Source organism: Lygodium microphyllum, chromosome 11 (genome assembly GCF_053477565.2).
Source record: "Lygodium microphyllum isolate KBCC chromosome 11, Lygodium_microphyllum_v1.1.10, whole genome shotgun sequence".
NCBI classification, from domain to species: domain Eukaryota; kingdom Viridiplantae; phylum Streptophyta; class Polypodiopsida; order Schizaeales; family Lygodiaceae; genus Lygodium; species Lygodium microphyllum.
In genome coordinates, this window is record NC_141145.1 from 78,471,052 (window position 1) to 78,615,230 (window position 144,179).

The window sequence follows — 144,179 nt, forward strand, 5'->3', positions numbered from 1 at the left end:
CTAAGAGAAATAAAGAGGGGGCACCACCTAGCCAAAGGGAGGATGGGCTAGGACATCCATTTTCTCAAAGAGAATCAAGAGAACCAAGACACAAATTTACAAGAGAGAATATATGTACTAGACACCATATTGAAATATAAGAGAGAGAGATGAGAGGAGAGGGAGACAAGAGGAGAAGAGGTAGAAGAAGCTTGCCATTATGCTACATGGAATGAGAAGATGAGAAGAGAGGGAGATAATAGGAGAAGAGGTAGAAGAAGCTTGCCATTATGCTACATGGAATGAGAAGATGAGAAAAGAGGGAGATAATAGGAGAAGAGGTAGAGGAAGCTTGCCATTATGCTACATAATAAAAGAACTCACTCATAGCTTCTCTCAAAGAGATGAGGGTATTCTAGAATGCTCTCATGGACTTGTCATTGTCCCTCTTTTCCCTTTTCTCAAAGAGAATCAAGAGAACCAAGACACAAATTTACAAGAGAGAATATATGTACTAGACACCATATTGAAATATAAGAGAGAGAGAGATGAGAGGAGAGGGAGACAAGAGGAGAAGAGGTAGAAGAAGCTTGCCATCATGCTACATGGAATGAGAAGATGAGAAGAGAGGGAGATAATAGGAGAAGAGGTAGAAGAAGCTTGCCATCATGCTACATGGAATGAGAAGATGAGAAGAGAGGGAGATAATAGGAGAAGATACATGGAATGAGAAGATGAGAAGAGAGGGAGATAATAGGAGAAGAGGTAGAAGAAGCTTGCCATTATGCTACATGGGATGAGAAGATGAGAAGAGAGGGAGATAATAGGAGAAGAGGTAGAGGAAGCTTGCCATTATGCTACATAATAAAAGAACTCACTCATAGCTTCCCTCAAAGAGATGAGGGTATTCTAGAATGCTCTCATGGACTTGTCATTGTTCTTCTTCTCCCTTTTCTCCATGGGCTCTTTATATAGCCTCCATGAGGGATTAGATTAAGCTAATCTTCTTGATTAACATAATCCTAGATGATGTATGGCATCTTTGAAAATATGGAGCATAGTGAATGGGACAAGTCCCCACCTTGGTCATCATGCAAGAAGCCAAGGGTGGTGGTAGACAACATAGAAAAATGGAGCTAGATTACAAGAGGTGGGTGCCCAAAGCACATTATTATAATATATTTACAAGAAGGACAGAGTGGAAAGTTGGTGTGGTGAAAGAGAGAAGAAAATTGCATGTAGCCAGCAGTCTGCGCCTTCGTAACTTCAAATTCGTGAGGGATTTGGAAAAAGTTTCTTCTGCAACTTTGTAGACTAGGTCGAAACCGATCGGCCAGCGCGGGAATTTTCTTGAAATTTTCTTTTTCTTGGGAGTTATTGAGATTATAAAAAACGGCTTCTAAAAGCTGCTTTGACTTTAGTCTCCCATATGTATATAAATATATATAAGCATGTGACAAAAGGGGTCCATGCTTGTAAGCTTTTGTGCAAGATCCAAATGACACCATGATGTGGATATTGACTTGTGTGCTAGGGTGAGGTGTCCTCTAATGATGGTGATAGATTCCAAATCTTAGTGATACAGACGGGGCCCATGTGTAGTTGGAGGCTAGTCCTTTGAAAAAATCTATGCATTCACTCAACTCCTAGGTGTAATCCATTTTCATCTTCACTAAGATAACCATCCCTTTGACCCTTTACATTAACATGCCTTCTAAGAACTTGTTCCCTCCATTTGCTAGAGTTATCGTAATCGAGAAGCAATGTAGCATACCTAGTGCTTGAAGAGTAAACCCAAAGTGATATGGTAAGCTCTTAATAGGGGCTTTGGCCAAAATTTTTGTGGTAATAGTCCGGGTTGTAAAAAACCCGGATCACACTTCAATGTCATATATGGGTGCCATTAGCATTGAAGGGGTGTCCAAAGGGGATCATTGCATTAGGGGAGGTGGAGATCATGGGGAAGTACCTGCACTTGCATACAAGTATCAGTCTTAGGATCATCGAGAGGTGGGCAAAGTTCTCCTAGGGGGGGCCGGGTTGTGCACCCGTTCAGGGTCTTAAGTGGTAAGAGAGGGTCACCTCTTTTTTGTCTTAGCACCTCACTTGACATCAACCTTTTTCCTCAACTAGAGTATACATGGCATACATTTTTATTAAGCAATCAGCATAAGATGCATTGGAAATGATACATTGGACTTTTTCATGAGATGCAAGGAATGAACAAGGGTTAGGGTAGAGATTACGTTGGTAGTCCAGTGACTCACTAGCTGCTACTTACCCAATTACAAAGGCTATTACTTACTTTGAGCCTTATCCAAGGTCACAAGACAAGATGGGGGTTAATGTCAGCCAATACAATGAATTTCAAGATTAGTTATGATCCATGCATACAATAGGGATTGAACTACTAAGCCTATGCAATCTTTAATCTCTCCAACAAGGGGATTAAGCTTAGCAAGTGTATAAACATGAGATATTAAGATCAAATTGTCATACCTCTTCAGTGCTTGAAGAAGGTGGTTGTCATGATGCCCATTTTCTCCATCAAGCAAGTCCAGTTAGTTGGAGCACTCCCATGGATGAAGACTTCAACATTTGAATGCTTCCAATGATGATGATGGCTTGAACTTCAAGGAAGGAACGCTTCAAGTGAAGATTTCATGGATGCCCTTAAGAAATCTGTGCATGTGCTGATCTCCATAACTTCAATCCAGGGGTAAGAAAGAGGCAAAAAGAGTAAGGGGTCTCCTAAGGGCTCATCTCCAAGGATTGTGAGCTAGATCAAAAGCTTGAACTGAGCAGTAATGGCTACCCTCAGGCAATGTACAATAGGGCATTCAACCGGGGGCTCAATGTTAGGGGGAGAGAGGGTTCTCACTAAAAGAGGGTTCACACCTTGCCCTAGGAGGCCAAGAGTGCCAAGGAAAAGGCCAAGAGCAGGAGAAGGAGGCAAGACAAGGCTAGGGGTAGCAACGTAATTTGTGATGTAGATTGCAGGTTATTGCTTGCTATTGCCTATGTGGTAGGGTTTCCGTGACCACCAAGGTACTCAAAATGGATCGGAGATGAGGGGGATCAGTCTCTGGTGTTGTCTGATGTCTTGGAGGTGTCTGGAGCAAGCTTAGTGAGATTGTGTGGACTGGCAGTCATGGCAGTTTGCAGGAGAGAGAGAGAGAGAGAGAGAGAAAGAGAGAGAAGGAGGGCTGATGCAAAAAGTAACTTGGGTTTTTGCCCTCTTCCAACTTCTAGAACTCTAAACTTGGCCTAAACCCCTACAATTTTCATCAAAAGAAGTGACGACCTGCTATTTTAACCATTTTACCTCTAGATATGTCTGAGTCTCCCAACCATAGCTCTTTCTTGCTCCAAAAAGCACGGGTTAACTGTAGTCCTTCTTGCTGTACCTATATCTGTAAGCTGAGTAACTAGGGTTTTTGGGATTTGAAAAGGAAGAAAGGGAAAATAAGAAAAAAACCAAAGCCTGAAGCTCTGATAGGATAGCACTTATAATGAATGAAGCTGACAGGAGAGAGGAGAGGATCTGAAGAGAGAGAGACAAAGAGAGCAAGAAGAAGAGGAAAGAAGACTAGAAGAGGAGAGAGAAAGACAAAAAAGGGGGAGAAGGGAGGAGGAAGCCATGGAAGCTGGAGATTAAGGTGAAGAGTATGTTCTTTTGATAATAATTGGTTGCCCTAATCTAGGACTCTTACACTTTATATACCCTGGTCAATGTGACTGGGTGTCTAATCCCTAGTTTATATGTATCCCGCTTGTTATATTGGCATGCTAGTATATGAGGCAAAGATTGATTAGTACTTGATGGATGAATGTCATGTGTGGGTGTGTAAGGAGAGGGTCCTCCACATGGATGTATCATTGACCAACCAAGGTCATGAGCAAGATAATGTGGCTCCAGGTATGGGTGAGCAAGTCGCTGGAATGTTCAAATAAATAGCATATTGGGGAATATGGGAATTTTCCATAAGTTTGGGACACGTGGTCAAATCTTTGGATTTGTCATAACTTGAACATTGTAACTCCGAATCGAGCGCTCTCAATAGATTCCATTTTTCAAGTGCTTTACAATGATAGGTCACATCATATGGTTTTGAGAAACTTTTGGGTATGTTATCCAGATGCTACCTTTTTAGTATTCAAAAAATGGAAATTGGAAGATTCACAAACTCACTAATATTGTGTTAATAGGAAAATGCAATTGTTCTACATGGGAGACATTGGGTCTAGGCACCATGGAAGAAACAACATGATTAGGCAAGCATGAAGAAGGAGTATGGGACACTATCGATAATGATGGTAGTGGTGGCGGCAGTGGTGGTGAAGATTGCTTGTCCAAGGCCCTACTTGCCAATCTGAGAGCGATGGCTCATATGGTCTTCCCCATGCCCATCTCATCTACGAAGATACCCCATCTCGTACTAGAGACTTCTCACCTTAGGCTCCAACATAGCCATTTCTTTTGATGGGAAAACAAAGGGCATGTAACCTTGAGTGGACCGTCCTCTATGCCCAGATCTAGGGGCCGAACCTCCTCTTCTTCTATTGGTGCACCATGTTCAATATGGGTCATGATAGATCTCAAGCTACCAATTTTGTCATTTAGTAAATTTGCCATAAGCAGAATGGAAGAAAAATGCACAAATGTCTCAGAAGTAAGAATATTTCTTGGTGTATGTATATTTTATCTCATATGGATACCACATTTTGCTCATGTAGCCAAAAATCTTTATCAGTTATTAAGAAAAGGCCAAATATTCTCTTGGGGTAATGAGTATACTCTCACTATGGATAAATTAAAGAAGTTGTTAATTTCAGCCCCCACTCTCAAAAGGACTGATTATTCAAATGGTCAACCCATCATCCTTACTATGGATACAAGTCCCATTGGGATAGGATGGGTTGTTGGCCAAGAGGATCTTGAAGGTAATAGGTATGCAATTTGTTTTGGAGCAAAAGTTCCCAATGAACATCAAAGAAGGTATGCACAAGTAAAAAGGGAATTGTGGGGAGTTGTAATAGCATTAAAGTGTGATTGTGAATACTTTATAGGTGCTTCCGTAGTGGTAGAAACTGATTGTCTTCCACTCTTGGGCATGATTGCCAACTGCTCTACACCAAACATTGCTATGCTAAGATGGATTACATATATTAAATTTCTCAACCCTAAATTAAAGCATATCGCAGGAAATGTGAATCTAGTTGTGCTGACATGATATCACGTGCAAGATATGTCAATGAAGAAGAGCTAATGGAAGAAGATGAAGCCGAAGAATCTATACTTGTTGAATTTCATGCATATCTTGGTCCAAAGCTGAAAACAATAGGGTGGTCAACTAGAAGCCAGCATGCTCATTGCATTGCTCAAGTTCTAGTTCATTTCCTTGAAGAAGATTGGCTGAAGATCAGTCAATATTTGAGAAAAATGAAGAAGAAGAAGACTTGGGCTGATGAGGAGTTCAAGCATATGAAGAGGAAAGCTTGTGGCTTTTTTCTTAAAGAAGGACATCTATGGAAACCACAAAGAAGAAGAAAGGGCCACCTGTCTAAGTTTTAGGTAACAAAAGATTGCAACAATAGGTAATGAAGGAATTTCATGAATGCCTGTGGGTTGGCCATAGAGGCATATGGGTAACCTTTAGTAAAGTCAAAGAATTTTTGCTTGAAGATGTGTTTTGCAGATATGGTTGTGTGGGTAAAGTAACTACATATAGAGGAGAATTGGATGCTGATGAGGCATGCAACTTCTTTGCTTAATTGGGTATCAAGTTATCTTTGACATCAGCCCTACAATCTTGAAGGCAATGGAAAGAGTGAGAGAGGTCATCAACCTATTCTCAACGATCTAGCAAAGTCTTGTAGAGAAAGGATCAAAGAATGGCCTAAAATGCTACATTTTGCATTATGGGCTCTGACCGGAACTACTCACAGTACAGTGACCAGTTATATGCCAGTTGAACTTATGTATGGGCAGTAACCAATTATGCTAATTGAAGAATCTATTCTCACATGGAGTCTTCTACCTTGGGAGAAAGGAATCAATAGAGAAGAGTTGTTGATTTTGCGCATATGGCAGCTAGAAAGAAGGATTGAAGATGTTCAAGCAGCTATTGAGAAGCTAAAGACAACGAGGCTAAAGAACAAAAGAAGATTTGATAGGTGACATCGACTTCGGCCAAGAGCTATTCAAGAAAATGATTGGGTGATTGTCTATGATAACAGGCTAGACAATCAATACACAGCCTCTAGGAAGATGGTAAAGCGTTGGTTTGGCCCGTATGTGGTGAAGGTCATTCATGACAATGCAATATATTCATTGACTGAATTGGATGGAACAAGCATAAAGATACCCGTAGCTAGGAAAAGAATCAAGCTCTTCAAATGAAGAGAAAGTTCAACATATGAGTTAGAAGACTTGGATGTAATTCAAGAGCATGAAGAAATAGAAGAAGAAGAAGAGGCAGAAGATGAAGACATTGACATGGCAAAAGATACTTCTTCGAACACTGCAAATCTGTAAGACTTTGGCACATGCTAGAGGATGTGTAGGTTAGGAGGGGGTGGATGTCATGCCACTATGCACACACCATGTAAAAAAATCTAGAGTGTGGCTTCCTTATTGATTTAGAGAGCCAATGCCATTTTAGACATTCGTGTAAGTGACTATGGTTCAAAATATTAGATTTTTGGACAAGTTTTAGTCAATTTTTGATATTCTAGATATTATCTCTTGTAAAAAAATCCATAAAGCTATAGATAACTTCTAGATTATGATGACATGTAAAAGAAAGCATGTAGCTTTTAGCCAATTTGAGAGGATTTTATGTAAAGAGAGAGATTGGCAAAATTTTGCGACGTGCGATCGCTGTTTTTAGGCAGTGAACAACACTTCGAAGTGGGAGATGAAGGAGTGATGTGACTAAATTTTGGTTACGTGTCTTGGTATTTAACCCCCCTTTCACAGCCAATGGAGGCATCAAATTGGCAATCTGAGCAGCATAGAGGAAGGTATTATTTTATACATGTTTTTGTCTATTAGAGTTTTATCTCCTCATAATGTTGGAATAAACTATCAAGCTTCATCTCTATTAGTATTCTTCTACATTTTCTAATTCTTTTTGGGATTATTCTTCTACGTCTTCAATTTCTTAGAACCCCTTCTCTTCCGTCTACTCCTCTCCCTGTATCTACCTTCACCCTGTTGTCTCTTACCCCCGTGGTGGACTCTCGACATCAAACGTACTAACACCATGTTAGGGGAATTTTATGCTATCATCAGAGGTGACTGGAGGAAGACAGAAGACATCTTGTCAAAATATGCAAGTATTATGTGCCCCTAAGGCACGACAATGTTTGTAGATCATTCATAGATGCTTTGAGTTGAATTAAGAGGAGATTTTTCTCCGATTTCTTGGTTGTGGTAACCTATGCTTATCAGGAACTCAATTTGAAGCTCTCTTGAAGTAAGTCTCTTTTCCCTACAAGCCTTGTAACTGATTCATAAGCTTTTGTCCCTAACAATCTACACTGAATGTCATCATGCAAAGTTGATTCGTGCTATGACATCATGTATGAATGATGGGATGCAGAGTTATTTATGATACATGACAACATATTGTACTTGATTTTATAATTTTTGATTGCTCTTAGAGTCAAGAAAACAAGCTTGATTTGAGTTAGAACTTATGAGATAATACTCTTGTGATCTTTGCTAAGAACATGTAGTTGGAAGCTCTATTAACATATTCAAGAACTTGGCTTGAAACCTTCAACCCTTCTTTTATCTCTACTATCTCCAGAGTCTAAGCTCTTGGACCCCCATACATTCTTCTCTCTCAAACCCCTGTGATTGATCGTGAAGTACCTCTTCAACCTTTAAACATTCAGTATAATCTACTTATCTCTTGAAGACACATCTCCCTCTATCTTGTCCAGTTTTCTTGCCAAACCCCTGTGGTGACCTTCAACCCTACTCACTGTGACAACGATCTCAAGAGTCTCTTCATCAAGAGATTCTCTAAGGCAGGGTACTCGAATAACCTTATTGTTTGACTAATGAACGTCACTCAAAAATACAAGGATATTCGAGATCATGTCACCCATGTGCAGAGACTATTTAAGAGAATCCTAGTCATGCCTTGCAGAGTGACCTAGCAAGCCAGTGGTCTCTACTATATTCATAAGCAAAATTAGGAGTGAAGATCTTTACAAGGCCTTGGTGAGCAACTCAAACCTGCAAAGGGACGTGCTAGCTAGGGTCTTGGAATAAGCCATATGTGTGGATGACCTATTTAAAGAGATAGGCTCGAGGGCTAGAAGTTGAGATAGTGCAACCTCTAGAACCTCAGAGAGAGAGCTACGACCATTAGCAAGAGATCTAGCTAGTGTAACCAAGAGAAAGAAGAGAGTGTTGAGTTGAGAGCCAGGAGTTGGTAGATGTAAAGCTAGAGCTCACCAAGATCCAAGAGATGATAATAAAACCTACTCGACCTCACATGCAATGCGTGCATTGCAGAGGGAACCACCTCTTGGCCGAGTGTATAAATCCTAGATCCAGACCTTGTGCCAATTGCAGTAGGTTTGGCTATGATGCTATGCATTGTTGTTTACTAAAGAGATTACCGTATCCAAATCCATATAGCCAACCATACTACTTGGAAAATAGACTACCACCCTTTGGAAAGGGAGTTCCATTAGCTCTCCTAGTGCCTAATGATGCCAAGCGAGCTATCCCTAGGATGGACATTAACCCAACATGCATACCTAGACCACCTGGACCCTTTGTGACCCATCCATTGATGAGTGACACTCCGATATACTATGTAGAGGAGTTGAATGAGGACAAAACATACATAAATCCTTATGTCTCTTATGATGAAGAGCACAACCCCATTGGGAAGTATTGGTGATGGCGTTAGATCAGGGAAGGGGTAGAGACCTAGGAAGACAAAACCAGGAACCAATGGACTTGCGGCCACCCAGGGCACATCTCATCTCATTGTCATGAATGAGAGAAAGCCAATCGAGAAAAGACTGACCTAAGATGCCCTGAGTGTGGAATCACTCATTTGTATGCCAAATGCCCTACTAAGGCAAAAACCATCCATTAGCTTAGCTATCATGCCATCTATATCTTTAGGACTATTTAGAGTTGAAACACTTCATGATGAGGCCACTCCCATCTAATTGAACATCATGACCAGAGCAAACGAAGCATGTTGGCATTTCATTGCTAGGACCTAGTAATCTAGATGCAGCCTCAATGGGAAAGAAGACTCAACGAGGGAAGAAAAAGAGGGTTGACACCCAAATAACACTAAAAATGGACTATGGGACCACACTAATGAGAGGGAAGTGAGTCATAGATGTAGAGGCTAAGACTTCAGCACCCAAGATTACAGAGAAGGGGAGTGCTAAGATTGGAGAATATCCCAATCCAAGGCATCGATTAGAAGAGGTTCACAAGGTTAAGAAGTGGTTGAGAGAATCCCAAGAGCATCTAAAGGATGCTGAGCCCATCCTAGAAGACAAGATTGATAAACTCTCTAGTGTAAGCATGCATGTCTCATCGACATGCATAGAATCAAGAGATGTATCTAAACCTTAGGCAACACCACAAAGACAAGGCAGCCTAGACACCATAGGTAGACAAAGTGCCAAGGATCAATAGAGCAAAAGAGTGTAGGGCATGATGAAGGGCAAGCGGTTCTAGTATGTCAAGAATCGCGTGGTGGGGGGAGTTGCTCAAGATGCTGCACCGAACACACACAGAATGCACAAGGAGAAGCTCACTCAAGAGACAAGAAGAGAGATGGAGGCCAAAAACGTTTTCTTGCTGATTTCTTCTTCTTCCTCCACACACTTTACAATGTACACAAAGTATAGATAAGATACAACATAAAGGAAAGTGGCCTACTAAGTCAAACAATGCATAACCGACTACACTAGTCGACTGATGCTATAACCATGCCAGCTGTAAATAGGTGTAACAACCTGAATATAATAAGTAATGAGTCAGTGGCCATGTGTGAGTCATAATGACCACCGACGCGCTAAGTGTAGACGTGTGGACCCATCTCACCAGGCGGTCCATCATCAATGTCCACATGTGTTGAGCTTGTCATCTCAACACTCCCCCTCAAGCTCAACTGCATCTCTACAACTCCAAGTAAGCTTCAAAACTTTTGAAGCTTCTCTGTACCCAATGCCTTCGGGAAGATGTCGGCTATCTGATCCTGTGTGCTGACATACACCAAGTCAATCTCACCTGCTAGTACCTTCTCTCTCACAAAGTGGTAGTGTACCTCAATATGTTTTGTCCTCGCATGGAACATAGGGTTCCTAGCCAACTGTATATTGCTCATGTTGTCACAATAAATGACAACTACACCTTCCACCTACACATATAAATTAGCCAATAACTTTTGCAGCCATACTACCTCACATGCTGCAACAGCAGCACCTCTATACTCAGCCTCTGTACTCGACAAAGCAACTGTAGATTGCTTTTTGCTGCTCCAAGCAACTGCTGTACTACCAAGAGAGAACATGTATCCGCTGGTAGATCTTCTATCAGACATACTACCAGCCCAATCTGCATTTGTGTATCCAAACATCTGTACCAGTCTCATAGAAAAGTCCATAATGTAATGTGGACTTCACATATCTCAATATGCGTCTGACTGCATCCAAATGTGGCTTTCTAGGTACTTGCATAAACTGACTCACAAGACCAACAACGTAGCTCAAGTCTGGTCTTGTAATGGTCATGTAGATCAAACTCCCCACTATCCTCCTGAACATAGTAGGGTCTTCTATCTCATCCCCAACATCAACACTTAACTTTACATTCTACTCCAATGGGACTGAAAGTGGTTTGCATGCAGTCATACCATACTTGGACAACATATCCAAGCCATACTATCTTTGGCACAGCCATATACCATCATCACATCTGATCACCTCAATGCCAAGGAATTACCTTAGCTCACCTAAATCCTTCATCTCAAACTTCTTCTTCAAAAAGTCCTTGACTTCAGCAATCCCACTATCACTATCATCTGTAATAATCAAGTCATCCACATAGATGACTATGATGACCAAACCTGCATCTCCCTTTCTCACATAACGTGAGCGATCAGCATCAGAAACATAAAAGCCAATATTGACAAGATACTCTCTGATCTTGTCAGACCATGCTTTAGGTGCTTGCTTGAGCCCACAGAGCGCCTTTTTCAACCTGCACACATACGTGGGATACTCTAAATCTTCATAACCTGCTGGCTGATCCATATACACTTCTTCCTGCAAATCACCATGCAAGAAGGCATTCTTCACATCCATTTGCTGTAACCTCCAACCTTTGGCTGCTACAAAAGCAATCACACATCTGATAGTTGCCATCCTAGCAACTGGACTGAAGGTTTCATCATAATCTATGCTATATGTCTGGGCATAGCCTTTTGCAACCAACCTAGCTTTGTACCTACTAATAGAACCATCTGCATTGTGCTTAATCTTATAAACCCACTTACATCCAATAGCTCTCTTGCCCTTTGGCAATGATACTAGATCCCAAGTCTTATTGGCCTCTAATGCAGCCATCTCCTCATCCATTGCTGCATCCCAATGAGTATGACCAACAGCATCCTCAAAACAAGTGGGCTCAACATCCTCAACTAGTTTCACCATATAAGCATAATCATGAGCTGCATAACCTTCAAAACCAAATCTCTTAATAGGGTATCTCACCCTGCTAGACCTGCGTACCACTGGATCACTCAATGGAGTCTTTGCATTGACGCGTGCTCTCTGCACACCTGGAGTCCTCACTGAAGGAATGCCAAGCGCATCATCCAAGCTCTCTGAGCCACTAGAGTCTCCATCAAGAACTCCATCAATGCCATCTGACACTTTATTATTTCCTTTGTCCTTACCTGTAGTGCTACTAGATGCACCTGAAGATGTAGAGGTACTCCTTAGTCTCCCAGACCAAGGACTACTAGATGATGTCTCTGGTCCACTAAGAGTCCGTGATTCTTGCTTTTCAGCCTGCACATGAGTGTCATGATCATCATCATCATCCAATGCATCACCACTAGATGCATACCAACTGCTCATTTCATCAAAGATGACATCCCTGCTCACTCTAAACTTACATGTGACAGGGTTATAACAGCGATACCCTTTCTACTCTAAAGAGTATCCAATAAAGACACACTTTTCAGCCTTTGGATCCAGTTTCTTCCGCAACTCATCTGGCACATGAACATACGCAACGCAGCCGAACACTTTAAAGTGTGACATCAGGCTTCTTACTTGTAAAAAATTCTTCGGGGGTCATACCATGAACTGCAGCTGTGGGGGTTCTGTTTATAATATAAACAGCAGTATGAACAGCCTCAGACCAAAAATGCTTAGGCATATTCTTTTCAGCCATTAAGGCGCGTGCAACTTTTGCAATATGCCTATTTTTCCTTTCTGCAACCCCATTTTACTGTGGGGTATACCTGCACGTGAACTGTCTCTTTATCCCATGAGACCTCAGAAAATCACTGAACTCATTCGAGAGGTACTCTCCCTCTCCATCTAACCTCAAGCACTTTACTTTCAAGCATGTTTCTCTTTCAACTACAACCTTGAAAGTTCTAAAGTGCTCAAACGCTTCACTCTTTTCCTTCATAAAATATACCCACAACTTTCTAGAACAATCATCAATGAATGTGACAAAGTATGAACTACCTTTAAGAGATACATTTTGTGTAGGCCCCCAAATGTCTGTATGCACAACATCAAGGATATTTCTGCTTACATCTCTGTCATGTGAAAAGTGTTGTCTTACCTGCTTACCAAACTAATATGCTTCGCATACCTTATGAAATTCTGCAACTCTAAATGTAGGCAAACCTGTAGCCAACCCTTTGGACTACATTAATTTCAGCCTTTGTACATTTGCATGTCCAATGCGTTTATGCCAAATTTCAATATCTGCAACAACACCTTTTCCTTTAGCATACATAGCAGCATTCATAGTAGGAATTCCAGCATCCAGAGTAAACATACGTCCAAGTCTACTTCCCTTTGCTACCAACCTACACTTGTCATTGAAGTCTTCTACAAAGCAACCCTTTGCATTAAATCTGACTTGCAGCCCTTGCTCTACCATTTGACCGACTGACACCAAGTTCTTTGTAATAGATGGCACATGTAATACATCTGAAATACTCTTTGTCTTACCATCATGCAAGGACAAGGGAACTTTTTCAATGTGTGAAATTGGGTGGCATGAATCATCACCCATCTGCACATAACCTGCATTTTGCAAATCCTGCATCTCTCAAAACCATTCTGCATGGCTGGTCATATGATTGGATGCACCTGAAACAACATACCAAACATCGTCATGTGTTCCCTTTCCTATAATAGCATTCAACATATGCTGCATAACAAACAGACGTTCATTTTTGTCTTCATTCTGTCGTGAAGATGATGCATAGTTTCCTTGTTGCAACTTACCACTGCGGATATCATCTTTCTTAGCATAACATTGGGCTGCAATATGACATGTTTTGCCACAATAGTGACACATAATACTAGAGTTGTTAGAGCCTCTGTTCTGCCATCCACCTCTTCCTCTAAAGCTCCCCCTGCCTCTAAAATTACCATGACCTCCTGAAACTTGCATAGCGTCAAATTGTTGATTCAATCTGTTTTGCTGGTTGTCACTACCACGTCCTATACCATGGCCTCTTTAAGAGAACCTGCCACGTCCCCTTCCTGAACTGGAGTAGAACGCCTGGACCTGTTCACCACTTCTTTCAGATGTCTCACTCTGCATGTTGATCTCTTCAGTGATCATAAGAGAGACCAACTCATCGAAATCTGGAAATGGCTTTCTGACATATACGGAAGTTACAAAAGACTTCCAAGCCTTTTCATTGTTAAGTCCATCCAAGGTAGACAAGACCAAATCATCATCATCGGGCATTGCATCAATCGCTGCCAATGCATCTGCAATGCTCCTTACCTTCAGTGCATACTCATTGATAGACATCTTCCCTTTCTTCAATGTATTCAACTCTTGTTTGAGTTGAATCTTTCGTGCCTTTGTATTTACAGAAAACATACTTTCAAGTATGGTCCAAGCTACATATGAATTCTCTGCATTTCTAATATATCCCAGCATATTATTGTCAATTACTGCAGACAACCAATACATGACCTTTTTATCTTTTGCATTCCATTCCTTCCGTGCCTTTGTCTCTTCTACAGTTGGAGGATCACTCACCTCTGGCTCCTTTTCTTCTCTTGAAACAAACTCGTAGAGGCCTTTTCCAATAAGGAAGTTTATGACACGGAACTTCCATGATCGGTAGTTGTTCTTGTCGAGCTTCTCAATGATGGGGCTTCCACTTTTCTCTACCATTATCACAAAATTAATACTAAACAACAAGCAAATCTTCTGCAATCCTCGACCTGTAGTGCACAGCAATACAGCAGACAACCTTTTTCACTGTCTACTTATCTGCAGAATACATAGCGCTCTTCAGGCACACCAAATCTCACTACAATCTAAGATTTTTGCTCGATCCTGCTTCCGGTGCCTCCACAGGCACTATCCAAGAGAGAGAGTGGAAGAATGGGAGAGCTTCTTACCCGTGACTTGCTTGCTCCAACCTTGCTTCTTCTCCGTTGCTTCAACCTTCAAAATCAGCCTCTCTCAGTGGTGCGGCTCTGATACCATGTCAAGAATCGCATGGAGCTTCCTGTTAGTGAAGACTTGGTTACTCCTTCTCAAGTGCAATGGCTGTTGTGACGTGTCAAGGTGTAAGGAGTTTCTTTCACCAAGCTTTTAACCATGAAATGTCCTCTGATATGAATATGGTCTCTCTTTATTTTTCTCTATCCCCTCGTGTTTTCTCATTCATTCTCCTCTCTCCCTTCCTCCCTCCCTCCCTCTCTCTCTCTCTCTCTCTCTCTATTATGTTTCATGTTTATTCCCTCTCTCTCATTCTTTCTTCATTTTTCCTTCTTCTTCTCCCTCAATGTACCTCATTCTCAACAAAAACAAACAAAAGAAAAGGAGAAAGAATAAGAACAAACCAAGAGGGAGGAATGTACTCACTGCAAAGGCTCGAAGATGGATTCTTAGTCTTCTCTTCGCGACGGCTCCTCTTCGCCCTTCGTACACTTCCTCTTCTTCTTCGTGAATGGCGGCGCGGCAGTGCGATAGTGGTAGTAGCGGTGGGGAGAAGCTCTCCTTCCTTCTCTTTCTCTCTTTCTCTCTTTCTCTCCATCTCCCTCCCTCTCTCGCTCTCTTCGCAAACTCTTTCGTAAAATATTGTACTGGGGTTTCGTCCGTGTTTTTTTTATCTGGGTACCGTCACTATTTGCGACGCATTTAGTGACGCAAATAGCGACGCTGCTAATTTATATCGAAACTCGGCGTTACTATTCTCCCCTTCTCTTGTAGTGGAAATAGACTTGAAAGTTAAGTGCTTGGAGTTAGATAGAGAGGGAGAGTATATCTCTGATGAGTTAATGGACTTCTTGAGGTCTCATGGAAAAAAGAGACAATTAGATACTTGTAGATTTACAGCACAATAAAATGGGTTGCAAAAAGGAAAAATAGGCATATTACTGAAGTTGCATGGGATGAAAACAATTTATCAAAATATATTTGGTCTTGAGCTATTCATACTTGTGTCTATATTATGAATAGAACTCCCATAGTTGTAGTTCATGGAATGACCCCCAAACAATGCTTTATAGGTAAGAAGCCCGATGTGTCACACTTGAAACTGTTTGGTTGTATTGCATATGTTCATGTGCTAGATGAGCTTCAAAACAAGCTTGATCCAAAGACTAAAAAATGTATTTTCACTGGATACTCTTTAGATAAAAAAGGATATAGCTATTATAGCTCTGGTCAGAGGTAAGTTCAAACTGAATAGGAATATTATTTTTTACGAGATGGGCAATTGGTATACATCTAGTGGTGATGCATTGAATGATAATGATGATGATGATGATGATAGTTATGTGTAGAAAGAAAAGCAAGAATCACAAAGCTTGCAATAGAAGCAGAAAAAAAAAGAATAAGGAAAAGAACATATCACATATCAACATGGACAAAAGATAAATCTCTATTACCCACTAAGGAATAAAGGCCCATCAGAATCTTTAATGCATATGAGGATTGGACCATACACATTAATTGAACCCATCTTAGAAAATACAAACAATATGTAGCTTGATAACAATAGAAAGAGAATAATAGCCACCCCATAGGAATGAAGCCCTATCATGCCTAGGACTCAACAACAATAGACATCTAACAAACAACAATATGCACCGAAAACATACACAAAAAATCACATACTTACAACAACAAAATAAACCAAATATGACAAATTATTAACCACAAAGATGCCTTTCAACCAAGCATGTAAGATAACAGAGAAATCAATCTTTCAAGACAAGTATAGGGGCAAACTACAAGTAAAACTAGCCATGAATATAGATCCCACAACAACAAATGGCAAGGCAATACACTACATCACCAGAGTTCAATTTTTGAAAGGGGGGAGGTGTCATGTCAAAGGCTATGAGAGAAGAAGCCCAAGAAGGGATAGTAGAAATAACAACCAAGGAGGCAACACTTATTGGAAGGGAGCTTGTAAGAAAGATAAAGAGGAGGGCACATGGAAAGGAGGAAAAGAGTAGAGGACAAGGAAAGTTGAGTGAGGGAGAAGAAGACACATGCTCAAGAGGAAGCTCATGTTGGCACAGTGATCCACAACCCATCCAACCAAGTGCATGTGCCATGCAACAAGTGTCCTCTTCCTTTCTCCTTCATCATTTTCTCCAACTCTCATCCTATGAACTAAGGCTCTTTCTCTCTCTCTCTCTCTCTCTCTCTCTCTCTCTCTCTCTCCTCATCGACTAGTAACAATCATGTGCTAACCCAAGCTATCATCCCTCTTTTTGAGATCGAATTGTACTTAAGTGTTGCATTTGCCGCCTTGAAATAAGAAAGGTCTTCTCTAGATTCACTCTTATGTTTTCCTCCCTCACAATTTTCATATGTCCAACACTATCACATCATTTAAGGTTAAATAATTATTTTAATTACTTAGAGTTAAGTTTTTAATAATTATTATACATAGAATTAGTCTAGCTTGTGTATTTATTTGTCTACCTTTTTATTCATATTATGACTATCTATATATAAGCGTCCGATTTTAGATGCCCAATTTGAGCGTCCCTTCTACTTCTCCTTCTCTCCGACTCTCAAGACTCACGAGCATCGGCTGGTGTTTTATGCTTTCTGAGGCCATCAACTGATCCTCCTCCTCCTCGTTCCACGATCATCATCCGCCACCGTCATTATCATCATCATCACTATCACCATCACCATCACCATCCTCTTTGCTGTTGTTCACACCGTATTCTTGCGTTTCCTCTTTGAAAACGCTTATTAGGTCTCCTGCCGAAAGAAGAACAAGTCAGTGATCAGGTAATATGAACAATCTCTCACTCCTGCTCATCCTCTGCACATATATCGAATACTGACACCTGCATTAACCTTGTGAGTTTATGATTTCTCCTGCAGGCGCCGCTTCATTATTTCATCTGCAGCACCACACGAAAAAATGGTTCTAACCCATACATCAGGGTCGAAGGGTCGTTTGAGCTACGAATATGAATGCTATGACGATGAGATTGCTCGACTGACGAGGTATTTCCGAGATATTGATTATGGTGTAGAAGTAGAAGAAGAGGAGGTCCGGCCGCCGGTTCTGGGCATGGAGGACGATCCGCCCGAGCTTACCTGCCCTTTGCTTCCCCATCAGAAGCAGTGGCTGTGGTGGAGCCTAAGGCGAGAGGCCTCCAGCACGAGAGGAGGAATCCTAGCAGATGAGATGGGAATGGGGAAGACCATCCAAGCAATCTCTCTCATATTGGCAAGCAGGGCCTTGGACAAGCAATCTTCCACACCACAGCCTCCGCCGTCGCCGTCGCCGCAATCGCTACAGCTGGTGCAGCCGATGCAGCCAGGATTTGTATCAATGCCGCACCATACTCCTTCCATGGTGTCTATCCCAAATATCATGCAGCTGCAGGTGATGCAGCCACGATTGCTATCAATGCCGCTCCATACTCATTCCATGGTGCCTAGCCCCAATATCCCTCGTGTACAGCCGGCGCTACGAGTGCAGCCACGATTGCAACCTATGACACCCCATACTCCTTCCATGCTGCCTAGCCCCAATATCCCTCGCGTACAGCCGGTGCTATCGGCGCTGCCACGATTGTCATCAATGCCGCTTCATACTCCTTCATGCTTGCCACGATTGTCATCAATGCCGCTCCATACTCCTTCATGCTTGCCTAATCATGTTGTTCCTTCCATGGTGCCTAGCTCCAACGTCCCGGGCGGAGAGAAGTTGCCTTCCACTTCCTACTTGAACATGCCATCCCTTGATTTTCCCAATCCATATCCTGAGCCATCATACGCTCTTGCACATGACGGTGGGCGCTTAATGATGCGTCCATGTGACAGACCCTCTCCTCTAACACGCACACGTGACATTCATCCATCCAATCACAATCAATCTTTGCCTCGTACACTATCATGCCAACCACATCATGACCCGACCCTTCATGCTAGTGAACCTTTGTTTGAAGCAATGAAGACCACCCTTGTCATTTGCCCTCAGACAGCCATGAACCAATGGGCACAAGAAATTAAGAAATCTACTAAGGAAGGAAGCCTTAACGTTCTAGTCTACCATGGATCTAACAGAACTCAAGACATCTCACAGCTTGCACAATATGATGTTGTTGTGACAACTCACCCCATTGTTGAAGTGGAGTATAGGAATTCTTCCATAAGGTATTGCACATGGTGCAAAGACAAGTTGTCTCTTACTAAACTAGAAACGCATGCTAGAAGATGTTTGAAACGACCCACAAGGTATAGTGGAGGAAGAACATATTACAGCATTAGTACTCAAAGAGATGTGAAGAAGTCAAGTAATGCGCAAGGAGATCATGTACAATCCAACGTGGTTGATGCAGTTGAGGGAAAATTAGAGACCTCAAGAAAAAGTAATCAAAGATCAAAGAAGCGTTCTATCTTACATTTAGTGAGGTGGAATCGCATTATACTTGATGAGGTATTCATTCTAAAAGGGTTTAAACATTATCTATTTCATGGAAAATCACAATTTAAGCTACAACATTTAAGCCGGACTTGTACTTCTCTTTTTGGATGCATCAATGCAACCAAAATGATTAAAGTAATAACATGACCTCAAGTAGGTTCTTTAAGTGCAAAATTAAGAACTCTAATGAGAGTATGGCAAGGTTACTTATTTAGTTTCTCTTTAATTTTCTCTAATGTTTGGCCTTACTAGTATCAATATGTTAAGTTGAGAATTCCATCTAGCTTAATGAGCATAGTGTGTACTCTCTTACATGGTTTAACAATCTAACGTAAGGAGTCTTATGTATCAGGCTCATGTTATTAAGGATAGAAACACCAATACTGCAAAGGCAATGTATGCACTACAAGCAAAGTATAGATGGTGCTTAACAGGAACACCGATTCAAAATCATGCCAAAGAGTTGTATTCCCTTGTAAGTATAGCTATTTCTTTCTCCCATTTTATTATCATTTTGATTGTTCTATATGATGCAAGGAATCAAGCACCCTCTACTTTATACATTTATTATTGATCAAGTTCTTTAAACTTCATCATAATTTTGGTGTATGGTTAATGATAAGCTATTTGAGGGCTTTGTGATATTCTTTTGTTGAGATTTGATGCAATATATATTTACAAAGTGTAATATGCTATTGATCCATTCATGGTGATAGACGATTAAAATATTAAATGGATTAGATCTATATTAGTCTTCGGCAAAGTTGGAGACTTACTAGACATTACATGACTATAGAGAAGTGACAATATATTTATGATAAATTAATACAACATATCCCAACCCCAACTCATGTAGGCCAAGATGGTTGTAATGCAAAGTACTACATTGACTTAGCTATTGTAATACTTCCACGCAATTAAAAGCTAGTTGGTTTGTTCGAAAGTTAGTTAGTCAATTAATAAGTTAGTAAAGTTACTAACTAAACACTGACTAAAGTAAAAGCTAAATAACATTAATAACTAACTAACTAATAATTTTATTTTTATTTTTTTTAAATGAGGATCGTAACCCAATTTTTTTTGTAGATTGACAAGGATTATAACCACCCATCTCATGGAAGTTACCACATGAACGAGAGCTATGAGTTATATTAGTCATTAATGTCAGTGTGTATAGTATGGATGGTTCAAAAATATAAGATTTTTGGACAAAACTAGCATATTTTAGATATTATTTATTATAAATATCCTAAAATGCTATGGAAATTTCTAGAACATGGTGTTATGTAAAAAAAGCAAGTGGTTTTCAACTAGTTTTGGAGATTTAATGCAAAAAAAAGAATGATTGGTGAAATCACACGCGTCGCGATCGCAGTTTATAGGCAGCAAACATCACTTCGAATAGGGAGAAGAAAAAGGAGTGATCTCGAAGATTTCTAAGCAACTGTCTTGGGGTTTTAACCCCCTTTCGAAGCCAATGGAACCATCAAATTTGTGATCTGAGCATTAGATTGTATATTAGAAGTTTTAGATCACTAATTTTGCCAAGATCCCCTCCATAAAGAGCTTTTCTAATTCTCAACCACAACCCTTCTTTTGTAATTCAGCTACTATAAATATGAGGCATGGGGAGCAGTTTAGAGAAGTACAAGGAGACCCCGAGAGGTTGCGAGAGAGATGTAGAGAGAGGAAGGTAGAAGAATACCTCTCTAAGAGACTGCGAGAAGAAGCTTGAGAGAGAGAGAGAGAAAGAGAGAGAGACAGAGAGGAGTTACCTTGAGAGGTTGCGAGGGAGAGAGTTAGCTCAATCCCCCCTATCTTGGTCTTCGACTAAGCCATCTTCTGTTACGCTCTCCCATCTCAATTTCTTTCTTTCTTCTTTATCTCTCGAATCCACTTGCAAATGATGGCTCCAAATTGAGGAGATGGAAAGACCATGGAAACCACTATAACCGGTCAAGGAACGGGTATTGCCAGAGATACGAGAGTGCTCGAGGTTACCGGAGTTGCCACTACCAACGGAACATTAGGTGTGGCGAACACAAGCTCAAGCAAAGACAAAATATCCAATGTTGTTGTATCAAACCATGTTATTCATTACTAGGTTATTATTTCACTACCTAAAATAATTACATAAAATATTAGCTTCTATATTTTATACTTACATGAATTGGCAGTTCCATCTAGAAAGCATACTAGTACATGCCTAAACAATTAATCGCTATGATTTGTAGTTAGATTAAGTGAGATTCTAAATCATGGAATCATTATGGAAATAGTTGCAAGAGGTTATTGCACATATGACTTTATGCGCACTTGAGGTTAGTCAAATGGGTCAATATAATTATTGTCAAACACGACAAGGTTAAGTGTTGACTAATGCTTAAAAAGTGAAACTCTATTTAAAGGGACATGTAAGTAATCTCGTTAAGTTATTGGCACAATATATTTCTTTAAGAAATTTCACTTATGTTGGATAGGTTAGCCCCAAACGGGAAATTCGTGTCTTGCTTAACATATTGTAAGAGATGTACTCAACACTTCTTTATGGGGAGGAGAATCCTCATTAGAATGTAAGGTTACCTTAAGATAAGGTCTACCTTGGCTATGGAAGCTGTGAACTGCACGATGGTGTGATTATCATTGTTGAAAGGACTATTTGTGTTTGCTAGAATCTAGATCTCTGATTAAAAACATTGACAAACAGGATAAAAGGAAAGGTCACACTAGGCTATCCCCAAGCTAACTGTGAAACCCTACTCCAAGGGGGTCATGGTTATCACTTCAAGAGGCTTAGACTGGCTCCATAGTGAAAGGTCTATCCATAGGAATAGTCTTGGGAAGTAGGAAATGTGGGTGCAGGGGGGACTCTAGCCGTAAATCCTATATTATTCCTAGAATCTAACAAGCCTCTTCATAACCCCGGATGGGATCTTGGAACCCTAAATACTAGTTATAAGGGTGGAATTTTGGTGGGGAGAATATCCTCGTGGAATTCTCTGTATCTTCCGTAGGGTCGAAAAGATGCAAATTGTAATAAGCTTCGAATATAATAAAGAAGTTTGTTTTATTCAAGGATTATTTGAATTGTATGCGTGTCCGTGAGATAATTTACGTGAAGGAACATGTGATTTAACGAACTAATTAAGGAAGCTAGTTGTGTATATTCCAAAAAATGTGATGTAGGTAATTGAAAAACTAAAGATAATTCTATCATCAAAGGAAAGTGGACGGGCATAACCCTCGAGGGGTCCGGTCCAATGGTAGCGTGGTCTCGGTTAGCTAGAAGCTTTTCTAAATTGGCAATAGAACTAGGAAAACGATAATTTAACCAACTAGTCGTTAGGTAGAATCCATTGTTTTAGGGGTCCGGCAAGTTCGCTTCAATTTGAGTAATCCTGTAGAAGTGGAAACTCAGAATTACTGACGCTAACTAGAGACACGTCTGATTTTAGAAACCCAAAAATTCAGTTCGATCCTAGTGGTTTGGCCAGAACACTTCTGTTGGTGATGTAGACTCAGTGGGGTCTAAGTGACAAACCCCATGATGTTCCAAGGGAGCATTGGGCAGCGTCATTTGGAAAACCTACCATTAGACTACAAAAAGGTGTGCCTTGGAATGAGCTTGGCAGACACCTCACATTTGGTATTAGAGTACACGTTTGTGGGAAATCGGGTCATGTTCATCCATCCACCATGCCATAAGACACATGATGATAAGCACAAAAAGAAAGGTGAGAACATACTGCAAGAAAAGTTTGATTATCACAATATTGTCCCCAGTAAGTTATGTGTAAACATTGAAGAGATAAATGTAATGCAACCAAAGTTAGAAGATGATTACATCGTAGCAGCTTTCTCTCTTGATGCTTCTCAATTGAGCGATTCTTCATTCACATATTCTTAGTATTGGCTACTTCATTTAGGGGCTTTCTTTTATATTTACTTGCATATGAATTGGTTTCAATCCTATCATAGCATGATAGATTCTATGTGACTAGAAAATGACTTAGTGTTAGATACTATTGGCATTGAGAATATAAGACTATAATTTTGCTCAAACAACTCCTTTCCTCTGCATAATGTATGCCATGTACTGGCTTTGAGCAAGAGCCTTCTATCTAGTAGATAGTTGGATAATGTGTTTATTATGTATCTTTTGGTGATTTCATATAAAATTACCCATGGGAATCTTGTCTTTGCTTGAGGTACCAAGGCTAGAAGCTTCTATTCTTTATTTGTATTTGGATCTCTTGACTATGTTTTGATTATGGCTGATATAGTGTATGTATCTTTATGGCATCATCATCTTAGACACATGTCCTTAAAGGAAATGAAAATACTTATTTGTAGTACCTTTCACCTCCTGATTGCAATGTTTTGATTGTTGTGACCATTGTCTTTATGGCAAGCAGACATGAAATTCTCATAAGAAGTCTGGCATTACACATATGGGTGAGCCTTTGACTCTTGTGTATTCTGATATATGTGGTCCCATGCCCTATCAGTCACATTGGGTGACACAAGGTACTTTTTTTCATTCATTGATGATTAGTCACGTAAGGTCTAGGCATATCCTATTAAGCAAAAATTAGACATTCTATCTACCTTTTAGCATTGGCTTACTCTTGTTAAGAACTAGTATGGGTATAGTTGAAATGCCTAAGGCTTAACAATGGAGGTGAGTATGTCTCAAAAGCATTTGAACAAGTTTGTGATGAGGGGGGTATTAAGTGTCAGTTGATTGCCCCATATATCCCAATCCAAAATGGTGTTGCCAAGTGCATGAACAGGACCATTCACGAAAGAGTCCAAACTATATGCTTAGTTAGGTAGACTTACTACAATATTTTTAGACTAAGGCAATTATTACTATTAACACCATAATAGAGAATTCAAAAATCTCCCAAGTTCCACTTTCAAATAAGGGGTAAAGATTTTATCATGTGGCTAAATCTTAACCCATACTTCAAAGTGGGACTCGGAAAGATAACCTATAGAGTAATTAGGGTAGACTCCACTTTCAAGTAAGGGGACAAGATTTAACCATGTGGCCAAAAATTAACTATATTGGAAATTCCCAAACTATATGAGAATTTCCAAATTCCCTAATATAGTGTTTATTGTATATTTGAAAAAGAGATCCCCATACATTATTATTGGTTGAGGAGGTATGGTATGGAAAATCTTCCTCTATGTGCGCATCTTAGAGTCTTTGGATATGAGGCTTTATGCCATGTATCTAAGGGCATGCAATAAGCTAGATCCTAAGTTAGTGAAATGTATCTTTCTTGGTTATGGAAATGTAGATGAGATGGGATATTGCTTCCATACTTAGAATTAGCTGATTCTTTTCCTCTACCTTTGGGCACATTGCCTTTAGGGGGCAGGTTTTTGGGATAAAGGGCAGCGCCCATGTTTGCACATAAGGGCTAGGTTGTACATAGTACATATACCTATCTAAAATCATTATTGGTAAACTCTCCAGTACCACAAACCATGTGTCTCTATCTCTTCTCTCTCTCTGAACGTGCATCTCTACACAGATGCTCCATTGCAGCTAACTCAACATGACACCCTCTCTCAGATCCTAGATAGAGGAGAAGGCTAAGGGATATGGAGTGCTATCAAAGTAAAGCCTAAGGAGGCACCTTCATAAACAAGTCTGCAAGATTGTCCTTTATCTTGTAGTAGACCAAATCAATAGTCTCATCCAGAAGCTTTTTCCGAATGAAATGGTATTGGATCTTATTGTGCTTTGGCCTAGCATGAAACATAGGGTTCCGGGCCAAGGCAATGCAACTCTCATTGTTCCATTAAAGGATAGTAGGACCTGCTTGTGGGTAGCCAAGATCCTCCAATGACCTATGAAGCCACACTATCTCACATGTGGTAAAATATACCACCTAATACTCCACCTCAGTCAAAGATAGGGCAACCTTGGGCTACTTCTTACTACTCCATGAGACAGCACTGACACCTAAGGTAAAGCAATAACTTGTGGTTGATCTCCAATGACCCACATCACTAGCCCAATTTGAATCACTCCATTCTGTAAGTAGAAAGTTTGCATCACCTATACCTATTGGATAATAAATCAAGGGACCCCCAAAGGAACCTCCAAATCCTTTGAGCAACCTGCTAATGCACCATCTTGGGTTCCTCATCATGAATCCGACTAGCATACCTATAGCATAACACAAGTCAACATGAGTATTGAGAAGTCAGATCAAGGAGCCAACCAACTTCCTGTAACAAGTAGCATCTACTAAAGGAGAATCAGAATGAACTATAGCCTTCCAATTTGGATCCATAGGGGTCATAATAGACTTGCATCCCTCTATCTCACAAGTAGTCAAGAGCTCCTACACATACTACTTGGGAGATAAAGTTTTCCCTCAAAGTCTGATAGATCTCATGACCTAGAAAGAAATGAAGAAGTCCCATATCCATCATCTCAAACTTCTCATGAAGTGTTGCCTTTGTTTGCTTAACCATCTAGGCATTGTCACCTATCACAATCAAGTTGTTTTCCATATAAAGGATAAACAACACATGACCTCTACCTAAGGTGTGAACATAAAGTTGGGAATCGGCCTTGGAATGCTAATACCCCAATCTCTCTTGGAGAAACGAGTCAATCTTCTCATTGCAAGCATGGGGAGGCTATTGAAGGCCATACAGGGCCTTCCTCAACATGCACACCTTACCATCAAAAGAAGAGAAGTTGGGAGGCTGCTCAATATAGATCTTCTCCTTCAACTCCCCATTCAAGAAGGTAGGATTCAAATCTTTGCAAGTTCCCTTACGCATCCATAGTGGGAAATTTGATGTATACCATGATAGCTACTTGTCCTAACATAGCATTTGTAGTGGGAGTTGTGGCACACTATCTAGCTACATGTGACCAATGACATTGGGATGCTATGAAGGGTTATCATGAGGTACATGAAAGGCATTGTAGATATGTGTGTTTGTTGTGGTGGCCATGATACTATAGTTGTGGATTATACTAACTTCAACTATACAGGACATGTAGATAGGAGGAGGTCCACCTCTGGGTATGTCTTCACTTTTGATAGAGATGTCATTTCTTCGATATCCAAGGTATAGAGAAATGCATGGCCTTATCTAGTGTTGAGGGAGAGTATATTGTGGCCATTGAGGCTTGTAAGGAGACCTTAGGTTAGGCTATCTAATGGGAGGCCTTGATACTACTAGTACACCTACACCTTATTCCAATTCTACGAGTGCTATTCAATTCAGATCTTCCATGCGAAGATAAACCATATTGAGGTGCACTATTACTTCATTTGGAAGGCAGTAAAGGACAATTCTGTTGAGCTTGCTAAGATATTAAATTATAAGAATCTTGTAGGTTTGCTTACTAAAAGCCTCTTAAGAGAACATTTTGTCTTCCTTAGAAAGATAATGGATGTAGGATGAGATGGTATCTATTTCTCATCATGTTGTACTTTATGTAGATTTGTACTTTATCACTTTTTTCTTATTCTCTCCCCAATTGAGGCACATTCATTTTAAGTGGGAGTTTGTTGGGAGTAAAGGAGTGTGTGGTTATGCCACCTTGTATTTATCATGATTGCACATATGTACACGCAGGTGGTGGGTTGTCCATCATTATCACTTTATCCCTTATTCTTTCAATGACTATTGAATAAGGAAAGGCCGATCACACATTAGAATGTTGGAGTTTCCATGTCTTGTATCTCTCTCTTACTCTCTTTCTCTATCTACCATAGCTCACATCTCTATTGCTTCTACTTGCTTTTGCTTCCACTTAGGCTTCACCCTTCAAGGTGAAGGCCTAGTCTAATCTCAAGTGTGGTAGCCACGTTTTGCTATCTACACAATCTACTACTCTATAGAGGAGTCTTATTGTTTTTCTTCTTAATCAAGAGACTAACCTTAAAAGATCATCTCTCCTGGTGGCTTAATAGCTTATGAAAACAACAAATGGCTTTTTTCTTTTCACTATTAGAGCAATGATTGTCATCCATTTTTTATTCATGATCACTCTTAATCATTCTAGCAAACCATGAAAGCTTCATTCCATCTTTAATGTTTCATTCTTGGTTCTTCCAGCTAAAATATATCAATTCAAAACAAGGTGGCCATGGATTTTGAGCTAGATCCACATGTTTTTATGTCCTATTGAAGGGGCTATTCATCAAGAAGCATTAAAAAATCTATCTCTAACATATCCAAGCATTATGGGATCATTATAATTGAGATCTCTTAATATTGGAAGGAGTCATGTATCCCTTAATAGATCGGTGGGTATTCACCATTGTTGAAGGCAACAAGGAGTGACAACTGGTGAACCGACTCTCTTTCATATTCTCTAGAAGATTCAAGCAAAAGGCAAGTAGCATAGTAGTTTTGAGTATGAGCCTAGACATGGCATACTCATCTATGTTCACATTTACATAAAAAACAAGGGATGTGGATCCTCTTCCTTTGCTACTCTCTTTTTCTTAGCAATAGCATTAGGAGCTTTAGATAATTATAGGTCTCCACAAAAGTTGGGTTTGGTAAATTTTGGAATTTATGTACAAAATTTTTGAATGAGGGAGACAAATCCCACTCTTGGAACTTGAGGTTGTACTTAGGGTTTATGGATTTTACATAAAATATCAAGGAAATGTTATATTTCCCATGTAGCTCAAGGTTGTAGTCAACTCCATACCTTCATGGGTAGGGTAGGTACATAGGATCTCCTTCTTCTTTAGGAAATGCTCCAAAAAAGGCCATCCAAGCCTCATCACTTTCCTCCAATATAGCCTGTCTCTAAGTTGGCTGTGAATCAAAACCAAGCACTAGTCTAGGATTTTCAAATACCTTATTTTGCCAATATCTTGCTTCTTTTCCTCTAAGATAGTTTGGGTCTTGCAACTTCTAGCCCAAATATCTTTGACTCAATTACTTGCCTCATGATATTCATTGTCATTACTTGCTTAAGCTTGGTTTTCTTGTTGAAAATGTAGGTCATCAGTGCATCCCAGGCCCTAGTATTTCTAGGGCTGAAAACTCTTCCTCCCAGTGTATGTTGACCTCCTGGTGCTCCCTTAGAAAGGGCACCTTAGGCACTTGTTGTGGTTTATTCCTCAACTTTAGTTCTACCTCATTCAATTTTTTTTGCCTTTCATTGCTTTGGGTCTCTATGAGCACCTAAAGAGGATGATTCCTTAGGTGAGTGCTAGGGTTGTTTGTTGTAATCAGGATGGTTTAAGAACATCCTCCACATCCCAATTCACTTCCGACAATGGGGAGTAGGATCCTTAGGTATCATAAAGACCAATCTTGCTATCCCTTGTGAGGCATTCCTATTCAAGTTGTTTAATCATTTTGTCCTAAATAGGCTCGTATTTTGGTAGATGTAGAAGTGGCACCAAGGTGTTCTACAAGCCTTCCCTAGCCAACTAGAGCTTTCTCTTTAGTCCCTCCATTGAGTCCTTCTCTCTTGGGTTGGTGACCTTAGTGAGGGTCTTCACAAAGCTCTTCTATTGGATTTTCATCAATTTCTCAGCTAGCTAGGCTCTATCCTCTACCATATTTATGCCATGCTTTGCCTTTGCCAATTTGCGAGCAAGGTCCTACATGGATCCTGAGCTTTCTACTTCCCACAACGATCAATATTTTTTCTAGCTTTCTCTAGCCCTCGCTTTTGCCACTTCATTAGAGCTTCTACAATGGAAGCATACTCTTCCTTGCTTCATTGAAGTTGTTCCTTCTCATGAGTAAGTGTGGCTATGAGAAGCAAGCCCTTGGGTGGCTTCCTCGCACTATTCTACTAGCTTGAGTGTCCTCTCTTTCAATTGATTTACTTTTTTCTTGTCCTGTTGTAGTTGCACAATTTGTTGATCTTACTCTTTTGACCTCCATTCAAGTTGAACGAGGCTTTTAATGGTTTTTTCCTATTGTGCTTTAGCCTTCTCTCTACTTTCCTTCTCCTATTTATGTTGTGCTATCACTTCATCATACTTATCATCATTCATAGCTCTCCTAGACAAGTTGGCTAGCTCTGTATTGAGGCTATAGATGTCCCTGGTGTATTGCCACTATAATGTTGCATAAGCCTCCTTCTCCTTCTCTAGTGCAAGTACTGCTTGCTTCCTTTCTTCCTCCTTTATGTCCCTTGTTCTTCCAATGTCTTAAGGAGGTCATCAATGTCTTGTCCCATTCCTTGAGTGATGAGGGGAATCTAGGAAAATGCTTCCTCTAGATGTAGCACCTTCTCTTCTTCTTTCATGTTCTACTTCTTTTGTGTTGTAGGCCTTTTTGATCTCGTGAGGGGAAGATCCTACTGATGGACTACTTGACAAGATTGAGTAGAGTGCTTCCACCCATTTCTAGCCTTCATTTGAGATCTAGTTGCCGCCCTCCAATCTAGGAAATACTTGCAATGATAATGGTACAATTGTTAGTTGGGTTCTCTGAGCTTCACATGGCCAAGTGATATTCCTCTTTAGCTTTCTTCTCCTTGACTTGTCATTCTACCTCAACCTTTTTAGACTCCTCCATGGCAGTCTCTAGCACATCTTGTTCTTTTGATGAAGTCTTCTCTTGTTTGCCTGCTTCATATCGGCATCTTTCTTCTTTCCCCTTTTTAGAGCCCTTTTCTTGCTCTTCTCTTGATCATCCTTTTAATGCTCCTCTTCGATTCTAGTTTTCTCTTCTTTCTACTTTTTAATGGCTTCCAAATTCGCTTGTTGTTGGGCCTCTTCTACTCTTTTTCTCCTCTCTTTCTCTATCTTACTTTCTTTTTGGATATGTATTCTTTACTTTTTCTTACTAAGAGTGGCATGGGGTCCTTCCTCTTCATGTGTGTGCTTGTCCTTGCTCACTAGATTTTGTACTTTCTCATGGTGTTCTATGCTTTGGATGTGGTCCTATCTTCTCAGGCACCTATCACTACCTCTTTGGGGTGTTGGGATCATTCAGTGCTTCTTCAATAATGGTTGTATGTATTCCTCTAAAGGCAACCATAGTTTTTCTCCTAGTGTCCTTTCCCCTAGTGGGTTTACAACTTCCCACTATGACTTCTTCAGAGCCCACTGCCTCACTATGAGTAGTGTAGTTCCTCCATGGATGGTGCTTCTTGTATAAGCATTCGTGTCCTTTAGGTCTCCTAACACCAAATCCTTGAATATGGTGAGGTGGATCCTATTCATGGTAGCATTGTGCTGAGCACTTGAGAACAACATGTGGATAAACTTTGATTGTAGCTACAAGCCAGGGTCTAGTATAGCCTCAAACTCGATTTCATCATTGCCTCCCATCTACTCCTTTGTAAAATTTAACTGGGCCACCACATCTTTCTTTGTCTTTGGTTTGAAAGGGCATTGTGGTAATCCTAGGGCCCTATGCACCAAACCTAATAAAAGTGGAATCTTTACCTTTTGCAGCCCTTCAATAGTCTGCACCATGATTATCCCTATTTTCTCTCGTCCATTATGATTTGTAAGGAACTCAGTGCACTTTAAGTGGTTGACCCTACCTCTGAATTTTTCCACATACTTTATTGGGGAGCTCAACCTCACCAATTCCTTTGCCTTTTGTTCATCATCTACCACATGTGTGAGATTTTCTATCTGCATGTACCTCATGTCTCCATTTTGCAAGATGTCTACATTCATATTATACGTTGCTTATTCTACATTCATGAAAGGGATTTGGGGCTTTCCATGTCTCTCAATTTTTGTTAACTCCGGTCGTTTTTGATATGCCTACAAGAAATGGAAAAAATTGTGATTAAGAGAGTTTTGAACTATTATACATAACCTTACATGTTTTACTTATCAAAATTTAATAATTTTCAATAGAGCTATGGAATGAATGAATTTGAAATACCTACATTTGCATTTGAATACTCCCTCCCCTTCTAGGAAAATTAGCAATGCTTCCTAGCTTGCAGGGGTGAGGATGGTAGGGTGTGGAACATTCAATGCAATAGGTTATTATAGACTGACAAAAAGAAATGAACAAAAAAGAAAAATTAGAAGGAAATGAAGTTTGTACAAGTGAACAGGTGAGAGGCAAATGGTATCTACACTAAGGAGATTCTGTTGGACCTTTTTATAGAAGCCAATCATAGAAATTTGAATTGTATTCCATGGTAGCATATTGGTCCATGTCACTTTGTCTAATGCCCACATGTGTGATATAAGTGAGAACATCTATGAGGAAATCATCCATGTTCAGGTGGCTGATAATGTGTAGTTCCTCCTCACATAGGACTCTATCTAACTATGGATATAGTAGCACATGATCTTCCAAAGGAGTGTTGCAGGTGATGGCTAGAACATGGAAAGAAGTGGGTGTAGTGTAAGTGGGATCATACTTAGTGATCTTGATGCCTCGTCGTTGCTCCACATTTTTCATTATTTGATAGTTGCATCATTCCCACTATGCACGTAAGGTAAACGGTTTTAAAAGAAATTCATGTTCTAATGTGGCTAGCTTCTCTAGGTCGGCTATTTCTATCTTGGAAGCTTCCACATGGCTACGTTTGAAAGATGTGATCAATGGGCTTTTTATGGTATGTTCCTTATCAACTTGAGTGTCAATGAGCTCTTTGGAAATAGAGGCATGCTTGGCAAAGATGAATTCATATTCTTCCGAAGAGTAGGGCAAGCCTCTTACTTCCATTACAGTGTCTTTATCAAATAATCTTAGGTCAAAGCAGTCATAACTATGAGCAAATAGGGTGAAGGTATTGTCAAGATGGCAAATGTTGTTCATAATACTCTCACCAATATCAGAAGCCATGTCTACAAGAAGCTCTACAATGGAAGGTTTGAGGTAAGAGGGCAATAACTCAACAGGAAGTTTAGGTTTTACATTACTTACCAATGATGCACCTTTACTTGACCTCATTGGAGGATTTTCTTGTTTTTCATCTACTGTTGGTGCATTTAGAGGTGTTGTTGTTATTGTAGGTGAATTAGTAATGGAAGTCTTTGCTCCACTTTCTCGGGTGAAGGCATAGTTGTCTCTAGAATCTACTAGTTGGAATCCGATGGTGTAGCTTATGTGGATGTGTACGGGAGGATTGTAGCCTCCAAATGCTTAGGCCTCCACTTATGAGGGGATGGTAGTGGTGGGTGGCATGGGGAGTTTTTGCCTCTTGCTTGTAGTGTTGTAAAGTCGTTCCGTCGATTATGGGGTCTTGGTGCCTTATTGGTCACTACAAGGAAGCACAAAGTCTAGTTTAATAACAACAAGTTCACTAGTAGTTTTTTGGAAAACAAAGGAATAGAAGCTATGGTCTTGTTCATGATGGGATGATTTGGCAGCGATAGCCACTAGTTACCCTCATAGTATCCTTGGGCTGCAACAAGGTCTTGGGAACCAGCATGGCCTTACAGGTGTCCTTTGACCATAGTGCCACACTTTATGCTGTTTTTTCCAAGAGTGTGTGTGAGGCTTAGGTGATCTAGAGATCAAAGTTTCCTAGCCTCTGTTAATGGTTAATCATGTGTGGATGTGTTGACCAATGGGGTTAGCTCACTTACAAGCCTCCATTTGGCTGTATGAACTTGTTTTAATTCATGTAGTATTTGTTTATCACCCTCACTAGAATTGATGATAGATGAAAACCTCTGTTTGGCAGTACAGGTCTAACTGAGGCTTGGGTGCCCTTGCTAAAATTCGTTATTATCCTAACGTTGGCAAGAGTGAGATGAATATGTTGGGTCTCATAAGAAAATTTGCATTGTGTTTGTTTCTTGAAGGTCTATCCTAATAATGTTTAATATCCCACTCTCCCAGTGTTTGGAAGCACATAAAAGATAACAAGAAGGCTTTCAATCTCGATGATAATCATGATTCTACATTCTCCTCGCAAGGAGTATGATTTTCCCCCATATGGGTTGATTCTGGCATTGGTCGATCAGGGAATAGTGTGGGCAACCACAATCAGGACTGTAAGACTTTCCATGTGTAGTGTGTCCCTATTGAAGTGTCCTATAAATCCACCATGTGCTTCAATGAGAGCACATCATGCATTTCATTCTTGCAAACATGCTATCTTAACAACCTATCCTACCTTAATCAAGAAAGCTAACTGGCAATCATTTGGTGTGGTTCAATCTTTAAGATGAGCTGTCTCAATCTAGATTTTTTGATGGGAGGATCAGAGATCTCCTTCTCCAAAATCTACACTATCATTTGCCTAGTATGGCATGAGGTCTGCTTTGTAAAGCTCCTTTTTGCTAGATACTTTGAAAAGGTGAGCATCAAGTAAATCATCCATGATGCCTTTTCAAGTAGGCTCTCTTGTGGTTATGCAGGATATGTGATCTTCCATGTAATGATGTTTTCCCTTTTGCACAACCACTAAAAACTCAAATGCTAACAAGAGCAAGAGATTGAAAACCCTTCCCACTCTGCTATTGAGTAATTCGTCACCTCACATCAGTGAGTTGCCTACTTGCAAAACTCTCTAGGAAATTCATGTTACGTTTGCTAGGCTGGCACAACACTACTCCCACTACAAATTTTGATGCACCAATATGCACATGGAAGGTAATGGTCCAATCTGGGGCTCGTTGTCGTGCTGTTGCGCATCCAAGCCGTAAACACCTCCATTTTTGTTGTGCATCTGTGTTATCTTTTCGTGTGTGTTTCATTGTGTTTGATTGCTGCATTATCTTTCCGTCCTTTTCAGTACCCGCATCCAATGTACATACTCCACTTGTGTGTTTGTGTTTGTGTGTGTTTCTATTTGTGTGCATGTTGTGTGTGTGTCAGAAAAATATGAAAAACTGATGCCAAAGATTATTATGCTGTCAATTTCAATGATGAATTCCAAGAAAAGTGCAGGAAACCGTGGAATCAAAGGAAGCTTTGTAGAAGCCGACATTTAAGCTATGAAGATAATGGTTGCACATGAACAAGGCCAACGTAATTTGCGGGACAAAGCATTTTTGAAGAAGATACATTAGCACTATATGCCATGGAGAAGAAGGGTCCATATGCCTTTGCCGTAGACTTTTTGATGGGAGTCTCTGTGGCTGTCTCAAAGACTGCTTCTTCCCTCCTTCTTGTGTATTCCCTTGATTATGCTAGAACTCACCTTGCCAATGATGTGAAGACTGCAAAGAAAGGAGGGGAACATCAATTCAATGGACTCTTGGATGTCTACAAGAAGACTCTTAGAAAGTTTCGATAAATTTGAGGTTGTGATGGTAATGTCATCAAACCGTGCTCCCACAGAGGATCTCCAGATTATCGACTTAAAGGTGCCCGTCCGGATGGATCTAGGAGAAAGGCCTATAGAGCCTACTATTTTGAGAGAAGGCTCTCGCTCAATAAAAGTTCTTAAGGCAGCTGGTGGCATTGCTTGCTTCAGTTTTGAGGAACTTTGTGGGACGCCAAAGGGAGCTTCCGATTATCTTGCTATTGCTATGTCTTTCCATACAGTTTTTGTTGCCAACATTCCTCAGATGACAGCTTCTCATAATGAGTTGGTAAGGAGATTTATCACTCTGATTGACGTGCTTTATGAACAGAAGGTAAAGCTGATAGCCAGTGCTGAGGTGGAGCCAAGGGATTTGTACCAGCCTAGGTTATTGAAGACTCTGAAGTCTGATGGTCTTCCGGGGCTGTTCCCTGGATTCAACATTTCTTGCGTTGGAACGTGGTCTATTTGGCAAGCTTTCTGCTTGGCTGGAGTATCACTACTGGTGTTGGCCTAGCCTATTCTTGGCAAAAAGGAGTTTTTTTTGCTCTTTACCAGGCAATTAAGGAGGGAATCGATGGAAATAGCGTGGAGGATCTTGAGAGGCAACGCCATCATTTGGGGCTTTCTCTCTTGCCATCGCTGGGAGCTCTCTCTGACGGGCCTTATTCTTCATTAGATGGCAGCCTTCCTGGGCTGAAGAGGAGTTCTGGATTCTCTCTACATCACCATCATCTACAACATGGAGGACTTCCAGCAGCCTGAAGACCCTCAACAGCAACATAAGACGCTTCCCCAGCACCCGATCATCGTTGCTCGATCTGTTTATGATGAGCTCGCTTGCAAGCCCTGAGATTACAAAGACCTCTCTGAACTTTGGGTTTTTGTCATGTTGATTGCGGTTGTGTAATTGATAGCTCTGAGCCTTACTACAAGCAGTTGCGAAATGGAGTGTTGGAAGCTTATTCAGGAACTTCCCAAGGATTCAAGAACACAAAGTCGGAGCTGATGTCACCATATACGGGCCTTCAGTTCCAGTTGAGGTCGAAGGCTTAAGAGAACTTGAGGCAGGAGGAGTTTGATGTCGTGCTGTAGGAGATTAAGACGAACTACAACCAGACGCATTTCATCTGAAACGCCTAGTTTAAGAAGGCTGCTGATCAAATCCAGGGTCCTCTCAAGCAAATTTTTGTGGAGTTTGAGCTTGCCTAGCAGGCTACTAAGGCATTGGTGGACTTGAATGGGAGATATTTTGGGGGTAGAGTTATTGCAGCCAGTTTCTATGATAAGGAGCGGCTCAATGTGAATGAACTAGCACCACTTCCTGGAGAGATGCCAGCACTGGCAGCTTCTTGATCTGGCTCTCTGAATATTTTTACATGGCATTTTTTTTTTGAATGTCTTCAGAGCGATACCGTGTTTGCAACCAATCTTCTGGATGCATTTCTCTTTGTGCGACCAAGAGCTGAGATCTTTGAAAGGTTCTGACTTGCTAGATGTGCGAGGACGTGACAATGATGTGTTTGGCAATGCAACCTAGAGTCTCTAAGTCTATCATTTGCAGGATATATGGCAGTGCTTGCCATGGTGCAGACTGAGGTTGTAGCCAATCTCAAGAAACCATGGATTAATTACAGTCATTGCAGCCATGGCCACTGCATCAATGTCAACTGAGTTACCTGATAAGTTCTATTTGAGATCCGTCTCCAACAGGACTGGATAGACAATTGTCTGTGAATGACTTCTAGTGGCATTGTGAAAGATCATTTTTCTGTGAACCACATCAGCTACTCTACTTATTCAGCGTGTCTGGAGAGGTAGTCATGCTGCTTGCAAAGCTGCAGACAACTTTCGTGATGAGTGGGATGCATATTTGACAAAAGACTGGAAAGTACTTGGTAAAAAGGGAGCCTATGCAAGCACTTTTCAGATGTTTTATCCATTGGACCTGGAGATTGATCAAACTGTCTACAGCTAAGTCTTGATTCTGGATGAATTACTTGGTGCCCTAAAAAGCTAGCTCTTACGCTTTATTGTAAAGCAGTGGACAGATTGTAATGCTTTGTCATTCATTTTGACTATATACTCATAAGTCTTCAACACTAGTCTATGAACAGAGCTTTATCAAAACTTTGCAGCTGACTAACGCTTAGCCTATGCAAATTCCTGCACAAGCTGAGTGTTTAGAATGAGCACTCATGGATCTCTTGTAATTTACTTGACAAGATATATAGTGATCTTTGGCATAAAAATTTTGATTTCTTCTTGTTAGCCTCTTTCCTTGCTGCAACTTGAACTCCGTGTTCAGCAGCTCTTACACGAACTCTACGACATTTCTGGTGAACCCGACATGAAAGCGCTGCGTCAATTTTCAGCAAGATGGGAGACTTGCAAGAAGAGATGATGGACGAGAATGTCATGAAGCATCTGTTTCAGTCATTTACAACCTATATGCAGCAGCAAGCTCACATGAAACGCGATAGTGATGCCATGGATGCCTTGAAAGCTGTCCAACAGGAGATGAAGTAGTTCAACGGTCAACAAGTTTCAACTTACCTGCATTTGTATGAAGAAAAGATGAAGTTTTTTTGGGTTTCTCAAGATGTTTGGAGCCATTACTTCTTGCGGATCGTGGTTCGCGCGCTTGAAGTCTGAATTTCAGAAATTCAAGGAACACATGCTGGTTGGACAGAGTTTAAGAAGGCATTAAAAGATGAATATTTCCTGGAGGATACAGGTCTTATGAACCGCAGGAATTTTCTTAGCATGGGTTTCTATGCCTAATAAGGGACTTTCAGTTACTACCCTTCTGCGAGAGTTTGAGAGCCGCTATGATCAGTTGGATGGAACTGAGTAGCAAGCTTTGGAGATGCAGGAAGTGGAATTATTTTTACAAGCTGCTGATGCTGATTTACAGGAAAAGTTGGATGATCTTTTGGAAGATCAAGCTACTGATTCAAGTTTAAAGACCGAGTGGAGACATGTCATTGATGCTGTGAATGCACTTGTTAAGAAGCAGCACAGGAGGATACGATTGCATCGTAATACAGGATCTGCTTCTGAAAAATCCTTGGAGACCTCTACTTCTACCCCTGTTGCAAGTTCTATGCCTAAGTCTACTCCTCCTGTTGTAAATCCACCAGTTCCTGCTGCTCCAGTGCCCTTATCAGTAGATGATGTTATTAAAGGCTTGGCAGATTTGACGATAGAGGCAGTCGAAGCTGAAGTTGGGAAGTTAAAAGAGCAACTTATGTCAGTACCTGCTGTAGCACCTGCTCTAGTGACTACTTTTCCAGCTGGTCAAAGAAAAGGGAGACGATGTATTTGGTGCGATAGTACAGAGCACCAACACTGCAGAGATTGTGATGCTTTTCAGGAAGCGCGTAAGAAGAACGTAGTGTTTTGGGGACAATATGGGAAGATATGGCTGACAGAGACTGATGCTCCTCTTGACACGAACTTTGGTAAAGGAGGCATGAAGAAGCTCGTTGATGATATGGCTGCGCGATCAGCTTATGTGAGTGTTCGATGAGATGCTTCAGCTTATGGAGTCCAGCTTGAGCAGAAATCAGATGGAGACTCTGCTTTATGGTCCTCTGCCTTGGAGATAGCGAGAAGAGGGAAAGTTCAGGCATCCACTATGACTTGTGTGGGCTCCAGCATCCGAGGAGAAACGGAATGGGATTCTCCTGTTGATAGGTATTCTATTTTTGCTTATATGCGAGCTGTTCAGTTTATGACTGTTGGAGTAAATCATTCGAGAAATAGGGACTCCTTGCGTGAGGCACCACTACCTGCAAAGGGGTTGGATTTTCATTAGGTACCGCTGTCTTGCGAGACGCCAGTGGTACGGAGCGAAGAAAAGAGGAGATCTCGCCTCTTGGCAGCCAGTCTTTCTCCACTAATTTTTATGGTTTTTCTTCAGATAGTTCAGTGAGTTATCAAAAAATTTCAGATTTGTCTAGAGCTGCCAGGCAGTACATTGGTCGTAAGGAGAAAGAGTTGAAGACTGCAGGTATTTTGCAAGCAGGAGAGCATGTGGATGGGCTGTATGAAGGAATGTCTTATGCAGATACATTGTCTGAGATGGGAAATATGCTGAAAACTGATGTATGTAAGGGTTCAAGGATCATACCTGTGCAAACCTTGGATATGTCTAAGGAAATTTCTGATTTTATGCTGAAAACAGAGTCAAAGGCTGAGAAAACTCAGCAAACCGAATCTATGGCTGATCTTGATTAGCTTTCAGAGTTGCTGAGGGCTGAAACCTTTCAGCCAGCAGAGTTAAATGATGGAAAAATTCAGCATATAGAGTATGAGGCTGCATCATAGCAGTCCACAGAGCAGAGGGCTGAAACCATTCAGCCAACAGAGTTTAATGCTGAAAAATTTCAGCATACAGAGTTTCAGGCTGCATCCATGCAGTCCATAAAGCAAAGGGTTGAAATCTTTCAGCCAACAGAGTTGAGAGTTGCTGAAAAATTGTAGAAATTGCAGCAAAGAAAAGAGTGCTTGACTGATGCCAAGGTTGACACGAAGTATAAAACAGTTGATAAGAAGGTTGAACCGGTTGCAGGGCCGCTTCCTCCTGATAGTGATGAGCAGATAGAAAAAGCTATGAAGCAGCCTATGTTGAGAGATCCTGCACATATTGGACATAAATTTACAGCTGAAACTCTTGCAGAATTGAAGATTGGAAATGATGATTTCTTGCTTCCAGTGGAAAAAGAATGTTTTAGAGAGATGCTTGGACGACATGGCAAGGCATTTGCTTTCTTTCCACATGAAATTGGCTGCATTAGTCCCGAATTGGTTGTGCCTATGGTCATCTTCACTATCCCTCATGTGCCATGGAATATACATCCTATACTAGTGCCTAGAGCACACTTGCCAAAGCTGATAGAGTTGCTGAATGAGAAGATTAAGATGGGGATTTTGGAACCCTCTTCTGCACCCTATTCTAATAGGTGTTTTACTGTACCAAAGAAGAATGGAACCTTGAGATTTATTCAGGATATGCAGCCCGTGAATAGAGTGACAATCAGGAATGTGGGAACAGGTCTAGTTGTGGATGAGTTTGCCAAGGCTTTTGCAGGACGAGCCATCTATTCCCTAGGTGACTTGTATTCTGGTTATGACCAGTTTCAGCTTGCCTCAGAAAGCAGGGATATTGCCACTATGCAGACACCTATCAGTCTTGTGAGGATGTGTACCTTGCCTCAAGGTGCCACCAACTCAGTTGCTCATATGATGAATGCTATGCATAGAGTTCTGCGAGACTATATTCCGCAGTATACCATGCCTTTCTTAGATGATGTGCCTATTAAGGGTTGTACAGAAGAAGAAAAGAATGAGAGTCTTGATTTGCGAGGATGTAGACAGTTTGTGGCCGAACACTTGGTTGCTTGTGAGCAAATATTGACACGATTAGAGGAGGTAAATTTGACTCTTTCAGGGCTGAAATCTGTCTTTGGTGTTAATGAAGTCATCATAGTTGGGCATATGGTTGGTTATTATGGTAGAAAGCCTTCACCTATGCAAAGGTGGATGCTTTCCTATCAGCTGCTTCGAAAGGGGCAGAAATTTCATTGGGATGAGAAGCATTCAAAAGCCATGCGTAAACTCAAGAAGCTGTTGCAGTCAGCTCCTACTCTTTGCAATGCGGATTATCAGTGTGGACGGCCAATCATATTGACAGTTGATACCAGCCCTATTGGCATAGGATGGGCAATGGGACAGGATGATGCTGATGGGAATAGATATGCAATCCGTTTTGGAGCTAAAGTTCTTAATGAGTGACTGAGAAGATATCTGCATATTAAAAGAGAGTTGTGGGGAGTAGTTACTGCACTGAAGTGTGATAAAGGGTATTTTATTAGTGCTTCAGTTGTTTTGGAAATAGATTGCTTGCCTTTGCTTGGCATGATTACTAGCTGTTCGACTCCAGATATAGCGATGCTTCGGTGGATTGCCTACATCAAATCATTGAATCCAGAATTTCGACACATAGCAGGAAAAGATAATCCAGTTGTTGACATGTTGTCTAGAGCAAGATATGAGATGAGGAGTCAATGCTTGCAGAAGATGATGAGAGAGAGTTTGCAGCTTCTGTCCTTGTTCATGATTGTCATGTATCTACTGTTGAAGCCTTTACTGAAGAACTCTATGTTGACGAGTGGCTGCAAATTGGTCAGTATCTGAGTTCATTGACTCGAAGAGCTGATTGGACAGATGATGTATTCAAGAAAATCAAAAGAAAGGCTTATGGGTATTTATTGAAAGATGGTTTTCTTTGGAAGCACCCAAAGAAGAGAGGCGGCCTACCCTTGAGAGTAGTTTGTGAGGCAGCGATGCAGATACAGATTATGCGAGAGTTTCATGAGAGTTCTTGGGCTGGACATAGAGGTATGTGGGCTACCTATGAGAAAATCAAAGAAAGATACTGGTGGAAAGGGATGTATAAAGATGTTTCCCACTTTGTGGAGACTTGCAGGGACTGTCAGCTTTACTCTTTAGTGCGGCATCGTGATGAGTTGCATCCGACCTATCCACTATGCATGCATTATAAGTGGGTGGTAGACTTGGTTACTTTGCCAGTGGGACTTTGGCAGATGAGATATCTTGTCTTGGCCAGGGAGGATCTTACAAACTATGTTGAAGGTAGATCTTTGCGGACGAAGACCACCACTACAGTATGTAAATTCATGTTGGAAGAAATATTTTGCAGGTATGGATGTATAGGCAAGATTACCGCTGATCGTGGAGAGCTAGATGCAGATGAAGCTAGAGAATTTTTCTCACGGCTTGGGATTAAGTTGGCTCTTACTACTGCCTATAATCCAGAGGGGAATGGCAAGAGCGAAAGAGGACATCTGCCGATAGTTAAGGCATTGGCAAAATCTTGTAGAGGTCGGATTGGAGATTGGCCGAGATTACTACCTTTTGCATTGTGGGCAGACCACTCTACACATAGCGTGACTACTGGATATATGCCTGCAGAGTTGATGTATGGGCAAAAACCTGTCATGCCTACTGAAATCTGTGCTCTCACGTGGAGTGCTCTTCCATGGCATGAGAATTTATCAAGAGAGGAGCTTCTAGCTCTTCGGATTCGTCAACTAGAGAGAAGGGCAGAAGATGTGCAGCTTGTTGTTGATCGTTTGAAGGCAGCCCGACTCAGAAACAAGGACAGGTTTGATTTGAGGCATCGCTTGCGGCCTAGAGCCATAAAAGAGGGAGATTGGGTTCTAGTCTACGACAATAGCCTAGAGAATCAGCATAGTAGTATGAGAAAAATGTTTCAAAGATGGTTTGGACCATATGAGGTGAAACAGGTTTTGACAATGCTACCTATGAATTGGCTGAATTGGATGGGACGGTATTGAGGGTGCCCATTGCTAGAAAACGAGTCAAGATTTTCAAGAGAAGAGAATATGAAGAGTATGCACTTGAAGCATTGGCAGAAGAAGAGCAGTCAGAAGAAATTCTAGCAGAAGAAGCAGAGAATATGGATGATGAAGCTGATGAGAAACAGGTCTATTGGAAACTGATGGACTCGACGTGTTTGTGGACTTGGATGATCCTGGATAGTTGGCTCATCCGGAAGATGCGCAGGTTTAGAGGGGGTGGATGTCGTGCTGCTGCGCATCCGAGCCGTAAACACCTCCATTTTTGTTGTGCATCTGTGTTATCTTTTCGTGTGTGTTTCATTGTGTTTGATTACTGCATTATCTTTTCATCCTTTTCAGTACCCGCATCCAATGTACATACTCCACTTGTGTGTTTGTGTTTGTGTGTGTTTCTGTTTGTGTGCATGTTGTGTGTGTGTCAGAAAAATATGAAAAACTAATGCCAAAGATTATTATGCTGTCAATTTCAATGATGAATTCCAAGAAAAGTGCAGGAAACCGTGGAATCAAAGGAAGCTTTGTAGAAGCCGACATTTAAGCTATGAAGATAATGGTTGCACGTGAACAAGGCCAACGTAATATGTGGGACAAAGCATTTTTGAAGAAGATACATTAGCACTATATGCCATGGAGAAGAAGGGTCCATATGCCTTTGCCGTAGACTTTTTGATGGGAGGAGTCTCTGCGGCTGTCTCAAAGACTACTTCTTCCCTCCTTCTTGTGTATTCCCTTGATTATGCTAGAACTCACCTTGCCAATGATGTCAAGACTGCAAAGAAAGGAGGGGAACGTCAATTCAATGGACTCTTGGATGTCTACAAGAAGACTCTTAGAAAGTTTCGATAAATTTGAGGTTGTGATGGTAATGTCATCAAACCGTGCTCCCACAGAGGATCTCCAGATTATCGACTTAAAGGTGCCCGTCCGGATGGATCTAGGAGAAAGGCCTATAGAGCCTACTATTTTGAGAGAAGGCTCTCGCTCAATAAAAGTTCTTAAGGCAGCTGGTGGCATTGCTTGCTTCAGTTTTGAGGAACTTTGTGGGACGCCAAAGGGAGCTTCCGATTATCTTGCTATTGCTATGTCTTTCCATACAGTTTTTGTTGCCAACATTCCTCAAATGACAGCTTCTCATAATGAGTTGGTAAGGAGATTTATCACTCTGATTGACGTGCTTTATGAATAGAAGGTGAAGCTGATAGCCAGTGCTGAGGTGGAGCCAAGGGATTTGTACCAGCCTAGGTTATTGAAGACTCTGAAGTTTGACAGTCTTCCGGGGCTGTTCCCTGGATTCAACATTTCTTGCGTTGGAACATGGTCTATTTGGCAGGCTTTTTGCTTGGCTGGAGTATCACTATTGATGTTGGCCTAGCCTATTCTTGGCAAAAAGGAGTTTTTTTTGCTCTTTACCAGGCAATTAAGGAGGGAATCGATGGAAATAGCATGGAGGATCTTGAGAGGCGACGCCATCGTTTGGGGCTTTCTCTCTTGCCATCGCTGGGAGCTCTCTCTGACGGGCCTTATTCTTCTTCATTAGATGGTAGCCTTCCTGGGCGGAAGAGGAGTTCTGGATTCTCTCTACATCACCATCATCTACAACATGGAGGACTTCCAGTAGCCCGAAGACTCTCAACAGCAACATAAGATGCTTCCCCAGCGCCCGATCACCGTTGCTCGATCTGTTTATGATGAGCTCGCTTGCAAGCCCTGAGATTACAGAGACCTCTCTGAACTTTGGGTTTTTGTCATGTTGATTGCGGTTGTGTAATTGATAGCTCTGAGCCTTACTACAATCAGTTGCAAAATGGAGTGTTGGAAGCTTATTCAGGAACTTTCCAAGGATTCAAGAACACAAAGTCGGAGCTGATGTCACCATATACGGGCCTTCAGTTCCAATTGAGGTCGAAGGCTTAAGAGAGCTTGAGGCAGGAGGAGTTCGATGCCCTGCTGTAGGAGATTAAGACGAACTACAACCAAATGCATTTCGTCTGAAACATCGAGTTTAAGAAGGCTGCTGATCAAATCCAAGGTCCTCTCAGGTAAATTTTTGTGGAGTTTGAGCATGCTGAGCAGGCTACTAAGGCATTGGTGGACTTGAATGGGAGATATTTTGGGGGTAGAGTTGTTGCAGCCAGTTTCTATGATGAGGAGCGGTTCAATGTGAATGAATTGGCACCACTTCCTGGAAATATGCTAGCACTGGCGGCTTCTTGATCTGGCTCTCTGAATATTTTTACATGGCATTTTTTTTTTTGAATGTCTTCAAAGCGATACCGTGTTTGCAACCAATCTTCTGGATGCATTTCTCTTTGTGCGACCAAGAGCTGAGATCTTTGAAAGGTTGTGACTTGCTAGATGTGCAAGGACCTGACAATGCTGTGTTTGGCAATACAACCTAGAGTCTCTAAGTCTGTCATTTGCAGGATATATGGTAGTGCTTGCCATGGTGCAGATTGAGGTTGTAGCCAATCTCAAGAAACCATGGATTAATTACAGTCATTGCAGCCATGGCCACTGCATCAGTGTCAACTGAGTTACCTGATAAGTCCTATTTGAGATCCATCTCCAGCACGACTGGATAGACAACTGACTGTGAATGACTTCTAGTGGCATTGTGAAAGATCATTTTTCTGTGAACCGCATTAGCTACTCTACTTATTCAGCGTTTCTGGAGAGGCAGTCATGCTGCTTGCAATGCTGCAGACAACTTTCGTGATGAGTGGGATGCATATTTGACAAAAGACTGGAAAGTACTTGAAGAAAGGGAGCCTATGCAAGCACTTTTAAGATGTTTTATCCATTGGACCTGGAGATTGATCAAACTGTCTACAACTAAGTCTTGATTCTGGATGAATTACTTGGTGCCCTAAAAAGCTAGCTCTTATGCTTTATTGTAAAGCAGTGGACAGATTGTAATGCTTTGTCATTTATTTTGACTCTATACTCATAAGTCTTCAACACTGGTCTATGAACAGAGCTTTATCAAAACTTTGCAGCAACTGACTGACGCTTAGCCTATGCAAATTCCTGCACAAGCTGAGTGTTCAGAATGAGCACTCATGGATCTCTTGTAATTTACTTGACAAGAAATATAGTGATCTTTGGCATCAAATATTTGATTTCTTCTTGTTAGCCTCTTTCCTTGCTGCAACTTGGACTCCGTGTTCAGCAGCTCTTACACGAACTCTATGACATCGTAGGATAGATGCTGATGTCAAGCCTCTTTAAACTATTCATAGGCTTATTCAAACTCCTCTGTCCATTCAAATATAATCATCCATTCAAATATAATCAGTAGTTTGTAAAATGGTTTAGCAATCAAAGAATAGTTCAACACAAATCGGCAATAGTATCCAATGTGGCCTAGGAAGCATTGAACTCCCTTGTAGTTGGTTAGAGGTGGAAGATCAACAATCACCTTCACTTTTGAGAAGCAATGGCAATTCCATTCCTCAACATAGCTTGCCATAAGAAACAACTGTGTTTTTACCCAAAACTGGTACTTCAAAGGGTTCAATGAGAGACCGTACTGCCTACACCATTCAAAGACTATGTGGAGTTCTTTTAGGTGTTCTGTCCAATTGGTGTGAACACATAGGTCATAAAAATTACTTCCAATCACTTCCTAATCATGTTCTTGAACATTGCACACATGAGGCATTGGAAAATGGCTAGGGAAGGTGGTTGGGGTATTAGTTAGCCCAAATGGCATGGTTATGTAAGGCAACACCTCCCCATTTAATGGTGAATGTTGTTTTGTGTCTATTATTAGGGTGGACTTACACTTGATCATAGCCTAAAGACCCATCTAAGAAGTTGTATGTCTCCTTTCCATGTTGCCACTCTCTCAAGCATATGCTTGGTGTATGACAATGTATAGTTATCTCTCTTGGTTGTTGCTGCATTGACTTTTTTGTAGTTTATGCACACTCTAATTTCACCATTCTTTTTTAATAAAATCATAATAGGTGATACCCAATCAATGTGCTTAATTTCATAGATGAATCCTCCACTCAAGAGTTTATCAATTTCTTCTTTCATTGCACGAGTATGCTTAGGATTCATGTTGTGTTGTCTTTACTTATTACAGGTATATTGCATCAAGCACCATAGGGATGTTGTGGGTTATTATGCTTGGATTGATACCCTTCAAATCAGTAATGGACCATGGAAACACATCATAGAACTCTTTTAGGAGATTAACGAGGTTAATCTCTTCATATGTGGTTAGACCGTCTGCTTTGAACACTAGTACTGAGTTTTAACCTTCACCAACCACATGGACCTCCTTAACCTTGGTAGGTCCTTCGATGGGTTGCTGGTTTGACCTTGTTATTTTGCTCCTAGCAACACCACTATCCTATCTCCCTTCTTAAACTTTGTGAATTTTTTGGGTAGATCCTAAAGTTTCTTCTGCATTTTAGCATCAGGCCCCTTAGATTGTTTACTTGCCTCCTCCTTGAGTCATCTAAACCTCAAGTGGATTAAGAGGTTTTCTTTGGTGTGTTGGGCCCTAAGGGATCTTGGAATTTCAGGATCACTATTAGAGCTTATTTCAGAATCGAAGTTGAATTCACAACCTTCATTAGAAGAAGAAGTCTCACCACGAGTGGTTGGAGCTAAGATGCTAATCCTACTTCATATAAAGTTGTGACAGCAGGCTCGGTTAGTCACCATGCATGCTCATAATCTACTATAGATTTTCTAGCTAGGTCTCATCGCAATCCACCCCCATTACCCCTTTTTCTATCATAAAGGAATTGGTACCTTTGGGCTTAGAGTCCATAATTATCTGCTCAATGGTCTGCTTGCCATCAATGTCATAAATTCTATGGTTTTTTCTTCTTCCTCACTTTCCTCATTTCTAGAGTCACAATCCACATACTCATCATTGGAATCCTCCCACTCTAAAGGCTCATCATCCTCTGATCCATCATCATGTACATTTTTATTTTCCTTCAGTGGAGCCCAATTGCATAGTAGATTCAAATCATGCACGGGTCCATTTCCATCTTGTTTCTTCCAGGAGATCCCTGAGAGCCTTTAGGGTAGCTGTAGGATTGTAGGCTAGTTCTCTTGTTAGATACTCCAAGGATTTTGTGGAGCTCTAGTTTGTTTGACGGAATATGATAAGTCATGGATGATGGTTTCATATTTTAGCTTTATGCCAACATGTATAAAAGGTACCATAGGCAAGGCATCATCCTTTAGTACATGAGCTTTAACTTGGGCAATGAAGGTCCTTTCCTTTTCCACATCCCTTTTATAGTCATTCTCATCATTAGAGAACGGCAAGTTGATGATTGCAAGCATGTGTATCCGATCCCGCTCAACCTTTGGACATGGTATATACTTGATTAATGGACTTTAGTTGGGGCTACTCTATGATCCTCTTTTGAGCATTGCCGAGATGACATCAAGGTCAATGGGTGAGGTCTTCCAAGTGTCCATCTCCACTCAGACTACTTCCTTTTTATTTCCACAGAATATTAGTCAGTTACCTAATCCTCTATTACACGAGTATTTCTCAGCCAAGTTCTTCCCAGCAAAATATCGTAGTCCACACCTGTCATCATGATGAAATTCAAGGAAAACTACACTTCGATTATCTTAATTGGACAATCCTTAAGCACTCCAAATGGGAAAATTTTTGTACTATTAACTAGGGTCACATTGAATCTAGTATTTTCCACTAATGGACTTCCCTAAGCTTGTAGTACACTGTGCTCACTCTTGCTCCTGTGTCTACCATGCCTTTTCGTGTTGTATCCCCTAATGCCATCACAAGTAGGATGGCATACATCTCAGTCCCTTACTAGAAGGCATTTATTTTTAGTGATCTTGCAACTAGAGATGGTGTCACACTAGGTATGCGGGTGTCACTATCGACTCCATGTGGTGGCACAGCTTTCTCTTATCCCTCAACTCACACCTTAAAGGTATCCCACAACCCCCAATTTTGCCTCATTAGTTGCCCCAAGGCCAACAACACTTGTGTTGATACAAGCGTTGATAGCAATCATGTATCAATCTTGTTAGTTGTTCATTGTCTAGGAGGTTGAGTTCCCATCCCTAGGTTGAGCTACTGCAAGGTGGTTTTCTTCATTTGAGGGTGAGGTTCTCGTCCATGACTAGTCACTACTCTCAAGTAGGTTAGTGAGAAGGGTGGCTCTATGCTAGATATCTCGTGGTCCTCATGATCTAGTAACGATTCTCCCACGTGTGCTTGAGCCTCTTCTACCCATCCTCTAACTTTCTCTATAATTTTCATCTGATTCCTAGGGCCGAGGTACTCTCCTACTTTAGCACTCCCCTTCTTCTTAGTCTTTGGTGTACATGTCTCTGGTTTTTCATCATGCACTTGCCTTTTTTATGTCAATGTCATTACACTATCACTTTTTTAATTGATTTTTCATTCCACACTCTTCTTCTTCTTCTTATTCTTCTTGCAGATGGAAGATACATCTATGTTACTAGGTCTAGGAACTATCATTCCGGCTTGCTTTGCTTGTTCTTGGGTCATAAATTTAATTGGTATCGATGTCACGTCATCATTGAGAGTCTCTATCCAAAATATTTCAAGGAAACTGATGGAATGTTAGAGCCACTTGTTGATGCCTTTCTTCTGAGGCAATCAATGTATAAATGGGTTATGCCACACTTAGGGCATCACAAATCAGCCTTGTCTTTGTTCATTTGTTCTTTTTTGGGCATCCCGAGGATGTGTCTAGGGAGACTGCAATTCCAACATGTTACTGGTTCCTGTGACCGCATTTCTTTGGATCCACTTCCTCTTCGTCTACCCAATGTCATCACCAAAATGGGTCTATATTCCATAAGGAATGGGTTTCCCTCTTCATCATATGAGATGCAGGGGTTGACATATGGTTTCTCATTGAGGAGTTCCTCTACATAATGCATTAGGAGCGTCACTCTGAGTCAAGGTGATGATTGGTGCTAGGGGTCTAGGTATTCCTATTGGATTGATGTTTGCCCTTGGTGCAACTGGCCTTTACTTGTTGGGAGTTGGTAGAGCTAATGGAGCTCCTCAACCAAACTAGAATGGGTGATTTGTTGAATATTATGGTTGATACAGTTGCTGGTATGGCAAGAATTGAGGCAATTTGTAGTGCACTGCTTCATGCATGTACCTACCACAATTGGCACAAGTCCTAGGTCTCAACTCTGGATATTCTGTTAGTAGATGATTACTGTCGTAGTGCACATATTGAATGTTTGTCCTTGTAGGTCTTCATAGAGCATCTTGAAGCTTCATCACTTCAAGCTTGAGATTAGATATCTCTTGGGAGAAATCCATACTCTTGCCTTTCTCTTGAGCTTCAAAGGTCGTCTTCTTGCTACAAACGGAAGATCTTTTGCTATGGATAGTAATGATCCCTATTGGTTGTAAGGTTTTACTAGTTTTTTTCTTTAGCGAATCATCCACCTTTATGGACTCATTGAACAAATTAGCTAATACATCTTGTTGTATACTTGAATTGCTTGCTAAGGCCTTATACAGTTCTCCATTCTTTATCCCATTGATAAACATTTTTGACATTGCCTTGGCCATAAGTCTCTCAAGTTCAAGGATTCTTCTATAGAGACTCCTCACATGAGTGATGTAGTCTCAAATCTCCTTCTTGTTTTTTTGGCTCACATTCATGAGCTTCAAAATCAAGTTATCAGAGTGCCTTGCTTTTGAGAAGTGCTCGATATAATAAGTTCTTGAGCATATCAAAGTTGGTTTTTCTAGTGTCATCGAGGCTTGTAAACCAAGTCTGGCCTTTTTTCTCAAGACACAACCCAAAATCTTGCACTCTCTTATCTACATCCATGAGGTTGTTTGCATTAGAGACTTGTTCAAATTGCTCAATGAAGCTATAAGGGTCATCTCATGCCCTGTACTTGTACACTTGTTTCATGACTATCGGTATTTTTGTATGGCTCCTATTCTTGGGTGTTGCCCCCAAGCCAGTCAGAAGTGTTGTAGCTAGTGTAGTACTACCCTTTTCTATTGATGTGTAGTCCAGCAATCTCTTGATCAAGAGATTGGATGGGCTAAGGTCTACATCAGGTGTTCCTACCTCTTCTTCTATGGTGGTTCCTCTTGCTAGATCCAAGATGCACTGGATTTGTCCTAGTTTGGTCTCCTTCCTTTGCTTGTCTACTCATTACTTGTGTGTAAATCTTCCAACTTACCTAATGAGGTTCCTTTCGAGTTTCCTTTCTACCATTATGTCTACTATTTCTTCTACCTTTCTTCCTCTATTTTTGACACGAGTATGCTCGTCATAGAGTGACACTAACTGCTGAATATCAACTAGAAACTCCATTACATCAAACTCCAAGGAGTCATTGTTTGAGCTTGTTCCTACCATGGCTCCATGTTTTCTTATGTGACAAGCATTTCAATGAGGCTAATGAGCCCAAATAAGGTGCTAGGGATTCCTATGAGAATTATTTGCAAGCTTGGAATATTTTCTACTTTCGATTAATAAGGTGTAGTGTTAGCACCTACAAGTGCTTTCACCCTTGTTTCCTTGCAGCCCTCGCTAGCTAGGATGGAACTTTGAGTGTCCCTTTTTTGGGGGGGTATGGTAGTTCTGGGCCCCAAAATAGCTTCATTGACCCTCCTAAGCTCTAGTAACAACCTTTTTTACTACAACTAACTCAATACACCTATTGGACTGGTAATAATAGTAAATTTTTTGAAGTAGACATAGGTGTGAAGTCTTTTCTTACCTTGGTTCATACCTCTCCAAACTATGCGCCCTTGTGCCCCATTAAGAGGAGCTAGTCTACACTATAGAGGACTAACGTATTGCAATAGATTGTGTCTATGATATCCATGATCAATGCTCAACTATTATCAGAGAAATTCTAGGTTTATGGCCTACTTTGGTTGAATACCAAGAGAGTTTCACAATTTGGCTTAGACTTTTACTAGTCCGATTAGCCAATTGTGGCACCACCACAGCTAGTTTGCTTCCTTATTGGGTCAAGTGGTTTGCCCAACCTATGCTTCAAGTTCTGATAAAATTTCAGTTTTATTCTCCTCCTCTCACATAGTAAATTACAAAAATTCCCTATTTGATGATTCAATCAACAACATGACTAAGCATAGGTTCCTTTCGAGCCCATAAACTAGCTACTCAAACCATGTCTAGCTCTTGTGCTTATACTTCATATAACCAATGAATTTTAAAAAAAAATCAGTGATTTCCAGGAGTTGATACAGTAATTTTCAATAATCAACTCATCCACTTGCTTGGCCAAAACACTTTCAATCACAGGCTTAATAATCACATTATTTCCACAACAATTAAGCACTAACAAGTGTTCGTTAAAACCTTAAGTAGCCAGTAATAGATTTTTGATTGTTCACAATGATTCGATATTCAAAAACCAAAATTTCTACTAAATCAACTAAAGTCAACATTCAATCCCATCATTCTCTTGCTATGCATGCATGTGCTAGTCTCCTCAGACTACCTATAGCACTCGTAACTAGATTGTTTTTAGTGGTGTTGTACTACCCGTCATGAATTCTTTCTCTCACCCTTAACCCACATGAATTTCAATTATAAATAATAATAATAATAATAATAAGTAAATTTTTAGCATTAATCATGTACTTCAATTCAAAATTTCATTCACAACAAGTGATGCATTTAACTATAATAAGCATGACCGCTTCTATGAGTTCCCCCTACCAAACCCTCAATTCAGAAAATTCACTCAACTACAACAAATCATCCATATTTTCATGCTCTTTGAATGTGTCTTTCGGCCCCATTTGTTGCTAGCATTGACACTCATAGTCAATTGCCTTTTTGGGTAATTGGGTGTTGACTACAACTAGCTAGTTTGCCATCAAACTCCCAGCTCGTGACTTGCTAATACATCTCATAATGAAAACTCATAAAAATTAGTAAAATATCAATAATTTTTTGCAATTTTTCATGACTTATCAGCCCATCAAGTATGCTCAAATGATAGAGTGATCACTGTTGCCTATGATGCAAACTATGTCGATTATCCACAAGCAAGAGTAGTTTTTTTTTTTTTTTCAAAACTAAAATTATTTTTGTCCTAATATATAAATTCTCAAAAATCCATGCCTATTCTACAAAAAAAACAAATACAAGTGCACACCACAAATTGCTTCCCTTTTAACCCACCGTCCTTCCTAACTATGGCATGAGAGGTTTCTGTATCAAACTTGTCATTGTGAGAAAGCCCATCTTACTCAAATATGATGTATTCTGATTGCCGTCTATGGTCAAGAATTCATGAAGAGGGATTCCGTTAGGTCCCGGCAACAAAACCAAAATGTAAAACTACTTTGCCTACATGTCAGATCTAGATGGAATGATGCATATCAATCATGTGATCCCTCAAGTCAAGTTCGTTCACTATCTCTCACCTCTAAAGAGGTTTCCTATCATCTCACCTCACTCTATTGACTTTCCACAAATACATATTTGTAGCCCCTCAAGCAAGAAAATAACTTGAGAATATTAGTCAATGGAAGATAACTCATCTCTCGTGTAGTCTAGAAATCCATGTGAGCTCCCAAGCTCCAACGACTCCACCAATGCACACTATGACAAGCTTCGCACCTCTCACCCTTTGTCCTTCATGCACAAGAATATAGCCTATGTCACTCGTTCCTCCAAGCTCTCATGAGTTCACCTTCTCTCTCTCTCTCTCTCTCTCTCTCTTTGTAGAATCAGAGGAGCACATGATTATGACATGCCCAACATATGCACACATATAGGCTGACTTTGATATCCCTTTACAAGGGCCACTTTACCAGTTTCTGACCACTAATCCTATATCAAAGTTAGGGGCTCTTATCACCCGCATGTTACGCTTTCAGGAGAACCACGCTACATAGATTGTTCTTTCATCGTAGCTACCCTTTCCTACCATGAGGGAGAAGAATCATTGTATATCTAGAAAGGTCCCATGGGTCATAATTTGGCCTTCCATGGACGATACTAAACTACTCTATTCCTCTCTCTCTCTCTCTCTCTCTCTCTCTCTCTCTCTCTCTCTCTAACCCCCTCTAGCTCTTTGTCTCAACAACACAGTCTCTACCTTTCCATCCCACAAATTGGGAAGATCCCAAGAAGGTGAGGGAAAGTGATGGAGTAATGCAGTAAAGACCAAGTGCAAGCTCACGAGCTCTCCTATCTCTCAAAAATTTTGCAAGTGTGAGATGGCTACATAGAGATGGAAGCAAAAATAGTAAAGAAAAAAGAGATAAGCCCTGTTTTTAGTCATATGAATGGTTTACAATAAGCTTTCCACCATATATATGTGGCCTTTGAATTCAAACTTGGGTGACCTCTTATCTCAAGATGTACACTTCCTATAATCTCTTTATGCTTGCTCTTCAAGCCTAGTGTCCCATCTAATTGTCCAAACTCACTCTGTCATGAGCCATTAAGTACACATTAATTACAAATTGCACAAGAGTGAGCCCGAAGCTTGAAAATGATTTTACAAATTTATTTGGTCCTCTTTCTTAATTCCTTTTTTTTCTAGAGTGCCTGATGCTACTATGTTATTTTTGTCTTTTTTTTGGTTGATGAGTGCTCTTCTTCCAGGCTTTGAATATTTGCCAACTAGATATAGTCATTATTCCTTCAAAACATCACTCTTGAATGCTCCTTGACTTTTGTGCCTCTTACTTTTTAATCTTTGGCTTCCCTCTGTGTACTCCATAGCTTTTTGTTTCCCACTTCTTGTGGATTCTTCGCAAAAAGGTTAACATAAGATTGGAAGGACATTATCATCCTAGATAGTAGTTGGATAACATGCACCATTCAAGGTACCTAAAAAAATAGGATTTAATCAAGAGCTTGGATTAATCACTAGATTTGATCACTATTTCAACAAAGTAGTGAGGATTATTAATCATTTGTGATGGGATATTGATTGGATTGGTCTCCATCAACACTATTCCTATACATTGAACAAGTAAATCGAATATTTCTCTTTAATCTCTATTTTTCTCCAATTGTTAATCCATCTCCACTTGCTAAAGAGAGTGATTAAGAGTTAATTACCCTCTTGAAAAAAGCATATAGTGCCTACCCTAGGGTTGATATGATTTTTGCTTGTGTCCATCAATCATATCAATAAATTTCAGTGGATTATTGATGCTTGAATGGATCATTTCTCTCCCTTCAGTTCTTAACACTGATCTTAATTTATTAGATTGATTGTTGTTCATACAATTGGAAAGAATCCTATGATGGTAAGTGGGGAAACAATCTATAAAGCAATGAGTCACTACTAAAGGGAAAACTCTTATCCATTTTCCATCTCTTACTTTGAGCTTTTTTTCATCTTGACACTTGCATCTCATTGAAGAGATCAAAGATTTATTTCAGCCCATGCACATCATACCTGTTTGACTAGACTAGCATATACTTGCCATGTCTATGATAACCACAAGGAAAATTTGATGTTGAGTGAGATGTGAGAAAAATGAGAGGTGACCCTCCCTCATATCAACGATTCTAAAGGGGTACACAGCCCGAGGCTTAGGGAGGAAATTTGCACACCCCAAAGTCTTGGAGCCCATGTAGGTACCCATCCTATCATTTTATTCCTCATATAGGTACATCATTGTGGAGGAGTGAAGACCATACCATTACAGTTGATTAGGCCCTATTTTTCATCCCCAAAGTGGAATCTCAATTTTCCCTTATTATAGCATAGGTTTTACAAGTGGTTTTCAGCCTAACAATGTTAAACAAGGTCAAATAGGGTATTTTCAGACAATTTACATGGCATTACAGGTTGGCATAGGTACTTGAAGTAATATTATCACGTTTGGTAACTTACTACTACAGATGGTATATGCTACCTATAGATAGCTTTATAGTGCTCGACAATGTTTGGCAAGGAAAAAAGCACTTATAGATTGCTTTATAGGTGTGAACAAGGTCTAAACAAGGTCATGTACAGTTTTGGATATGTTATTGATATTGGTTCTAGAACATGCATGTGCAATTCTAATGGAAAAATGATCATAATTGGAAGAGGACCTTGTTTAAGCCAAAAATAACTCCTAAAGGTATTTAGGTTGTCGAGATTGGGCGGAATGAATTTGTAAAAATACCTTGACCCATACAAGAAATTTGGATATTGCAATCAAGATTTATTACAAATTTTGTGACTATTGGTCACCATGGACAAGACCTACCAAGTATGGCCAAGAATAAGAGAAATGAAAAAATTCTAGAAATAATCAATGAGCATGTCAAAACATATCAATATGAACCTGATGGATCTAATATATTCCTCAACCAACACCCAAGTGATGATGATGATACAAGTGCAATTAATGCTTGGCATAATCATCTAGAGAAAGCAAAATATCATGTGTCTTAAGGCTCTAGTAATTACCAACAACTATCAAAGGAGTTGAACAACATGAATGAGGGGATTCTTGGGGGAATAAACTTGCTTAATAAGTCAATGGAGGGTAAGTTTAATGAGCTAATTGTAGTTATCAAGGGTTCGGAAAGTGAAATGCAATGCCTATTGTTGGTACCATTCCATCCCCCAAAAGATCCATATTCCACTCCACTACTTGACTCGTCTATTTTTTAGAAGGGAGAACCTCCCAAACTTAGAGACACATATTAGCCCAAGAATAAATGTAGACCTTAATACAGTCAAAAGAACGACTCTATGCATGGAGATTATGTAAGATTTGATGAAGAGAAACATGTTGTAATCCTTTTATAAGTCCTTTTACCCTCAACCCACTACCATGCCATGTAGAGAGGAAGTTAATCTTGAACATATACATGATGGATGTAGATGCATGTATGATCAAGCCCCAAGAGAGTGCTACTCACTTGAAAGGCCATCTAATCATGGCGTTGGTCAATTCTCTTATCAAGGTTTTAGTAGCAACCAAAATGGGCAGCCCTATCACAGGAAAAATTCATGGAACAAAGAATTTTGGAGACAACAAGCATATGGATAGCCCAATTACAATCTATAAACTTACAACATCTCCAATTTCAAGGGGATAATTCTTCACATGTAGAATGGAAAAAATGGATTAGTAAGCTTGAAATGTACCTTACACTCTACCTTAAGAGCAATGAAGCCAATATTTACTATGCAGCTCTTCATCTTGAAGGTTATGCCCACACTTGGTGGAGGTATATGTAAAAGATCAAGTACTTGGGATGAATTCAAGTAGGTAATGCCTTGATGTGTTTGTATCTCCTATGGAAAATGAAAATTTGTAAAGAAAGTGGTATGACTTGAAACAAGGGGAATGTTCGTATGGGATTATTTTGACATGTTCTTGAATCTATCCATAGATTTATAAGGAATCACAAATTTAACAAAGTTGAACGAGTAGATTTATGAGCTTGACTTACATCTTTCTTTGGAGGGTGGAGCAATGCAGACCAAGAATATACATGAAGCAATTCATCTTTCTAAAAGATATAGCCAAAAGTATAGAAAAGATATTTCTACTTTTTATCCTTAAAAAAGAGGTTCTTTGTCTAGTGAGATTCCAACTTACCCCACCATTCATGTAAAAAAAGAAGGTACCAATTTAAGGCATAGTTGAAAGGAAGCATGATTATATAAGACCTACTAGTGGGAGTACAAATTCTTTACAAACGACTCGAAGAAAGTATCTTTCAAATGAATTTCTTGAGGAAATGTGTTCTAAAGGATTATGTTTCAAGTATGGTGAAAAATGGATGGCTAATGATAATAATAAAGTACAAGGCTAAGATTACAAAGGTTCATATGCTCATAATAGGATGACTATGATGAAGGCAATTTACATCAAGTAAGGGTCACTTTACCTATTGAAGACATGTTTCCTTTTGATCTTAGAGGCAATGAAAATTATTTTTCTACAATAGGTACCTCTAGATATGATGTCTATTTTGATGGTTATCTGTTTGATATAGGGGGCATTTGGCTTTGTGACATTCCATTTTGACTCGTTTCAAGCACTAATTTCATACTTACCCTACATGCATTCAATCATCCTTTCACAAGACATCAAGAATCCTTCAAAACAGTGAGATCATTTCAATCTCAAGATAGTGTATAGGTTGTTGCATTACATTTCTGTTGCAAATTAAATTTCCCTAACTTAGTCAACATGACATTTTTTGGGATGGAATAAACTTTTATCAAAGTCTACTTTCTAATGATACCTCATATGCTAAATTTGGACATGGATATCTCAAGTTATGGCTTTTTTTCTTCAACTACCTTATTTAGGACAACATGTAAGCTTTTTGTGATTTCAAGCTTTTGATGCAACCTATCTCTTGAGCTAGATTCTTCATGACTTTGTGGTGAATATTTAGCCATAATACTTCATGATGGCACTCTTCCTCACATGATTCATTCTTATGCTCTTCTAGCTCTTAAGCTTTGAGGATAAGGCTTATTTGGGAGGGGATGGCTTGTAATGTAAGGATAATTAGCCTTAGTCCTTAAAATTATGGTTAGCCTTTAGGGTTTTTTATAAAAGGGAAAGTGTGGCAAGTATGGGCACCTTTTTCCAATTAATCAAATCTTGCTCTTGAGGCTTCCTTGTTTTGGACCTCCCACAATAGCTAAGGCGTGAGTACCTTACTCCACCATTGCAAGGGGTTAGTTCCTTGCTACCAATTACAATTTCACTGTTGTACTCCATTCATATGAAATCTGAGCATTAGTTATGGTTGCTATGATCATTAGGCTATTGTCATATTTTCTTGTTCGTTTCATGTATTTCTTGTGGATATGAGTAACTAGTTCTTTTACAACCAAGTAACATTATTAACCAAAGAGTCCATCTCTAACTACATAGCCTTGTTTCACTTATGATTATCATACACGATCAAAACATTAGAATAGCATGAGGACTCTCCAACAATCTATCACATCAATCAAATAATCCAAGAGATAGAGTGTACCTCTTTTGTGGTCAAAACAATATTGTAGATCATCTCAGCATAGGCTCAAATTGAGCGTCTGGATATCCCAATTCTCTATCATATTGTATGTGAGGGAATCCATCTAGTTGAGGTATATCTATCTCAATATTTATTATCTACCCAATCCTTGAATCATGTGGAATAGGTTGAACATGTTATTTCTCATATGGTGGCTGTCTATCCTTTTTGGAATACCACCCTATGTATCTCAATGATCTTTATGAGATATTCATGTATTTTCTCCTCATTGAAGATTACACAACAAATTCACTCTATCCTTTTAGCCTCTAGATCCCATAGATGGCATCTCATCCTAAACCTATGATGCAACACTTTGCTTCTCATAAAGGTCACATATCTTCCAAACTCCATATACAACACCATTTGTATCCTTTACATTAAATTAATTTGATTTTTCAGAGAGTTAACATAATCCCATACATCTCTTTCCATTTCTTCTTTACCTCCTTTGCATTTGGTAGAGTCGCTTTTCCTTTTTTTGAGTAAGACATTATAGATCTATTCCCTACAATATGAGAAGTTTGTGCCATCCAAATTCTCAATATAGCAATGTAACTTTTAAAGAAAAAGAACTACAATATGTGCAAACCAACAAGCAATCAAAATAGTATCAATTTCACAACCAAGAAGACCAATGAACTACAAAATTGAGTGCTCACAACAATGGCCAACCAATGGTAAAAAGCAATGCCAAAATATCCCGAGAACTCAAGCATGCATTACATTGGAATCCTAAGAACACTCTATATATACCAATGTATATGCAATGCATGCTTGTGCCATGTTGAACACTCCTTGGAGAAGCAATACCAAAATATCCCAATAACTCTTTTTGCAAATATTTCTTTCAATTTTCTAGCTATGTATCTCAAAAAAAATAGTGTAAACATGGAACTTAATGCTGAGGCTAATAGTAGAGAGGATTTTTAAATCAAAGCAATACCATATAGCTCTCTAGAACAACAAAGACATGGAAAAAAGTGGATTGAACAACTTGTCTCTTGGAAATGAGTAGTAGAGGCCAAATACATTAGCTATCTTAGCAAAATATCAACTCTATCTCTCTTTCTTCTTTTCTATCCATAGACACAATCAAGCCTTGAGCTTCAAAATAGCAAGTAGGTCCCATGCTTTTCTACTTCAAATGACCCCTACTTCCAAGAATAAGAAACCCTCATACTTGCATACATCAATACATATGTTCCAAATCTCTTGCCAAGAAATCCAAGAACCAACTAAATTTTCTTGAAACCAACCACTATTTGCTACCCAAAGACCTCAAAATTGTGTATGGTAGACCCCGAACTAAGCAATCAATGGCTCTCTTCAAGTACTTGACTTGAATTGGAGTTTGATTATGGGACTTGTATCTCTTTCCAATCCAGATAAAAAGCAAGAATGTCACAATGAAACTTGACTTCTTTCACTCCTTACTCCAAGTATGAGCTTCCACAGATGCCACTCTGATATCACTTGAGAGGAAGTGACAATGGGATGCAAGGTCAATGTAATGGGGGGGAGGGGGGGATAGAGGAAGGGAGGAACCACAAAAGAAGTTTTGTGGGTACTCAATTCCTCTTATTCTTCATTATATTCACTTATGTATTCTTGTATAGTGTGTACTTATGCAAGGGGTACCTAGCCTTTGGCCATTGGCATTTATCCCAACATGTACATGGTCTACACCTTCCATGCATTAAAACTTGAATAGTTAATTACTATAGCCATAAGTTTTCAAGGACAAAAATGGATCCTTACCACGATTTCATTGGTTGATATCATTGGCCCTCACCATTAAACTTGGAAACATGCTCTAATTATATTGTCAAGGATAGAAAGGGATTTTTACCAAGTTTTGAGTTAATTGATATTCCAAGGCTACCGTCATTATAAAAATATCTCAATCACACATATTCAAGACCCTATAAACAAATCACATATATATAGTTCATGAATAAGATAACATGAGAGGGTCTCTGCGTATCCAATTTTCTCACTTAGAAATTAATGTGACACTTTATAAAGAACCTATTAAAATATATTCCTTATGATTTCACTTTTATCAAAATTTAATGTGACCCTTTATAAAGAACCTATTACCCATGATTCCGGTGTTCAACATGGCACAAGCATGCATTACATACACATTGGGTTTACCTTCCAAGGAACATTGTTCTCTCTAAAAGAGGCAAATTGAAGTTAGGACATATATCTTTGTGGCCCTAGGTACACTTTACAAAGATAATGCACAAACAAAGTTTCATGAACCATGCACAATTTTTTATCTTTAATGATTTGTCACATGGGCATTATTAAATGGTGCTTCAACTTGGGGGCCCAACCTTCATCATTAAAGGAAGGATCCATTATCAAGAAAATTACAAAGAGAACTTTTATAAACTTTGGAGAGACCATTGGTCATAATAGATAATGGCTCCATTCATAAGACCCTTCATGAAGGATACTACCCAATCACCATATTCAATAGCCAATTGGGTGCTAGAAAGAATAAGAAGAGCAGAGGCGAATACTACATCATATTACAAGGATCAAATGGTTGTACATGTACCTCTTATATAATGTCAAGATGTGATTGTGCACAGTTCATCAAGGGCCAAAGGTTGGGGGTGTCAATCTATGGACCAATGTGCCATGAAAGGCCAACTATGAGCAATGTAATTCTGGCTAGGGATGCAGGTGCTAGGCCACCACAACGTGTCTTTACCAAACCATGGAGAGACTCATGGGACGACAAAGTGAAGAGAAAAGGGGGGATTGCAAATTTCTGGGGTGACTTAATAAAGGGCCTTGGGTTAAAAGTTAGGGTTCTAACCCTAGTAGGGATAAGGGTTCAAATCTATGGGGTAGTGGCTTTGCCAGGTTAAAATGCAATGTAACACTAATGCCATTATGCTAGAGTAGGATATCAGCCTTATGGTTGTGTTCATAAATACAACACTAAGGATTATTCAAACTATGTGAGGGATCCTGAATAGAGATTATATCAATGCCTAGTGTTTGCATGTCTATGTGACTCTTAGAGTGTGCATGGTTAAGGGTTTTGAGTCAAAAGAACAATTTATATCCTATTAGAGTGTAATCATAAGAGATTGTCTAAGTTATGTACACTATTTTTGGGTTATTATTTCAAATATGGCTAGTAGAATAGTGAGTATATGAGCCACTAATTACTGTCACGTATGATGATTTTCATATTGTGGAACAATTCAACTATTTCATGAACTAAGAACTGAGATAAAATCTCCTTACAAAGAGATATTGAAGAGAAATGGAAAGTTTTTTTGTATTTCAAGGTACAAACACATATTATCATAGGAGGGATTTATTATGTTGTATAAGTAAAGGGGTAGAAGGGATGGGTCATAGAGGTGATCAACCATCAAATGAAGGGCAACTATTCCATGTCAATTATCAAATTGCTAGAACAATAGAGATATAACAACTATTAGAGTAGCCCGTCATACCATTTGGGCTATGAATGGGTAGTGATGTACTAAGGGACCACCACCCTTCATAGGGGGTCCCAAGGTACAAACCATGTTCAGTCCTACAACTATGCTTGTACTTGTATTAGGTCTGTGTGTGTGTGTGTGTGTGTGTGTGTGTGTGCGCGCGCGCGCGCAAATGAGTGGTCATGTGAAATTTTCTTGCGATTTTTCAAAATTATTACTAGTTTGTACAATTTTATGGGGATCTATTTGTGAACATTTTAGCCTTTTCTTTTTCATTTCCTAATGTTGATACTTATTGTCAATTATGCAATCATGAAAGCAATTGTGATCATGATCATCTTGCTTGATAATTCGGTCTAATAGTGGTTTAGTGGCTTCCCCAAGTTTTGAGGTGCTTTTTATTCTCAAGAAATTTGGTGCATTAATATTATCCAAATCGATTAACATACCACAAGTTGCATATTCCATGTGTCCAACCTCACCCTATTTAGTCCATGTTAAATTTTGATATATTTCCAGGTGCGCTTTTTGGAGGTCAAACCTTTTGCCTACAGGTACTGTGAGGATTGTACGTGCGAATCCTTGGAGCCGAGGTAGACAAACACATTGTATTCATAACTTATAAATAAGAATGTTGTCATCTTGTCAACAATTTTGTTTGAGCTATTTGGTTAGATGTGTTAAATTGTTGGCTAATGTTGAATATGAAACTCATAGGTTTGGCTAATGCTATAAATACAAAGTTTCTTCAGCATTATTGTTTTCTCCAGTCACAAATGTAGTGCCATGGTGGCTAGCTTTGATATTCTATCAATGTATCATACAGATTACATGGCGATACATTTGCGAATAAATGTAATGAATGTGGACATAGTCTTTACTTGCACTTTAGTTGGTGGAGAAGGGTAATCACATCAAAGTTCTCTTTTATTTGTAATGAGGTTCTTGTGATGTGTTGTATTTTTTATCATTTTGTAAAGGCCTTAATAAACTTTGGTATTGAGGTTGACTTGGTTTTGCTACATAAATTAAGCTACTGATGTAAATTGCCAATAGCGTATCGAGGGGCCACTATATTCTTCAAGACGGTACACTGTTGAGAAAGCAGTAGCAAATAGGCTCTTGAAAACCAAGCTAGTGGATGAAATCATTCTTAGGAGGACTAAGTTGGAACACACAAATGAATTAAATATTCCTCCTACGACGGTAAGATTTTATATTTGTGCTCACATATGTGTGATGTCATATGTTAAATTATAGACCTTGTGCTACATGCTATTAATTTTTCCAACTTAAAATGACTTTTAACTTTATGATGGTGAGAAATGGGGTTTTAACTCTTGTGCTTCATTTTTCCTTTTTTTTTGTGGGTGGAATAACTATTAACATAGATATGAGAGAAGATAGTGTGCCATACAACAAACTAGAAGCATCTTGCTTTTGCTATTTGCCAGAACATAGTGCGCTTTCTTACCTTCGATAAGGACGAGGAAGGCTATTATCAAGCTCTTTACAGCGAAAGCCAATCTGTAATCAATGCGTAAGTCGTGTACATTTCAACTATCATAATTGCCAATGCTGATACAACCTATTCAGTTGTATCAATTCTTATCGCCAATGAAGCTTGAATTATATGATCATGCCTGTCATAATGAGGATTTTTTTTTTTGGTAATGCGAGTAATATATTTTATCAAATATATAATTTAAGTATAGGGGCTTTTAAAAAGAATGGTCGTTAAGCCAATATGTATGCTTCTGGGAAAGCTAGTCTAATATTGTATCAAAAATGGGAAATTTATAGATTATCAATAATATTAACCTTTGTATTTAAAACTGTAATTTACATCTCACAGAAGTTGGGTAAAACGAAGATCGCTCATCTTTAAACAGGCTTCTTGAAAAGCTCACAGACATAAAACCTCTCTGCTAAGGTCTGCTAAGAGTCGAGAGTCGAGACCCCTTTCACCTACTTAGCGCTTCCATGAACAGCCTCGTTCCTGACAGACCATATCTCTTGGGCTATGAGTGCTCTCAGCACTGACCAGATTCTCTCTGATATTTCAGTCATATTGCCTTTATCCCCTACCAACATTTCATAGCATAATGGAGGTTAACCTCTCTCATGTCACTTTTAGCTTTGTTCCATAAAGCCTGCCACTCAATGCACATTTTCCACATCCCTTCCCGCAAAGGAATTATTTCTAAATTTACAAACCCAACCTTTGGTTGCCAGTTAATGAGGGAGTTACGTGCAGGGCCTTCTTCAGCCTTCCTGTTTTTCCAAGTCTACGTTGCTGCTCTTGGATCTTCATGCTTCACCTGCTGCCAAAAGCCACCGAGCATTAGGGGCCCTAAAGTCTGCCCTCTCTTTCATGACAGCTGCAGGCTTTCCTCTTTCATTCCTCCAATATTTTATAGAGACCATAGCTTGCTGCTTCAGGCTTCTTCAAAGTAGGCCAAGCCTCAAGGGTCCTTCAGCCTGGATATAACCAGCTGCAGGCTGCAGCCAGTTGCTGTCCTCCTTGGTCAGGTGGAATTGCTTTTTTGATGTGGTCAACAGGTAAAAAGGCTTCTTAGTCAATCCTGCAGTGCAAACCGTAAGAATAAATCCTTTGCGCAGATCAGGATTAACTTCTGCAGGTTTGAAACGCATACCGGCCATTCACCCATAAGCTGAGATAAAGAGAGGGGTCGCTGTTGCCTCCCTGTGCTCCTGAGTCCTTCCCATTTCAGCTTGGCAGTGACTTCCTTCCACGCCCTCATTAGTTGCTGGCCAGCTTGAGACTCCCTGATTTTAATACTTGTTGAAGCACCCAAGATAATACCTTGCCACTTGCATCCTTGCCAAGTTTTACAAAAATGCTTTACACTTCATTATCGAAGGAGGCCAGTACAAGAGAGTCGAGACCATGGGTGTCCTTAGAGATCCTCTTTAGACTTGAGAAATTAGTACGGGGCATTCAACATGGGCAATCCTCTTCTGGATTCCCTTGGGGATGAGCTTGATTACTGCCTCATTTGCAGATGGAGACATGGAGCCTGTAGCTCGAAAATGATTCAGCAAGTGACAAACATCCCCAGCACAAACATCCCAAACAGACAAATAAAACTCAACGGCAAGCCCATTGGGGCCAAGGGCCTTATATCTCTTCACTGATTTGGCTACATGGTATAGTTCCTCTTCGGAGAATGGACAACCGAGATTTAGAGCCACGTCAGCATCTACCATCTCCTCCATACAATCCAGAAAGGACTGCACCTTTGGAAGATGTTCAGCGCCCCAACCCTCCATCAAACCGTCCGCTCACAATGGCTGAGGATGATTCTGAAATACAGCAGTGATGCTATCTTCGTCCATGATTACCCTCCCTTCCTTGTTTTCGATCATCACTGGTGCCTCCCTCTTTTGCTTCATTTTGAAAGAGGCAAGACACGCTGCAGACAGCGTCTCCCTTGATACTAGTCTTTCAGATTTCATATGTACCTGAAGAGCAGCAATCCTGTGCTGTTCACAGCTCTTTATGAAGCCTTCAGTATTCTTGCTGGGCCTGCTTTCTTCCATACTGTTGCTGAAGCATGTGATACTATTAATGCATGCTTCCCAATTGCTTATTATTAGGGTCTGCTGCTGGCTTTCAAGATCTTTCCACAATGCCATCGTGATCCCAGCTAAGTACTTTTCATGCCTCAAGAAGCTTGTATTCAGCCTGAAGGGTGGTGGCCCTTTTGATGTTCTACCACTGCATACCAGCTTACATATGGTATATGATCAAATGATAGGATCTCTGATAATACCTGAAACTTTAGATCTGGGTACATCCACTGTGCCTTATTGTTGTCAGAGTTAAAGATGGACCAAGGTTGCCTTTTAGCTGCTACTAACACATCACCCTTACCATGTGAAACAACATTGCTCAAAATACCATACCCCCCATATATACAACACTCCAAGAGTGTATCTAGGCCTAGCTTAGTTTCCTGAAATTCAGAAACATCCAGTTTGCAACATTTGATCAAAGAGACCACCTCAAGCTGTCTTTCTTTGGAACACATCTCTCTAGTATTCTAGGAGAGAATGGATACTTTTCTTGATACTCTATCCATGGAAATGAGAGGGTCATGCTTTTGCCAAGTTGCCCAAAGGAATATAAATGCTAGTAAAGACTAGATTGCTCCTTGCTAGTTGCCTAATCAAAACCTTACGTGGTCCACTTTATGCCAGCCTGTACTTGGAGGGATATTTTCCTTGCCAACATTCTTGCTATCACTCTTTGCCTCCTTGGCTTTGTTGGGATCGATTGTAACAAGAGCTTTACCCTTGTCCCCCTTAGTCTTTCCATTATTTTCCTCACTACTCGAGGCTCTTGCCATGATCTTTTGTAGGGAAACCATAGGAGACAAATCAGCCTTCTCAGCTAGTTGAGTTGCAGCTGAAGACCCATTATTTGTAGACCACACAACATCAATTTTTTCTTTTGCGGACATGCACAAGCAAAGTGATCTCATTGCTTACATGTATAGCAAACATTTAGGAAACTAGAAAACTTGACTTCACAGAATAGGGTTAAGACCACGCTTATCTTGATTTTTGTGAAGGGAGTGAGCCCTGAAGTGGAAATAGAGTAAGCAATAGCTATGGTTGAAGGATCATGAGCAAGAAAGAGAGACACAAGATGTGAGAGCTCCAACAATCACGATATGTGATTGGCCTTCCTTTTATTCAAATGTCACTGAAAGAATAAAGAATGAAGTAATCGTGATGGGCACTCGCCACCTGCAATGTATAGGTGTGTGGATATTGTTAGTGTAACTAATACATGGGCAGCTAGGCATAGGTGCCTTTACCCCAACCTCCTCCCACTTAAAGACGAATGCACCCCTAGTGAGGAGAGAACAAGAGAAAAGTGACAAAGTACAAATGTACATAAGTACAACAGGATGAGAAAAGACGTCATCTCATCCAACGCCTATCGACTTCCTAAGGAAGGCAAAACACTCCGCTGAGAGGCTTTTAGTGAGCAAATCTGTAGGATTTTGGTCGGTTGAGATCTTGACAAGCTCAATGGACTTGTTCTCAACGACCTCTCTAATAAAGTGGTAACACACCTTAATGTGCTTTGTCTTCTCATGGAAGACCGGATTCTTAGCCAACTAAATGGCACTCATAGAATCCAAATGCAGTGTGGGGACTACATTAGTAATGCCAAGATCTGCCACTCGATAGCCTAATCAGAGAGCCTCCTTGTAAGCCGCTGTGGCTACAACATACTTTGCCTTTGTAGTAGATAGAGCCATGCCTTTTTGCACCTTGGACATCTAGGAAATAGCACCTCTAGCAAAGGTGAAGACATAGCCAAAGATGGACTTCCTACTGTCTGCATATCCTACATAATCAAAGCCAGTATACTCCGCAACTTCTATGTCCTGGCCACCATAACAAATGCACATAGTTCTTGTGCCCTTTAGGTATCTCATGATACCCTTGGCGGCATCCCAATGTTGTTGGCTAGGTATAGCCATAGAGTGTGCCACAACTCCCACTACAAATGCTATATCAAGTCTAGTGGCTATCATGGCATACATCAAACTATCCCCACTGCAGATACATAAGGGATCTTGGCCATCTCGGCCTTCTACTCATCAGACTGCGGACAATCAGCCTAACTAATCTTCTCATGAGAAGGTAGAGGACAACCAATAGGCTTAACATCCTGTAGATAAAACCGCTCAAGGACCTTTTGGATGTACTCCTTTTGTGATAAGTAAAGGAGCCCCTTAGAGCAATCACACGTAATGCGCATCCTAAGGATATGTGAGGCTTGTCCCATATCCTTCATGTCAAAGTTCTTCTTGAGCCTACCTTTCAAGACATCCAGCTCATCATGAGTACTCTCAACAATCAACATATCATCCACATAGAGTATCAAAATCATAAGGTTGCCATCATGAGCCTTCTTCATGTATAAACACGGATCCATATCACTACGGGAATATCTTTGTGAATGCGTAAAACCATCAAACTTGTGGTACCATTTTCGAGGTGCCTACTTAAGGCCATAAAGGCTCTTTCTCAATTTGCATCTAGGTGGACCCTGCCAGGTTATGCAAAGCCCTTAGGTTGCTCCATGTAAATCTCATCATACAAGTCAATGAATAAAAGTCATCTTGACATCCATCACATAAAGATCAAAGTGAAGCTGAGCAACCAAAGTTAGTATCAAGCATCGGGTAGTCATCTTCACAACTAGAGAAAAGACTTCATTAAAATCCACACCATATTCTTGCTTGAAATCCTTAACAACCAATCTGTCCTTGTATGCTGGCTTGGGACGTCAAGGGGTACTTTTCAACTTGTACACCCACTTGCATGGCAAAGCATGCTTGTCACACTAGACAAAGAAACCAAATCCCACATATGATTTTTCTATAATGAGTCATACTCTAACTGCATGGTCCTCTCCCAAGAGTAACTATCACCTTGGCGCATGGCCTCATCATAAGTAAGAGGCTCACCAGTATTTGTCACCATAGCATAATCCATAGAGTGCCTGCCATATAAACAATGATCACAAAACTCAAGGCAGAAGGTATTCCCAGACCTTATGTGTATAGTCTTCAATGAAGGTAGTGAAATACTTTGTGCCACCTAATGACTTGCGAGGCATGGGACCACATACATCAGAATGAACAAGAGCGAAAGGCAGCCATGCATGTCATACCACACTTTTTATGTGTATTACGTGTTTGATTTCCATATCAACAATGATCATAAGACTCAAAACACTTATAGTCAAGGGGTGAAAGATACTACAAATGAGTAAGCATTTTTATTCCTTTCAAGGACATATACCCAAGGCGACAATGCCAAAGAGATACATGTGGAACTACATCCATTGCTAAAACATGGTCAACACACCCATATACAAGCAAGGGGTAGAAAGTACTAGACTTAGCACCATTTGCAATGACAAGATTCCCACAAGTAATCTTCCATGAGAAATCACCAAAAGAGACAACATAGCCTGCATCATCTAGAAGTGCCAGTTGAGATAAGACTCTTCATGAGAGCCAATAATACCAACTATCTCTAATGCCAGGTCATTACCCAAATGAACAGATCCAATCATATTGCGATAGGAGTGAAAGGTCACATGAAAGGAAGCCCCTGAATTATCAACCAATACTAAGTATATCCTAACAAGGAATCTATCAATTGAGAAGTATCAAGAGAAGAAGATGCAAGTATGAAATCATCATCAGAATCATTTTGCATGATATTAATCTCTTCAATCTTAATGCTAGACTAATTGCTAGGGACAATGTTGTGATTATCATTTTTGTCCTGTACTTTACCCTTGTCCTTTTCATTGTGCTTGTTCTCGCACATTTTATGGCACTATGGCCGAATATGTCCTACTTTCTCATAGTAATGACAAGTCAACGAGGACTTACGACCACGGGACTTACTATGAGACTATCCAGGTGACTAAGAATGAGACTGTTGAGAGTCTCTCCCATGGCGGTCATTACTGCTCCTACCATTATTGCCTCTAACTGTTAGAACATGAGAGGTGCAAGAAGCATCAACATTCTTTATGTTAACCTCTTTATTCAAGAGTGCACCCTCTACATCCTGCAACTTTAGCTCATCAGCAGTACGTGTGTTTACACACATAGTAGTATGAAATGTATCCCATGATTTAGAAAATGTAACCAAGAGGAATAAGGGAGGGAGATTACCCTTGAATTCAATGCCTTGCGAATACAAATGGCTGAGCATAGAATGAAACTCATTTAAGTGGGCTAACATGGAAGCGCCCTCTTCTATGAGAAGGTCCATGAGTTGCTTTAGCAAATACATTTGAAAAGTAGGGCTTTGCTTGTTATTATAGACATTGCAAATCTTATCCCATAAGTGCCATGCAAATTGTCCATCAGAGATAACATTATAGAAAACTTGCTTAGACAAGGACAAAATGATCGTGGACTTACATAGCTCATTTTGTTCAGCCCAATCATTTGCATCAATGCATTCGAGCTTGACACCTCATGTTTAAAAGGCTTAATTTGCATTTTCTACACTAAAACTTGTCATATTTGGGCCTTCCAATAGTTGTAGTTGGTGCCATCCAACTTGTTGATATTAAAGAGAGTACTAGCCTTAATGGGACCACTAGCCTTAATGGGACCAAGCAAGTGTACAAAATGGCAAAACATGCAGTTGTAATAACCTGCAAATTAGCCCCAAACCACTAGCAAATAAAGCTAAAAAATAAGGGGTACTGATCAAGTAATGAGATGTCCACAAACTCAATGCAAAAGACTATCAAATGGAGGTGATTGCTCACATGTACAATGTAGTAAATTGCAATTACAGCATGCTAAAAATGAAGTACACCAGTGATAAATCAATACCAAAGAGGAGCAATCACTAATACAATACAAACTACAACTACCAAGAAATAACTGCACCTGCTAGTGAGTGAATATGTGACTGGCACCAAGAACCATAGGCATAACCATCATGCATAGGATCAATGTGTCAGACTAAGATACATCCCATAGGCATAACCATCATGCATAGAGTAGGTCTCATGGGTAACAAAAGGGACCAACCAAAGGCACAACTAACTGAGCAATGTAACGGAAGCTCAATACATAGCCAATCAAGATGCATACATCACTGACAACAGTGTGACAGAGATAGGTGCTGGCTCAAAAGCAATGTCAATGTCAAATTAGCCCATTAAGCATCAACTATGTATATAAAGCATGACAAGAGCATGTATATGTCACCTAGTCCCATTGTCTCACTATAAGACCCTCAAGCTCAACTATATAACCAAATGCTCAATGTGATATAGTGTCAACTATGGCTCAATACATAAAGCCTACTAGTTCCCATTTCAACAAAAGTCAAATGCAAGACGAGCAAACAAAGCTCAAAACATCATGTGAAAGACATCCATACATCCAAGATCCAAAAAGCATATATCCAACGCATTCAATCCAAGTAACTTGCAAAGCTCTTACTGAAGCATCCAATGACCATACATAGCAGTGAATGACAGCCAATGTCAAAAGTCAAAGCTCCAATCTCAGCTCAAGAGCATGTAAAAAGCATAAGAAGCCTGGAAAATCACTAATATACATCAATATAACATCCAAAATGGATAGGAAGCATCCAAGATTAATGAGCATGCGCTTTCTCAGATAAAGTAGTATTCAACCCTTCTTATTATAGCAACAATACTTTGTCAAAACTGTAGCCACTGAGCAAGAAGCATCCAAAACAAGGGATTGCCATGTATTAACTAGTGAACTACATGTTTATTCCAAGAAAGGACTAAGTATATGTTGCTCAAATCCAAAGTACAAGGTCAAAGATCAATGCCAAGACTCAATGCTTAGCATCCAAGAGTGTTTTCAAGTGTTCAATGAGCTATCCGGCCCACTAATGAGGAGAAGCTAAAGAAGACTATCATGCTACCTTATCCTAAAACAAGCACAAATGGTGTGATGTTGCTCAAATCCAAAGTACAAGGTCAAATATCAATGCCAAGACTCAATGCTTAACATCCAAGAGTGTTTTCAAGTGCTCAATGAGCTGCCATGATGAGGAGAAGCTGAAGAAGACCGTCATGCTACCCTAGCCTGAAAATAGGCACAAATGGTGTGATGTTGATGCTGGTCCTGAGGACCCACATGTGGCTACTGTGATGATTGGGGAGGATAGGGGGAGCACTAGGAGTGCCCAAGGAAGCCTTTAGGCAAGCTCAAGTAGGATTTGAAGAAAGCTAGGATTCAATTTGAAGCTATAGCTATTGCTCGTGAAAGAATGAACTATTGAGCTAAAAGAGCTCACTCAAATGAGCTCAACACAGGCTCATAAATACCTTGACCAAGCCCCAATAGGGCTTGATGAATGCCTAAGCAAGAAGTAATTGATATGAACCTCAAGGAGTGGAGCTATGGTTGCCAATGGTAAAACCCTATTGTAGATAACTTGAATAGAAGCTGAAACAATGTTGGGTCAGGGCTGAGCTCTTAGGGAAGATGGCTCTGATACTAGTTGAAGGGAATGAGCCTTGAAGTGGAAGCATGGAGTGGAAGCAAGAGCTATGGTGGAAGAAGCAAGAGCAAAAACGAGAGATACAAGATGTGGGAACTCCAACAGTCATGATATGTGACCGGCCTTCCCTTTATTCAAATGTCACTGAAAGAATAAAGAGTGAAGTGACACTAATGGGCGCCCACCACTTGCAATGTACAAGTATGCGGGTAATGTAAATTTTACCAATACATGGGCAATTAGGCACAGGCACCTTTATCCCCAACATTTTGAGTATCTTTGGAGGCTCCATCCTTCTATCCCAAAGGATGCAAACTTGCCACTTGCCCTTGGGATTAGACACAAGAGGGGGCACATAAGGTACTCTACCAGCAAAGGGTTTGATATCTGCTTCAAAGATGGTATGGAGATTTGTAAATGAAACTTGAATAGGGCTGAAATGTAATAGCAAATTCCCCTTGGGATTGATACGGTGAACAAGATCTGGTACTCATGTATAGAGAAGTGGCAAGCCCTGTGGACTACAATCAATATACAAAGGGGAGTAAGCCAAAGATTTGAAAAAAGCTTTAAACTTCTCACATGGAAAAGCCTTTGTGAAAAGATTTGCAAGGTTGTCCTGTGTTGGCACATGGGTCAAGCTAATCTCTTTTGTAGAGAGTCTCTCCCTTATCGAATGATAATGCACCTCAATGTGCTTAGTACGAGCATGGAACATTGGGTTTTCTGCATCTATCAATGTGTCTTGACTATTAGTGAAGATAGTGGTGGCAACTCGACACCCAAATCAGCCAAAAGGCATCTGAGCCAAACACTCTCAACCGTATCTATGAAAGTTACTATGTAAAATTCACAATTGGACGTGGCCATAGTGGGTTGCAACAATAACATGTATGAGCTGTCAAGAATTAATTTAAAATTTGTTGTAGATACATGGGTATCATAACAATCACCCTAACTAGAATATGAGAAATCATGTAAATTTACTGATAATGATCTTCCCTTGGGATAAAACAACCAAAGGTCAATTGTGTATCACTTAAGTAGTGAAGGATACACTTTAGTACCTATCTAGTATCAATGTTTGGTGCTTGGGATTATACCTACTCAATCAATGATTGCATAGTGAATGTTAGGCCTTGTAATTCATACACAAATTGAGCATTTTTACTGTTGATAGAGAAAGACCTCAATGTAGACTTTGGCATCATGAAGGTTGAACTTGAAACTTGTCTTCATAAGAGTAGAAATAGGCTTGTAGACCGTAAAACCAAATCTTTCTAATATCTCAACATAATTTGTTTAACACAAAGCGATATATCCATCATATTGCTTGAACTAAATGAAATAATGATGCAATAGGCCCACATTTGACGTGTTAAAATTTGAATCCAGCTTAGCCTTAAAATCAACAATATACATTTCATTAGGAAAAGTGATAAGCGTGCTGGCTAGAGGTACATCATCCTCATGTTTCACATATAGGTGTTCTTAGTTTGGCTATTCTAAAAACTATGTGCAATTAAGTATACATATATCTTCTCATACCAAGCCTAAGATTCTTGTCTTAGACCATATAATGCCTTTTTCAATCTATATACATTGTTTTCTTACCCCATTTGAATAAAACCACGAGGCAAAAAATCACACACTTTCTCATGTAAATCGCCATTCAAAAATGCAATTTTGATATCCAAGGAATGTCCATTCCAACCCTAATGAGCTGCTACTACACAAATGTTATGAACTATTGTCTTCTGGAAACTAGGAGCAAAGGTCTCATCAAAGTCAATGCCATTCTACTGAACATAACCCTTTGCTACAAGTTGATCCTTATAACAATGAGCATTTCCATCTGGCGTATAGTTCGACTTATAAACCCACTTACTACCAATGGCATTTTTGTTGGGAGGTGAGCCATGTAAAGGCCAAGTATCATTTTTGACAATAGCATCATACTCGAATTACATAGCAACCATCCAATTTTTTGAATTTTGTGCCTCTTCAAATGAAGTAGACTCATCCTCATCACATAGACTAGAATTAACCAATACAAAACCAATTGATACATAATAGACACTATGAGAGCCAACATGAGTATTTTAGCCAATGGTACATCCAATTTATTGTCACGTAATGTTTGCACCAATCACGTTGGTATAGTCTTGGACTTCTCAATATCTACTCTCTCATCTAAAAGTACATCATTCACATTTGCATCAAAAATAGGTTGATCCATGGATCCATGAGAAACCGATGTAAGTTAAAAGACTATCTCATTTGGTGCTACATTTGATTGCGAGCTACCGAAAAGAGGCAACAAAGTGATATAGATAACTTGTGAATGTATACATGTTTCTTTGATACATGAAAGTAAAGGATGAACAACGTCTTTCACAAAGAAAATATCACTACTAGCCAAAATACACTATAATTTATAACCTTGGCTTTTAGTACTGTTACCAATAAACATGCATTTCACAAAGTCTCTTATGGAGTGGTAGATTGCAATGCCATGGTGGGACATTTGTTAAGAATATAAGCTACACACAAAACAACCTAAAGCTAGGGACTATGTGGTAAAGCTTGACTTTTAATCGTGGATCATGCTATCTCCACATGAGATTTGTTGTGTCTCTCAACTATACTGTTTTGTTATTGTGTATATAGCATCATCTATTGGTGTTTTATCCCACATTGTCATGCTGTTATGTGGACATAGTGTGAAAAAATCTAGAGTGCATCGTCATTCAGCTTTCTTATTGATCTAGAGAGTCAATGCCATATTAGTCATTAGTGTCAGTGTCCGTAGTGTGGATGGTTAAAAAATACTAGATTTTATTATAAGTTTAGCCTTTTTTTTATATTTTGAATATTATTTCTTGTAAATATCCAAAAATTGTAGACAACTTCTAGAATAGGATGACATGTAAAAAAAAAAGCAAGTAGCTTTCAGCCATTTTTGGGGGATTCTATGCAAAAAGAAGGGTTGGCAAAATTGCGTGACGCACGTTCGCAGTTTACAGGCAGCAAACAGCCTCGGGGGGTTCACTATATTTATATTCTCTATATAACGTGCATTCATGGCCTATTTATAAATATCTTCAAACAGCACTCTGGGCTTAACCTTTTTATCAACCATTTTATATTTTGTTTCCACCAATGCTTCAGCCCTCTTTTGCAGCCTTTTACATTCTTGTCCAACAAATTCAATTATGACATCAAATATCTTCAAACTACATAGATGAATGACATGCTTTTTAGTCCTTTTTTCAGCATTAATTACTATAGTAATTTTATCCAATGTATTAGTAATATTCAGCTCTGCAAATAGCCTTGAAATATAGGATTCATGTCCAACAAATTTAATTATGACATCAAATATCTCCAAAGTACATAGATGAATGACATGTTTTTTAGCCTTGTTTTTTAGCATTAATTATTGCAGTAATTTTGGCCAATGTATTAGTAATATTCAATTCTACAAATAGCCTTGAAATATAATCATCTACAGTCAAAATACCATATTTCTTCAACTCTTTTTCAGCCTAATGAACATAACCCTTTTCAACCTTGCACACATGGCTGCAATACTCTTAAATCTACTAGCACTGCTTGCTGTCCATTCTTGAAAACTAGCCACAAAAACAATTTTCCCTTCTCTTGGAGGCAAAAACATATTCTAGGCAGCACTCCCATAGCCTCCATCTACAACAATGTTGTCTAAAAACCATTAAATTCTCTAGCATTAGACAAACTGGATAATCTCTAAGCATATCCCGATTATGGGGATGATTTGCACACTCAATTAAAAATTGAACTACCCTTCAACCATCTTCACTTTGCACACAAGAGCATAAGAAGAACCATCATTTATCACCTTAGTTTCCATCCTTGATCCCACTTTGTATGGCTATCCCAAGTTAATTGGATGACTATATGAATCTTGCACAAAGAAGTGATATTAATCTCGAAACTATCCAATAGTCACTAGAACACTTGAGCATGCACCATAGAGCTCCCATGATGAGTTTTTTGGAGCTCCCATATCCCAACCAGGATCCACATCCAATGGCCATCCACTATTCTTATACACACTACGCACCATTATATTAATTTTGGATCTATGGTCTAAGAGAGTAATACATGGCATCTCCTAGTCATCTATCTTCACAACAGTTTCAGTTGTAGCTCTTGCCTAGTACGTATGAGAGTAGTGGCTTTTAGAAGTAAAGTGAGCATCCTCTTCCTCATAAACCTACTATTGCGCAACTCCCTTATGTGAAGTACTACCCACCAAAACATTTTCAACCATAACATAATTCTTTCCACCCTTGTACATCCCATTTTTAGTATCAACTTGTTTTATGACAGTGATGGAATCATCAATAGATTCCATCTAAATACTCTATGAACCCATGTCTTCTTCAACCTGCAACCGCTTGAGTAGGTTCTCCTACAAACTATCTTTTTTGCTTAATGATATCTATTATCTCATCATGGAATTCATGATTAGCGATGCCAAGAACCTCGCCAATCATAAATTCAACCCTGCTTTCAAGAATGCATTCCTCAAGCACTTTTTATATGTCGATTGTTGTCTCTATGTCATATTGCAACTTGTAACTAGGCTACTTGCTTCTCTTTTTCCCCTCTTGCTTCTTCTCAAACAAGACATCTTCCTACATGTTTTGGACTAGTTTTTCTAGTAGCCTTCTATTGCTCCATCTTGCTTTGTGTCATGCACTTTGAAGGACCTATAGTGGAAGGACTTGCATCATCATTCCTTCTTCTCTTTTCCTCATCAACAATAGTATCCATATTATGCATCTTTGTTAAATATGCATAGACAATAAATGAATCAATGGGAGCATCCCATTGAGTTTTATCCTATATACTCTGAGTGGCACCTATCAAGTCAGCCTAGCCATCTTCCTCTTCTCTACACAAGCCAAAGCACATGACCATACTTTATATTTTACATCAACTTTACATGCATGCAAAGAGCCATACGATTTCTCAAGTTCCAATTCATATGTGGCAGTATGTACAGCTGAAAATGCATTTTATGCTGCCAATTCCTCCAACTACTTTTGCATACCCCCTTTGCCAAAGTTTGGCTCAAGAGGTAGCCTTGTTTCAGTTGCATGAATTTTTCCATCTTTCCAAAACACCAAGTTCTTTGTTACCACATCACAATAAGCCATACATTTTCGCTTTTCATGTTGCAAGCTATCACACCATATGCATTGTGTCTTAAACCCTTCTCTAATATGCCTTTGGGCAGCTCCCTACCTTCTCTTCCACTTTTTCACTCAATTTTACAACGTTTGAGTGAAGTTCCATCATACTCAAGTGCAGGCCATACAAGATTTTCACCAATTCATCCATAGCATCTCCTTTTTTTGTCAAACCAATAGGCATAATGGATTATTCAACCATAAATACAGATAGCTTTGCTACAATTTTAGGACTTTTCATAGAAACTTTAGACGTAGACCATGTTCCCAACCTTAATGTCATCCTTTCTCACTTCACAATCATATGTATAGCATCAGTGACATGTGTCCACTTAGATTTCAACCCAGTTTTTGAGGTTTCATCCTCTAATCGATAAATCAAATTCTCTTGTAACACAGGGTCAGCACCTTTCAAGAATAACTCAATTTTTTGACTTCTGCTAGTCATCCGCATCCAACTAAGCATAGTGGCTTTAAAATTCACGCAATAAGGTTGTAACAAGAAGACCCTTGTTAGGTTACACAATTTGTAGACGTCTTTTGTGTGTAACTAATCATGTGTCTTCGAGGAAAAACTCCTCTCTAAGAGCCTTCTTAAAGGCAACCCAATCAGCATCTCTTCAATACAATTTAGCCAATCGTTTTTGCAATGCATGCACATCAAGAGGGAAAAAATACCAGCTCCATACATACTCAGGAACCCCATGAAAAATCATAATGTCTGTATATACCCATAGATTGGCAGATACATTCTATCCATTAACATGTGTCATCTCATGTCCCACATCCTGCAAAGCATGCACAATTGCAACATCAAGTTTTTCAAAATCTTGCTTTCTTTATTGTTATTGGGCTTATTGTTGCTGTGACTGCAATAGCAAGACCACTTGTTGCATAATATCTCCCAAACCAACACCTGATGAATCTGTGAGAGTGCGCAACGGAAGAGGAAATACGAACACGGAGGGAGAGAGAGAGAGAGAAAGCAGAAAATAAGGAAGAGAAATCTGCACTGACTGAAATGAATGCTGAATACACTGAAATGGACTGATCAGTCCCTGCACGCAGCCCGAAGCGTTAGTGAGGGCACCAGATCAGGCTGATGACGATGGCAGCACCATCACGGAGGAGAAGGATGTAGGAGTGTGCACCTGCTGAAGAGGAAGAAGACTGAGAGATGATCAGCCAAGTGTGGGGGCTGGCTATATATAGCCAAAAGAGCCCAAAACTGGCCGACCTGCCCTAGGGGCCCAAAATAATGGGCCGACTGCATTTAATGCAGTCCGACTGCATTAAATGCAGTCGCAAAATGCTGACGTGGCACATCTGGGGCCAGAAAATCCCGAAACAGGGGGACAATACCTGGCAGGTGTGGGCAGCCTGGGAAATGCAGAAACTGCCCTAAAAATGCACACTGGACCCCGACAAATAAAGGGAATGCATAGAAATGCAAACTGACAGCCAGTCGAGAGTGACTAGCCTCCTCCATCAAAACACATGACAGACATGTCAGAGCTCCTAATGTCCTCGTCTGACTCAGACTGAGGCTCAAAAGCAGGAGATGACAAGGCATGACAAACATGACTGCTAACTGAATCCCCCATGATTACACTGCATCCGTCGACCTTCACATCAGGTTTCCTAATGTTAGAGCGTGTAGGGTTGGAGGTCTACTGTAGGGGTAAGAGATGGAAGGATGTATGGACATTAAGAGTTGGAACAAGATGAAAAAAATAGAATTTAGAATTTGAAAGATTTAATAGAGATAGCTAGGGGTGAAACCAAGTGACTTCATTTCATAGAGTAATCAATTTGCAATACATTTGATCCATCTTATAGATATGCCCAAGACAAAGATAAATGCACACACTTGGGATGATAGCCCAACACAAACTAAGACTATGGCTCAATATAGACTCTAATACATGAATAATCTCTATTGGATATAATCCGAAAGCGGTAATACCTCAAACTCTCATGCATACATCACTCTGTTGATAATTACAGTTTTATTATAGCAACAAAACATGGTATATATGCAGCCCCAAATCCAAGAAAAAATCTATCTTTGTTTTCTACACTATGTCTACCAAAGGTAGATATCAAGAATCAAGCAGCAGAACTCAAGAGAATCCTTATTTGAGCATCAAATCTCCATTTTCAACTTGCTACCCTATTCTTGACTATTATTCATAGCCAAAACAATTCACATGGAGAGCATAAATCCATCAAAACTCCTCTTTGATATTCCAGGAAGGTTCTTCGAATGTTCAAGACCAAGAATCAAGTGAGAGATTGCCTAAAAAACCTTGTAAGAGATGAAGATCTTCAAAGATAGCTTCTCTTCCCTTGTTTTTCCCTATTCAAAAACAATCCCAATACTCTCCTCTCTCCTCTCCAATGCATGAGCCTCTAGTTTACTTACTTTCTTTGGCTCTTCCCCCCACCTTTCCCTTGTGTTTTCTCCCAGTTAGCATGCTATCACCTTCACCTTTGTGTCCACCTTGGACAACAATGGCCCAATTAGTAGTCACTAACTCCCAAGACTCCACTTGACTAACTCCTAATATCAAGTCAATGAGCAAGCTAGAAAAAGCTCACTCACTAAGAAGTCTTTCGCTTACTATTTGGAAGACAAAGCATGAACTCTTCCACATGACAAAGTATATCTTGCTTTCACACTCTATGTAAAAAATCCCATGATATCATAAACGCCACTTTTTGAAAAACGTATTGTTTTTTTATATTTTCATGCTTGGACAACTTGTAGCACTCAAGATAAGTATTTGCATGTGTTTAGATCCTCCCAGAGTTCTCATTAAGTTATTGGAACTTAATAGTGGAAACTTAGACTATTTCGGTTCACTAGTTTTGATCTGAGAAAAACTTGTTAAATATCTCGTAAGTATATATTTGAAATACTTGTATAAATGTCTTTCGCTTGCTTTTTCTTCACTAAATGTGTAACCACATGATAGCGTACAATAGTGAATCACTAACTGTGTAGGCACAAGCACCAACTTCCTCTCTCCAATAGGACATGCATTGAGAATCTACAAGTGGATGATGATACAAACTAGGGAGTAGGGAGTAGAATGTATAGGCATAAAATAATACCAAGAAATAAGCAAGTTGGCTAGTATCAATATGCAATCGGCTAGCAATAAATGGCCTAAATCATCAAAATTGTGACAATTTTGAGACTTCAACCAATTGGGCATTCTTTTCTAAGGCAGTCTTTCCTGATCTCCACCAATTGTGAAGGCATGATATAAACTAGGTCAAGTCCCCGACAAGTAGATGGCTCACTCTTAGACCTCCTTTGCCACTTTCCTCCTGTCGAAGACCACCTCGAAAAAGCCTTTGCCACCATAGCAAATTTGGTCCACAATTTAGTTAGATTTGCGAACGGTATTAAACCAAGTTGCCACTTGCATGGCTTTAGAAGGACATCCTCTAAAGAAAACTAACACAACCCTTGTGTTGAATCTAAGTACATTTACATGGACCTTATTAGCATCTAGAATGAATTTTTTAGTGAGCCTAGTACCCCGCTCCTCCATGTTTCTCCTGACAATGCTGCTAGTAGTTTACAAACCAATTGAGGATTGGCCTCAATATATAACTTATTGTCTTCTTCTATTCCAATCATTGTGGTCTCTCAACTCATGCTTGTTGCCTAATTGGACATTCTCTTTAGAACTTCCACCATATAAGTGAAACCCTTTGTAAAGAGATTTCCACCATCCAAGTGAAACCTTTTGTGATTGTCACTCTTTTGTGAACCCTTTATTTCTAACTATATCTACTTGATAGAAACATCAAAATGCCCTAAAGCTTTTGATTTGAGTGTTGTATGATGTATATAGTTCTAACTATTAAAATTTTTTTATGGAACTAATTTAAAGAAGTTATGAAACTTATTTGGAAAAAGAAAAGATATACTAGGGGACCTTTAGATATCAATAAGATCTCTTTCACTAAGATACAAATAGCTTGTTTCACTCATTGCAAGATCAAATAACTCGTTTCGCTCAATGCATTAGCATGTTTCCTCCATTGTTATTATTGGGTTCATATGAAATTCAAGGAATGATGGTTGGTTGTGCAGGTATGCAGCTTCAGGGACAGTTGCAAACAACTTTGGACATGTCTTCGAGGTCATTCTTAGGTTGCGACAGGTAAAAGTGCATCAATTTGAGGACAAATTTGGTAGGACTAACCCAATCACAATTTCAGCTAATTTGGAAGGACTAATCCAATCATAGTCACAATTAATTTGACAGCACTAATGCAATACATTTCATAGTTAATTCTTTGGATTCTTTTAGCATAGATGATTCTCTTGCCTATGTGCAACTTCTCAGTGGTCTTTTACTTAAGTTAACAATTGAAGCTCAACACCTCAAAAGTGTGACGGAGGGACAATTCCATAAATCAAAATCATTAGTTGGAAGTGATGCAATAAAATGGTGTATGGTCTGATGGAGGTACAAAGGTCACCTTTTCCTAACCTCAAAACGATTTTTGTCCAATCCAATGGGTTTGTTAATCCTTGGACAAGTCTTGGATAAGACTTGTTTTGGCGGGACTAATCCAACTAAAGCTCATAGTCAATCATGTGTTAACTTGTGTTGTAGTGTGTTTTCCATTGTAGATTTCCTTTCCTTTCAGTGCAGCTTTAGAGTGGGAGGTTTGGAGTTTAAATGTAATATATATATATATATATAAATTTATTTATTTATTTATTTTTTGGTGGAGCTCAAATTGAGATTGTTTTAGAAATTGGGATAAAATCATAGGCGCTGAAATTTTCTAAAGAAGTGTTTTACTAAATGGGAGGAGATCAATGCTATGGTTTGGAACAGAAAAGAGACTAGTTTTATGCATTGTAATCATTTTTACTGGTATTGTGCAGGCTGTGGATCACCCCTATCTGGTTGAATACTCTAAGTCTCAACGTTCCAAACGAATCGCCACAGCCACTGAGCATGCCCCATGCAGATTGTGTACTGATCCTCCTGAGGAACCTGTGGTAAGTGTCTGTATGCAAAATCTTTCCTTCTGCCATCTTTGTTTGTTTGGAAGCTTCGTTTAGCTTTCTCATGTTTCATTGTTGCCCTCAAATCAGATGTCTGCCTGCTGCCAGCATACATTTTGCAAAGGATGCTTGCTGTCTTACAAGAGCAGTGTTGGCAGCGAGCCTGCGTGCCCGGGATGTAAGGCTCCCCTAAAAGTTGCCCGTGCTCCATCCAAATCCTCATGCAGTAAACGGGACTGGACGTCTCAACTCGAAGGAGTCAGCGCTTCCAGTTTTCTGAATGACATCGATTTGGAAGAGCTGAAAAGTAGCACGAAGGTTGATGCTCTGGTATGTTAAGTTTTCGATGAAATGTAATTGCTCTTGTATATAATTTTCTATTATTTTACAACCCCTTTTTGACAGCCCTATTTCTAGGAGTGATGAAGTACATATATCGTATTCCATTGGCAAATATTGAACAATGACATCGGGGTGCTTGCAAAACTATGCATCTCCAATGTGAGTGTAGGTGTGGATGTAAAATCTCGGGGTGCTTGCAAAACTATGCATCTCCAATGTGAATGCAGGTGTGGATGTAAAATCTCGAGCATTTCCTTGAAGGCATTGGTCTCGATCTCCCTTCCCCTCAGGGGTTGACTTTTTTATTTTTTTTGGGGTGGGGGGGGGGGGGGATGCTTGGCTCCCCTTCCACCATTGTTATCGATATGAGAGGAGGTCACGAATCACTTATTGTCTTTCTACCTACAAGGTTGGATTGGCATACCTCTACATTGATTCCCTCACATGGTTGCATCAATGGTTATTGGAAAAAGACACTTGAGCAACCTCCCTACGAGGGCATTGCTCAATTGGCACTTATTGGACTAGCATTTGTGTGTTTCCCCTTACATTACCTTGTACATCAATATTGTGTATATGTATATATTAGGTGTTTTGAGCTGACCTTTCAAGGCATCTAGCTCATCACATGAGCACTCCCAGTAATTAGTATATTATCCATATATAGTATCAAAATCATAAGGCTGCCATCAGGGGCCTTCTTTATGTATAAACATAGATCCATATCACTACGAGTATATCCCAGTGAGTGCATGAAGGTATCCAACTTGTGGTACCATTCCCAAGGTGCCTCCTTAAGGCTATAAAGGCTCTTTCTCAACTTGTAAACCAGGTGTTCCCTGTCTTTTTTCTCAAAGCTATTAGGTTGCTGCATATAAATCTCATTATACAAGTCCCCATGTAAGAAAGTTGTTTTGGCATCCATATGATAGAGGTCCAAATCAAGTTGTGCAACCAAAGCCAAAACAAAGCGTAGGATAGTTGTCTTGAAGATAGGAGAGAAGACTTCATCGAAGTCAACACCATGCTCTTGCTCAAGACCCTTGGTAACCAATCTGGCCTTATAGGTTGGCTTGAGATATCCAAGGATGCTCTTCAACTTGTATACCCACTTACATGGCAAAGCACGTTTTTCACTAGGCAAAGAAACCAAATCCCATGTATGATTTTTCTACAGCGAGACATAGTCTGATTGCATGGCCCTCTCCCAACAGTGACTATCACCTCTACACATGGCATCATCATAGATAAGAGGCTCACCAGCATCTGTCACCATAATATAATCCATAGAGAGTACAAATTAATCACGTTGGTATCTATCTCTAGTAGACAGCTACAAAATAGGCTATGAGGCATGTACCTCCTACCTAACATTATGGTTATCCACCATTGGAGCATCAATTGTTGTAGGCTGTCTAGCTAGTTGTACAGTAATAGGAGGCTCTTTTTGAAAGATTACCCTGTGTACCTCAATGACCTACTTAGCCTGCTGCTTATGCATTTTCTCATCATGGAAAACAATATCATGGTTGCAAGTGGCCTTTCAAGCCTATGGATCCCATTGGCAATATCCCATCTCACCTACATCTCCATAACCAAGAAAGATGCATTTCACAAACTTAGAATCCAACTTATTGTGCTTATCCTTGGGAACATGGCAAAAAGCCTCACAACCGAAGACATAAATGAGCATATGATGGAGGTTTTCTAGACCATATCTCCTGTGCAACTTGATAGTCAAGAGTAGCAATAGGGATCAATTTATCAAATGTACGGTTGTACTAGCTACATTAGCTCAAAAGTGTTGTGGTAAGCTTGCCTAGCTAAGCATACTATGAACCTGCTCTTGAATCATCCTATTCGTGCGCTCAGTTATACCATTCTCGGATGGGGTGAACAGGGCGGTTAACTGACACTTAATACCTCTCTTATTACAAAACTACTCAAAGGCTTTAGAGACATAGTCTCCCCTATTGTCCGAATGTAGACATTTTAGCCTATACCTAGACTAGTTCTCAACAAAAGCAAGCCAATGTTGAAAGGTTGCCAAGATTTTCGATTTCTACTTTATGGGTATGTCTAGGCCTTAATCAAGTAATCATCAATGAAATAACAAAATACTTTACACCACCTAACGACTTATAGGGCATAGGTCCACAAACATTAAAATAATGAACAAGAGCCAAAGACTCATACATGCACATAATTTCAGACTTTTTATGTGAACTACAAGGCTACCTACCATAATAATAATGATCACAAAGAATAATACTTATAGTCAAGGGAGGGAAGATACTGTAACAAGTAAGCATTTTTATTCATTTTAATAATATGTGCACAAGGTAGTGATGCCATAACGATACATATGGTAGTGTAGCCACACTGCCAATACATGGTTGATAGACCCAGATACAAGTAAGGTATAAAGAGTGCTAGACTGGGTAGTTTTTATTAGGGAAAGATTCCCACATGTAAGCTTCCATGAGGAATCACAAAAAGACACAACATAACCTGCATCATTCAATTGTCCAGCTTAAAGTTTTTAGTCAAAGTTGGAACATGGCATACATACTGCTTGAAGGAAATTGCAGTGTGACACCTCCAATGCCAACATATCCAAGGCCAGGTGATTACCCACTCTGATAGATCTTGTCATGATGTGATAGGAGTGGAATCCCTCTCGATGAGGGGTGACATAAAATGAAGCCCTTGAATCAAACAACCAACATTGAGCATAAGTAGACGAGGTATCAGTCAACTATGAAGCATCAAGAGAACAAGTTGCAAGTATGTAGTCATTATTAGAATCAATCCACAAGACATTAATCTCTTCAATCTTGACAGTGGACTTGCTAGGGACAATGCTCATCATTCTTTTCCTACACTTTATTTTCCTTTTATTTGCACTTATCATCACACATTTTATGGCACTATAACTAAATATGACCATGCTTTTCATAATAGTGAAAAGTCAATGCGGACTTATGGCCATGAGACTTACTGCAAGATTATCCATGTGACTAAAAACGTGACTTCTAAGAGTCTCTCCCATGGAGATCATTACCACTCCTACCATTATTATCTCTCACTGTCAAAGCATGAGAGGTGTAGGAAGCATCAACATTCTTTCTATTAATCTCTTCATTCAAGAGCGTACCCTCTACATCCCACAATGTGAACCTATTAGTAAGTATATTTGCACATTTAGCAATATGAAATGTGTCCCATGACTCAAGCAATGTAACCAACAAGAACAAGAGAGGAAGATTGTTCTTAAATTCAATTCTTTGTGAAAAGAAGTGGTTGAAAATAGAATGAAACTCATATAAATAGGTGGATATGGAAGTCTCCTCCTTTATATGAAGGTCTATGAGTTTCTTTAGCCAACATATCTAAGAGACAGGGCTTTGCTTATCATAGACATTATGAATCTTACCCCATAATTACCAAGTGGTCTATTCATCAGAGATAATATTATAGTAGACTTGCTTAGAGAGTGATAAAATGATTATAGATTTATATAACTCATCCAATTTAGTCCAATCCTCTATATCAATGTGTTCAGGCTTGACACTCTCATGTCTCAATGGCTTAATTTACAATTTCTATGTTAGAACTTGCCAAATTTGTGCCTTCCAATAGTTGTAATTTGTGCCATCCAACTTCTCAATATTAAAGATATTACTATCATTCAACTCACCAGCCATAATGCTAGCATAATACAAAAGATAAAAGCATAATCCAAAACAAATAGAATGTTATAAAAGACAACAAATCAGCCCCAAAATCATAGCCAAATCAAGGGCTAAGCAAGAGAAACTACCAAAATGGGGAGCTATCCACAAACTATAATCAAGTAACTATCAAATCTAAGTACAAGTTGGTGTAATAAAATGCAGTAGCATGTTAACAACAAATTGTGAGCAACCAAGAAAGAAAGACCAAGGATAATTGGTACTAAAAGCTGTCACAATTGTAGTGTGCCAGTAACCATACATGTGGTAGACATAGACATCATGTACATAGAATATCTCAAAGTAAAGAGAGGAGAGCTGCCAAATGCATAACCCACTAAGCAAAGCTCAATACATAACCTAGAAGTATATAAATATCAATGACAACACATTAATAGACATAAGTGCCAAGCCCAAAGTAAGTGATCAAATCACCCACTGTAAAGTAACTGCATCCAATACATATCAAGGGAACATGTACATGGAGTAAGTATCACACAATCTTGGTGAAAGTAAGCAACATCCAAAATAGCGCAGGTAACTCCCATTTGAATAAAATTGAATACCAAATGAGCAATGAAAACTCAAAATATCAAGTATATGACATTCGAGTATCCAAGATATATGAAACATAAGTTGGGAGCATAAAATCTAATAGATTCTTTTGTTGAGAGATAGAGAGAAGGGTTGGAGCAATAGAGGAATAGTGTGCTCTCATCTCATTTCCCTCATTATTCCATAACACATAACTAAAGTGAATACAAACACTAAAGGTCTTACAGACCATTTACATGCAACCTAAAGTCACTGACTTATTTTAATGTCCCACACTTACTGATACAGCTGGACATATGACCTGTCATAGAGTGTCCGTTACACACATACTAAAGATAAAAGAGATTGAAGTCTTAACACTCCCCCTCAAGCTCAAGATAGCCTATGCACACCAAGTAGCTGTCGGAAAACACTGAACTTATATTTACCCAAAGACTTGGTAAAGATATCTACAACGTGTTCATCAGTCTTCACATGCATAAGATCTACTTTTCCTACAAGAACCATCTCTATGATAAAATGATAGTATACCTCAATGCGTTAAGTCCTGGAATGAAAACCTGGATTTGTTTCCAGTAATACACTACTGAGATTGTCGCATAACAAGGTCATTGAAGTATCCACCTTTATGTCCGAATCAGCCATAAGCTTGAGCAACCATGCAATTTCACATGATGCCAATGCAATACCCCTCTACTCTGTCTCATTCCTAGACAATGCAACTGTAGATTGCTTCTTGCTACTCCACCTGATCATTCCACTTCCAAACCCAAAGGCATAACCACGTCTAGATCTACAGTCATATGAGCATCCTACCCAATCTGCATTCGTATATCCAACCAGTGTCAAGGGCTTAGCTTTCACATAAATAGCACATAATCTACAGTGGACTTTACATATCTCATAATCTGCATAATAGCATCCAAATGTGGCTTTGTGGGCTTCTGCATGAACTGACTTATGATCCCAACAGCATAACTCAAGTCAAAGTCCTGGTGATGGTCAAGTAGATCAGACTTCCAACTATATGTATGTATCAAGAATCACGTGGTGGGGAGGCTTACTTGAGCTATTGCGCCAAACATACACTATATGCACAAGAGGAAGCTCACTCAAGAACACAAGAAGAGATAAGGAAGCCAAAAACGTTTTCTTGCTGATTTCTTCTTCTTTTCCACACACTATACAATGTACACAAAGTATAGAAAAGATACAACATAAAGGAAAGTGGCCTACTAAGTCAAACAGTGCATAATAAATTACACTAATCGACTGGCGTTATATCTTTGCCAGCTGTAGGTAGGTATAATAAACTAAATATAATAAATGATAAGTCAGTGGCCATGTGAGTATCATAATGACCACCAACATGCTAAGTGTAGACGTGTGGACCCATCTAGCCAGGTGGTCCATCATCAATGCCCGCACGTATTGAGCTTGCAATCTCAACACTCTTCCTCAAGCTCAACTCTATCTCTGCAACTCCAAGTAAGCTTCAAAACTTTCGAAGCTTCTCTGCATCCAATGCCTTTGTGAAAATGTTAGATATCTGATTTTGTGTGCTGACATATATCAAGTCAATCTCTCCTGCAAGTACCTTCTCTCTCACAAAGTGGTAGTGCACCTCAATGTGTTTTGTCCTAGCATGGAACACTGGATTCCTAGCTAACTGTATATTGCTCATGTTGTCACAATGAATGACAACTGGACCATCTCCCTGCATATCCAAATCACCTAATAACTTTTATAGCCATACCACCTCACATACTACCATAGCAACACCTTTATAATCAGCTCTGTACTCGATAAAGCAACTGTAGGTTGCTTTTTGCTGCTCCATGTAACTGCTGCACTACCAAGGGAAAACATGAATCCACTAGTAGATCTTATGTTTGACATGCTACCAGCCCAATCTGCATATGTGTATCCAAAAATTTTTACATCCTTACGTGCCTCATAAAAAAGTCCATAATGTAAAGTGGACTTCACATATCTCAATATACATCTAACTACATCCAAATGAAGCTTTCTAGGCATCTATATAAACTGCCTAACAAGGCCAACATCATAGCTCAGGTCTGGCCTTGTGATAGTCATGTAAATTAAACTCCCTACTATCCTCCTAAACATAGTAGGGTCTTCTATCTCATCCCCAAAATCGGCACTCAACTTCACATTTTTCTCCAATAGTACTGAAAGAGGCTTACATGCTGTCATACCATACTTGGATAACATATCTAAGCCATACTGCCTTTGGGATAGCCATATACCATCATCTCATCTAATCACTTCAATACCAAGAAAGTATCTTAGCTCACCCAAATCCTTCATCTCAAACTTCTTCTTCAAGAAGTTCTTAACTTCAACAATCCCATTGTCACTGTCACCAGTAATAATCAAAGTCATCCACATAAATGACTATGATGACCAAACCTGCATCTCCCTTTCTCACATAAAGTGAGTGATCAGCATTAGAAATACAAAATTCAATATTGACAAGATACTCTCCAATCTTATCATACCATACTCTAGGTACTTGCTTCAGCCCATAGAGCGTCTTCTTTAACCTGGACACATATGTGGAATGCTCTAAATCCTCATAACCTACTAGCTGCTCCATATACACTTCTTCTTGCAATTTACCATACAAGAAGGCATTCTTAACATCCATTTGCTCCAAATTCCAACCTTTGGCTACTACCAAAGCAATCACACATCTAACAATTGCCATCCTAGCAACTGGACTGAATGTCACTTTATAATCTATGCCATATGTTTGAGCCATAGCCTTTTGCAACCAACCTAGCCTTATACTTGCTAACTGAACCATCTGCGTTATGCTTGACTTTGTAAGCCCACTTACAGCCAATCGCTTTCCTTAGGCAAGGGTACCAAATCCAAGTCCTAAAGATACTCTCCAATCTTATCATACCATGCTCTAGGTACTTGCTTCAGCCCATAGAGCATCTTCTTTAACCTACACGCATATGTGGGATGCTCTAAATCCTCATAACCTGCTGGCTGCTCCATATACACTTCTTCTTGCAATTCACCATACAAAAAGGAATTCTTAACATCCATTTGCTCCAAATTCTAGCCTTTGGCTATTTCCACGGCAATTACACATCTAACAATTGCCATCCTAGCAACTGGATTGAATGTCTCTTTATAATATATGCCATATGTTTGAGCATAGCCTTTTGTAACCAACCTAGCTTTATACTTGCTAACTGAACCATCTACGTTATGCTTGACTTTGTAATCCCACTTACAGCCAATCACTTTCCTTAGGCAAGGGTACCAAATCCAAGTCCTATTGGCTTCTAATGCAGCTATCTCCTCATCCATTGTTGCATCCCAATGAGCATGACCAATAGCATCCTTAAAACAAGTGGGCTCAATGTCCTCAACTAGTTTCACCATATAAGCATAATGGTAAGCTACATAACCTTCAAAACCAAATCTTTTAATAGGGTATTTGACCCTGCTAGACCTGCGTACCACTGGATCACTCAATGGAACCTTTACATTACTATGAGCTCTCTATACGCCTGGTGTCCTGACTAAAGGAATACCAAGCTCATCATCCAAACTCTCTGAACCACTAGAATCTTCATCAAATCCCAAATGACTAGTAGATGCATCATTACCATCCAACACTTTCTTCTTTCCTTTGTCTTTGTGTGCAACAGTTATAGATCCACCTAAATATGTGGGGCTACCCCTTAGTCTCCCAGACCAAGGGCTTATTGTAGGTGTAGTACTAGATGATGTTTTTGGTCCACTAAGAATCCACAATTCTTGCTTTTCTTTTTGCACATAGCTATCATGATCATTACCATCATCTAATACATCACCAGCAGGTACATACCAACTGCTCATCTCATCAAAAATAACATATCTGCTCACTCTGAAATCACCTATGATAGGGTTATAACAATGATACCCTTTCTGCTCTAAAGAGTATCCAATAAAAATACATTTTTCAGCCTTTGGATTAAGCTTCTTCCGTAGCTCATCTGGCACATGAACATATGCAACACATCCAAATACCTTCGTGTCATACATCGGGCTTCTTTCCAGTAAAGCATTCTTCAGGAGTCATCCCATGAACTGCAGTTGTGGGGGTTCTGTTCATAATATAGACAGCCCTATGAATAGCTCTAGACAAAAAAAAAAGGCATATTCTTTTCAACCATTAATGCCCGTGCAACTTCTACAATATGCTTGTTTTTTCTTTACGCAACCCCATTTTTTTGTGGGGTATACCTGCAAGTAAATTGCCTCTTTATCCCATGAGTCCTCAAAAAATCACTAAACTCATTAGAGAGGTACTCTTTCCCTATATCTGATCTCAAGCACCTCACTTTCAAGCTTGTTTCTATTTCAACAAGTGAAGTTTCTGCATTCTTGATATGTCCCAACATCATATTATGAATGAATGCAGATAACTAGTACATCACCTTTTTGTCTTTTGCATTCCATTTTTTCCATGCTTTTAATTCATCTGCAGTCGGAGGGATACCCAACTCTGGCTCATTTTCTTCACCTGAAACAAATGCATAAAGGGCCTTTTCGATGAGGAAGTTCGTCACACAGAACTTCCATGAAGGATATTGTTCTTATCGAGCTTGTCAATAATGGAATTTCCAAAATTATCTACCATTATCACAAAAAAGGATGCAACACAACAAGCTAGTCTTCTACTCCCTTTCACAACAAGTGCAGAGCAATACATCAAGTAACCTTTTTCACTGATTGCTCAATAGTACATGTAATCTACAACCTGTTTGCAAATAAGCCCTATGTTTGGTTCTTGGTAAACACCTCAAAAATTATAGATTTGAAATCTGTAACAACCTATGCACCCACTTTCTGTCAATATAGTCAGAATCACAAAGTACCTTGACACTGCTATTCGCAGCCTTACAGCTCTAAAACGGGGCCTTAAACAACCTCAAATACCAAAAAGAACTATGGCCAGTTCTAAAGGGCTATTCTCTAGAATATACATTGTTCTGCTCACACACTGAACCTCATAGCAATCTGCGATTCTCTCTCTACCCTACTTTTGGTGCCTCCACAGGCTAGTCCAAGAGAGAGAATGTAAGAATATGAGAGCTTTTTACCCGTTACTAGTGCGCAGATCGGACATTGTATGCTCTCGTAGTGAATGCCGGAAGGTCCCCAAGAACAATGAACTCTACTTTTTGCACAAGTTACAAGGTAAAAAGCATGAACGACAAGAGCAAGAGACCAATTGGGTGCAATCTCCCCCCATGCCTTGTGTGAGCACTTCACAAAGCATGTATTTTATGTATATTTCATCTTCATGCTCAATAATAGCCCAATTTACAAAAATATAACAAGCTTTTAGCTTTTGAGTTTTCTTTTACAAAAATAGGAATAAAGCTAATGGACGGTGCCCAAAGAGTCTGGCACGCCCAATACAATGTCCAAATAGAAATAACATAACCGTGAGCCCATGCGCATACAAGATAATAATAAATAATCGATGTCTCAATAAATAGGCATGACCAAAATATAGGCGTGGCGCCTATCAAAATATAATCCATAGATCGAATACTCGCTATCCTCCAGTGCTTTCCTCCGCCACTGCTGCTATCTCTACACATCAACTGAAGCATTCACAATCATTAGTAAAATAATACAATTAAACCGACAAAAGTGAATACCTAGCAGTCTTCAGCTACATAAATAAATCAGCTGGTTAGAAATAAATCCTAACCTTAATTTATTACGAGTGCGCACTCAAAACTCATAAACGTTTATTAATTTAATATGTATTTTGCGGAATCACCCGCTATGGAATCACCCATGTACACACTAAATTAATGAAATGCTCGAAAAGGATAGGTGTCCCCATCAACTTCTCGCACAAAGAATCCACTTTGTGTATGAGCCCCGGTCATCAAATTTTACGGAATCCACCGTAATACCTCACGGAATCCACCGTGGAATATGCCTCCTGGCATTATACCCCCGGGGTGGGATAGCAATTGACCTCAATTGCTATTAGCTCAATGTGGAGCTAACAGAGTGGTGAAAGCATTTAAGTCTCTAGCGTGCATCCATTGTGCTTCCTCTACAGGATGGTTCTTAAATTTAACTAGATATCTAGAATATCTTCGGCCAGTTCTAGTGGTCATAAAGTCAGTGTCTATAATAGCTTCTGGTTCAAGTATTTCAGTCTCTTCCTCTAATAAAGGTGGGTTTTCATAAACAGGGTGTACACGTAATTGGCCTCTAAATGGTCTCAATAAACTAATGTGAAATGTGTTGTGAATTTTCCAATGAGGTGATAATTCTAACTTGAATGCATTATCATTAATTTTATGAATGATCCTAAATGGTCCATAGAATTTGGGGGCTAATTTGACAAATAGATGTCTATCTACACTTTGTAGTCTACGTTTTTCTATTCTCAACCAAACATAGTCATCAACTTTGAAACTCATTGCTTGTCTTTTCTTGTTGGCTTGTTTGGTATATGACTACTGGGCTTTAGCAATCATATCTTGAACCTCATCAAAAATAGTGTTTTGCATACTAGCAATATCATCAGCACTTTGAATTCTATTTGACAAAGATGCCACAGGTGTAGATAGTCTATATTCATAAATGACTTCAAACGGTGCTTTCTTTGTAGATGTGTGTGGTGTATTGTTATATGCAAACTGTAATAAATGCAAATGTGTGTCTCATGTCTGAGGTTTAGAGATAATATATGCACGTAAAAGATCTAAAATAGTGCTATTAGTGGCTTCTGTTTGTCCATTAGTTTCTGGATGAAATGCAGATGAGAAATCAATCTTTGTGCCTAGGTTAGCAAAGAGAGTAATCCAAAAGTTGTTACAAAATCTAGAATCACGATCTGAAATAATAACTTTTGGCAATCCATGGTTAGTAAAAACAGTTTTCAAAAACAATTGTGCTGCTTGTGATGCTATTAAAGTTTTCTTACATAGAATGAAATATGCTTGTTTACTAAATCTATCTAAAACTGTCCAAATCATATCATGGTTAGATTTAGTATTAGGTAAACCAGTAATGAAATCCATAGAAATTTGTTCCCAAGGTTTAGATGGAATAGACAAAGGCATAAGTAATCCATACTGTTTACCATGATGTCTCTTAACTCTTTGACAAATCAAACATTCAGAAACAAAGTTAGATACATCAGCATCCATATGTGGCCAATAAAAATCTTCAGTTAATGCACGTAAGGTATATATGATACCTCTATGACCTTGATATGGGGGACAATGAATTTCATTCAAAACAAAAGATCGGAATAGAATTGTAACACACAATCTTTTTTCATGAAACATAAATCCATCATTATATGACAATGAATCAATAGGAATCAAATTATTTTGAACTAATTTATTCCAATTAGCATGAAAAGTAATATCCTGATGATATATATCTTTCATAGCAATCAAAGAATCAAAAGATATAACAGAAATATTATGAATGGCAGGTCTTCTACTCAATGCATCACCCACTACATTTTCTTTTCTGGGTTGGTATTGAATGATAGGATGAAAACTTTGAATAAAGGAGGCCCATTTGATATGACGGTCAGAGATTTGGGGTTGGCTAAGTAAATGTCTAATACTTTGCTGATCGGTCTTAATCATAAATTTTGAACCCATTAAATAGTATTTCCACTGTCTTAATGCTTGTACAACTGCTAATAGTTCTTTGTCATATGTGGAATATTTCAGTTCAGAGGGTTTCGACTTACAACTAGAATAGGCTATAGGATGATTGTCTTGCATAAGTACAGCTCCTATTCCTGATCCACTAGCATCGGTCACTACTAGACAGAATGGTCTATTAAAATCAGGCAACTGTAGAACAGGGGCATGGGTTAATGCATGTTTCAGTAAGTCAAAGGATTTCTGTTGATTTTCGGTCCAATGATAAACAATTCCTTTCTTCAGAAGTTTGGTTAATGGTAAAGCAAGTAATGAAAAATTACGTACAAACTTCCTATAGAAACTAGCAAGACCAAGGAATGAGCGTAACTCATGTACGTTTTTAGGTACATGCCAATTCAATATTGCATCAATTTTCTTAGGATCAACTTTAATTCCATCAAATGATACAATATGACCTAAATACTCAATTTCTGTTTTAAAGAATTCACTCTTTTCAGGATTTGCATACAGTTGATTTTCTTTCAATAACTGAAAAACCAATGACAAATGCTCATAATATTCTTTCTCATTTTGACTAAACACCAAAATATCATCAAAGAAGACAATTACACAATTATACTGATATTTCAGAAATATACGGTTCATCATTCTACTAAACGTAACAGGTGCATTAGTCAATCCAAATGGCATCACTAAAAATTCGTAATGACCAAACTGTGTTCTAAATGCAGTCTTGAATATGTCAGACTTATCTAGTCTCACCTGATGATAACCAGACTTAAGGTCTATTTTACTAAATATAGCAAATCCTTGCAGTTTGTCCATAAGGTCATCAACTCTAGGAATAGGATACCTATTCTTTATAGTGATCTTATTTAAAGCTCGATAGTCAATGCACATACGATAGGTATTATTCTTTTTCTTGACTAACAGAACAGGTGCACCGAATGGAGAACTGCTAGGTCTAATCAATCCTCTATTTAATAATTCCTCAACTTGACTCTGGATTTCTTTTTGCTCTATCTGGTTATGTCTATATGGTGCTTTGCAAGGTGGTTGTGTGCCAGGGATCAAATCTATCTTATGGTCTTCTGGACGTGAAGGAGGTAAACCAGGTGGTAGGTCTTCAGTAAAATAGTCCTTAAAATATGCAAGAAATTCTTTATGCCTAGGGTGCATATGATTTTCTTTTACTTGCAATTCATTCACCCAAATGAGATAAGATTTACTACTCTTGCGTAATGCACGTTTAGCTTGAGTATGCGAAAGCAGTGGAAAAACATTAGATGCATGCATACCATATAATGTAATAGATTTTCCTTGAAAATTAATATTCATTGAGTGTGTGGAATAGTCTATATCTGGATTATGCTGGTGACGCCAAGGCATACCTAAAATAATGTCACTCGATTGTAATGGAACAACTAAGAAATTTCTTCTTTCAGTGTATTGACCAATTTGAATCTCTAAGTCTTGCACTTCCTGTGTACCATTATACCTAGTGCCTAAGAATGCAACTTTGATGCGATAATGTGTAGGTACAGTCTGTAACTTCAATTCTTTTACTAATTTTGCTGACATAAAATCATGAGTACTACCGTCATCATGCAAAATAGTCTTTTTCTTTCCATGCACCAAACATTTCATAGTCAATAATGAATGTGGAGTAGGCATACCTGGTAAAGTATCGGAAGTAGAAGTAGTGTCGTCCTCATCTTCAGTGAAGTCAGGCATATCTTCTTGTTCATCTTCCTCCATTGCTCCAAGGTAGTTGATATGGGCAGGTGGCTTCTTTGAATGACAATTTGCTGCTAGATGTCCAGGCTGGTGGCATTTATAGCATACTATTGGCTTGGCTTTGGTTACATTGTTTGCAATGGCGGGAAGTCTAGGTACATTTGGATTTGGCTGTGGAATAGGCTTAGGGTTTTGATTGACATTGGATGGTAATGCAGGTGGTTTTGCCCAATTTTTGCGGAAAGATGATGAAGAGAAATGACCTGGATTAAATCTTCTAAAATTGGAATTGAATTGTTTAGATCCATAGTTACCATTGGCTTGGAATTACTGTGGCCGTCTGTCTCTACCTCGTAGCTTATCTTCAGTGTCGTGAGCTAGTAAAATGGCATCTTCAAGAGTAGCAGGCTTGAACATGTTAACTTTAGCGTAGTAATGCCCAAGGAGTCCAGACATATACTTGCGCTTATGTGTCGCCTCTGGTACGTCTTCAAGTATGCGTAGCTGGAGTAATGCATTCCAAAAACGCTCTGTATACTGAGGAATAGGCTCACGATCCCGTTGTTGCAGAATATCCCATTGCTTAATAGCTTTCTCATGAAATTGCGGTGGAAGGAAATTATGCATGAACTTCTTCTTGAAATTCTCCCAAGTATTAAGACATTCTATGCTCTTGCGTACTATAGTCCACCAAAGAGATGCTCTGTCCACTAAATGATTAGTGACACACTTGATTTTATTTTTTTCTGCATAGGTTTCCTCATGGAAATAGTCATCAAACTGACTAATGAATGCTAGAACAGTTTTTCCTTCTCGTATGCCATTGAAAGTACGGAATTTGAAACTTCTTTTACTTATCTTTCATTCCTTGCATATGGTTTGAGCTTCAAGAGTTGCGTCGATGGTACGTCGAATAAGATCTTCAGCTTGAGGTTCTTCTTTGTCTGTAGATGCTCTTTGTAAATTTGCCAGTTGAACTTGCAATGCTTGCCTAGCCCTTCGTTCTTCTTCCAATTGCATCATGATTAAGTCCAGCTTTTGCTCCATCGTAGGCTCAGGTAAGTCGCCTTCAGCCACCATAAGATCATCCATATGTGGTTCCGTCATTCTGCAAAACTCAAAAGACCTTTCTCACTCAAAATCAGGTTAGCGGGATGAGCGTAGCTCAAGTTCGGGAATATAAGGCTTATGTGTTTTTGGGTATAGCTTTCTCAATCTTCAAAAAATCTGTGATTTATCCTTCTTCGTATGCTGAAAATGCTTCAGCAAACCTGCGTATGGGTAGAGTACCTTCCAATGAACAACTTTGCAGTTCGGAATTTCTGTGCACGAATAGTCCTTCTAGGAGTTTTGAGCACAAGTCAGTTCTGACTCCAGTTGACTAGTCTGACTTGCAGAGTTGCAAACTTATGTGACTTATAGAGTTGCAGAGTTGCAGAACTTATTCGATTTATGGAACTTGCAGAACTTGATAAAAAAATACTTGCTGAACTTGATTTTGTTGGGTGTGACCTGGAGTGTGTGACTTGTAGAAGTGAGCCTTAGTTGACTTAGCTTAATTGATTAAGCTTAAGCTTTAGGTAGATAAAACGGCGCAGATCGTGGGGGAGGCTGTTTTTTATGACGGCGCACAAATTTCGAAGGTTCTCAGAGACGTGACGGATCAAATTCTAAGCTTAAAGCTTCTCTTAAAGTCTCTAAGCTTTAAATCTTAAAGCTTGAAAAGTATAGAATTGATGACTTATCTCTCTGTGTAGCCACAACTTGATGAAGGAGATGAAGGAGTGGTCCTCCGTCGCTGTAGCCCGGTCCTTCACGATCCAATAACAGAAACAGGGGTTCTTGATCGCCAAAAGTCTGCCTGTATCGACGGTTCGCGACGAGATTGACCGTAGAGCCCGATCGTTCCAGGAGCTCCGCCTTCGCACGAGATGGGTAGTGATTGGAAGCTCTTGATCTCAGCTCCGCTCTGATACCATTGGTGCTCAGATTGGACGCTGTATGCTCGCGTATTGAATGCCGGAAGGTCCCCAAGAACAATGAACTCTACTTTTTGCACAAGTTACAAGGTAAAAAGCATGAACGACAAGAGCAAGAGACCAATTGGGTGCAATCTCCCCCCATGCCTTGTGTGAGTGCTTCACAAAGCATGTATTTTATGTATATTTCATCTTCATGCTCAATAATAGCCCAATTTACAAAAATATAACAAGCTTTTAGCTTTTGAGTTTGCTTTTACAAAAATAGGAATAAAGCTAATGGATGGTGCCCAAAGAGTATGGCACGCCCAATACAATGTCCAAATAGAAATAACATAACCGTGCACCCATGCGCATACAAGATAATAATAAATAATCGATGCCTCAATAAATAGGCATGACCAAAATATAGGCGTGGCGCCTATCAAAATATAATCCATAGATCGAATACTCGCTATCCTCCAATGCTTTCCTCCGCCACTGCTGTTATCTCTACACATCAACTGAAGCATTCACAATCGTTAGTAAAATAATACAATTAAATCGACAAAAGTGAATACCTAACAGTCTTCAGCTACATAAATAAATCAGCTGGTTAGAAATAAATCCTAACCTTAATTTATTACGAGTGTGCACTCAAAACTCATAAACGTTTATTAATTTAATATGCATTTTGCGGAATCACCCGCTATGGAATCACCCATGTACACACTAAATTAATGAAACGCCCAAAAAGGACAGGCGTCCCCATCAACTTCTCGCACAAAAAATCCACTTTGTGTATGAGCCCCGGTCATCAAAGTTTACGAAATCCACTGTAAAACCTCACGGAATCCACCGTGGAATATACCTCCTGGCATTAGTTACTTGCTTGCTCGAACCTTGTTTCTTATCCTTCACTTTAGCCTTCAAAATTAGCCTCTCTCAGTGGCACGGCTCTGATGCCATGTCAAGAATCGTGTGGTGGGGAGACTTGCTTGAGTTGCTGCACCAAGCATACGCTATATGCACGAGAGGAAGCTCAAGAGAAAGCTCACTCAAGAACACAAGAAGAGAGATGGAGGCCAAAAACATTTTCTTGTTGATTTCTTCTTCTTCTTCCACACACTATATAATGTACACAAAGTATAGATAAGATACAACATAAAGGAAAGTGGCCTACTAAGTCAAACAATGCATAACAAACTACACTAATCGACTAGCGTTATATCTTTGTCAGATGTAGGTAGGTATAACAAACTAAATATAATAAGTGATAAGTCAGTGGCTATGTGAGTATCATAATGACCACCAACGTACTAAGTGTAGATGTGCAGACCCATCTAGCCAAGCGGTCTATGATCAATGTCTGCACATGTTGAGATTGCCATCTCAACAGTATGTACATAGTCACATCATCAATTTCAGCTCCAGTGCTAATGTCCAACTTGACATTCTAATTAAAAGGTGTATCCAATGGTTTATATTCAGCCATGCCATATTTCTTTAGCATTTGTATGGCATAGTATTTCTGCATCCATCATAAACTATTTTTAGCCTTGATCACCTCAATACCCAAGAAATACTTCAGATCACCTAAGTCTTTCATATCAAATTCAGATTTCAGCATCCGCATAACATGTCATATCCCCAAGTCATCATCACCTGCAATTATCAAATCATCAACATAGATAACCAGCATTACCAAACCTTTGTCTAGCTTTTTCATAAATAGACTATGATCAGCCCTGCCCAATAGTGGATCCCAAACTCTGCAAGTAACTGTTGATCCTTGCATGCCTTGGAGCCTGCTTTAGCCCATACAATGCTTGTTTCAACTTGCACACATAATGCTGAAAATCAGGGTGTACATACCCTTCAAGCTGATCCATATAAACATCCTCTATTAAATCACCATTGAGAAATACATTCTTAATATCCATCCGACGCAATTTCGAGCCTTTTGCAGCAACTAATGCGATCGCTGTTCATATGGTTTCCATCTTGGCAATAGGGTTGAATGTTTCCTCATAGTCTAATCCATACTGTTGAGCATATCCTTAAGCGACCAACTTGCCTTTGTATCTCTCTACATTGCCATCCAACTTGCATTTAATCTTGTAGACCCATTTACAACCAATGGTCTTCTTTTCTTCTGGCAGTGCTACATGATCCCATGTTCTATTTTCAGCGAAGGCAGATATTTTCTCATCTATAGCTATGCAACAATTTTTATTCATCACTGCTTCAGCATATGTAGCAAGTTCCTTAACCTCCGTCACTTTTGTAATGTAAGCATAATGCTTCATAGAGTAACCACTATAAGTCAGCCTATCCACAGTATACTTGACTCTCTGCGAGCGTCTAAGTTGTGGTGTACTACTGGATTCCCCTCTCTCATGAGGCGAAATACACTTGTTCTGCCTAGTTCCAAGCATATACACAATTAGAATACCAAGCTCATTGTCAACTAAGTCATAGCCTGAAGTCATCTTGCGAGGTATCATCACACCAGATGTATCATCAAAAGCTTGCTCTTTCCCTTTGATGTCCACCATATCATACCTCCCCCTCACTGATATAGTGATGTCAGTGGACGGTAAGCCAAAGCTTTGCAATCTCCCTGTCCATGGAAATATTGTTGTACCACTAGGGCATGTCAATGCAATACTCTGCTGCAAATCAATTGTAGAAACATATGTAGTAGAAACCTATGTAGAAGGCATATCCGATGGCAATGCAGCAGGTGATGCATACCAAGATGCCATCTCATCAAAGATAACATCTCTGCTCACTAGTGTCTCTCGAGTAGAGGGATCATAGAAGTTATATGCCTTCTTCTCCTATGAATAACCAATAAAGACACACTTATTTGATTTTGGATCCAGCTTCTTCCTCTTGTTATTAAGAATGTGCACATAAGCAAGACAACCAAATACTTTCATGTGACTGATATCAGTCTTGTAGCCATACAGCTTCTCAAATGGTATCATATCATGAATACCTGCAATGGGAGTCATGTTCAAGATATACATGGTTGCCATAACAGCCTCAGCCCAATAATAAAGTAGCATCTTCTTCTCATTCATCATTGCATGAGCAGCTTTCATTAAGACCTTGTTCTTCTGTTTAACTATCCCATTCTACTGTGTAGTGTAGATGCATGTAAGCTGCCTAAGTATGCCATTTTCAACCAAAAAGCTATCAAATTCATTTGACACATACTCCCCACCACTGTCAAATCCTTGAGTAAGTTACTCAAGAATATATGTGTGCATCACATGGGTTCAAAATAAGGTATTTTTAAAATATTATTTTTATACATTTTTTACATATAGAAGGATGTAATATAAAGGGGTTATTTATAGATTGAATAGAAAAGGGTTATGTTTTATTCAAGAAAAATTTACAGATAAGGATATTAATAAATGGGCCTTGAACGCACGTGATGTAAAGGATATACATATAGTAACTTTCCTGAGGTCAAATCTCAAAAAAGAGATATAGTAATCAATTTCCGTTTCAACATGTTGCTTAAATTATTGAAAAACAGCAAACACCTTATCCTTTGTTTTCAGTATATAAACCCAAGTATAGTGACTGAAGTCATCAATGAATGTCACATAATACTTAGAGCCTCCCATAGATGCATTATGGGCTTGCCCCCACACATCAGAGTGAACCAACTGCAAGAGTTTCTTACTATTTCTTACATGCTTGACAAATAGCAACCTTGACTGTTTACCAAACTGACAAGCATCACAGTCATGACCAATATCTGTGTAGACAAACTTGGGTAGACTTGTAACAAGTTATTTCTTCTACATCATTTATAGCCGCTAAAGATTAATATGTACCACTCTCTTATGCCATATTTCTAAATCTCTAATTGTGCCTAAGCCATGGGCAAACATGGCTGATTTCAATTGTGGCAAAGTGGCATCAAGTGTAAACATCTTGCCATTCCTATGACCATGAGCAATCAATTTGTAGCCATTATCAAACTCCTCAATGAAGCAACCATCCTTATAAAATCTAACCTGCAAATTCTGCTCAGTCATCTAGCCCACAGATAACAGATTTTTAGTAATTGGTGGGACATGCAATACATCATGCAAGTTCTTTTTCTTGCCATCATGGATTACTAAAGGCACTTTGCCTTTATGTTCAATGCTTTGCTGTGTGTCATCCCCTATGTATACATAGCCATTCCTCTTAGGCACCATGTCAATAAACCAGTCACCATGAAGAAGGGTCATATGATTCGATGCCCCCGGATCAATATACCAAATAGCATCCTCAGTAGACTTCTCAACAGGCCTGTCTTTCACATATGTCATGGCAAACAATCTATCCCAAGAAGCATTATCTGTCTGACTGGATGATACATAATGTCCATGCTGCTTATCCTTTTGGTTGCCCTACTTCTTCCAGTAGTCCTTGGTAATATGATTGTACTTTCCACAGTAGTGACAATCCTTATCCTTATTAGGATTGTTAGATGGACGCTGTTGCTGCTAGGAGCCTCTACCTCTAGAGCTAGATCTCCCCTTGCCTCTGAAATTTCCACCTCTTGCATTTGAACCTTGCTAGTTATTATTGCCATAAGATACATGTTGATGGCCTCCTTTGCCAAAACCATAACCTCTACCATGACTACCATGGCCACGTTGATGTGAATAAAAGACGTCGTCCTTGCTCTTGGAGCTGCTAGAGCGTGTAGCCAAGCCAAGTTTAACTTCCTCATGAATGAGCAATGCAACAAGCTCATTGAAATGTGGCATTTTAGCCCGCATAGATATGGAAGTATCAAATGACTTATATTCAGATCCCAAGCCATTTAATGTCACTCCAACCATGTCTTCATCCTCAACCTGTGTGCCAATGGATGCCAGCTAATTTGCAATAGTCTTAATCTCTGTGACATAATCCTATATAGATCTACCTTTTCTCTCCATACTATTGAGAGATAGAGAGAAGGGTTGGAGCAACAAAGAGGAGCAGTGTGCTCTCATCTCATTTCCTTAATTATTCCATAACACATAATCAAAGTGAATACAACACACTAAAGATCTTACAAACCATTCACACACAGCCTAAAGTCATCAACTTATTTAATGTCTCACACTTGCTGATATAGCTAGACATATGACAAGTGACATAGTGTCGGTTACACACATACTAATTTAAAATATAAAAGAGCTTGAAGTCTTAACATCTTCAAGTCTGTAATCTCATAAGTCATTGAAGCAACCAAAGCATGTAACCATAGCCAAGATCAATGGAACAGAGCCCAAATCTTAGCTCAAAAGCATGCCATGGCATATCGAAAGTATACATAACAACCAAAGTAGCGGTACATCCAATGAGTATTTTGTAAAGCATCAATGAACATTAAGCATAAGCTTTCACTGATGATGAATGCTTGCTACCTTGTTATTATAGTATTAAAATGATTGTGAAATATGAGTTATTAGCTCAAATTAGTCCCAAAAGCATAACCATACCATTTGAGCACCAAAATAACATCCCTAAAGCATCAAGCATGCATCATGGAATTTGTTGTCTACTATCTAGACTTGAACTAATTTATTTTGTGAAACAGAGAACCAAAAATACATAGAATCAAATCTATAAGTGCTAGAATTGTAGCTCTCATTGCACTCTTTGTTTCTAGCCATAGAACGTCTAAATCCAATACCATATGCAAAAGTTATGGCCAAAATATGCCAGTATTGTCAAGTTGCCATAACTGCCCATGATCTCTACAGCATGCTCTATATCCACTCAAAGTGGATAAAATGGCTTCTCCTTAGTTTAATCAATCAACAAGGCACAACTAAGCCTTGGAAAGCTACTCAACAAGCGTGGAGTAAGCTAGAACAAATCGAAAAAAAAAGACTCAATGCATACATTAAGAGGAAGAAACAATGGCTGTCATGAAACCTTGAGTTGAAGCTTTGAATCCAGGCTGAAGCAAATGATGAAAAGGTTCCTTGAATGTTTGGCTTTGATACTAGAGAGATAGAGCTTAAGAACAAGCACACAAGAAAAAGCAAAGATAAGCAAGAGTAATTGCCGATGGAGCAAGAGAGTAAGAGAGAGAGATGCCATATGTGGGAGCTTCAATAGTCACAATGTGTAATTGGCCTTCCCTTATTCAAATGTCAACAAAACTTTAAAGAATGAAGTAATAGTGATGGACACTCGCCACCTACAATGTATAAGTGTGCGGGTATTGTTAGTGTAATGAACACATGGGTAGTTAGGCACAAGAATCTTTACCCCTAACATATAGCTACATCAACCAATGGGTCAAGAGTCCAAGAGTAGTGATCACACAATGAATATATCCAATATGGATTTGAGTCCTATAAATAGAACTCAATTTTCCTAATCCCGAAGTGCCCTTAGTGTACTCACACTAAGTCACTTCATGGCCATTGTGACCATTATTAGTAGCATCCATTTGGATATCCACGGATATAACGAGCAAGATCCTCAAGCCACAGGATTTCCTCAATCAAAACAATTAGTTCACCTTGTCGCATTCATTCTTTCAGGCGGCTCATGTGAAACACAAGGCGAACTCAAATTTCATTAAATAAATTTAGCTCATAGGATATGCTACTTATTTTCTTGGTAATCTAGAAAGGACCATAATACCTCAAAGACAATTTATAGCTCTTGCCGATACTCATTAAATCAGAGTCCTTTGGAACTTTAAGGTAAACCCACATGCCCTCTTGGAGCTCCCAAAGAGTACAATGTTGGTTAGCATAAAATGTGGCACGATACTGAGTCATTTTAATGATTTCCCTAGCAATTGTCAATATCTTTTGTATATCATATAAGAAGTCAACTATGGGGATTACATTTTCGCCCTGAGCTTATAGCAATTGGTGGTTTCAGTTTATAACTACGCATAAGCATAGATGGGCTATAAATGCCAGCCAAATGCTTAGCACTACTATAAGAAAACTCAATCTAAGGAAGATAATGCTCACAATCAAATTGTCCATGGGAGACATATGCACACACATTATATCTCCATGATTTGATTTGTCCTTTCGGTCTGTCCATCGGTCTCAAGATGTTTTGCTTATGATATGGACAATTTATTTTTTATTTTTTGAAAAAAAAATTGCCAAAAATAACAAGTGAACTTAAGATCTAGATCAATGACTATTTCAACAAGCAAACCATAAAGTCTATAAAGATGTTTGGTAAAGAGACTAGCAAGCTTGTGGTTTTTTACAATTGTCTTTGTAGAAATGAATGGAGTCATTTTCATCAATCAGTCAACCACAATCCAGATTGCATTGTAACCTTGATTTGTAAGGGGCAATCCTACTACAAAATCCATAGAAATGCTACTCCACTTTCTATTGGAAATTTTCTAAGGATACGACATCTCTACCTATTTATGCCATTTAGCATTATTAAGTTGACACTGCGGGTTCATAAGACTCAACCATAGTCTCAATATACGGTCAATAAAAGTAGCAAGTAACCAAGGCCAAAAATTGATGTCCGGTGCTTGGTGCATCGTGATACTCATATAAAATTTTCTTGTAAATATCTTGATTATTGTGCACATACACTTTGCCTTGTTTAGAAAGTAATCCATTATAACTGGAATATTTTTTTGCAATCTTTCTCTCAATAGCCAACCTTTGTACATTCAGATTGCTAAAGATCCCTCTTGAATTATTGCCGAGTCTTACCAAAGTGAAGATTAGTTTGGGAACGTCCCTTGAGGGAAATATAAAAATCATTTAAGATTTTGGAAAATAATAAGGCATTAATTTCAAGAATTTGACTAAGAGTATTGGTAACCATATTAGTTGTGCTCTTTCTTATATAGCGAATTTTAAAGTCAAACTCTTGCATAAGCGCTACCCATCTCGCATTGCAACCACAAAGATTGGACTAATTACAAAGGTATTCTAATGAATGGTGGTCCATCAAAATAATAAACATGGCACCATACAAATAATGACACCATGCTTTAAGTGCATGGATGACTGCCAATAATCTCTTCTCTTGGGTGATACAACATGTTTAAGCATTGGTAAGTTTATGACTCTCAATTGCAATAGATCAATCCTCCTGATAAAGATTAGTCCTTAAAGCGTAATTTCTTACCTAGTACTTTGGTGGCTTTCTAATCACCCCACCCTCGATGATGCTTCTCATATAAGCCATCACGTAGAACCCGCAATCCAATGCATTTGTTTGTTAAGGGCCCTAGTTATAGCAAAACACAACAAGAAGGTTAGATAGGCCTTTAACCCTAATCTCGAAACCATGAGTGATCCTTATGCGATGTTCATAAAGTAAACCTTTATGTGCACAAGCTTTATTTGATCCACTTTTGACAACATGTTGGCACATTCCGTGTTTGTGCAATGCCTAGACCATACAAACACAACCCTAGAACACATACACACGAGTGATTAAAAAAACAATAGGTGGAATAACATCACAATCCACACATGCATATGGGGTTGGGTGGGTTCATTATACCTATATACAAGGGGCAAGCATTCCATGGGATCAGTGCACCCTAATGAATTGAGGTATACGATGGCACCTCGATCATCATGAAATTTATTGACCCTTTTGAACGTAGGGTTTTAGATAACAAATAGGCTCCAATGCGATTTACAACAAAGTAAGAATGCATGTCATGCCATCAAGATCAAGTGGAAGTTCCTTGCAAATAAGAATTTGGCCGCATGCCATACAAACCTCAAAACCATTGGGAAGAAAATAAAAGTCTCTTGTGGGATTGGTGTCGTCAAAGTAAGTCTTCAATGCAACGGTGCCATGCTCCTTGATCATGGTCAATTACTATTGATACCACAAACTATCGACAAAGAACGCATCATGTGTGTGTTGTCTCAGAAGCACATGCTCCATCCATCTAGAACCAAAACTATTGTTAGTAATGTGGATTATGATATTACCCTAAACTCTCAACACCACATATTGCACAATGTACTACTCACATGGAAAATAGATTCACGGTGCGTGTTGATGCCTCTTCGGTGCAAAGCAAGGCATCAATTAAGGCCTTGTTAATATCAACATGCAGCCTCGACCATGATGCCACAAAATCAATGTGCACACAAGAGTCCAACCTAAAATGCAAATCCTCCATTATACTTTCACATAGAACCAACATACGCAATGAAAAGCATACCAAGTGAAAGGGATGTACCTTGACACTGCAATTTTTTGCCCCCTCATCTTGTCAGGAGACCCATTTTTCATAACATTTATCATGCTACTGCGAATTGTATATACACAATGTGATGCATGGCTAATAATCCCATGAGGGGAGGAGATGGGGGTGGGGGTGGGTGCATGTGATTTGGGTGAGAGAATAAGGGACATGAATAGCTTCATCCTATCAACTTACAATCCCAATGTTTAGGGGCAACATAAATCAGTAGTCCACAATCCAAGTCTCACAAGCCATGTATTTCTCAAAATTCTCCACAAGCATCAACAATAAACACTAATGTGGGGAGCCATGTCCTCACCACCAGTGGTAGGACCACATTGCAACAAGCCATCTAGCTCCATTTGAAAGTTTTGCTCCTTCACTTCCAACTCACGGTGATGGTGGTCGATGGCATCAACCTCAGCACAGGCGGTCCCATCAACATCACCATCCATCAATCCCTCAAGCTCTCTAGTGTGGGACATCTCTAAACCACACCCAAGTCATTTTTAAACATGCGTTAAAATAAATGTGAGATAATTAAACCAAAATATTGCATTGCTCATAAGAGAATAAATACTAGATATGCATATGCTTATTATATCCCTCGGCAATATGCTTTTGTATGTGTTGGATGCGATGCTCTTTCTTTGAATCTTACTGGCCCATGACCCTTCTCACAAAAGCAGCTACGAACTCCTCTTGTGTCATGGTATGCTCCTCCTCCTCTATCAAGTCCATAAGTATCTTGCTCTTGCATATTTCCCTCTCTCGTTCTTCTTACGGGATAGCTCTAATTTTCTCTCCAAGTTTCTAAACCGAGTCTTGGCATGGTGAAGCCATGCATCAACAACAACATGAGTGTGTGTGGTACCAATAGGGCGACTAGAGGAATATCTATTTGGATACCATGCTCATCCCTTAAGTGGACGACCATGATGATCCTCCTCTTCATGTTCACATGTCTCTTTAGGCAGAGGATGTTAGCAGGGCAGTGCGGGCTTGAGAGCGATCAGGGAGAGTGACCCTAAGCAAGCATATGCGTAGTGAGTGGCTACCACATCACAATGCCAAAATCTTAGAGAGCACCATAATGCCATCGAGCACAATGCATGGTATTGAAAAACTCTTACCGATGAGTGATTCTCGAAGATGGCACCATCATCATGTGGTGGGGGTGCAACATGCTCGTTGTGGCTTTCACAAGACTGAGAATATAATGTCACATACAAAAATAAAATGGAAGCACCCCTCATGCAATCATTACAAATCAATACAATCCATTGAAAGTAGAAACCAAAAGATAAATGAAACTTACAGTCTTCTTTGATCGTGTGCGTGGAGGGTCTCATTGGGACTGAGCTTGCAAGGACTGACCCCTTGTGCATGGTGCCATAGCCAAGTGCCTAACAAACGTCACGATTCATGTTATACAAAATAAGAAAATGATCAACCTTAAAACCCCAACAAAACCAAAGACCAAGCACAAAAGAAGAGAAGAATCAACACTAAATCACAATAAACCACTATCATAAACAAGAATCATAATCCATGACACATTCATGTTCGGTCGCTTTACCATCCATAGAAGGCATACTCACTTTTGGGTTTACTTCTAGGTCATAGGCAAATAAATTTTTTTACACAGAAGGCCTTCCTTACATGTCCAACAAATTACAATCCTCAACATATTAGAATTGTCATTCATAATTTCCAAAGTGTGTTCACATGTCTTTATAACCAAATGTCATTTTTTATTAATTGTAGCGACGCAAGGGATGACAATGGATGGAGACATGAATGAAAATTTCTTAGGTTAAAGTGACCCTAAAATCAGTTTGTGTAGAGATACTTTCAAAAGTTAAGATGATTTCTCAAGTTACTCATGGAGTAACAACCGTCATGTAGCCCTTGCTATAAACAAAGCACAAATACCCAAAAATTAACAAAGTTTGCAAACATATTGGACAATATAGATTCAATAAGGTTGAATGCATTACAATGTAAACACAACATTATCACCAAATGCCGACCTAAAGTAAGCCTAGCATGAACTTAATCATCGAATAGAGACCAAAAATAAACCCGACATTACGGCATGCAGTCCTTGCACAAGTATACATGGAGATTTCAATGAAGGCCTAAATTTGACGGGTTCCTCAAAATAGCCACTTGTTTTCAACTTCTTATTTTCATAAAGGGCATTCTTCTACTAACACATACACCAGATATAGATCAGACATGCACATACTCTACATAAGTGGCAATTTAGATACACTTTACATATCACATCATTTGGATGTGTTATCTTTCTCTATATAAGTCTGAACTATTCTACAAGCTTTCTATGAGTCTATCATATGGAAATGTTCTTGTACACTTGATTTCCACTTTCCCTCTTAATTTTCTAAATACATACATCATAAATGGACACTACTCTATAAGGAAATTCCATGCTAGTCCAATGATAATGAAAATATGTAAATGAAAAGTACAATAAAGAGGCTCAATGAAGATAAGTAAAACACATGAGAAACAACCTCTGCTACTAGCATGCTATGGGATCAATATTGGACTCTTCGTGAAGGATGACAAAGAAGATGTCGCCCCTAATTCACAGGTTGCAGTGTCACGACTTGCCTATAGTCTCTACCTTCACCGTTTAGTTCATGTCATGGATAGGCCTGTCACCTAGGCAACTCACCAAGAATGGTGCTCGATGGTCGTCTAGGCACTAGGCAATTTGTAGGAGCGATAGGCACTGGGCAGTTTACAGAAGCGAGATGGAAACTCTCCATCGGAGAGCATATGAGCACTGAGCACTGAGCTTGGACAGTGGACATAGGTGAGTCAAGGCTGGAGCTTGGAGCGACAGAGCCGCAGAGCAATCCTACGAGCGGCCCTAAGGAGGGGCTCATGGATGTGTGCGAGCGGTCCAGAGGGGGGGTGGAGATGAGGCTCGCCTTCACTGAAGCAGCAAAATCGTGGCTTTGTGCGAGCCCGGGCGGAGATGAGGCTTGCTTTCTGTGAAGTGCTAGGTGGGGTTGTGCGAGAGGAGATGATGGAGCGAAAAGGGGAAGGACCTCAACTTCAATTCCCATAGGCTGTTTGTCATGTCATGGCAAGAATAACGGAACACTAACTAGCCAATCATGTGAGCTTAAGGCACATCCAAGTTGGTAGCAGAGTGGGGTCCAGGAACATCGATAGTCTCATCTTGTATAGCAGAGTGGGGTCCAGGAACATCGATAGTCTCATGACCATTTTCTGGGCACCCAAGTTTAAACTTTTGCACTGGGTTTTCAATCGAAATATGGGTTTGCTTCCTAGAGAATCAACGGCCGAGATCAAGGAGCATGGCGGAGGTGCGTTGTCCACTGTTGATCCCATCTCCCTAGGGTCTAAAGACCCTGTGGGAGATAGTTGCAAGGGTCGGCAGGTAGACGGGCTGCAACTTGTCGATGATGTGGCACCGCAAAAGGAAAACGTGAAGGTAGCATGTGCCACTTGACTCAACATGACAGTCGATCCTCGATAGTTGCCTCACTCTCCTCTCTCTCCACCGTCCCTCTTCACTTGCACCAGTTGAGACCATTCTGCCCTATCCACCTACACCACCCCTACATAGCGAAGTCTATTCTATGTAGCGCACCGTATAACGTAATCCCATCTTCAATACCTTTAAACTAGGCGCTCCGTGCCTGGGCAGGTGCGATTTTTGCCAGGGGGACGGGTGCTAGACGCATGGATGATGACACCCGCCCCCGCATTCTCTTTTTTTTTGGTGGGGGAGGTGGGGAGCTACCACGTGGCACCCGTCCCCCACCTCTCCTTAAGTGACAGTATAGATTTTGGCAAAATACCTCTTATCTTTCCCACATGAAGGTTTTTTAAATTTTTTGGAAAAATATTTATTTCTAGCAGCACTGATTCTAGGTCCTTTCGCATGCGCTCTCTCTCTCTCTCTTTTTGACAAGTAGGGAAAAAATTTATCTTCTTTCTTTTATAATTCTACACTTATTGAGATGCTCCCCACTGTGATTCTAAGGGATTTGAAAGAAAGGGAACCCATTTACACGGATGATTTGCATGCAGGTGGAGCGGCATAAGGCATGCAAGCCCCGGATCATATGGGCATGCAAGGAAGGGAAAAAGGCTATTTACAGGGATTGTCAAGTGATCGTTGATAGCAAGGCCATAGAATAGGGAATCACGGCCTATGAGATAGACATTAGCAATGCCGATATGGAATTGTAATGGCTCATTATGGTCAAACTTAGCGAGATTGGAGAAGGCTATGACAAATAGAGACATGATTCTACGTATTGAGAGGCACCAGAGCAGGGAAAGAGGACTCCCTCGGATTGGGCGATACGCTCGGGAGTCAGCCTATCGGGAGGGCACTAGAGAGCAGAGCACGACACGTGGGTCGAGTGGGGTGGCTGTACTCTTTTAACAGGAGTTACGGGGGAGGGTCTTCACCATGTCCTGGGATGTGGAGGCACGATACATATAAATTCGAGTTGAGCTATCACCAGGACAGTATATATACATTGCACTATTCTACGTCCCACTGAAGGGGTCCAAATTCACGGGGGAGGAGGGAGCAGGGAGAGGAACGGGAACAAGAGACTGTAGACAGTAGAGGATGTCACAGTCACCCTTTTTGGATAAAGAGGAGATTATACACTTTTCGAGCCCTGGGGGGTCCTCTTGGTAGGGGACTTCAATTTTCCTACTTAGGATCACCAGTGCGAGATGTACGATTTTGAGGGGTCAAAGATACTCCACCCACACTGAACCTTGCAGAGAGCGAGATGAGGAGGATACGGAGGATTGGGGCCCAGATGACACAGAGTATGGATGACATCTGCTGGAGCATGTCATCACCTCACTATTTATAACGGGGTAGAGAGCTAGCCTTCATCGAGAGCATTGATGTGTTTCCAGCCCACACGATCCAGTACGGTCGACTGCATATTAGGATCCATCCCTTTCACGGATGGAGAGGGTCTCCTCTTTTGACATACCAGCACGGCCCATAGGATCGGACCACACATACCTCACTATCACACTGACCTCCACCTACGACCACACCACCTTCTACTTCACCGACGAGCTTGCCAACACCTATATACACCATGTATATGAGAGATTGCTTCAATTGAACCCATTACCATCACTAACTACACTCATCTCATAGCTTACCTTGGTCCTATACTCAGTAGCAACCACCTTGAGCTTTTTCCATTGCATATAACCAACACATAGTATAGGATCGATCTAGGACCACCCCCCAATTAAACACTTGGTACGATGAGTGCAGGGCACGGTACAGATACCTTTGGATGCAGATTGCACTTGGGCAGATCAGTAATAGGGACGCCTAGAGAGGGCACCACTTTACTTGTCGGAAATGGCGAGAGTACAAGGAGACATGCTAAATTTGGGGCCTTCCCCTACTATTCAGGAGCAGAGATGTGGTTGTAGCATGAAGGAGCTTTAGCCCAGATGGCAGATGCCGATCGAGGAACCAAGGACATGGCAGGCTTATGTAGAGCACCTGTACCACACCAGCCTCCCATACCATAGCCAGCAAATTCATTCCCCACATCATCAACCTTCACGACGAGTAGCACGGCGGAGTGGGCTATTAGGAGGCTACAGCATGGATGGGTGCCTGATCACACACATACCCAGGGGGAGCATCTCATATATGCAGCAGAGGTTCTTGCACCATTCATTGCTCTCATGTTCAACATGGCCCTGGTAGAAGGATTTCCAGACAAGTGGACTGTGCACACCATTGTGCTTACCCATAAGATTGGGGATCTCTTTAATCCAGGAAACTATTGAACTGTCATGATTGGATTGGTCATTTGTTGGCCAAGTTATATGGAACAATGATCAATTCCATGCGAGCAACAGGACAGGCAAGTTTTAGACATGGCTTCTCCACAGTTGACCATATTTTCACCATGTGATGCATAATTGAGCATGCCCAGATCAGGAGATAGATATTATATTGTTGCTTTGTGGGTTTTCACAAGCTTTTGATACGGTGCAGAGGGATAGAGTACTACAGCGCCTATTGACTCTGGGAGTGCCATCAAATATGATATGGGGCATATATGCTCTGTGTGAGTGGGTAGAGGGATGAGTCAGATGCCCCAGAGGAATGTTTGGAGAGATGGCTAGCACCATTGGAGTGAAGCAGGGCTGCCCATTGTTACCTACTTTATTTGAACTATACATCAATGAGATGATGGACTACATCACCAAAGGAGGAGGAGCTGGTTTGGGCATGGCAGGTATTCATATCCACATTACATTGTATGCTGATGATATTGTTTTGATTTCAGAGACACAAGAGGGGCTTCAAAGACACCTCAAAGCCCTCCACAAGTTTTGCCTAGACAAAGGATTGCCAATGAACCTTGGGAAAACCAAGGTCCTCATTTTCCACACATCAGTGCAAATCCGTAGGGGGATCATCTTTCACTCTGTATGGACAGCCAGTGGAGATGGTGAGCTCATATGTTTACTTGGGAGTCACTTTTACTGCCATATCAAGCCACTTTTCCATGATGCAAGCGGCATGAGATTGTCTCACCAAGGGATATGCCTCATTGGCGTATTTAGAGAGAGAGTTCCATATACCAGGCAGTGGCTATTTGACACCATGGCCACCCTAGCTCTCACGTATTCAGCAGCTGTTTGGGCCCCCAGACTAGCCACATAAGTTTAGACACAGATAGAGTGGCCCTAGATTATTCTATTGTCACGGATGATATGCAACAAACCCTCAGTGCCCCATGAGATTCTCAGAGTAGAGTTTGTTGCAATGCCCATGGAGATAGAGGCTCTTTTCCAAATCATCACTTTTATACAATGAGTACAGGACATGACATCCAACAAGTTACACGAAGAACATTGGAGGCCTCTAGACAGACCGCCCGTGAGGGATGTGAGAGCTCATGGTACTTCCAGGTGGAGAAGCTGTTGGCTAGGTATGACATTGACATGATGAGCCTACTTCCCTTCTAGTATGACCTTGACTCAACCTTTTGTCCAACTCTCATGAACAAAGTGGAACATGATCATTAGGCAGAACTTGTGTCAAAGACACATACAGGACATGGGTGGCACCCCAGACTCCTCTTCCCACAAAGATGCAGCATTACAGAGACCTTTTCATGACCCTCACCGAGAATGGATTCATTACTAGACCCTTGTACGTGGATTGTTACATGCAAGGCCTCACGAGTATCAAGGGGGAGAGAATCCGTCAACTGTGCCATGAGAAGGTGGAGATGGAAGAGCATTTCCCTGCAGGTGTAGCACCTACACCCAGATACAAGAGAGGATATACATTGTTTTAGGTGCAGCAGACTATACAGTCGATGGTGAATACATTAGATCAGAGATACTTCAGTCTTGGGCTGATATGACTACAGATCCAGAGAGTTAGAGGATCCCTACTGGCAGTAGGTGTGCAAGAGAGAGCACCACAAACAATCTTGACAGAGTTCTATTAGGGATCTGCACCACTTAGGGGGCATACAGATACAGGGACAAGGAGATTGATAGGGCTGTCCCTACTGAGAGCACAGAAGATTCAAGCCAGACAATGACCTGGTGCATTTAGCAAGAGGCCATACTCCCACCAGTTAGAGGTCATCCAAATTCGATAACGACATGAGACATACCTGGCCCACCGAGCCAGCACCAGCCCCTAGGAGCTACTCAAGAGCTTGTTCTAGGAGCCCCCACCCAGTTATCACATTTTACACCCCCTATACTTACTGGATGGTGTTAGATCTGCATGGCATCGTTGTATCTCACATGCATATAGCTTCATGTCTCTAGATGGACATACTTGTACACACTGAGGACTTGCCTGGATGATGATGCCTGCACTAATTGCACATTTAGACAGAATATTTCATTTTTCACTTTTCACTTCCATGACATCATGAGGATATTCCTTTGCACATGGATATTTCTCATAGGCAGATTTGGGTCTTTAGTAGGCGTTAATATATTCTCTCTCTCTCTCTCTCTCTCTCTCTCTCTCTCTCTCTCTGCATCCCCCCCCCCCCCCCGCCCCAACTCACACGAAAAAAGAGATTACTTACTCAAATGCAAACATGTTCATGTGAAAGTTGCATTGCACCTAGAAGCTTGATCTTGAGGTCTGCTTGCAGAAGGAAGAACTTCAGAATATGCTTGAAAGGGATCCTGCAGCAAAAGCGGTTGTGTTCAGCCAGTTCACCGATTTCCTGGATTTGATTTGGATTCAACTAAAGAAGGTAATGCCTTTTGACATTGTGGTTTCCAAAGAAGCTTGGTTGGGTTCATTGACAATGTGTTTGAGCTGCTTCTTATACTGTATTTGTAGTCTGGACATAAATGTTTGAAGCTAGATGGTGGCATGACTCTATCAAGCAAAAATGAAGTGATTGGGAGATTTAACAGTGATCCTAGTTGTAAGGTATTACTCTGATTACTCTGATAGTTCAGTTGTGTCAGTTTTGGAGACCAACAAGTGCCTGTAAGCATGTCTTATTTGATGGATATGCAGGTGCTTCTGATTAGTCTCAAGACTGGTGCTACAGCTATTAATCTCACAGCAGCCTCCCATGTATTTGTCTTTCTTTAGCCATTCTCAATTCAAGTTGTAATCTCGAATGTGTGTGTGTGTTGTTCTTTTTTTTTTTAAATTACAAGGAATGAGAAAATTTTCTATTAATAAGACTCCTTGCTACAAATATCCCAAGGCAAAATGCAAAATACAATGCAGCTATGTAAGGGACTTCCATGTCAGAAAATATGTAACAATCGGAAGTCTATTACAAAGCCTGTCAGTGAATGAATAACCTGTTGATAGGTCTATAATGCCAAACCATGTGAGTCTGGAAAAGGAAGAAAGTGCTAGAATCCCATGATGTCTTGAGTAATACTTAATAAGGCATTTATAATGGACCCATGGTGGAATCCAATACTATTTGCCATATCTGTCTTACGATACGGGTGGTTTTAGGCATTTATAATGGAGCCATGGTGGAATCCAACCATAGAAGAACAAGCACAGGATCGAATTCATCGAATTGGTCAGAGGAAACCCACACGGCAAGTAACTCTTTGTAGTGCTAGGCAAAGTGCTTGAAGTTTTCATCATGTGTCTTGGAAGGAGCCAGCTGATGATAACTACTGGAACCTTTGTCTCAGAGTTGTAAGGTTCATCATTGAAAACACAATTGAAGAGCGGATTCTAAAGCTACAAAATAGCAAGAAGAGGATTTCGGAGGGGTGATTGTTGCTTGGACTTAATTATTATTCACTGTGTCATGTCAGCTTCACTCTCGTTATTATTCACTCTGTCGTGCCACAGCCAAGGGTGAAGCTGACAGTCGATGTTTTGGTAGCTGATGGTCGGCTTTTATTTTTGTATCTCAGGGCACTCAAAGGTTCTTTGGACGCATTTGCGCTCAGAGACCTGGACTACTTGTTCGAGTGACAGTTGGACTTTGAAGCATTTCAGATGTTGAGGCTTGAGGTTGGCCAATGGCCTGCCTGCCTGCCTGATATTGATTTCTTTGCAGTGACCAGTCTAATTATGCAGTTATTGTTTTGAACCCCTGGCACTCTTTGATACTCGCCTTAATATGGATGTTATAGCTGTCACCAGAAAATGGGGGCTTTCATAACATGAGCTTCAAAAACTTGCCATTAAAGCCTAAGGTTTAAGGGGTGAATTGATCAGAGAAGTTAGATACAAAATTTATTTTTCCAAGGCCTAGTGACAAACAACCGGTGTTGAGCAGTTATCAAAAGTGTAAAATAGCATTTCTTGGGACATGGAGGATGATATGATGAGGCAAGATTACTTCCATGGTTGAATCATCTTGAAAGAGTCTACAATTGCACTCATTATTCATGTTGTTTAAGTAGTTATTAATAATTTATGTTGCTTGAGCAATTGTAAGTAGGAACAAAGTCCATGACTAAACCATCCTTGAAAATAGAGTATAAAATGTACCTCAGCATATGTCGCACTAAACAATCCACATAGACATGTCTTAAAGAATCTTGATGTTTTTGAAGAAATAGTGGATGGGTGTAAACTACCATTGTTTTTACCTTTTCAAATGAGGTCTTGCATTCCTTTTGATTGGGCTTTTATGTAGGATACTGAATTTATTTGGATTCATTAGTTAAAGAACCAACTGGGATGTGCAAACACGATGCCAAAGAAACATTCGAATCTATATCGAGAAAAGTTGCTCTATTATGAAGTGGTGAGGTAGGATAGTTTTGACATAGTTGATACCTATCATAAATATTAAGCAAACCACAAAATGAATATGTGAAAACCACTACACGTGCAGGGCCTTAATATAGATACCGACATAGGTAAAACAACAAACTTTTGAATGCCATGGTATTATTGCATGTGCATTATGCCTTGGATTCCATGCTCGAGTAAGTTACTCATGAATATATGTGTGCATCACGTGGGTTCAAAATAATGTATTTTTAAAGTACCATTTTTATATATAGAAGGGTGTAATATGAAGGGGTTATTTACAAATTGAATAGAAAAGGGTTACATTTTATTAAGGAGAAATTCATAGATAAGGATATTTATAAATATACCTTGAACGCATGTGATGTAGAAAATATACATATAATAACTTTCTCAAGATTCCATGGTATTATTGCATGTGCACAAATTATATAACGAAAATCTACCTACATAATTATAGAAGAGGAAGATGGCGAGCACTTTGTAAATTAAGACATTGACATTTATAAAAAGCAAATCTAAGCCACGTAATCACACAAAAGAAGAGGAAGATATAGAGCACTTCATAACATTTAAACATTGTACAAAGCAAATTTAAGCTACGTAATCACACAAGAATAGGAAGATAAAGAGCACTTTATAACATTTAGACACTATACAAAGCAAATCTAGTGCAATACTAAGTGGAAAGGTTTAAAAGTCATTGTCTAATTTTTGTCTGTTTCTCATGTATGTTGACATAGGTTATATGCCAAGTGTTTTTTCCAAATTTATGTCATTGATTTAAACACAACAACGAATTGGAAAGGGGATATAGAAGAAAGCTATAATTATGCTATCACAAGAAGTTTTGGAAAAACTCCCATATAACCCTCACATTGTGAATTGCAACGATATTATGAGCTTCTGTTAGGATAGAGGGACCACATACTTAGGCAGGTGTGGTTGGGGTTCAAGGCTTGCTATGCCGACCTTCACCCCCAACTACAGCTAGCTAGATATTTGGTGCCTCTTGAGGAGAAGCTCAAGATATTGAACATTATAGGGAAAAACATTAGAAACGAATCCCTTTCCCCACATGGGAACATGTCCAAGATTCTGCATGTATGCTACATGCTATTTTCAATCATTCCACTATCGTCTATCATTGCAAATTGTCAGTTCTAGGTGCATGCGCACGTGCACACACACACACACACGTACGTGCACGTGCACGTGCGAGCTCACACATGCATGTGTGCATTCTTATGTAAGCTGTCTTGCTTGCTAACAAAGATGACAAAGACCTCAATATAGTTTAGTGTCGAGGCCACGATGTCTGCACTAATGGTAGTCCACTCATTACTCATTTGAACCTCAACATGTTAATCAAAAGTGATGGAGCATTCTAAGTCTAGGTAGAGCAGCCCCATAAAATTCAAGCTATAGAACTGTAAAATGATGGTGAGGGCTTGGAAGCTTGCCATCATGGGAGAGGATGGATGCCCTCACAAAGATACTTTAAGATCACATCAAAGCTCTCAAGAAAGACATGGAAGCCACCATTGAAGATCTTAAGTAGATCATTGCAAAAGAGGGTGAGTTGGTTTGTGGGGAGGAACTATAAGCCATAATTTAAAATGCCAAGTAAGAATGGAAGGAGGTAAGTCATTAAGGGTGTTAAAGACATAGAGAAAGGAATGGAAAGTTGTTGCTAAGAAAGATAAAGAAATCAAGAAGGTGCATTTGGTCAGTGCAACTATCAAAGATGAGAAAATGAGGCAAGGGAGGAGACCTGATGTAAGAGTTTCCTTCCTCAAGAAGAGGGTTGTTTTGTTAGGATTCGAGGGCACACCCATTTACCTTAATAAGAATCTCATACAACCTCAACTAGAACCTAGGAAGGAACAAATGCCAAGAGTATGGAATAGAAAGCAACAAATGTCAAGAGTAAGGGGAACATTACTAGTAGGGGAGAAGGCAAGGTGTAGAAATGGTCATCTTGTCATTGATGGAAAAGTGGTGGTTTAAGAATATCCTGACTAATGAGGTGCAACTAGAATTGCAATGGTGCACGATGGTCAAATCATGGATGCATGGAGGAGGTGATTAGGGGTAGGGATATAATATTTCTTATAGAGACATTTTAGTGTTCAAAGACACAACTACCATGCATACTAGAAGTCACTATTTAGAGGGATCATATGAAGAGTAGGTAGGGCTAGAGGATATGGCGAGGTGGCCATTCTATTCAAGAGAGAGCTTGATCTACTGTATTGTGATTAGAGATCTACATGCCATTTTTTATGTAGATGGGATTCTAGGTGATAAAGACAAGGGTCATACATAGTGTTGCGTATCACTTACCACTAGGTAGATACCTCTAGGTATGCCATGGGTACATATAACACAAAGAATGGTTTAGACATCCACATGCAATGATCCCAAATGATTTGCTTACAAGATCAGGATGGATTAGCCTACGATTAGTCAACTTTTATGAATTATGTAATCATGATTGATGATTATTAATTTTGATTGTGATTTGAATTTTAATTTTGATCTTGATTACAATGAAACGGGAAAAAAAAATGACGATGAGTGGAAACTCAAGTAGATCCTTGGTAAGCTCACATAGATCTACAGTCAAGGGAATGTACATGATGAGGGCCCATCCAATATGAGTCGAATTGAAACCAACTTGTTTGATGATGGGAAAAATGCAAATGTCGTGGTTAATAAAAGAACTAGAGAGAAGAATATTGAAACTAAAGCTTAAAGGGTAGCAAGAATTACAAAGTGAAAACAGGTTATAGATGAGCAAGAGACTAGCAAGAATACTAGACAAAGAAGGAAATTCAAACTGAAGATTTTTCTTTGGGAGTAAATCATCCCTTGTAACCTACTTAAAGATTTTGAAAGCTAAAAAGCTAATATTTCATATGGACAACTATGGTACAAATAAATATGTCCTTGAGGAGACAACGGCATGGGTTGGTTAGTATTAGAAAGCACAAGTTTTTGTAATCATTGAGAAGACATTATTACAAATGCATCTCAAGATGACAAGAAAGTCTATCTTTAAAGTTAAAATGACTAACAACTCAAAGGTGAGATATTTGGAAGTTATTGAAAATGTAGAGATTAATTTTGGAGGTCAGAGGGCATGCTTGGATTTTCATGTTATGCCTATAAAGTTAGGGGCATATCCTCTCATTTTGGGTAGAAGGTGATGGTTGATTGGTGTTGGATCCAAATGAGACTAGTAAAGAGACTAATTGGAGCTTTACTTAAATAGGTCAACTCAAACAATTGCGATTTTTATATGAAAACATATTCTATTATTCAAGGTTGAAATGGAAGTGATGCTAAAGAGGATGAAACTAAGGATTCAAAAAGCTCCATCATTAATGAAGGAGATAGACAATGGAAGACAATTTATTTTTTTAAAGATATTGACCTCTTTGGGTTTAATTTAGAATATAAAGAAGAGAATAAAGCTATTGATCCTATGCAAGAAATGTGTAACCAGCTTGAAATGAGTGTTGGAATGTCTAAATTGATGGACATACTAAAAATGATTTGATAGATAATGAGGGAACAAAATATTCAACTATTTTTCAAAAATACCCCAAGTTGTTTGTTGATGAATACTACTAGTTGAGAGGTACTGATAGCATTATACATCATAGAAACTCCAAAGAGGGATGTAAATAAGTAGCTTAGAAGCTAAGAAGGCTTGGTATAATTTTGGAACATGGTCTTAGAGCTAAAGTTAAAAAATTGTTGGATGCAAGGTTTATTTATCCTATTGATGGTATGGAATGGATATCTCCTAGTTTACTTGTAGCAAAAAAGAATGAAAAATGGAGACTAGTGGATCAACTAGCTAGGAATGATCTTTATAGTGTATATGTTGGATATTTTGAACACTTCCAAATCAGAATAACAAAAAGTACTAGAAAAAGATAGAATTCATTATCCCTTGGTGATGTTTTTGTTACATAGTAATGTTTGATGAGGTGATAAACACATACAGCAACCTTCAAAGATGGATCAATTGGGTATTTTTCACTCTTCATTGAGAAATTTCTAAGAGCATTTATGGATGATTTCTCTATATACAACTATAGAGCTTTACATGTTAAAAGGCTAGATGAAACTTTTTGTAGATTGGGTGAACATAGAGGATATTTAAATCCAAAGAAATACAAGGTAGTAAGGACTAAAGTGATACTTTTGGGGTGTGAAGTATTTGTTAATGAAATTTCACCTAAATGAACTCAAGTTGAGGCTTTGCTTCTGATGGATTCTCCAAAAATTGTAAACTAACAAATAATTTTGGTTCAAAAGCTTAGATATCTATGAGATCTTTCCATATGCTAGTTGAATATGTATATCTTTTACAAAAAGCATTCTTACAAATAAATAAAAGAGACATTGAGTACTTTGTCAGTTCTTATTCCTACAAATAAATAAAAGAGACATTGAGTACAAGTTAAAAGGGATGCATTCTTACAAATAAATAAAAGAGACATTGAGTACTTTGTCAGTTCTTATGCTTCCGAATTGGAATGAGTCTTTCTTCATTAGCATCAATATGGGAAAGAACCTAGGATGTCATACTAAATGTGGATTAACTACTACAGAAAAGATATAAATATAGTCTATTTGGATTTCGGATACTTGTCTACAATGAAGTTTATGCAAGCAAAATATTTTAAAGTGATTAGTGACATGTTTGCCACTTGGAAAAAGAAGAGCAATTACTAGGCAATTGTGAAAATGTAAAAAGAGAAAAAAACCATGAAAAAGAGGGTTTTCTGAGAGTTTTACAGTTTATAGAGAGGAGAAAAATGTGAGAGAATAATTTTAGCATTTTTTGCAAGATATAGAGAGAAAGATCCCTACACGGTTGATTATATTATTTCTTTGAAGCTCAATGGTGATGTGGGTTGAGAAAAAGCATTAAAATTAGGTAAAGAGGGATTGCTTTCTTCTGCTTTTCCTTTTCTAAAGACCAAGGGAAATTGGCATAAACAAATATGCTTGTCGATTGTGTTGTATTAAATGGTTGAAACAATAGATGAGATATTCTGTATTTGAGTAGGGGATAATACATGATGGGGTTTTTATTAAGACTAAGGTTGTTCATGATAATGAGAAAAGAAAGCAATTATCTTCAAAATTGCAGTATTCTAAAGCTTTTTGTTTATAGTTTTGCAGAGGTTTCATCAAAGAATGGCTTGTTGGATTATGTATAACTCTATGAAAAAATACATATTTGAATTCAAAAAACAATTTGCAATTTGTAAAGCAAATCATGTTGTTTTATAGTTCCCACAATCTTGCAATTTCTCAATCCCTATATTCCTATAATTTTGTAGATGCCATGATTTTGAAAATTTGAATTGTTGAAATTGTAAGCCAAGTTCTTGAATGAAATGCAAGTGAAAAGGGAGAAAACTTAGTGTGTTTGCTATGATGTCTACTTGGGTAATTTGTTAGTAAGGAGATCCTTGATTTTCATTTTGTGGTATTGGGTTCATGAATGTTAGATGCCAAGCATGACAAATTCACTTGCCAACATGAAATATGTGAGCTCCTCTACCTTTTCAAGTGCCTCATGGAAGTGTTAGTAGATCTCTCCCATCACAAAGTTTTCTTCATCAACCATGCACAACAAGAGCACAAATAGCTTTACCAAGTCAAGGACCCTTTCCACTTTCTTCCAAAATGTATTGCATCAAATATATTTGACACTTTTTGGCACAATCATTATATTGAAGATTCTTTGCAAGCCAAATATGCTAGAATCTACTTGCAATAGTATCTTAAAGTGCACTTTTGACCCCCTTCAATGTGGTGAGAAGTAGATAAGAGGTATCAAACCACATGTCACAAAAAATTCATAAGATTTATTAAAGTATTGTTGAAATATTGCATATGTGTATTGATTTTCTTTGATAAACTTCACAATATAATTTACATCCAATAACATGGTGGAATAAATGGAAAATTTTCCACATCCTTTAATAGTAAAGTAAGAGTGTGAACTACACAAGGAACCCAAGTAATCTTTGAATACTTGGCCATTATATGCTCACTTATATTCTTATAATTTAAAGCATTATCTAATACAATAGCATTGATATTCTTTGCCCACGAATTTTTCTATTGATTGCTCATATATATTTTCTTTGAAATGACTTGTCCTTTCTTGAAATATCCATTACTTCCAAAAAGACTACGCCTCTTACACATACAATGACTACATTCATCAATGGCTTATATTAATTGTTTGTCCAATCTTCTAATGTAATTATACATCCATATGAAGAGACAAAATCATATACTTCTAACATTCATAAACCTGATGATGAGGTTGTCAAAGTATCCCACTTCGGAGAATCTCTTGATTAAGAGAATCTTGAGGTTATTAAAATTATTCCATTCATCATTGTCTAGAATAGTAAACCATGTCAGTTCTTTGTCTCCTAGGCAAAGTTCGAAAGCTTGTGCTCATTGAGCAAGGTCCATGAGGCCGTTTGCCTTACATACTTGAACTGCTCCACAAAGTTGTACGGGCCATTACTAAGAGAGTGATACTTATCAAGTTGCTTAACAACGACATGTATTTTGGTCTGCCTCTCAGAGTTTGGTGTGGTTCCTTCATACTAGCAATGTAGTCACTAGGGCTACCTCTGCTCTACTCCGCGCATAGCTATATTGTCTAAGAGTCACTTTGTGAGAAGCTCACTCAACATAAGATCAACCTCTTAATCTCTCTCCCTAACAATATTTGGTCTTGCCCTAGTTCTATTAGCAAGAGCTAAGATGATGCATTGAACCTCGCATATTTCTATGTCTTGTTTCTGGTATTTTAGATGCATCTTCAACTCTATTTTAATTCGATCGAATGTTTTAGATGTGTCTTCAGCTCTATTTTAATAGCATCCAAGTATTCTATGTATGTTTTTGTTATAGCCTGATAGATTGAATCCAACTTTGGTCGTGGATATTATAGCATCTTAAAATATTGGATTTTGGACGACATTGAAGTAAATGCCATATGCTGCAAAAGCTTGTGTCCACTTAAGACATAGTGTTAAGTTATTTTGCCTCTCGATTCTTGTCCTTGATCCTTCTTAGTGTCAACTTTGTCTTGCATGACAAGGTATGATACCACTTCCTTCTAGCAAAGATTGTGTTGAGATATGTGTTGTATGAGATGGTTGCTAAGTTGAAAAGATGGAAAATTTGTCCTCTCATCAAATTAGTTAGCACTAGATGTATTTGTTGATCCCAGTCCTTTAATGTTATTTGTGCAGTCTTTTAGTCTCTTTTGTTCTATGTTTTTTATTCCCCTAGAACTTCCAAAATAAGATACTTACATTTATTAGTGGATTTGTTTAATCAAGTAAATTCCTAGTATCTTTCACAACCCTCTCACTTCCTATTGAAAAATGTAAATTTGATATACTTCACATCAACTTGCAAGAGTAGTATCACCACGTAGAATGTGAAGGGTAGGTTCCATTTCTATATTTACATGCTTGATTCGATGCAGCATAGGAGGAGAAAAAGTGAAACATCATTTCATTTTCTTTCTTTCATGTGGTTCATCTCTCCATTCCTTTTCTTTCTCATACCATTCTCCCTTTTTTTAGGTACCCCCTTTATTCCTATACTCATATCTTTTCAATTTTGGCCAAAATTGGTCCATTTAAATGTCCTATGGGTTTTCCCACCCCTCTCCTGACAAATAAAGGTGATTTGACATGATTTTTTGCTCCAAATGCATGGAATTCACAAATATATAATGGCTCAACACTCCTTACTACCTACAAGGTTGACTTTATGCTCATCTTTACTTTTGGCTCTAAAATGAAGCATGTCTTATACCTTCACCTTCTAAAATGATTTGTCAAATCTTTAAAACAACCTTAGAAACCGTGCAAAATACTTAAAATTTGGTCTCTAAAATTTGTTCTCATTGGCAGCCAAGAAATAGGGTGACATCCCATCTATAACACAACACAAATAACCCTATCCCTTACCTTAACCAAAATAACAAAAACAATAAGGGCATGGTGATCAAGATACGTGATGTAAAAAAGAATCTATTTCATAGTTCTTCAACCCTCCTTGAATGAGAACCAAACAACTTGCACAATAAAGCTCAACAATAAAAGACATGTCAAAAGTACCTGGATGCATAGGCGAGTGGAATGACCCTCTTGGCCTAATGAAATATCACAACTTTAGCAATGATGCATTGAGAAATGCTCCCTTGGCCCCTACAAATCTCTCATAACACATAATTCCAAGGCTAAATGATAGAAAAATTATATAAATTGCTCATGTGTATGGGGGCATTTTCTTTTTGTATCCATGCCTCTTTCTATAAATACCTTACAGAGTTTCACCCTAGGTTGAACAACCCAATCTTTAAACAATGACACACTATTTCTCATTGAGTCACTTTCATCACACAAGCCCTTAGACTAGGACACACTTTGTTATCAACTAGCTTTTCTAATAGGCCTACACTTGTATTCATTACAATCTCACCCTTCCTAATTAGACCTTTAGGACTCCAAACACACCTAGGAAATGCCTTTTGTCGAGCAATAAACACAATCCCCTAGTTATCATTCACATTATTAGTCAAGGAGACTTGTTGTATAGGATAAGAAACAACTAGAGGCGAGGAGTCAAAATACATCTTGTTCTACCTTCTATTCCTCTTCTTTTGTCTTTTCCTTTTTTTTTAAAGTATACAAGGGAAACATATTCCTTAATACATGGCTCCTCATTGCTTCAATAGAAGAACCATTAGTAGTAATTCCATGTGTCCCATATGCTTTCACTACAAACTCCTTTAGATTGGTCATTTTAAGCGTCTGCCTTGGACAAAATTATTGCCTTATCATGGGTTCTTTCAATCCATCTTCTTGATTAGAAGGCCTAGAAGGCTCTTTAACATTTGCATTCTATGTACTAGATCTAGGACCCTTGCTAGAATGCATAGGATCTCTATCATAATAAATAGGAACTCTTGACTCATCATTTGGATGTTCATGACTCATGCATTCTTCTAGAGTCTACACTCTTCAAGATGTCACCTATTCTTACTTCCTTGTTGTAAAAGGTTATGAAAGTCTTTTTGCATATGTGCCTCTTGGGAAAACTCCAAAATTTCTCCCAAGAAACATGAACATTATGTCATGATGGATTGTTGGTTCTTTGGCCTTAGCTAGTATCTCTAGGCCACTCAATATAAAACTTACACTAGCACTAAGGCCTACTTTATTGATAAACAGTTCTCTTAATGCATCATTAAGGAATGGATTAAATCTCCTTGGCCAAAACCTATGTAATCTTTGAAGGTAGCTACATAAGACTTAATACTATAAGCATGCCTCTTAACAACCAAGAGCTTCCCAAGAACTTGATCCACACACAAAGCCTTCTTGAGATCATATAGAATGTTAATAGCAAGACAACATGAAGAAAGATAAGAAGATCATGCAATAGAAGATAGGGAAAGACAAAGAAATTAGGTTGTATACATTTTGATAGAAATGTTGGAAGACATCCATTATTTTTTATAACACTTGGTGTTATTATTTTATGAGGCTAGGCTCCCTCTTATTCAAATTGTACTTAGCATCTACCTTTGTCCCGTTTATTCTCTGGACAAGATTAAAATTTACTTACATGTAAACAAGACCATGATTGGTTGGAAAAGGCTACAAAAAAGGGGCAAGATACCTAAGGGGGATGGGGACACCCTAACCCTAGTATTTTTATATTTAAAGGATAAAAATAATAGAAGAGGCTATTCATGTGTGTGCCAACTTAGTGTACTTGCCTTCTTGCTTCCATTGAGAGAGAGAGAGAGAGAGAGAGAGAGAGAGAGAGAGAGAGAGAGAGGGAGGGAGGGAGGGAGGGAGAGCGGTGAGTGAGGGACCAAATAAGTTAAGCTTTTTATCTCCTCTCCACACTCTCTCTTGCCAAATCCATGCTCCTCTCATGCATATGGCGGCCATAGAGAGTTGAGGACTAAAGGGCACTCACTTGAATCATGGAGTTTGCTATGTGCAATTGTCACACTCAAGAGAATGTTTAGCATGAAAGATGGAGCCAGATGTGGAAGCACAAGCATAAGAAAAATGGACCAAGAGCTATTGAGGTTCACGCAAGAAGAGAGATCTCGGTGTGTGGGAGATCCAACAATCATAGTGTGTGACTTGCCTTGCCTAGTTCTATTTGTCACCAAAAGAATAAAGAATAAAGTGACAGTGATGAGTGTGTGCCACCTAAGGTGCACATGTTTGTGGGTCTATATAAAAGTAAATGTAGGTGGCTAAGCATAGGTGGCTTTTAACCCCCAACACCCTCCCACTTAAAGGAGAATGTAACTCAATGAAAGTAAAAGAAAAAAGGAGAAAAATATATAACATGTATATAAAGCACAATAGGATGAGGAAAGACATTATCTCATTCCACACCCCTCATCTTCCTAAGGAAGGCATAATGTTCCATTTGGGAGACTTTTAGTGGGCAAAACTATAAGATTTGTATTGGTAGTAGGTATCTTGGAAAGCTCAATGGATTTGCAAAGTGATAGCATATTTCAATGCTCTTTGACTTTGCTTAAGAGCCTAGATTATGAGCCAATTGAATGGCACTCATTGAATCTGAATGCAATGTAGGAATCATAGTCATACCATGATCTACAACCAAACTACCTAAGCAGTCTCAGTGGGGTTGCAATGTACTTAGCTTGATAGTATACATGGTCGTGCATTTCTACATTGTGGATATCCAGGAGGTAGCATCTCCAACATAGGCAAAGTTATACCCAGAGGTGGACTTCCTACTATTTATATATTTAGCATAATTTGAGTCAATGTAACCCATGACTCCTTTATCCTAGATACCATAGAAAATGCATATATGTGCAATGCCTTTAAGGTATATCGTGATACCCTTCATGACATCCCAAAATAGTAGGTCTATCTGCAACACCATGTGAACAACAAGTTTTTCTACAACATAATGAACAATAGGTTTATCCTACAATACACTTAATAACAAGACTGTCTTGCACATAGTAAACATTAGGAAAAAAATAAACTCACAAATGGGCCCTTAAAAATAATATAGTTTAAGATGTGGTCCTTTTGGATTGTCCAATAGGAAGGCTACATGTTGAAATCCATGGAGGGTGAATCTTCTCTCTCCAAATCTTGGGTTTTCTATTAAAAAAGGGGTAGTGGGGGATTTTAAAAAAGGGAGAATGAATAACTGTACACAAAATTTGAGTTTCTCTCACCTCGTATTTCCCCCCTTTTTTTGGAGAATTTTCAATTTTGGTTCTTTTCCCTCTCACGAAATCAGTTTGACCCAAAAGTTGAGCAACAAACCACTTTCCCTCTCTTTTCTATACTCGTGAATTTTCATCTCCATTGAAGCTTTTTGCTGAGAGTAATTAGGGTTTTGAGTGTTTTGCTTACCTCTGCACTTTCTTCTCCATGTAGCTCCAGATTTTGGGCAAAACACAGGTGCCCATCTCTCTTTGAATTTTCTCTTGTTTGCTATTTTTTAAATAGGGTTTGATGTCGTTTCTTACTATTATTGTTGTTTTATTGCAAAGGTTGTTTTGGGCAAGAGACAGAGGTACTCATCTCTCTCTCTCTCTCTCTCTCTCTCTCTCTCTCTCCCCCTCTCTATGTCTTGTTTCTCTTGTATGTTGTGTTTTCAATAGAATTTGATGTTGGTTCTAATTGTTGTTTTCTTGCAAAGTTTATTTGGAGCAAGAGGCAAAGGTGTTAATCTCTCTCTGTTTGTTTTTTTTTTGCTGATATATTTTCAATATAACATAATGTTAGTTGTAACCCTTATTGTTTTATTGCAAAGATCATTTTGAGTGACATTGCATAAGTGCTCATCTCTCTATTCCTCTCTCTTTCTCTCTATGTGTTTCCTCTTTTCTACTATTTTTTCAGTATATTTTCATGTAAATTCTAACTCTTGCTATTGTCTTTTGCAGAGATCAATTTAGGCAAGATTGGATAGGTGCTCATTTCTTTCTCTCTCCCGCGTACTCACACACACTCTCTTTCTTCCTCTCTCAATTATCCCTTTTCTACTATCTTTACAATAGGGTTTGATGCTAGTTCTAACTTAAGGATCAATTGTTGTTGCAGCACTTAACACAAGGTAGAGCATAGATTTTGTAGCTCAATTTATGGGTAAATCTGCCATATTTTGTGGTGCCAAAATTTATTCATTTAATTAGTGACTCTTATGTTTGATGGGATTGATGTTTTCTTATGCTCATCATTTGCAATGGGTTTTGATCAACAACGATTCAATCTTATCTTCAGCAGATTAGCTTATAGGCAAATTGGCCCTGTTTTGTATTGCTTCTATTCATGTAGTTATCTAAACATTTTTTGTTAAAAGGGATTCATGTAAGTATTTTTGTTAAAAGGGATTCATGCATGCATTTTTTTGTACATGCAGGTATTGTACAAGGTTTAGGTGAAGCACATAATTCTTGATTAACTATTTTGATGTAGTGAGTGATTCCTTTATGCTAGATGATATGGATTTGCTGGAAGTTGATGGTTAAAAAATCCTTTGCTTTATTAGTCCTATGTGTCCATTCGGATCCTCATGCTAATTGGCAATGATCCATGAAACTCTTGTATCATATCATCCATATAACACACAATGTGTTGAGTCTTAGAATATCTTAGGTGTCAATCCAATGTGCCTATTAAGATTGATGTGCCATGTGGCTACTATCCCTATAACAACTACTCTATAATACCCATATTTCATACAATGTATTGAGTCAAATCAGACTCCTATTCATTATAATAAAATTTATGTTGGTAAATGTCTTTGAGTATTCTTATGCTATTCTTTTCATTATATTTTATGTAAATGGTATGATTAAAGTGATGCCTTGAAATTGAATCTATACTCTGTGTCGATGTACATATCTACATGCATTTCGATATTGATGTTTATGTTTGTTTACAAAAGTGTAAACATCTCTTAATGCCATGTTGATTTGTATGGCATATTGGTGATTACTAGACAGACTTAAAACACTTATTATTTAGGGGTTAATACATACTTCTTTACATCTAATGCGTAGATTATAGTGTGTGAGAGAAGAACAAGCATTCTCTCGATAGAAGTATGTAATAGAAAAGATGAAGAAGAGAATTGGATCACTGATATATATCATTGCTCGTCTTGGGCACATATGTGTCCAAGTATGAAGGGAGCTTTCAGGGTAAAAGCATTTGCAATTGCAGATGTATCGCATCATTTTTGAAGCAAAGAAGGAACTTATATTTTCATCAGAAGCTGGCCCCTCCTCTCCACCGATGAAAATCATGAAGACATTCTTTTGTGAAGCGATCAGATCTATCCTGACCTTGTGCCAAAAACCACCTCCTACTTTCTGTGCGGTAGAGGTCTTGCACAATCTCACGAACAAGTCTCGAGAAGCTCACCTTCGGAATGATGAGATCAAAAGAGCGTTGATGCTGAGGAGGACCCTTGTGAGGGCGGCTTGAGGAAGTTGGGTTAGGTTGAGAAGGGGGTGCATCTGAGCTAGTAGATGCTCCAAGGGGCTGAACACGATATGGGGCTTTGAGCGGAAGCTTATTTGCAATTACCTTAGACCTAGCTATTTTTCCTGCACAAGAGATGTGAGAACTCAATGAATAAGATAGAAAGTGAAATCCTCTTTTATATAAACCTAAACTGTAAGACTCATTCACATAGATGCACACTCTCTCTTTCTCTTTTAATTATGAATTGCATTCACACTAAACATGTTGTTCATCTTACTATCTTAGCTCCCTCTCATTCACATAGATGCACACTGTAAGACTCATTCACATAGATGCACACTCTCTCTTTCTCTTTTAATTATGAATTGCATTCATACTGAACACGTTGTTCATCTTACTATCTTAGCTCCCTTCGAACCCATTTGCTTCCTTGTTAAAGCCTTGTTTCTAGCCACTTGGCATGGTTTTCTTTGGCGCTTGTTGAGGGCTCATAATGCACTCTTTTAGTGACACGATGTGATTCCATCATGTCTGCAAAGCTGATTTATCAGCACTTTCATTTGCTCTCTTTTACAAGAGTTTAGCTTCATCCACTACTATAATATTATACTACCAAGATAGCAATTGGATCATTGGATTGCTACCATTCACCCCTCCACCATGATCAGCTTTTCTTTGGTATGCACCACGCACCATCCAATGTGAATGGTGCACAGATCGGATGCTGTACGCTCGGGTAGTGAATGCCGGAAGGTCCCCAAGAACAATAGAACTCTACTTTTTGTACAAAATACAAGGTAAAAAGCATGAATGACATGAATAAGAGACCAATTGGGTGTAATCTCCCCCCCATGCCTTGTGTGAGCGCTCCGCAAAGCATATATTTTATGTATTAATCATCTTCAAGCTCAAATAATAGCCCAAATTACAAAATAGCAAGCTTTTAGCTTTTGAGTTTGCTTTAGCACAAAATAGGAATAAAGCTAACGGACGGTGCCCAAAGAGTCTGGCATGCCCAATACAATGTCCAAGTATAAATAACATAATCGTGCGCCCATGCGCATACAAAATAATAATAAATATCCAACGCCTCAATAAATAGGTGCGACAAAATATAGGCGCCATGCCTAAGGTATGTGCCCATCAAAATATAATCAATAAATCGAATACTCGCTATCCTCCAATGCTTTCCTCTGCCACTATTGCTATCTCTACACATCAACTGAAGCATTCACAGTCGTTAGTAAAATAATACAATTAAACCGACAAAAGTGAATACCTAGCAGTCTTCAGCTACATAAATAAATCAACTGGTTAGAAATCAATCCTAACCTTAATTTATTACGAGTGCGCACTCTAAACTCATAAACGTTTATTAATTTAATATGCATTTTGTGGAATCACCCGCTATGGAATCACCTATGTACACACTAAATTAATGAAACGCCCGAAAAGGATAGGCGTCCCCATCAACTTCTCGCACAAAGAATCCACTTTGTGTATGAGCCCCGGTCATCAAAGTTTACGGAATCCACCGTAAAACCTCACGGAATCCATCGTGGCATGGAATCCACCGTGAAATATGCCTCCTGGCATCATACCCCCGGGGTGGGATAGCAATTGACCTCAATTGCTATTAGCTCAATGTGGAGCTAATAAAGTGGGGAAAGCATTTAAGTCTCTAGCGTGCATCCATTGTGCTTCTTCTACAGGATGGTTCTTAAATTTAACTAGATATCTAGAATATCTTCGGCCAGTTCTAGTGGTCATAAAATCAGTATCTATGATAGCTTCTGGTTCAAGTATTTCAATCTCTTCCTATAACAAAGGTGGGCTTTCATAAACAGGGTGTACAGGTAATTGGCCTCTAAATGGTCTTAATAAACTAATATGAAATTTATTTATGAATTTTCCAGTGAGGTGGTAATTCTAACTTGAATGCATTGTCATTAATTTTATGAATGATCCTAAATGGTCCATAGAATCTAGGGGCTAATTTAACAACTGGGTGTCTATCTACACTTTGTAGTCTACGTTTTTCTATTCTCAACCAAACATAGTCATCAACTTTGAAATTCATTGCTTGTCTTTTCTTATTGGCTTGCTTGGTATATGATTGCTGGGCTTTGGCAATCATGTCTTTAACCTCATCAAAAATAGTATTATGCATACTAGCAATATCATCAGCACTCTGAATTCTATTTGACAAAGATGCAACAGGTGTAGATAATCTATAACCATAAATCACTTCGAATGGTGCTTTCTTTGTAGATGTGTGTGGTGTATTGTTATATGCAAACTGTAATAAATGCAAATGTGTATCCCATGTCTGTGGTTTAGATATAGTATAAGTACGTAAAAGATCTAGAATAGTGCTATTAGTGGCTTCTGTTTGTCCATTAGTTTCAGGATGAAATGCAGATGAGAAATCAATCTTTGTGCCTAGGTTAGCAAATAGAGTAATCCAAAAGTTGTTACAAAATCTAGAATCACGATCAGAAATAATAACTTTTGGTAATCCATGGTTAGTAAAAACAGTTTTAAAAAACAATTGTGCTGCCTGTGATGCTGTTAAAGTTTTCTTACATGGAATGAAATATGCTTGTTTACTAAACCTATCTACTACTGTCCAAATCATATCATGGTTAGATTTAGTATTAGGTAAACAAGTAATAAAATCCATAGAAATTTGTTCCCATGGTCTTGATGGAATAGACAAAGGCATAAGTAATCTAAATTGTTTACCATGATGTCTCTTAACTCTGTGACAAATCAAACATTCAGAAAAAAAGTTAGATACATCAGTGTCCATATGCGGCCAATAAAAATCTTTAGTTAATGTACGTAAAGTAGATATGATACCTCTATGACCTTGATATGGAGGACAATGAATCTCATTCAAAACAAAAGATTTGAATGGAACTATAACACATAATCTCTTTTCATAAAACATAAATCCATCATTATATGATAGTGAATCAATAGGAATCAAGTTATTTTGAACTAATTTATTCCAATCAGCATGAAAAGTAATATCCTGATGATAAGAATCTTTCATAGCAATCAAAGAATCAAAAGATATAACAGAAATATTATGAATGGCAGGTCTTCTACTTAATGCATCAGCCACTACATTTTCTTTTCCGGGTTGATATTGAATGATAGGATGAAAAATCTAAATAAAAGATGCCCATTTGATATGTCGGTCAGATATTTGAGGTTGGCTAAGTAAATGTCTAATACTTTGTTGATCGGTCTTAATCATAAATTTTGAACCCATTAAGTAGTGTTTCCACTGTCTTAAGGCTTGTACAACAGCTAATAATTCTTTGTCATATGTGGAATATTTCAGTTCAGAGGGTTTCAGCTTACAACTAGAATAGGCTATGGGATGATTGTCTTGCATAAGTACAGCTCCTATTCCTGATCCACTAGCATCAGTCATTACTAGAAAGAATGATCTATTAAAATCAGGCAACTATAAGACAGGGGCATGGGTTAATGCATGTTTCAATAGGTCAAAGGATTTATATTGATTATCGGACCAATGATAGACAATACCTTTCTTCAGAAGTTTGGTTAATGGTAAAGCAAGTAATGAAAAATTACGCACAAACTTCCTATAGAAACTAGCAAGACCTAGGAATGATCGTAATTCATGCACATTTTTAGGTACAAGCCAATTCAATATTGCATCTATTTTCTTAGGGTCAACTTTAATTCCATCAGATGATACTATATGACCTAAATACTCAATTTCTGTTTTAAAGAATTCACTCTTTTTCGGATTTGCATATAGTTGATTATCTTTTAATAACTTGAAAACCAATGACAAATGCTCATAATGTTCTTTCTCATTTTGACTAAATACCAAAATATCATCAAAGAATACAATTACACAATACTGATATTTCAAAAATATACGGTTCATCATTCTACTAAATGTAGCAGGTGCATTAGTCAATCCGAAAGGCATCACTAAAAATTCATAATGACCAAATTGTGTCCTAAATGCAGTCTTGAATATGTCAGACTTATCTAATCTTACCTGATGATAACAAGACTTAAGGTCTATTTTACTAAATATGGCAGAACCTTGCAGTTTATCCATAAGGTCATCGACTCTAGGAATTGGATACCTATTCTTTACAGTGATCTTATTTAAAGCACGATAGTCAATGCACATACGATAGGTATTATTTTTCTTCTTTACTAACAGAACAGGTGTACCAAATGGAGAACTACTAGGTCTAATCAATCCTCTATTTAGTAATTCCTCAACTTGACTTTAAATTTCTTTTTGCTCTATTTGGTTATGCCTATATGGTGCTTTGCAAGGTGGTTGTGTACCAGGAATCAAATCTATTTTATGGTTTTCTGGACGTGAAGGAGGTAAACCAGGTGGTAGATCTTCGGCAAAACAGTCTTTAAAATGTGCAATAAATTCTTTATGCCTAAGGTGCATATGATTTTCTTTAACTTGCAGTTCATTCACCCAAATGAGATAAGATTTACTACTGTTGTGTAATGCTCGTTTAGCTTGAGTATGCGAAAGCAGTGGAAAAGCATTAGATGCATACATACCATACAATGTAATATGTTTTCCTTGAAATTGAATATTAATTGAATGTGTGGAATAATCTATATTTGGATTATGCTGATGATACCAAGGCATACCTAAAATAATGTCACTCGACTGTAATGGTACAACTAGAAAATTTCATCTTTCAGTGTATTGACCAATTTGAATCTCTAAGTCATGCACTTCCTGTGTACCATTATACCTAGTGCCTAAGAATGCTGCTTTGATGCGATAATGCGTAGGTACAGTCTGTAACTTCAATTCTTTTACTAGTTTTGCAGAAATAAAATCATGAGTACTACCATCATCATGCAAAATAATCTTTTCCTTTCCATGCACTAAACATTTCATAGTCAATAAAGAATGTGGAGTTGGCATACCTGGTAAAATATCCAAAGGAGTAGTAGTGTCGTCGTCATCTTCCGTGAAATCAGGCATTTCTTCATGTTCTTCATCTTCCATTGCTCCAAGGTAGTTAATATGGACAGGTGGCTTCTTCGAATGGAAATTTGCTGCTAGATGTCTAGGCTGGTGACATCTATAACACACTATAGGCTTGGCTTTGGTTACATTGTTTGCAATGGCAGGAAGTCAAGGTACATTAGGATTTGGCTGTGGAATAGGCTTGGAGTTTTGATTGATATTGGATGGTAAAGCAGGTGATTTTGCCCAATTTTTACGGAAAGATGATGAAGTGAAACGACCTTGATTAAATCTTCTAAAATTTGAGTTGAATTGCTTAGATCCATAGTTACCATTGGCTTGGAATTGTTGTGGACGTCTATCTCTACCTCACAGCTTGTCTTCAATATCGTGAGCTAATGAAATTGCATCTTCAAGAGTTGCAGGCTTGAACATATTAACTTCAGCGTAGTAATGCCCAAGTAGTCCAGACATATACTTGCGCTTGTGTGTCGCTTCAGGTACGTCTTCAAGCATGCGTAACTGGAGTAATGCATTCCAAAAATGCTCTGTGTACTGAGGAATAGGCTCACGATCCCATTGCTGAAGAAGATCCCATTGCTTTATGGCTTTTTCATGAAATTGTGGAGGAAGGAAATTCTGCATAAACTTCTTCTTAAAATTCTCCTAGGTAGTGGGACAATCTATACTTTTACGAATCACTGTCCACCAAAGAGATGCTCTATCCACTAAATGATTAGTGACACACTTGATTTGATCTTTTTCTGTATAGGTTTCCTCATGAAAGTAGTCATCAAACTGACTAATGAATGCAAGAATAGTTTTTCCCTCTCGAGTGCCATTGAAAGTATAGAATTTGAAATTTCTTTTACTTATCTTTGATTGCTTGCAGATAGTTTGAGCTTCGAGAGTTGCGTCGATGGTACGTTGAATAAGATCTTCAGATTGAGGTTCCTCTTTGTCAGAGTCGATCTTTGTAAATTTGCCAATTAAACTTGCAATGCTTGCCTAGCCCGTCGTTCTTCATCCAATTGCATCATTATTAAATCCAGCTTTTGCTCCATCGTAGGTTCAGGTAGGTCACCTTCAGCCCCATTAAATCATCCATATGTGGTTCCGTCATCCTGCAAAACTCAAAAGACCTCTCTCTCTCAAAATCAAGTTAGCGGGATGAGCATAGCTCAATATCGGGAATACAAGGCTTATATGTTTTTGGGTGTGGCTTTCACAATCTTCATCTTCGACTATTGCGGGATTTGTAATCTTTTAAAAATCTGCTATGTGTGTGCTGGAAATGCTTCAGCAAACTTGCGTATGCATAGAGTACCTTCCAATGAACAACTTTGCAGTTCGGAGTTTCTGCGCAGGAACAGTCCTTCTATGAGTTTTGAACAGAAGTCAGTTTTGACTTCAGGTGACTTGTCTGACTTGCAGAGTTGCATACTTATGTGACTTGCAAAGTTTGTAGACTTGCAGAACTTGGTTGCTTTATGTAACTTACAGAACTTCGACTTGATAGACTTGCAGAACTTGCTGAAGTTGAGAAGCTTAAGTGACTTAGAACTTTAGTAACTAAGCTTTGAAGCTTAGTGATTGAAATTCGTGAAATCGTGGGGGGGGGGGGGGGCATTTTTTCAATGCGGCGAAAAAATCGCTGATATCTTGAGAGGCGCCGAAAAAAATTCGTGATGTTTAAGCTTCTTTAAGCTTAAGCTAAGATTATTAAGCTTTTAAAGCTTGATTAAGCTTTTAAACTTTTGGGATTATGAGAGCTTATCTCTGTTTTTTGACGACTTGTATGTGAGGATGTAGGAGTGGTCCTCCGCTGCTGCCGGCCGGTCCTTCGTAGTCTGATGATGGAAACAGAGGTTATTAACCACCATGAATCTGCCTGTATCGACCGTTCATGACAAGATTGATCGTAGAGCCCAATAGTTCCAGGAGCTCCGCCTTCGCACAAGATGGGTAGCGATTGGAAGCTCTTGATCTCAGCTTCACTCTGATACCACTGGTGCGCAGATCGGATGTTGTACGCTCACGTAGTGAATGCTGGAAGGTCCCCAAGAACAATAGAACTCTACTTTTTGTACAAAATACAAGGTAAAAAGCATGAACGACATGAACAAGAGACCAATTGGGTGCAGTCTCCCCCCCCATGCCTTGTGTGAGCGCTCCACAAAGCATGTATTTTATGTATTAATCATCTTCAAACTCAAATAATAGCCCAAATTACAAAATAGCAAGCTTTTAGCTTTTGAGTTTGCTTTAGCACAAAATAGGAATAAAGCTAACGGACGGTGCCCAAAGAGTCTGGCATGCCCAATACAATGTCCAAGTATAAATAACATAATCATGCACCCATGCGCATACAAAATAATAATAAATATCCAATGCCTCAATAAATAGGCGCGACAAAATATAGGCGCCATGCCTAAGGTATGTGCCCATCAAAATATAATCAATAAATCGAATACTCGCTATCCTCCAATGCTTTCCTCCGCCATTGTTGCTATCTCTACACATCAACTGAAGCATTCACAATCGTTAGTAAAATAATACAATTAAACCGACAAAAGTGAATACCTAGTAGTCTTCAACTACATAAATAAATCAACTGGTTAGAAATCAATCCTAGCCTTAATTTATTACGAGTGCGCACTCTAAACTCATAAACGTTTATTAATTTAATATGCATTTTGCGGAATCACCCGCTATGGAATCACCCATGTACACACTAAATTAATGAAACGCCCGAAAAGGATAGGGGTCCCCATCAACTTCTCGCACAAAGAATCCACTTTGTGTATGAGCCCCGGTCATCAAAGTTTACGGAATCCACCGTAAAACCTCACGGAATCCACCGTGAAATATGTCTCCTGGCATCAGTGAATTTTCCATCCCTTCTGTGGACCACATTCCGATGCTTCCCTTTTCTGCAAAGTATGGCCCATGTGCCTCAAGGATATCCTACAAAGACACATATCACATATGAGTAAAACTATGCTCAATAATTTATACAATTCATACAATTTTAAAATATTAACTTAGTACACACCATGTGATGTGTGATAGAGCTTTTGCCCCATGCTTCCACCATATTTTCGTAGAAGTTATGCACAACATCGATATATTCTTGCTTATCTTCATTGTTAAACACCATCTTGCAAAGTAAGGGAGCAAAATTTTTAAGACTCATCCAAACCTTAGCTTCGACCAACCTTGTTTTTTCTCCATTACTTCGATCATGAACTACAAAATGTAACTTTTTCCACCCATCGTAGTCCTGCGACCTACAAACCATATTGACATTGCCTTCCTCATTGATGGGTGCTAAGAGAAACTTCCTAGCCTTTGCTCCTCCAAAGTAAGGATTTTTTGGCAAGTTACCAGATTTTCCTGATCTCTTCTCATGTTTTTCAATCGTCACTTGATGCTTATGTAGCCCAATTTCTGATAGCACTCACTCCACATTCCTACACATTGCAATGGCTTCTTTTTTTGGTTGCATCCTATATGTAAAGCAAATGTATTCATATACAAGTTTCTCCATGATTCTGACAAAAGCATGCAATGAGCAAATGTGAATACGATCCAATGGAATGTTGAAGGTGGGCTTCCAAGGGGATCTTCTTTATTGTGCATCGATGCAACACTTGTCACCCTTTGCCAGTTCTTCTTTCCATCCTTTCCTTCCACCCTCCTTTCACAGCCTTAAACTTAGGATTGCTCAAAGTGTTTTCCAATGTACTTGCTTCAACAATCTACTAACACATGATTCAACCTCACCCTCACCTAGGTTCTCATTCTAAGCTACCATACATTATTTGATGCGTCGCTTCCACTCGCTACTATTCACAATTAACTCATTGATTGGCTTCTTCTTTTGTTTGCGCTCATATGTTAGCTTGTTGTTGATCTTTCTCAGGTCATCCAATTGTGCCTTTGCCTCTTCATATGAGATACCAATGTTATGGATAGTGTCCTGCATTGAAATACTTTGATTGTTTTGTTGAATTATAGTGTCATTCACCTATACCACTTGTCCTATGAGCTGTTGTATATGAAGTTGATGTGCAATGATCACATCATGACAATTTTTTATGGTTGCTTGGCAAGTTGTAAATACTTTAAATGTCTGATCATTGAGCCGCCTAGTGTAAACAAGCAACCCATTTTGACCCTCACACACATACTTCAACAAATTTGTGATTCTTGAGAAAGTTGGAGGTCTATTGTTTAAGGGGTCAACTGGGTAGATTCCCCCATCAACCCACAAGTCCACATGTTTCAATCCCATTTACCTATAACTCTGCAAAACCTGAGGGTTGACACTGGTGCACTGGGTTCTTTTGAATAATGGGGCATATTCAATCTCTACCTCAATATGCAGCTCCTACTTTCATGTATTCATTTTACTATTAATAGAAACGGGAAGCTTACTTGGTTGTCACAGGAGGTAGAGTGGAGATGCACAGAGAGGCACACAAAGGTGCCAAGGGAAAGAAGGGTGTAAGTAATTCACTGTGTTAATGAAGGTTGCATAAACATAGAGAAGAGGTCACAATAGAGTCATGAGAGAGTATAGATATGGGGGAAAATAGCTCAGAGGGCAAGGATGTCCAAGACTTTTCATATTTTAGACATTTCTATTTTACCTCCAAAAACATTTCCAAAAAACACAAAATTTGACTAGTTGGTTTGTCTTTTGACCAAAAGCTAGAATATGAAAAATCCCCAAAATATCCTAAAAGAAACTTTCGAAACTTCATTTTCCTTGTTCTCAATAAAAAAATCAATTACATCATATCTACTAATCATTTTGCATTGAAAACGAAGCACCACACTCCCGTAACTAAATCCTTTTTGAATATAAAAAAGATTTCTTGAATGAGGAGAAAGAAGGAATCTGAGTATATCTTTATAGATAATATAAAAAAGACAAAACAACATTGCAAAAGTGGAGAGAGAAGAGGATTATTTTACTATTCTTGTCTTCTCTTTTTCTTGTTTTAAGGAGGAGAGAGGGGGGGACTAAAAGGCCCATTTGTGAGTTCATTTTTTTCCTAATGCAATAAGTTTCAACAATAGGTCTATCCTGCAGAGAGTGAACAACAAATTTGTCCTACATAGAATGAACAATGAGAGGTGGAAGAGGTGAAAAAAATGTTTGAAACAGGATTACAAAATAGATGTAGATCACAATATTGGCTACTAGCTGTCTACTACTACTACTAAGTTCAATGCTTACTTGGCAAAGCTCAGAAGTTTTAGAGAAAGGCCTGATCAATGCTAGAAAGGGTGGAACTCATTGAGAAAGCAATGGGATTAATGTATAAGCTATACATGAAGCTTTCTTCTTGGACTGAAGTGAATGTCAATGAAGTTCCTTGAATGCCTACTTTGATAGCAACTGAAAGGTTGAGCTAGAAGTGGAAGCACAAGCGAAAGCAAGAAGGGAGCGAGAGCTATGGAGGTTTAAGCAAGAAGAGAGAGACAAGCATGTGGAATCTCTATGGTCACAATGTGCAACTACCTTCCCTTATTCTATTTGTCACTAAAAGAATAAAGAATAAAGTGACAGTGATGGGCAAGCGACACCTACACTATACAAGTGTGTCTCTTTACAAATAAATATAGGCAACTAGTCATAGGTAGCCGTTAACCCCCAACATAGCAAGCTCACTATAAACAAATCATTATGTTCATGGATCATGCGAGAGGCTTAGTGAGAGATAGCTATCGTACTTTGTGAATCTAGCCTCTTGAATGAATAAGAAAGTGTCCAACATCCCATCATTGAGCTCATAGGATATAACATTTTGGTTCATTGTCAGAACCAAGGAGACATCAACCACGTAGTTTCTCTCATGCGTTGTATAGTGAAATAGGAGACATGCATTCACGTCAACTCCAAAATGCTTGCAAAATAGCTAGAATTCTTTATCATTGAGTGGAAGTAAATACCACAAATTGCATGGAATGAATTTCATTACAATGTATCTTGCTTAAATAAGTAAGTAGGTTAGTATTGAATCACAAGTTAGATTTACCTCTTGATTAAATTTACTCATTGGTTGTTAAGAGGGCCATGATATTGACATATATACAGTGCATGAGGAAAATGTGAGTAAATGTATTGAGAATGTCATAGAGAAATTTGAATGGGACAAAGCACACTTCTATGCACATATGAAGGCTTGAACCAACATGGGACTAGTGAATAGATAGGAAAGCAAGGCCACATGAAAAAAGCATGGCTTTTTAGGCCTGATTTATTTCTTAGAGATTTAATAAATCCCATTTTAAAATCATTTTATCTTCTCTATGGTTGTGAGGCTACATATCTCCATCATTCTTGTGGTATTGAGGTTGCCCTACTCAACCATAGCCTCTTTCTTTGCTCACGATAGCATCTTTGTTGCCATAGCCTTCACCATTGTTGTCAACATTAGGTGTTGCTATACATGTGGGTTCCTTGGAGACAAGATAGACATTGTGCTACAAAGGCATGTAGGATACCATGGATAATTTGTGCATAAGGAAGAGCAATCACCATCATAAACATTAGCTAATCATCAAACGGGGAGTAGAAACTATAGTAACACATGAGTGCTCAAAAACTTGTTGATAATTAAAAAGGTGCCTTACTACTTGGATTCACCTCCTTATACTATCCACATCACACCAAAACTCAGTGTTACATCATTGCCATCAAGGCAGACATCGATTTCCTCCTTGCTGTCCACATTATGCTATGGATAGGTAGTAATTTATAGGACACCACTCTTTCTCTTGTGTTCCATGCTATTGATGATCTCTTCATGCTATCCACATTTCCAACGTAGGGCATGTGAGCATCTACAAATCACTAGGCAACCATGACACTTCCCTTACGATCTAGGCCACATGTGCTATGTACACTTATGAGTCAATGCACTTGCATCAAATTAAGTTCTCTTAAGAATTGCATGTGCAATGATGCATACCACTATGAACTTGTACAATTTTAGGTGCCCATCATGGACTAGGATCATGATTGGCCTCTTTGCAAGGGAGGGCTAATGGGCTAAGGGAGCAAGGAGCAAGGCACCTTTGTAGTGCCCATACACCATTTTACTGCACACTAGGAAAGTGATAAATCACCATGCACTAGTGTGTGCTTGTATACACTAGTGTATTGCCCCTAAGTGCACTAGTGTATGCCCACATGCATTAGTGTGTACTTCCATACACTAATGTGCACTCTTTCACACTATACTGTACTGGCACTTACACAACCTCACCTTGTGTGCACTTGAGAGTATATTTGTATCCTAGGTTGCATCTTCACTACATCCATAACCCCAAGCACTTCTTCACTTGCACTCTCCACACACCCCCACATTCACATGTATTTTAGGATTCCCCACTGTACTCTACAACGTCCAGTAGAGTAATATTACAACTACACTTGCACTCTAAGTGCAAGTTGTGCACTTTGCATTGAGACACTACATTTTGGCCAATCCTAGTGCATGTGTGATGTGCCTCTCTCTCTTCCAATACTAACCCATGGACATCTTGTTTGCAAGGGAGGTTTAGAGGGGGAGTAGGGGAAGATAGTGAGGCATTGTATGTGCACTTGCCTCACATAGTAACACAACCTTGCACACTTGCATACACTTGAGTGCACTTGAGCACATATGCATTGGTAAGTGCACATGCACTTGTGTGCAATGCACTAGTGTGCTACATTAGGACCTTGCAATTGCATCAAACCCATCCCTTGACATCACTTAGTAGCCTTGCAAACCATAGTGCACTAGTTTCACCCTAATGTATTGGGCCTAGTGCACTGCACTAGCGTACTCACACTTGCACACAAACTTTTGACTCTAGTGCACTACTATGCACTAGACTTGACTCACAAGCACTAATGCACTACCTTAGTACACATAACTTGTGCACTATTTTGCTTCTATACATAACCTTCCACAATCTTTTACAATTAACCTATACACTTGCTATAGTCACTAGCTCAAATTCACTCAAGATTCCAAGTGCATCGACAATGCACAAAATTGTGTTGCTCCCAAGTGCACTCGAAAAGTCTCTTTTGTCCCAACACCAACCCACATGCACCCCATTTTTAAGGGAGGTTTGGAGATTTGGAGGAGGGAAGAAGGTGACATCTTGTAGTGCACTAGAGTTCCCTAGTGTGCACTTGTGCCCTTACATGTACTAGTGTGTAGACGTGTGCACTGGCACTGGCATCTAGTCTCACTTAATTTACTTATGTGCACTTAGATGCACTAGGATCCACACTCTAACCCACTCTATGCCCACTACCATAAAGCTTGCATCTAGTCTCACTTAATTTACTTGTGTGTACTGGGTGCACTTAGATGCACTTATATTGACACTAACAACTAG

General features: G+C 39.2%; 1 protein-coding gene and 1 long non-coding RNA gene across 2 annotated transcripts; one reads left to right on the plus strand and one right to left on the minus strand.

The window, feature by feature from the left end:
- The first annotated feature begins 17,651 nt into the window (after positions 1-17,651).
- LOC148028997 (DNA repair protein RAD16-like) lies at positions 17,652-116,778 on the plus strand. Its single transcript, XM_087688514.1, has 15 exons — positions 17,652-19,178; positions 19,519-19,641; positions 61,786-61,859; positions 62,037-62,121; positions 62,323-62,472; positions 62,721-62,806; positions 80,692-80,761; positions 81,499-81,615; positions 81,712-81,951; positions 115,075-115,179; positions 115,269-115,361; positions 115,452-115,511; positions 115,911-115,999; positions 116,099-116,179; positions 116,327-116,778. Exons 1-15 carry the CDS (start codon positions 17,652-17,654, stop codon positions 116,385-116,387), a joined length of 2,961 nt encoding a protein of 986 aa, XP_087544640.1. The 3' UTR covers positions 116,388-116,778.
- On the minus strand, positions 107,513-110,016 carry LOC148028998 (uncharacterized). Its single transcript, XR_015692359.1, has 3 exons — positions 109,572-110,016; positions 108,186-108,273; positions 107,513-108,075 (listed from the first exon to the last, which is right to left on the minus strand). It is a non-coding gene; the product is annotated as an uncharacterized LOC148028998 (long non-coding RNA).
- Positions 116,779-144,179: the final 27,401 nt, after the last annotated feature.

Excerpts from the sequence above, each read along its gene's own strand:
- LOC148028997 (XM_087688514.1), top strand. The coding sequence starts at position 17,652 with ATGGTTCTAACCCATACATCAGGGTCGAAGGGTCGTTTGAGCTACGAA. Across the intron at positions 62,473-62,720 it reads TAAATATTCCTCCTACGACG|AACATAGTGCGCTTTCTTAC; the intron begins GTAAGATTTTAT and ends GCTATTTGCCAG. Across the intron at positions 80,762-81,498 it reads TCATTCTTAGGTTGCGACAG|GCTGTGGATCACCCCTATCT; the intron begins GTAAAAGTGCAT and ends GGTATTGTGCAG.